This window comes from Lepidochelys olivacea (genome assembly GCF_965140295.1).
Source record: "Lepidochelys olivacea isolate rLepOli2 genome assembly, chromosome: 6".
NCBI classification, from domain to species: Eukaryota; Metazoa; Chordata; order Testudines; family Cheloniidae; genus Lepidochelys; species Lepidochelys olivacea.
The window spans coordinates 107,311,641-107,455,819 of NC_140416.1; the positions used below are offsets into that span (position 1 = coordinate 107,311,641).

Here is a 144,179-nt window from a genome sequence, read left to right on the forward strand (position 1 = left end):
GATTTTGATATATGGGGCATGTAATACCTCATTTGGAGAGGGCTGATAGAGCAGTTTAGTCTTCTTGATATTAAGAGTGAAACCAAGACTTGCATAAGCATCGGCAGATAAATTCAAAAAAGTTTGAAGGTCTTTCTCAGAGTGAGCAAAGATTGCGTTGTCATCGGCATACTGAAGTTCCACAAGAGATGTTGTTGAGATCTTATTCTTGGCTTTCAGCCTGCTAACCCTGAACAGCTTTCCATCCGTTCTGTAAATGATTTCAATGGCAGCTGTAAACTTCCCAGCAATTAGGTAAAGAATGACGGCAATAAAAACTGCAGACATGGTTGGAGCGATGATACAGCCCTGTTTGACTCCTGTTTGTACTTTGAAAGGTTCATTCTGGGAGCCATCGCGGATCTGCCTGCCGAAGGCAAAGCGGGATTTGACGCCTTTGTCGGTCACCTTTCTCGTCAGGTTTGTGACCTCAGTGAATGACAGCTCCCAGGATGTTCTGGGTCGCAGAGTCACCCCCCCATTCAAATTTGCATGCTGGGATTTGTAGTCATTCTCTCTGGCTCTATCTTGAGCATCCAGGCTGTGCTGACTACACTTCCCAGGCCTCCCCATGGCAGGGGGTGGGGCGGGAGATGATTACAGGGCGGGGTGGTGGGTGCGTCTGGCTCAGTAGTACTAGGCGGCGGCTCACCAGCCGAAGCAGGCTCTGAGTTGTGTCTGGCTGTCTCAGTATGTCGGACGGGGCCAGCGGGGGCCCCGGCGGGGGCAGCAAGGAGGGCGGCCTGGACATGCCGGGCTCGGCGGTGCAGAATGTGGCCGACGTCTCGGTGCTGCAGAAGCACCTGCGCAAGCTGGTGCCGCTGCTGCTGGAGGACGGCGGCGAGGCCCCGGCCGCGCTAGAGGCGGCGATGGAGGAGAAGGGCGCCCTGGAGCAGATGCGCAAGTTCCTCTCCGACCCGCAGGTGCACACCGTGCTGGTGGAGCGCTCCACGCTCAAGGGTGAGAGCCGGGCCGGGCGCCGAGCCGCTGCAATGGGGAGAGCCGGGCGGGGCAACTGCCGGGCAGAGGGGAGGTGGCAGGGCTGGATTAACCTTTTGTGGGCCTGGTGCCAAACATATCTGTGGGCCCCCATAGGGGCAAAGGAGCATGGCTTGGGGAAGTTGGTCCCCAGAGCAAGGGACAATGGGGCAAAGCATGGTGGGGCCAGCCCCGCTCCAGCCAGCCCAGTGCAAGAGCACTGGATACAAACCAGCAGTTGCCAGATGCACACTGGCCCGCCCAGCCCTGTGTTGCCAGCATGCCCCTTCCCCTCAGGGGTGGGCCTATGCCATGCCACACAGCCTCCGATTCCCTATGTCTAGTATCCCCCGGAACTGCTATGCCCAGCAGCCCCCGCCCGCCCACAGACCCTCCACCACAAAAGCACAGCGGCCTGCACACCACCACCCCTGCCCTGCACCACCCCACACAGCTGCACCACTACTGCCCAATGCACTTCCCCACAGCGCACCACCACAACTACACAGCACCCCACTCAGACCCCCCCTACTGCCCAGCGTCCCAATGCACAGACCTCCCCCACTGCCCCCCAAGAGATTCCCCCCACTGACCAGCAGCCCCCCACACACACACCTCCAGAGACCCACTCCCTCACACCCTGCCCCCTAGCCACTCACGGACCTGCTGGAAGGTGACTGCGTCTGCAGGCTGAGCTGGCAGCGCAGCCGGGGCCGGTCCAGTGCCAGGGTGGGGAATCACTCCGGCCTCTTGGGAGTGGCGTGATTAGCCAGGCCAGGGTCTGCCCCCGCCCTTGCCGGACTCCCTCAGGACCCACTTGCCTGGAGATAGGGTCACCATACATCCCCGTTTGGCCAGGACAGTTTCCTTTTTAAGCTCTGTCCTGGCCATCCCAACTTTTTTTTGACCAAAAACAGACATTTATCCCATTTGCTCTTGCCAACTGATCAGCTGGCAAGAGCAAATGAACAAATGCCCCATTTGCCAAAAAAGTCTGGTGCGCCCCCCTAGCTGGGCGTGGAGGAATGTGTGTTTGGGGGGTGGCGACGCAAGGTGTCAGGCATCAGGGTTTTGGGGGTCAGCCCCAGCCCCAGCCAGAATGGAGCTTGGCGGGGTTAGGGGGCCAGCCCTAGCCCCTGGTGGTGGTGTGGGGAGGGTGTCAGCTCCTGGCAGTGGTGCGGGGAGCTGGGGCGAAGGAGGGGTCAGCCCCTATCCTGGCAGCGGCATGCAGAACTCGAGGAGGGGGGGTCAGCCCCTGGCTGCGGCATGGGGAGCTGTGGGGGAGGGGTCAGCCCCAGAGGCGGATTTAGTGTTAGTGGGGCCCTGTGCTCAGCTTCATTTTTGGGGCCCCTCCTTGGGACCCAGCCAAGAAAAAGAACATTCTCTCTGATCTCCCCCGCCCCCATTTTTCATTCTTTTTTTCTTCATCCTTCTCTTGTAAGTAAATGAAAATAAAGTGAGGTACCTTGATTGTTCTTGTAGTCTAACTTATTTTTCCACAGACCACTTGAAAATCACTGGGGGTCTCGGTGGACCACTTAATGATCTTTCCAAATATTGTTTGTACCGTTAGCTAACGATTGTAAAGCGCTTGGGATAAGAGCGCTTTATAAAAAAAATGTAAAAAAACATTGGGGTGCGGACTCTGGCCAGGACTTAGGGTGCGGGAGGGGGCTCAGGGCTGGGGGTGCAGGGTCTGGAAGGGAGTTAGGGTGCAGGAGCAGGCTGGGGGTTGGGGTGCAGGGTCTGGCCAGGAGTTAGGGTGAGGAAGGGAGCTCAGGATTGGAGTGTGGAGCGCTTACCTGGGGCAGCTCTCATTTGGTGCGAGGGCTGCAGGTGGGAATGTGAGGGGGAAGGTGCAGGAGTCAGGGAGGGCAGGGAGCTGGGTGTGTGAGAGGGGGTGCAGGAGTCAGGGCTGGGTGTGTGTGAGGGGTTGCAGGAGTCAGGGAGGGCACGGGGCTGGAGGTGTGTGAGGGGGTGCAGGAGTGAGGGCTGGAGGTGTAGGGTCTGGGAGGAAGTTAGGGTGCAGGAGTGGGCTGGGGGTTGGGGTGCAGGGTCTGGCCAGGAGTTAGGATGCAGGAGGGGCTCAGGGTTGGGGCAGGGGATTGGGGTGTGGAGCACTTACCTGGGGCAGCTCCTGTTTGGTGCAAGGGGTGCAGGTGGGAATGTGGGGGGGGGGGTGCAGGAGCTCCCATTTGGTGCTTGGGGTGGGGATGTGGGGGGTGCAGGAGTCAGGGCATGGGGTGTGGGGGGGCTGGGTATGTGTGGGGGGTGCAGGAGTCAGGGCTGGGGCCATGGGGGTGTGTAAGGGGGGAGAAGGGGTCAAGGCAGAGAGCTGGGGGTTTAAGCTGGGGTCATGGGGGTGCTTCCAGCCCCCTGCCTGAGTAGCTCATGGCAGGGGGCTGGAGGGGGTATTTGTAGGGGGAGTGCAGGGGCTCTACCCTGCCCCGATTTCCCCCCCTTCTCCAAGGCCCCGTCCCTGCCTCTTCTCTGGCTCCTCCCCCTCCCTCTGGGTGTGCTGGCAAACAGCTGTTTGGTGGCGCCATGGTAAACCCGGTACTGGGAGGAGGGGGTTGGGTTGGGCGGAGCCTCCCTTTGCTGCAGATGGTAGCTGCCAAGCTGGCGGCAGTTGCTGCTTTGTGCGCCATGGTGACCTTTGTTCCCCTGCTCCCTGTGACAGGGCTTGTTGGGCCTGTGACCTCCCCCCATATACACACACACAAAGTGAGGGGTGGGCCTGTCACTCCCTCCATATACACATACACGCAGTGGGGGTGGGTCTGTGATCCCCCTGTATCCTCACCCTGCCCCCAGGAGAGATGCTGACCCCACATGCACGGTGTAGTGTACCCTGTAATGCCCTATTGCAACAGGAAGAGGGGAGACAGCCCCATCAACAATTCCCTAACTTGACCAAAGAAAAATCCTAACATCATGCCCTTATCTTTTCAAGTCAGGTACCAACAGGGAAGTCTATGTGAAGGCACAACGGCTGTTGTATTTACCTACATAAGACCTTTGAGCCAGCATCTACATCTTAGTTTATAAAGAGCTTTGGAGTGATACGTGGCACAACACAGCAATAAAGTCAGATGCTGTTGTGAAGGAGGTCCAAGTTCAAGGCTTCCAAGCACTCCAGTGCTGCAAAGCCAAGAAAGAAACTTGACAAAACAATAAATGCAGAGCTCAAGGGAATGTTTTATCGCCTCAACTTTGATTTCAGCCAAAGTTCATATAAGGCAGTGTCCACACGTCTTTTTTCAAAGATCAATGTTATTTTCTTGATCTCGGTAATTTAAAACTGAAGTACCAGTTTCTGGCTATTTTTTCTTCCCACCGCAAAGACACATTAGTAGCGCCTCTGTATAGGTTTTGAGTTAGCTTTCAGGACCAAGGCTATGGTACATTCCCTTCCTGTGGGAATGGACAGGGGTGTTATTTGTGGGTCACAGCATCTCTTCTTCGCTCTATTCCAGTACAGGAGGTTACAGGGGGAGCCAGTTCCACCCCACGGGGGGAATCGGTTAGAGAATTGTTGAAATGTTCCCAAGGATCATTAGTTTCTACGTGGCTAGTTCACAGATGCAGGCAGAAGGAATCTCCCAATGATTTCATCTGAAGGACTGCACCTGCCACAGTGTTACAAAGTACTGCAGTGCAGTATAAACAGTGGGTATGAGCCAGTGCTGTTGAAGGACTTGGATGTGTGATGTTATGTTCTAGCAACTGAGCTACATTAACACCAGTGACATTCAGTTAAAATGGAATAAATGTTTCAAAACCTGGCTTGTGTACTTTTCTCTGTAATGTTTCAGAGTAGCAGCCATGTTAGTCTGTATTCGCAAAAAGAAAAGGAGGACTTGTGGCACCTTAGAGACTAACCAATTTATTTGAGCATGAGCTTTCGTGAGCTACAGCATCCGATGAAGTGAGCTGTAGCTCATGAAAACTTATGCTCAAATAAATTGGTTAGTCTCTAAGGTGCCACTAGTACTCCTTTTCTTTTTTCTATGTAAGGTATTTACATTGTTTCCCCCTTCCCCCCTTGTATAGTATCTAGTAACTTTTTTATGGGTGAGTTGCTCATAGGGAGGAATAAAAACTACATTCGTTTCAGATATGGTGTCATAAATATAAAAGGAAGGGTAAACACCTTTAAATCCCTACTGGCCAGAGGAAAAACCCTTTCACCTGTAAAGGGTTAAGAAGCTAAGATAACCTCGCTGGCACCTGACCAAAATGACCAATGAGGAGACAAGATACTTTCAAAGCTGGGGGGGACAAAGGGTTCTCTCGATCTGTGTGGGTTTTTTTGCTGGGACCAGAGCAGGAATGCAGGTCAGAACTCCTGTAAAAAGTCAGTAAGCAATCTAGCTAGATATGCGTTAGATTCTGTTTTGTTTAAATGGCTGATAAAATAAGCTGTGCTGAATGGAATGTATATTCCTGTTTCTGTGTCTTTTTGTAACTTAAGGTTTAGCCTAGAGGGATTCTCTATGTTTTGAATCTGATTACCCTGTAAGGTATTTACCATCCTGATTTTACAGAGGTGATTCTTTTACTTTTTCTTTAATTAAAATTCTTCTTTTAAGAACCTGATTGCTTTTTCATTGTTCTTAAGATCCAAGGGTTTGGGTCTGTGTTCACCTACGCAAATTGGTGAGGATTTTTATCAAGCCTTCCCCAGGAAAGGGGGTGTAGGGCTTGGGGGGATTTTGGGAGAAAAGACGTTTCCAAGTGGGCTCTTTCCCTGTTTGTTCGACGCTTGGTGGTGACAGCAATAAAGTCCAAGGACAAAAGGTAAAATAGTTTGTACCTTGGGGAAGTTTTAACCTAAGCTGGTAAAAATAAGCTTAGGGGTTTTTTCATGCAGGTACCCACATCTGTACCCTAGAGTTCAGAGTGGGGAAGGAACCTTGACATATGGGGATGTAATAACAGATATCAAATCCTTGACAGTTAGTTAGGTGGTCTGGTATGTCTAACCCCGATCAAAGCTTTTTTGCAATAGGTTGGGTGGAGAAGTGGGGTGAGAGTGGGAAGTCAAAGTCCTTAAACTCACACACAAAAAATAAGCCAATTGTGCTCTAACTCGAGTTGCCCCATTTATGAGACACCTAGTATGTCTACACTGTAATGCAATCTGTGGTACAGTCTCAGAGCCCAAGTCATTTGGCTTGGGCTGCTGGACTAAAAATAGCAGTTTAAATGTTCATCTCAGGCAGGAGACAGGACTCTGGGACCCACGCCCTGCACAAGGCCTGTGCTCTAATGTCTACACTGCAATTTTTAGCCGCCTCAGCCCAAGCCCCACAAGTCTAAATCAGCTGATGGGCACCAGCCACAGCTGCTCAGTGAGTTATTTTATTGCAGTGTAGATGTACCCCTGGTGCACTTGGTCCCCAGTCTACCCCAGCATGTTCAAATATTGCAGGCACAGACTATTTTTACTGTACACATCATGTTACGTCTAAGAGAAAGTGCTCTGAGAGCAATTTGTGAACATTTTGGTATTACTCATTCCTTTCTGTGATGGATACATTTCCTCACTCCTGACAGGATAAATCTTTTTGAGGACATTACTCTACCTAAACTTCACCCAACAAATGTGCCTTGGGCCAAATGCCAAGAGGCTGATTCTGCAAACACTGGTAAAACAAATTGCCATTTCATGATACTTCTAGCAGTAGTAAGTTAATTGGATGTTAAATTGAGCACCACGAAATCTTGAATGGGCAAAATAGCTCATTTTAACATCCTGGGTTTTATTTAACACAGTAAAAAGAGCAAATGATTCCAGCAGTTGTATAACTGTAAACTGTTCCAAAAGAATACTTATGACATTCTTGCTTTATGTAATTATTGGATCCCAGCTTTGCCTGCATTAGGGAAATGCTCTCTTCATTTCCCACTGTTGCTAATGTTCAGCTGAAGCAATTCTAGAAGCTCTACTTCATGCTAAGTGTAGACAGTATTAACTGGCCAGACCTTTTTAAGCACCATGGTGAAGACCTCCAAATCCAAACAACATAGTGCTTAAAACAGTATGGTGGGCTGCCCAAGTAAGGGAGTGAACACCAGTATACCTGAATTGGTGTTAATGTCAATGTGGGAATCTTTTTGGAAAACTTCCATGGCCTCCATGACTAGCCTGGGGTGATTCTTAACAGTTGCTTTGACAAAGCCACAGCGCGAAGTGTTGCATGTTGCACGCAACATGGTCAGATGTTATACTGGCATGCCCAAGTGCTAGGTTAGTTTACTTCAGACTAATGACTTTAACATGTAAATATTAATTTTAGTAGTAGTCTCCTTTTAATAGCTTGTGACAATTGGCAAGTGTCTATGACTTGAGTAATGGTACCTCTTTCACGAGAGACTATGAGCACACATGTTGTACAGTAAGGGAAACTTATGCAACTGTTTCAGAATAACTGACTCAAATGCGCTATTGCGTGCTGGTCTTAAATGTGTTCATGTTTCCTATCTTGGTATGTCATTACATAAACCAGCAGCTGTCTTTTGATTTTGAGCCCTCAATCTACTCTCTACTCACACCTATCCCTTTGCTACCCTTTCCAGCACCACACTATCCAGTCCAGCCTCTTCCTGGATGCCCTAGGAAAATATTTGCATTACTTGCAATAAAATTTATGATCTGGTTTGTAATAACTAGCGTGTGAAGCTTTGACTGCCATGTTCCCAAACTGAAAGAGAAACAAGAGAAACAGAGAAACAGCAGGCTGAGGGACCTCTTCTTTGCCATCATTTCATAGGAACTTTAGACCCCTGCTCCAAGCCATTGGATAACTACTAGAAGGCTACTGGCAAACTTGTTTGGCCCTGCTCCCCCCACCTCCATCCCCTAAAAAAACAAATCTCAAACAAGGCTTCAGCAGGATTAGTTTTTCTTCACTAGCAGAAGAATCTCTTTAAGGAAGGGCAGAGGAGTCAAATGGCAAGCTATTCCTCTGGAGCTTTTTTTTTATTTTATTTTTTATTGGAGCTTGATCCATCTGATCGTCCACTTCAGGCTTGCAACAAGTCATGTTGTGCATGTGGCTGTTTTTAGTGGGGATAGTATGTCTCTGAAATATTTGGAGTGTCTGGATCAGGAATCAGAGTAGCAGCCGTGTTAGTCTGTATCCGTAAAAAGAAAAGGAGTACTTGTGGCACCTTAGAGACTAACAAATTTATTAGAGCATAAGCTTTCATGAGCTACAGCTCACTTGCATCCGATGAAGTGAGCTGTAGCTCACGAAAGCTTATGCTCAAATAAATTGGTTAGTCTCTAAGGTGCCACAAGTACTCCTGTTTTTTTTATGTCTCAGGAATAGGTTTGATCTTTTGGGGTCCGCAAAGGACTGTTGTTCCTTCAGGGTATGTCTATACTACTGTAAGTAGACACCTGCGCCTGGCCTGTGCCAGCTGATGGTGGCTAAGGGGCTATTTAGACATTCCAGCTCCAGCCTGCGAGGTGGGAGGTCCCAGAGCTCAGTCTGCCCAAACCTGTCTGCACTGCAATTAAACAGCCCCTTCACTTAGGCACAGTGGGTTTGGGTGATTTTTAATTGTAGTGTAGACATACCCTCAGATGCTTTCTTTGTATAGAGCAGGGGTGGCCAACCTGAGCCTAAGAAGGAGCCAGAATTTATCAATGTAAATTGCCAAAGAGCCATAGTAATACATCAGCAGCCCCCGCAACACCCCCCCCCGCCATCAGCTTCCCCCGCTTCCAGCGCCTCCCACCCACCGGCAGCCCCACTGATCAGCGCCTCCCCCTCCCTCCGTGCACTTCCAGATCAGCTGTTTTGTGGCATGCAGGAGGCTCGGAGGGAGGAGTGGGAGGAGCAAGGGCAGGGCAGCCTCAGGGGAGGGGGCAGGGAGGGGTGGAGTGGGGGCAGGGCCTGTGGCAGAGCCAGGGGTTGAGCAGTGAGCACCCCCCAGCACATTGGCAAGTTGGAGCCTGTAACTCCAGCCCCGGAGTCAGTGCCTATACAAGGAGCCGCATATTAACTTCTGAAGAGCCGCATGTGGCTCCGGAGCCACAGGTTGGCCACCCCTGGTATAGAGGAACCAGACAAAGGTGAACCCTCTATAGGCGGAGAGAAGTTTTGCTAAAATTCTAAATCTTGTTTTAAACACTTCATCAAAAAGGAATCTGTTCTACACTAATAGCCTAAACAACAATTTTTAAAATACCACATTCTAGAAAAGGTTTTGTTAATATTTTTAAAACTGATCCACCTGACTTTTATGGACACTCTTGGTCAGCTTCAGCCGCTAAAAATTAATAGCCTGACCACTCATATGTTGAATTTTTAAAAGATGATTAAAAACATTCTGAAAAAGTGTGCTGGAAATATAGTACTGATGAGCTCACTAGAGCTATGATTCCTGTCAGCATCACCTGGGGTAAGAGAATTTACTTCTGTTGGAAGTCGTATTCTAATGTAAATACGCGGCTGGATTGTCAGAGCTTTTACACAGCTAATACAGTAGGAAGGAGGTTGAATACCTTTAAGTGCAATGGGTAGAGTTCTAGCACTCCTGCTTTGTTACAAAGTTAAAATGTTAAGTGTTGACTTTTCTACTCTGACTTGAAAATGTAAAGCACCCAGTGCTGACTACTATCAACTCTCAGGAGAAGAGCCAGACTTCAGATCACAAAGATTCACCAGTTAATCTTATCAAACATAAATTGTGTGCTGTTAAGTGGTTGGTTTCATCTGGACATCAGGGGCATCTACCACAATGGGCTACTATTAGTCCATGGGCTTTAGGTGCTACAGTAATACGAAATAAAACTCTGGTAGTTTATCTTTTGGAGGCATTGGGAGAACAGGAGAGTAATGCTCTTGTTCTTTTTCTAGCTTGGGCGTGTCTTCCTCAGATGGAGACAGCTTTGTGCTGCATTGCAGTGGTTTCACTGCAGAAGTGCCAGCATGCCCAGTGCTTACATCACCTTGTGACTCACTAGCTAAGTTAGGGAAACAGTCATTTTCTCTTACACTTTGTACTTTTAATCCTCTCTTTTCGTTAATATAATTTGAAGTCTTTGAAAAATATCAAGGCAAGTTATGAAAAGGAATTAAACTGACAATCTTGTGACATGTTTTCTTTCAGGTCTTTAAGTATACTGAGATAACTAAACTTTGTGTAGTTTTAACAAGCCATAACTCAGGCTTTGTATTGTGGGGAAACTCTGCAATTCTATCTCTTGAAATCAGCATGTAAGGAGTTGGCTTGTAATTTGCTTTCACTACAGCAATTCATACAGGAGGCAGCCTAGAAAAAAGGGGAGCAGTAGTGGTCCTGAAGTAACTAATAGCTTGTAATAAATCCATAAAAACCTCTGTCTTGAGGAGTCATGTGTTTCTGGGTTCTAAGTCATGGTTTAGTATAAATGAAAATATATTTTGGTATGTTCTGTCCAACTCTGCTGACAACAAATGAAATCATTCTAGGTATGATTTTAATTTAGTTGCCTTGGAAATGCTGATTAAAAATCAGACTGATTGTACAATTCTCAAGCTAAGTAACAAGGCTCCACCAGTTTTTATCTTATCTGGTTATTATAGATAGTGTCTCAAACCCCTAAAAATATAACTTGAGCTGTATGGCACACCATATTTTGTGTAAAGTTTCAAACCTAGATGAGAGGTTGGTATGAATGCGCTCCTACACGAGTAGGTATGAGGTAGATGGGGTGGAGAGGGATGGGTTCAAAGGCTTTTAAGTGTATGTTAGAGGTTTTTAATATATCAAACTCTGTTTGCAGAGAATGTGGATGATGAAGGAGAAGAGGAAAAAGAGTTCATATCCTATAGCATTAACACTGACATTCATTATGGGCTAAAGTCAAACAGGTGAGTGCAGTCTCACTGAAATCTGATATGAATGTTTTAGGACTAGGAAAAGATAGTCCTATAATCCTTAGGCTAACACATATAGTAATATGTAGAGCTTATATAGTGCTTTTGATGTTCAAAGTGCTCTACAAACACCTAGCTTCACAACAGCACGCGCACTCTCTCCCTCTCTATCTCTCTCTCCCTCTATGCTTGCATATTTGTCTCTTGCCATTGTCTAACCCTAGCACACATTTGTCTCCATGAAGCTAAAATATTTAAGAAGCAATCTTACACCAGAAAATGGCGTGCTTTCAATTACCATGATTATAGACTTGATTGCTTTTAGTTTTCTGTCAGGCTAAAATGGATGCATATAAAACCCTAATACATTCAGCTACTAGAAATAGTTTTAAAGCAGAAGCACAAGTTTTGCTCTCACACTTTCAAAAGTGTATCCCGGTAAAACATGTTAGCATGTAACGTCTGATATACACCTCCTAATCTTGTGTTGTACTAGAGCTACTGTAATTTACTGTATTCTGGAATTAAATGTCTTATGGTTAACTAACTTTTTTCTTTGCTCCGCAGTTTGGCATTCATTAAGCGTACACCAGTGATCGATGCTGACAAACCAGTGTCCTCCCAACTGAGAGTGCTTACTCTTAGTGAAGATTCTCCTTATGAAACATTACATTCTTTCATTAGCAATGCTGTTGCTCCCTTTTTTAAGTCCTATATCAGAGAGTCTGGCAAAGCAGACAGGTAATTCTGTTAAATGCAAATAATAAATTGTCCGTACTAAAGAAAAATGGATCAAAAAGAATGTGGGGTGAGGTAAATAGGACTTGAAACAATTGTAATAGGAAAATGATCTTGAAGCTAGGCTATTGCTTATGAGATTGTCACAAATTGGTGCTGCTTGTTGAGGATGTAGTTCAAGTTACATAAAATTACATGCACTTGTGTTCATATATGCCTGTTGGTCTCGCTTTTCATTTGGTAACGTTTTTTCCCCCCAGGGATGGTGATAAAATGGCTCCATCAGTTGAGAAGAAAATTGCAGAACTTGAAATGGGACTTCTGCACTTGCAGCAGAATATTGAAATTCCAGAGATCAGTTTGCCAATTCATCCAATTATTACTAATGTTGCCAAGCAATGTTATGAGCATGGAGAAAAGCCAAATGTTACTGACTTCGGTGACAAGGTTGAGGACCCAACTTTTCTCAACCAGCTACAGTCTGGAGTTAATCGATGGAATAGAGAAATACAGAAGGTAAAATTGCAGAACCAAATGTCAGACTACTCGGTAGAAACTCCTGTGTCATTCTTTAAGGGTGTGAAAGCCTCCTCTTTTGCTGTTGGCCCCTTAACCGTGTAGTAAAATCTTACCCCATGCAGGAAACTCTAAACACAGGGCCAGATTTTCAGCCAGCGTAAACTGAGCTACACCACTGTACAGTTGAGAACCTGGCTCACGTTCTGTGCCTTCAAGTAAATTGTTATTAATAAAATGCTGGCTAATTTTCATTCTTTCCATTCAGGTAGTAAAAAATGACTGAAATTTAAAGGGACTGGTGCAGAAGGCTGGTACTGAGTAGAGCAGGTCTGGGAAAATGTTTGTTGTTACTAGTATGTATAAAAGTTCTGCCCCACATGCTTTGCTTTGGTGAGGGTGGCAGCTTACTTTGCCTTGCCATAGTGTTACTCCCCCAGTAACTCAACTCTGCTCCAAGTAAAGTTCTGAACCCACTGTGAAAGACTAACAGTGTCATGAATGATCTTCACTGAATTAAATTAAACCTTATTGAAGTAGTTTTAACATCTTTGGAGTTCATTGTATTAAAAATGCAAATATACTATTGTGAGATTACTTGGGACTTCTTTAGCAGGAAGCCAAGATTAATTCAATCTCTGGAAGAGATTGTAAGGCTCTCCAAAGATCCTTCTGAAACAATGAGAAGTTTTAAGATTAAGGGGGTTTCCTCTAGGAGGGGAGCGGTAATGTAGTGTAATTCATCTGGTTATCAACTCTTTGAAGCCACATCCCTGTCCCCAGATATAGTTCAAACCGGATTCTTGAGAGACTAGCAAAGAGAAGACCTTTGGATGAATAGCATGAGTTCAAACTGATTGAGGACGACTTCCTGATCCATCTAGCAGACAGGACCTTGGGTTCATGGAGGGCCCTGGTCCTCAGGGAAGGCTTGGAAGGACTTGCTTTCTGAGTCCCCAAGAGGCTGTGTGCTGGTTCTGAGCTGAAGCTGTGATGAGCTGATAATCAGAAGGACTCCTCTAGGTTGTGCGGGGGTTGATGGACTGCTTCTGACAGAGTCCATGTTAGGGTTTAGGTTCCTCATAAGTTTTTAGCACTTTATTTTGAAATGGTTTCTCTCTGGGGATTTTTTAAGAATGAGATTGGCTCGCTTAGATCTGTGTGGTACTATGTGTTGATGATCACTCTGTTATCAGTCTGTGAAGAGAAAGCAGCAGGTATCCTTGGCAACCTGTCTGTGCTGGGAAATAAACAGTGAAGGTAGGGAACTAGGCAGCCTGGGACCACCTGAGTTAAAAGGGAGAGAGATGTGGATCTCCAGACAAGAGAGGCAACAGCAGGGGACCTAAAACCTGGGAGTAAGAGCCCTTGCTGGCCCAGTGAGGGGGAAGTACAGATGCAGATGCCCTGAACTGACATCTCGAATAAATGTACTTAAGTAAGAATTAATCAGTTTTATGCCCAACCCAGCCGCTCTGTAGGCCTCCTCTGGGGTACTTAGTAAGGCCTTGGCTTCCCAGCAAGGCCCCTTCTGGCAGTCCCCTCCTTTCTGTGAAAAGCAGTAGGGCTTCCAGCATCTCTGCTCTTCCTTCCCACAGGAGAAGCAGCATCTGTGCCATGCTGTGTTTCACGTCTCTTCCACTTCTCTTTCAGGAGTAATTATGCATCACTCTTCCTCCAAAGGAGCCACTGACTCCCTTGCCTGAGTTGGCTCACTTCTCTGTTTCATAGATATTTAGGTCAGAAGGGACCATTATGATCATCTAGTCTGACCTCCTGCACAATGCAGGCCACAGAATTTCACCCACCACTCCTGCAAAAAACCTTATAACTATATCTGTGCTATTGAAGTCCTCAAATCGTAGTTTAAAGACTTCAAGGAGCAGAGAATCCTCCTGCAAGTGACCTGTGCCCCATGCTACAGAGGAAGGCGAAAAACCTCCATGACCTCTTCCAATCTGCCCTGGAGGAAAATTTCTTCCCGACCCCAAATATGGCGATCAGCTAAACCCTGAGCATATGGGCAAGATTCATCAGCCAGATACCACAGAAAATTCTTTCCTGGGTAACTCAGATCCCACCCCATCTAATATCCCATCACAGACCATTGGGCCTATTTACCATGAATATTTAATTACCAAAACCGTGTTATCCGATCATACCATCTCCTCTATAAACTTATCGAGTTTAATCTTAAAGCCAGATAGATCTTTTGCCCCCACTGCTTCCCTTGGAAGGCTATTCCAAAACTTCACTCCTCTGATGGTTAGAAACCTTCGTCTAATTTCTAGTCTAAATTTCCTGGTGGCCAGTTTATATCCATTTGTTCTTGTGTCCACATTGGTACTGAGCTTAAATAATTCCTCTCCGTCTCCGGTATTTATCCCTCTGATATATTTATAGAGAGCAATGATATCTCCCCTCAACCTTCTTTTAGTTAGGCTAAACAAGCCAAGCTCCTTGAGTCTCCTTTCATAAGACAAGTTTTTCATTCCTCGGATCATCCTAGTAGCCCTTCTCTGTACCTGTTCCAGTTTGAATTCATCCTTCTGAAACATGGGAGACCAGAACTGCACACAGTATTCCAGGTGAGGTCTCACCAGTGCCTTGTATAACGGTACTAAAACCTCCTTATCCCTACTGGAAATACCTCTCCTGATGCATCCCAAGACCGCATTAGCTTTTTTCACGGCCATATCACATTGGCGGCTCATAGTCATCCTATGAACAACCAATGCTCCAAGGTCCTTCTCCTCCTCCATTACTTCTAATTGATGCGTCCCCAGCTTATAACTAAAATTCTTGTTATTAATCCCTAAATGCATGACCTTACACTTACTACATTACTTACTACATTACGTTACTATTACTCCAGTTTACAAGGTCATCCAAATCCTCCTGTTGGATATCCCTGTCCTTCTCTAAATTGGCAATACCTCCCAGCTTTGTATCATCCGCAAACTTTATTAGCATACTCCCACTTTTTGTGCCGAGGTCAGTAATAAAAAGATTAAATAAGATTGGTCCCAAAACCGATCCTTGAGGAACTCCACTGGTAACCTCCCTCCAGCCTGACAGTTCATCTTTCAGTAGGACCCATTGTAGTCTCCCCTTTAACCAATTCCTTATCCACCTTTCAATTTTTCTATTAATCCCCATTTTATCCAATTTAGCTAATAATTCCCCATGTGGCACGGTATCAAACGCCTTACTGAAATCTAGGTAAATTAGATCCACTGCGTTTCCTTTGTCTAAAAAATCTGTTACTTTCTCAAAGAAGGAGATCAGGTTGGTTTGGCATGATCTACCTTTTGTAAAACCATGTTGTATTTTGTCCCATTTACCATTGACTTCAATGTCCTTAACTACCTTCTCCTTCAAATTTTTTTCCAAGACCTTGCATACTACAGATGTCAAACTAACAGGCCTATAATTATCCGGATCACGTTTTTTCCCTTTCTTAAAAATAGGAACTATGTTAGCAATTCTCCAATCATACAGTACAACCCCTGAGTTTACAGATTCATTAAAAATTCTTGCTAATGGGCTTTCAATTTCATGTGCCAATTCCTTTAATATTCTTGGATGAAGATTATCCGGGCCCCCCGCAATTTAGTCCCATTATGCTATTTGAGTTACGCTTCAACCTCAAATATGGTAATATCTACCTCCATATCCTCATTCCCATTTGTCATGCTACCATTATCCCTAAGATCCTCTTTAGTCTTATTAAAGACTGAGGCAAAGTATTTCTTTAGATATTGGGCCATGCCTAGATTATCCTTCACCTCCACTCCATCCTCAGTGTTTAGCGGTGCCACTTCTTCTTTCTTTGTTTTCTTCTTATTTATATGGGCATAATATCTGTCTGCCAAAGGGGAGTGGGGCTTTTTCAAGTTGTGGTGAAGATAAATTTTGAAGAGGCTACTATACAGTGACACTTAGTTAACTTGAAATATCTGTGTCAAGACTTGAATTTTTACTTCTGGAAATAATTTGTGGATGGATGCTATAATTGAGACAAACATAAGCAAAGCTGGCTGCTCTATCCTTAATGTATTGCAAACTTATACCTTAAGATTTCATAGGATGCATGCATATCACTTGCTCCTACACACACAGGCATAATCTAAATAACGATGAAATATTGGCTTTTTACTTTTTCATGACCAAATTCTCAGTGTTCCTGCATGGGTACACTGAGGCAAAGGATGAGGCCACAGCTTCCTTCTTTCATTTTATTGCCAGCTCCTGCAATCATTGGATTCTGGGACTGATTTAGTACACCCAGCAGGTTCCCAACGAGCATGGCTTATGTTGGGGCTGTATTCAGTGCCCTTCTGCATAACTCACGGTGACTGAAACCAAATGGAGATAGGGTACCAACTACACTTGTTTTTTAAAGCAACCACAACTCCTATGTCTAAATGAGTTCAGTCTATCCCGGGTAGATACGGGGTCACTTCCACTTGGCGTCAACAACAACAGCTTTGCACCTTCTCCAGTGTACCTCCCAGAAGCCTAAAGAAATACGTTTGCTCACCTGTGAAAACACTTTAATTTGGCTCTTCTTTTACCCTAGGAATATTTTTTAATTTACACCTTTTGTGTACAGCTACTGCAGGCAACGTTCACTATTACAGTTGTTGGTGAATTGCTTGCAGTAGGCTCGTGTAGACTAGAACTTTCCATTTTGGCATGTTGAACTATTAAAATTGTGTGGAGGCAGTTAATTGTTGTAGGTAGGTTTGCACTTCTATTAATAAACAGTTACACAACAAAAGCATGTCACTTTCTTCAACATTTCATTTATGTCTTTAAGGTGACCAAACTGGATCGAGATCCTGCGTCAGGCACGGCTTTACAGGAAATTAGTTTCTGGCTGAACTTGGAACGTGCCCTGTACCGCATTCAGGAGAAGCGTGAAAGCCCAGAAGTCCTCCTGACACTAGATATCTTGAAACATGGCAAACGTTTTCATGCTACTGTCAGCTTTGACACAGACACAGGTAAGAAATTACAATGTGCTGTAGCTTCATGAGCAGTTTCTGTGGAAGTTTAGCTCTTGTGATATAGTTACACAAGTTAAACATCAATATCACAATCAAAAAGCTTCACCTTGTATGAAGTGAAAACTATTGTCTTTAAACTGGCCAGATGGAATTGACACAATGAGGTCAATTAAATTTAACTCTCTTGTATTGTATTTAGGTCTAAAACAGGCACTGGAAACTGTAAATGACTACAATCCACTGATGAAAGACTTTCCTTTGAATGACTTGTTGTCTGCTACTGAACTGGACAAAATAAGACAGGCACTTGTGGCAATATTCACCCACCTGAGAAAAATCAGAAATACGAAGTACCCCATTCAAAGGGCACTGCGTCTAGTGGAAGCCATTTCAAGAGACCTGAGTTCTCAGCTACTGAAAGTATTGGGAACCAGAAAACTGATGCATGTTGCCTATGAAGAGTTTGAAAAGGTACGTCTAGGATGTCAAATATGGTAATAGCTAACGTAACACACTGAATGCAACTATGAGAGCATGTCGTTTGAGAGTCAAACAAGTTTACGTTCTTAAATTTTCAGGTTATGGTTGCATGTTTTGAAGTCTTCCAAACTTGGGATGATGAATATGAGAAATTACAAGTGTTGCTGAGAGATATTGTGAAGAGAAAGAGAGAAGAGAATCTGAAGATGGTGTGGCGTATCAATCCTGCCCACAGGAAACTGCAGGCTCGTCTTGATCAAATGAGGAAGTTCAGGCGCCAGCATGAGCAGCTGAGAGCAGTGATTGTGAGAGTCTTAAGACCTCAGGTAGTGTTCCACTCCTTTCTAATTGGGGTAACTGCCTATACATCTGGTAAAGATATAGTAGTTTCCCATCTCTTGATGAAAGCCTACAAGCCAGTCATGGTAAAATGTATTAACTCACAAAAGCAAAATTACTTGTGTTCCCCTGCAAACAGCCGACTAAAGGAACCACAGGTGCAAAACATAACCAACAGAGTTTGGGTAGAACCCTTAGAAGCTTTCTAAATCCACCATGGAAAGGAATATACAATCACTCTCATAGCTGTGAGCTCCTCTGATGGATCTGAAGCAAGTTAAACAGTTACTTCAAAGTTTTGATATCTGTGACATAGCGGTAAAGACCCATTTTCAGCTACATTAGAAATGTACCAGTACCAATTCAATCTGTAACTGATCACTTTTGTATTCATGCAAACAGCAATGTTTTTTCTCTGTATAATCTCTCTTCAAAAGGAAAAAGAATCTGGGGATTTATTTTCAGGCCTTGAGGGCATGTTTTTAAATTGTCTTTAGTTTTCCAAAAGGAGCAGTCCTATTCAATTATTCAGTGTTTATACCCTGACAATAGTGAAAGATATGTAATCATTTTTCAGTTTGCTTACAGACATTAATGAGAAGAATGGTATTACATTCTTCCACGTTTTCTTAATAATAAGGCTAAAGTGTCCATACTTAAATCCATGAATAAAAGCACTCTAATGCTGGCCTGTTTTTCCATGTGATTGGAAAAAATGGATCCTGCATGCAATAACTTGCTTTAAGTTTGGATCGCTTGATTTTGAATCTGGCAAATAACTACAGCACAAGTTTGAAGTGGAGAATCTCTCATTATTGCTAAACAGCGTGCAGCAGAAGATATACTCTCCTTGTCTCATTTGCAGATTAATACCCAACAGAAACCAAATTAGCACCCTTAGGTTCCAAAGGGTTTAGTCAACTGTAAGTACAGTGCAAAAAGTAATTGCATGTGTCTTTTTACAATGTGTACATAAAATGCTTCACTCTGAACATGTGTGTGACAAAGAAACGGTTAGATCAGTGAGTCTTTACTAAACTCTGTGACTTTATGCAGGTCACTGCTGTTGCCCAGCAGAATCAAGGAGATGTACCTGAACCCCAGGATATGAAGGTAGCAGAAGTCCTTTTTGATGCTGCGGACGCTAATGCTATTGAAGAAGTGAATCTTGCTTATGAGAATGTTAAAGAAGTAGATGGCTTAGATGTTTCCAAAGAAGGTACAGAAGCCTGGGAGGCAGCAATGAAACGGTATGATGAAAGAATTGATAGGGTTGAAACAAGAATAACTGCTCGTCTACGAGACCAGCTTGGCACAGCAAAGAATGCAAATGAAATGTTTCGGATCTTCTCCAGATTCAATGCTTTGTTTGTCAGACCTCACATTCGGGGTGCTATTCGTGAATATCAAACACAATTGATCCAGCGTGTAAAAGATGATATTGAGTCTCTTCATGACAAATTCAAGGTACAATACCCACAAAGTCAGGCTTGCAAAATGAGTCATGTTCGCGACTTGCCTCCTGTTTCTGGGTCTATAATCTGGGCCAAACAGATTGATCGACAGCTCACAGCCTACATGAAGCGTGTTGAAGATGTGCTTGGCAAAGGTTGGGAGAATCATGTGGAAGGCCAGAAGCTGAAGCAGGATGGAGACAGCTTCCGTATGAAGCTCAGCACTCAAGGAATATTTGACGATTGGGCAAGGAAGGTTCAGCAGCACAACCTTGGTGTGTGTGGCCATATCTTCACTATTGAAAGCACTCGTGTTAGAGGCCGAACTGGAAATGTCCTCAAACTAAAGGTCAACTTTCTCCCAGAAATAATTACACTCTCAAAAGAAGTCCGCAACCTTAAGTGGTTTGGATTTCGTGTTCCACTTGCAATTGTCAACAAAGCTCACCAAGCAAACCAGCTCTATCCTTTTGCTATTTCTCTGATTGAAAGTGTCCGTACATATGAACGGACCTGTGAGAAGGTGGAAGAGCGTAACACTATTTCTCTGCTGGTAGCTGGCCTAAAGAAGGAAGTGCAGGCTTTGATTGGAGAAGGTATTGCCCTGGTGTGGGAGTCATACAAACTTGACCCCTATGTACAACGCCTAGCAGAGACTGTCTTCAGCTTCCAAGAAAAGGTTTGTTCTACTGATTATGTTCTTTTTTCCAAGGGAGACTCTGCACATATCGGTGGCAGTTGAGTTTATCAGCAACAAAATATTTTAGTTTTGGATTGTATACTATTCAGGACAACAGGTGTCTTCCTCTTGGAAAATAATCTTACTGTATGCAACTATTGCTTAGATTCCACAATGTCTTATAGTATTGAAGAAGTCGCTGAATAGAAAAACAATTGACAAGATGTATGCTCTCAGATTATTACCTGGTAATGTGGCAAATGTTCTCTTTAGGGGGTGGTAGAGAAACCATATCTTATAAAAAATGCTAATTTCATGAAGTAGCTACTGAACCTTTTTAGTTAGTGATTATAACATGAACACGTGTTGTATTAATGCTTTATATTCTAGTATAGCATCAGCTACCTTTTTAAAAACCTGAATGCATGTTTCTCAGTATCTCCCTTTTAGATTAAGGGAATTAGCCAAATTTTTGTGCTAATTTAGTCAAATTCTGACTTCTCCATTATCAGGCAAGTTCCCAGAGTCTTCAGTAAGTTTCAGTGAATGAAAATGTAATGACTCTCCCCCCTCTCCCCCTTTGCAAGAATGGATGTAGCTCTTTTTGTGAGAGAGGGATGTTTTATCACTTCCCTCAACATGGCAGACTGCTATCAGCAAAGTACTAAAATTAAATGTTCCCTTAGGTGGATGATCTGCTCATTATTGAAGAAAAAATAGACCTGGAAGTTCGATCCTTGGAAACCTGCATGTATGATCATAAGACTTTTTCAGAAATCTTGAACAGAGTTCAAAAAGCTGTGGATGACTTGAATCTTCATTCATATTCCAATCTGCCTATCTGGGTCAATAAGTTGGATATTGAGGTAGGTCTTTCACTCAAAGTGAACGTAGCCTTCAAAGGTGTTAGGTGGCAGAGTAATTTGTCACTAACAACGTGGTCTACCACTTTCAAGTGACCTAGAGTGAGAATTTCCAATCTATTTGCCAGTTGCTTGAATATCTCTACCAAATGCCATTTAGGACATCTGGCAGGCTCTTAGGCAGACAGATAAAAGTGCTTTGCTCCCAATGACTGGAATTAATGGATTCCAGGGGAGACTTGCTAACCTTTTAGCTGACAGGATAATAGCTAAAGGCTTAATAGATGGTTGAATATGCGTTGACCTGAATTTAATGGGTTAGTTTAATGGCTCGCCACTGATCGCATCCGACCAGAATATTTATAGATTCTTCTCCAATTCAGACTACAGAGTTCAAGAACTCAATGAGCTCTATAACAGGAGAGGATTCTCGGGGTGCTTGACAAGAAATAGTACACTGAGGACAATACCAAATTGATAAAACCTTTCTTGAAATGCAATGAAACTTATAACTGCAAAACAGTAAAAGAATTCCAAAACTCCTGGTGGTAACATTTCTGTTATAAGTACCTTAACCTAACATACTCTCACTCCTCCTTGAGGACACAGTAATAGGAGGTGAAGGACCATCCTCACTCCCTGGCATGTCCGATTACGCGATGGTGCTGGCTTCCCCCATGGTTAGGAATGCTGAGTAGTTATACTATACTGCACAAGCTGACCTGATAACGTGATCGTCTATATAGTATAGGAGAACTGAATGAAATGAATGAATCAAAGGAAGAGTTTTAGAATAGAGTCGACCAGTGATGAGCTGCCAAAATCTTAACAACCGGTTCCCTATAAAAAGTTCTGATTTAAGGGATGTGCCCCAGTATGTATTTTTTGTACCAACAGGGTTATCATACGTCCGTATTTTCCCAGCTGGCGATTTAAGAACCAAAAAGCCTGACCTGCCTGGGAAAATACGGATGTATGTTAACCCTGCCTAAATTTCTTGTTTAAAAAGATGGCCTGAACTAGAAATGAGCTCCGTTTCACATGTGTGGGTCCCCATCACTCCCTGGGGGTGTGCTAGGGTGACCAGATGTCCCTATTTTATAGGGACAGTCCCGATTTTGGGGTCTTTTTCTTATATAGGCTCCTATTACCCCCCCCCACCCCCTATCCTGATTTTTCACACTTGCTGTCTGGTCACCCTAGGGTGTGCACATGTGTGGGTCCCAGCTGCTCCATGCCCCCCTCGCTGAAGCAGGTGTGCAGGGTTACTGCCCTGGGAACTGCAGGGCACCAGTGGACATGGGGCCAGCTGCAGACAGGGGCGTGGGGCATGGCTAGCTGGAGGCAGGGGGTACTGGGCTGGCTGCGCGCAGGGCAGGGGTTGACTGCAGGTAGGGGCTGGCTGCGGGCAGGGCAGGGGGTGCGGCAGGGGCTGGCTGCGGGCAGGAGGTGCGGGGGTGGCTGGAGACAGGGGCTGGCTGCGGGCAGGGTGGTGGGTACTCACGGGGAGAGCGGCTCGGAGCAGCCCGAGCAGCAGGACGCGGCCCGCCAGGCAGCTGCGGGAGCCCCAGGGCCAGGGGTTGGGGGAGCAGCAGCAGCAACAGGGCTCATGCCCAGGGCCAGGCGGCAGCCCACGTGGCTCCTGCAGCACAGCGCCCCCAGTGGCCGGAGAAGGAATTACATCACTTCCCGGCCGGAGCCCATCAAAGCCTCAGCACCGCTCGCAGGGAAGCAGGTTAACAACCAATTCTAAAACAGCTTGAAAATTTAACAATCGGTTCATGTGAACCGGCTCCAGCTCACCACTGGAGTCGAATCCCAAAGAGCTCTTTTACAAGGTATTTTACAGGATCCTAACCTATGTAATTTAGGCCCAACCTACTATACCCAAAACTTATTTCCGAACCCTAAGAATTTTATGGGTACCCTTCTCCTATAGGTTGGTGGATTATGACACTTATTTTCTAAATATATTAAGGATTATCTCATTCCCAGTACTGCCAGCCTAGGCTCTCTTGATGACCTCCAAGTTGTATACGCTTCAGTTACCAACCAGTTGTAGAAGCCGGATAAATCTGTGATGTGATGTGGATAGTTCCTCCCTTTGGTTCCCCAAAGTTCAGGGACCATTCTTATCTTTGCCAAAGGTTGCCAACTTCTATGCTGACATATTTATACCTGATTATACTTTTTGCTATGTAGCAGATCTTACCGGATCTTACAGACCGGTAGGCTTCTTGCATTTCAGCAAAACTTATTATTAGGAAACACATGCCTCAACATATCCTAAATTCCAAGGAATTAATACTGATAAAATAAAATGGATTAATTTCAGAAAAAGAAACCTATTAATTGATACTGCCGGCTGGATTAATAAAATATAATAGCTAGCAAAACAATCCTGTATGCTACATATGGCAGGATAAGGACAGGTTCTCCAATGTGCGTGAACATCAACACCTTAATACGGACAATAATAATCCTAATGCTAAAGTGAAGTCTCTTACTTAGGATAACATGGCAGTAAATCTGACATTTAGATCCCCTCCTAAAACATGGATTTTTTTAAATACTCTAAACAGTAATCTAGCATGTTGACTTAAACTTCCTTTGCTTTAAAAGTGTTCGTTTAATTTTAAAAAAAACCCACTCCTGTTCTAAAGTGTAAGGCTGAATTTCCATCCTTTAAGAGTCCTGCTGTATCTGAAAGTTTCAGGGATTTCTTGACAATGCGGGAATCTTTTGGAGAGAACACATGATATAAGCGTCTTTGTATTTGTTTTCAATATGGTTTCTTCCTCCCTTAGATTGAACGAATACTAGGAGTTCGTCTACAGGCTGGGCTGAGAACTTGGACCCAAGTTCTTCTTGGACAAGCTGATGATAAAGCAGAAGTTGACATGGATACAGATGCACCTCAAGTCAGTCACAAGCCTGGTGGGGAGCCAAAGATCAAAGTAAGTTACATTTGACTGTTACTCATTATGCTTTTTGCTAAAATAAGACCATCCAGAACCTTGAGTAAAAATAAAAATACTCTGATAGTACATATTGCTATATAATGTAAGTTCTTCAAGTCATGGTCCTGATTTGTATTCCTCTGGGGGTTTTATGCACGCGCCATGCGTGAGAAGCTGGAGATTTTGAAAGTAGTAGTGTCTCTTGGTCCACACATACGCCCTTGCTTCGCTGAAGTCAAGGGAACCTTTGGTAGCGAGGCAGTCCCCCTTTCTACATTAGACTTTCGTCCTTCAGGCCATGTTCCCGCCCATTTCCCTATGGCTCCTGTGGATCCCCCAGTTTTGAGGGCACCAGCATTCAAACTGGGCTTTGATTTTTTGGCATTGGAGGACTTGGATGGAGTACAGGATCTGTCCTCCCATAACCAATATGACTACCCTAAGATTCCGCAGACTCAATGGCAGTACTCTCCCTTTCCCCAGCAACGGAACCGTTGGTACCCTGCTCTTTGGGGCCCTCCACAGCAACGGATCTGCCTGGTCGGCCATCCTGGGCATTGTGGTGTCAGTATCTGCCTTTGTAACCTTCCCACTACGCTTGAGAGGAGTTCCACCACCTCGCATCTTTGACAGTTTCAACAATTTCCATCCCACCACCAACCTCAGCTTGGTCCAGTCCACACAAGAAATCCACTTCCTGGACACTACAGTGCTAATAAACAATGGTCACATAAACACCACCCTATACCGGAAACCTACTGACCGCTATTCCTACCTGCATGCCTCCAGCTTTCACCCTGACCACACCACACGATCCATCGTCTACAGCCAAGCTCTGCGATACAACCGCATTTGCTCCAACCCTCAGACAGAGACAAACACCTACAAGATCTCTGTCAAGCTTTCTTACAACTACAATACCCACCTGCAGAAGTAAAGAAACAGATTGATAGAGCCAGAAGAGTTCCCAGAAGTTACCTACTACAGGACAGGCCTAACAAAGAAAATAACAGAACGCCACTAGCCGTCACCTTCAGCCCCCAACTAAAACCCCTCCAACGCATTATTAAGGATCTACAACCTATCCTAAAGGATGACCCAACACTCTCACAAATCTTGGGAGACAGGCCAGTCCTTGCCTACAGACAGCCCCGCAACCTGAAGCAAATACTCACCAACAACCACATACCACACAACAGAACCACTAACCCAGGAACTTATCCTTGCAACAAAGCCCGTTGCCAATTGTGCCCACATATCTATTCAGGGGACACCATCACAGGGCCTAATAACATCAGCCACACTATCAGAGGCTCGTTCACCTGCACATCCACCAATGTGATATATGCCATCATGTGCCAGCAATGCCCCTCTGCCATATACATTGGTCAAACTGGACAGTCTCTACGTAAAAGAATAAATGGACACAAATCAGATGTCAAGAATTATAACATTCATAAACCAGTCGGAGAACACTTTAATCTCTCTGGTCACGCAATCACAGACATGAAGGTCGCTATCTTAAAACAAAACTCCAGACTCCAGCGAGAAACTGCTGAATTGGAACTCATTTGCAAATTGGATACTATTAATTTAGGCTTAAATAGAGACTGGGAGTGGCTAAGTCATTATGCAAGGTAGCCTGTTTCCTCTTGTTTTTTCCTACCCCCCCCCCCAGATGTTCTGGTTTAACTTGGATTTAAACTTGAAGAGTGGTCAGTTTGGATGAGCTATTACCAGCAGGAGAGTGAGTTTGTGTGTGTATGGGGGTGGGGGGGATGTGAGAAAACCTGGATTTGTGCAGGAAATAGCCCAACTTGATTGTCATGCACATTGTGTAAAGAGTTGTCACTTTGGATGGGCTATCACCAGCAGGAGAGTGAATTTGTGTGGGGGGGTGGAGGGTGAGAAAACCTGGATTTGTGCTGGAAATGGCCCACCTGATGATCACTTTCGATAAGCTATTACCAGCAGGACAGTGGGGTGGGAGGAGGTATTGTTTCATATTCTCTGTGTATATATAAAGCCTGCTGCAGTTTCCACGATATGCATCTGAGGAAGTGAGCTGTAGCTCACGAAAGCTTATGCTCTAATAAATTGGTTAGTCTCTAAGGTGCCACAAGTACTCCTTTTCTTTTTGCGAATACAGACTAACACGGCTGTTACTCTGAAACCGGTTATAGAGTAGGTATTCTGAACTAGTGTTGGAAGATGCTCCTCTTAGTCCAACTCTGACAGTACTGCTGGAACCAGAGCAGTTCCCTTTGTCATCTCCAGATGCTGTAGTGTCTTCATCTCCCTCTTTGTGCCCAGATGACTACCATCAGTTCCAAGAACTGTTCCATTGTGTGGCTAATACCCTCCACTTTCCACTGTACAGAACAAACAGCACCAGCTGTCTGATATCCTACACGCCTTGTTACTTGGTAGAGCCATTCTGGCTATCAGTGATGCTGTTCTTCTTCAACTGGCCTGGACTGTCTGGCCTCCAGCCACCTGCACACCTACCCCCAAGGGTATTGTCAGAGAAGAGGTACTGTGTACCTGCAAAGGGGTCTGATTTTTCTGTTCTCTCATTCCCACCCCCCCCCATCCAATTTCCTCATCTTACAGGCAGTGACAGAGCGGGCCCGGCAGCACTGCTGGCGCTCTCCCCCAGCAGATAATGAGGGCAAGCGACTGGACATTTTGTGTCAGAAGGTATTCTTTTCTGCCAGCCTCCAATTTCACATCTCCAATTACTTGGCTCTGTTCGCTAAATACGACTTTCTTATCTACGGCAAGTAGGTAGGACTTCTCAGACAAACTTCCCCAGCAGGATCAAGCCTGCTTCAAGGCTATCCTACAGGAGGGGAAACTAGTTGAAGGACAATGCTCCAGGCCGCTGCGGATGTGGCAGACAGTACTTCGCTCAGTATGGCTTCAGGGATCTTCAGGTGAAGGGAGTCATGGTTGCATTCATCAGGTTTCCCAAGGGAAGTAAAGAACACCATAGAGGACTTCCCTTTCAGTGGGTCTCATTTCTTGAGTCAGAAGACAGATGATTCCCTCCACTCCCTCAAAGAGCTGCTCTGCAATCACTGGGTATCTATGCACCAGCAACCAAGTGCAAGTCTTACTCTGCCTAGAAGTGGACTCTCTCTCCTGCAAAGGGGAGTGATAGAACCTGTTCCTATGACCTATCAGGGTGCAGGGTTCTAGTCCACCTATTTTCTAGTCCCCAAGAGGGGCATGTGGAGGCGAATCTTAGACCTCAATCATCTCAACCACTTCATATGCAAGCCAAAGTTTCATATGGCCACCCTAGCAACCATCGTTCCTTTGTTAGAAAGAGGCATGTGGTTTACAGCTCTCGATATGCAGGATGCTTGCTTCCACATGGATATCCATCCTACCCACAGACTTTTCCTGAGATTCAAGGTTCTACATTTTGGACTCGCCACTGCTTGACAAGTCTTCACCAAAGTTTTCTCGGGAGCGGTGGACCGCTGCCAAGGGGTCCTTATATTCCCTTGATTATTTGATTGTGCTGCTAGCAGCCAAAGGGGAGGGGCATTCCTTGACCTCCATGCTGTTTACACTCCACTCCTCCCTGGTGGTGAGTGTAAACATCAGAAAATCAGTTGGATCCCACACAGTTCCTAGAATTCATTGGGGCCTGTATCAATGCAATATTAGCACATGCCCACCTCCCAGAGCCCTACAAGAGCTGATTTCCACTGCAATTTCCAGTCCTTCTGTTCTGGCCAGGGTTATTTGTACATACATTACTGCCTTAGCTTGTCTCCACTTTCATTGTCTACAGCTGTGCCTCCAGAGGATCTATTTTCCCATGAACTACATCACGGACTTTCTACTGACAGTTCCCCAAGAGCTTCTCTCCTCCCTCTAGTGGTGGACTGATCCAGGTCAGGTCTGAACCGGAACATCATTCCTTCCGTCCTCCAAGCATGACAATGATCATAGATGTGTTACTTGTCGGATGGGGTGCCCACATGGGCGAGCACATGACACAGGAGTCTTGGACTGCTCAGGAATCCTGGATGCCCATCAATGTCCTAGAACTTTGGCGATGCAGAGAGCATGTCGCACATTTCTCACATTTAATTCATTCCTGTCATGTTCTCCTCATGTCAGACAACACTATCCCTGTTTACTAAATCAACAAACAAGGGGGCATGAGGTCACCTATGTTTTGTACGGAGGCAGTTCATCTTTGGGATTGGTGCGTTGCTCACAAGATCCTGTTGTCAGTAGCATACCTTCCTGGAACTCAAGTTAAGTGCCAACTCTCTCAGCAGGAAATTCACGATGGATCATGAATGGGAGCGCCACAACACCGTGGTCACCAACATTTTTAACCGCTGTGGGATTCTGACCAGGGACCTCTTCATCTCCCACACCAACAGCAAATGCACCTAATATTCCTATGGGAGACTGGGGGCGCTCAGTGACCTTTCCCAAGGTGATGCCCTGGTCCTGTGCAGGTCGGACCAGATCAATTATGCCTTTCCTCTCTAGAGCTTCTGCCACATGTCCTACACAAGATCTAATGGGAGAGAATGACGGTCACTCTGATTACCCTGTTGTGGCCTTGCCAGTTCTGGTTTCCTTTCTTCTCTACATGTCAGCATATCCCCCTGCTTCAGTGGCCAGCTTTTCCAGAACTCCTCAAACGACACTGCTGCAGGACCCAGCATCCCAATCCAGAGACTCTTCACATCCAAGCTTGTTTTTTGGATGGGTATCTTCACTAGAGCAGGAATGTTCATCAGCAGTACAAGATATCCTCTTGAATAGCAGAGAAGAGTCCACAATGCAGTCCTATAGGGACAAGTGGAAGTGTTTCACCTCATGGACCCAACAAGAGGGGTCTTGCTCCTGAAAATGTGGACATCTGTCTTCTTTTGGACTATCTTCTCTCCCTGAAGACATCAGGCCTCACGCTCAGTTCCATCAAGGTGCACGTAACCACTGTCCGTGCCTTTCACCCTCCTGTGGAGGGGCATTCTCTTTACTCACCCTTGACTACCAGATTTTGGAAGGACCTCCAATGGACTTATTCTCCCCTTCAGTCCATTGCTTCCCCAATGGGACCTCAACCTTGTCCTCACAATGTTAACGAAATTGCCCTTTGAACCTCTGGCCACCACCTCCCTCTCTCTCCTCTCCATGAAGGTCACTTTCCTGGTAGCTGTTACTTCTGGGTTGGAGAAGTGAGGGTCATGGTGACGGACGCCTCCCCCTTTACTATGTTCTATAAGGACAGTGTTTCCCTATGCTTGCACCCCAAGTTTCTGACAAAGATTGTATCCCATTTTCATCTCAACCAACCCATACACTTACCTGCTTTCTTTCTGAAACCTCATGCCTCCGTGGGGGAACTGTGCTGTCACTCCCTTAACATCTGCTGCGCCCTGGCTTTCTGCCTTCAGAGGATGAGATGATTCAGGAAGTCTCCCTAGACATTTTATCACGATAGCAGAAAGAATTAAAGGGCAAGTGATCTCCATTCAGCAGATTTCTAAGTCGGTTTTGGGGTGCTTTACACTATCAGTTATTGGGATTGTCCCCACCCCACTCCACTCCATGAGCGTGCAAGCATCGACTACAACTGCGCTTCACAATGTACCAGTTGCGGACATATGTAGGACGGTCAAGTGGACTTCGGTATGTACCTTCTTTTCCCATTATGCCTTGGCGCAAGACTCTGCTACGGATGCCTTGCTTGGCACGGCAGTGCTCTCCACTCCATGGTTCCATCATCTTCCTCGCACCCTGCTTGTTGTTAACCCTCAGTGGAATACAATAGGGACTATCACTCAAAGAAGAAGAGGTTGCAGCCTTTGTCTAAAATGTATTTTGTGTTTATCTTTAGCTGGCCCAGCAGGTTCTTGTTTAGCAAAATTGAAACTTCATGTGGTGTCTTTCTATGCCTGTAGAATGTTGTACATGAACTGAGGATAACCAACCAGGTGATCTATTTGAATCCACCAATTGAAGAATGCAGATATAAGCTCTATCAAGAAATGTTTTCCTGGAAAATGGTAATACTATCGCTACCCAGAATTCAAAGTCAAAGATACCAGGTAAGCATAATAAATGTATTTATAAATCTAATAAGATGGCTCTACCTAGATCTGTTGCATTGCAGTTGTATACACATAATGTAATCTTTAATGGTTATGAAGGAGCAAATTTTTGAAAATGAGAACTGGCCATGTATTGTGAATTTGGTATATTCAACTTGTATTTAATTGTGGGTCTTGTCAGGTGGGTGTACACTATGAGTTGTCTGAGGAAGAGAAGTTCTATCGGAACGCCTTAACACGGATGCCTGACGGTCCTGTAGCGCTGGAGGAGTCTTATTCGGCAATTATGGGCATTGTGACAGAGGTTGAACAGTATGTTAAGGTAGGATATGAATTCTGATTTTCAGTTTGCAATTGTAGAATAACGCATTTGTTGGATTTAGAAGAGCTCTTCCATATCTTTAATCAAAGGTAACTCCCATCAATGTTACCTGTTTACTATAATCCCCATTAATTCAGTTATGTAAATAAGGAAAGTATCTACATTCTGAGAATTCACTGTTACATGGAGTTTTTTTTTTAACGTACTTATTAATAGGTATGGCTGCAGTACCAGTGCTTATGGGATATGCAAGCTGAAAACATATACAACCGTCTTGGAGAAGATTTAAATAAGTGGCAAGCCCTCTTAGTTCAGATAAGGAAGGCTAGAGAAACCTTTGACAATGCAGAAACCAGGAAGGAATTTGGACCTGTTATCATAGACTATGGGAAGGTAAGAACTTGAAACTTTCACGCATCTTGTAAAAGTAACCTGCAGAAATAAACTTCAGAATGGGCTTATAGAGAATAAAACGAGACTTCATAACTAATAGTAATACTTGGTAAACTTTCTTGATTGCAGGTACAATCTAAGGTGAACTTGAAATATGACTCTTGGCATAAGGAAGTACTCAGTAAATTTGGCCAAATGCTAGGTCAGAACATGACAGAGTTCCATTCACAAATTTCTAAGGTAAGAATAGTCCAAACAATGATTCCTTATTACAAAATCAACTTACTACATCCACCTTTAAAATATTGGTTTTTTTCCCTCTAACAGTCCCGTCAAGAGTTGGAGCAGCATTCAGTGGACACTGCTAGCACATCAGATGCAGTGACCTTCATCACATATGTACAATCCCTGAAACGTAAAATCAAGCAGTTTGAGAAACAAGTTGAGGTAAGTTGTCACTTTCTTACTAACATCTTGTTTCTGGAAATCCGTAAAAGCTTTTCTACAGGGAGGGGACAATTGATCATGACCAGTCTAAGCCTGCTAAGAGAAACCCTGCCTCTAATTTCCTGTCCTAGTAACTCTTCTAGATAAACACTTTCAAACCACGATTCTATAGTGAGCCTTACTGAGTTACTTTATACTTCTGAGGGTTCTTTAGGCTGATTTATTGCTGATTTCTCTTTAGACTTCTGGCTATCTGAATTTCGAATTGAACTTTAGAAATTCAAGTAGGTTACCTTCTAACAATGTTTGTGTGGACTGTAGCTTTACCGCAATGGTCAGCGCTTGCTGGAGAAACAGAGGTTCCAGTTCCCTTCCTCCTGGTTATACAGTGACAACATTGAAGGAGAGTGGGGTGCTTTCAATGACATAATGCGTCGCAAAGATTCTGCCATTCAGCAACAAGTAGCAAACTTGCAAATGAAAATAGTTCAAGAGGATCGAGCAGTGGAGAGCCGTACAACTGACCTGCTGACTGACTGGGAGAAAACAAAGCCTGTGACAGTGAGTTTTTTCAGGTCTCTTTGCTGAACTCACGATAGAAAGTTTGCATTCTGTAACAAACAAACAGGTTGTTCAGTAAACCCTGAAATAGACAGGGGGGCATAGTTGTTACCTTTACAGATTTTGATGCAGAAATGTGAATCCTCTTTAGGGGGTTTCCTAGTGACTTGGCAGAAAGTGTAGCTTGCTTTTGCTCTTGGTTTAAAATTCCAGCACTTTCCCTGACTTGCATTTTAAAACGGAAACACCTCTATTGTAACTTGATTTTTACAAATTTAACAAGCAATAAGGAGTGTGCATTTTATAGAGCATTTGGTAAGAGGAAGAATCTTGTTGAGCCTGTGTCCTAAAGTAAAAGTTACTAGTGTCTGCTAAAACATCTCTCTTGCCAAGATGATTCTTTAGATGCTTACCCAGGCAAGGGATCAGTAACTCGTATACCCAGAGTTAAAGGTCTGCCAAGGAAACTGTAAATTCCTTAAAGCAGAAGAGATAGCTTAGTGTCTGATGCTAATCAGAAGTAGTTTCTGCACAGATTTGAAGTGCTAAACCCTAACTCTTAACATCTGTGCCATGTTGTCCTTCATGTGGTTCTTTCTAGGGAAACTTGCGTCCTGAGGAGGCTCTTCAAGCACTTACCATTTACGAAGGGAAATTTGGTAGGTTGAAAGATGATCGTGAGAAATGTGCAAAGGCCAAAGAAGCTCTTGAGCTAACAGATACAGGACTACTCAGTGGCAGTGAAGAACGTGTGCAGGTACAGACTGTTTTTTAAAAATCCATGAATTTGGTGCTTGTAAATGGTTCTGGACAGATGGCTTCCTGTAGGCAGAAGTCCTTCAATTCATTCATAGAGAAGGCATAGCAGTCAGTGGTTCTCCCTTCATGCTGCCCTATCACTGTGCCCTAACCTTAACTGGGTTGGTCCAGCCTTAGGAGTGAGTAACTCAGTCTCAATACCCATTCAGCCCTTGGCTTTTCCACTAAGACTGCAACCACAGATGTTTGAGGGCAGCTTTATAAGATGTAGAAATCTGGCCATTAAACTAAGGGCTTGTCTACGTGACAAGTAGCTTCTAAGTCAGCAGTTCTCAAACTTCAGCAACCCGAGAACCCCCATTTTGATTGAAAAAAATTTCAGGGACCCGCAACCCCCCGGCTCAGCCCCAGGCCCTGCCCCCACTCCAACCCTGCCCCCTCCATTCCCCCTTCCCTCTGTCACTCGTTCTCTCCCACCCTCACTCACTTTCACCAGGCTGGGGCAGAGGGTTGGGATGCAGGGGGGGTGCAGGCTCTGGGAGGGAGTTTGGGTGCGGGAGGGGGTACAGGATGTGGGCTCTGGGATGGGGTATGGGTGCAGGTTCTGGGCTGTGGCAGGAGGTTGGGGTGCAGGAGGGGCTGAGGGGTGCGGGTTCCAGCCGGGTGGAGCTTACCTTGGGCAGCTTCCAAAAGTGACCAGCATATCTCTCTGGCAGCGGCTCCTAGGAGGGAGGGCTAGGTGGGTCTTTGTGCGCTGCCTCTGCCTGCAGGCACTGCCCCCGCAGCTCCTATTGGCCATAGTTCCTGGCCAATGGGAGCTGCAGAGTCGGTGCTCAGGGCCGACGCAACATGCGGAGACCCCCTGTTCCTCTTCTACTCCCACCCCCACCCCCAGGCCACAGGGAGTGGCACGGAGCCAGGGGAGAAAGAAAGTCTGCCTTAGCCCCCCTGTGCCACTGGACTTTTAGTGCCTAAAATCTCCCAAGTTTAGCTTCAGTAGCTTCCAGGAGATAGCACTGGTCCCCAGCGTGCAGGTGCTGGGAGGAATGGGGAGAATTGAGTTGATCAGCGGGGCCCGTGGACCCTTGGGGATCCACAGGGGTCCATGGTCCCCAGTCTGAGAAATGCTGTTCTAAGTCATATTATGCTAAGCCACACTCTAGGACTTTCACGGAACTGTAGCAGCATCCACATGAGATGTTACTGCAAGGCAAGTTTGATATACTGTAGGCGTTCACTCTTGTGTGCTGTGCAGTAACTTGCTATGTAGACAAGTCCTAACTTAAGCTGCTGAGGAGCCAACATATAGTAACTCCTTTTGGGCCACCAGAGATGTGCTAGGCAAGCTAGGGTCAAGTCTCTGTCCAATTACCTGTACCCTGACCAAGTTTCTATCCCAATGATTTGTTTAAGAAGTTCTGTCTAACTTAGGACAGATATTTACCATCTTTTTCTATATAACTGACCAAAGTTTGATGTATCCCTTGTACTGTAGGTAGCTTTAGAAGAGTTACAAGACCTCAAAGGCGTTTGGTCTGAGCTTTCCAAGGTCTGGGACCAGATTGATCAGATGAAGGAACAGCCATGGGTTTCAGTACAGCCTCGCAAGGTACCTTTTTTATTCAGTATATAGAAAGCATAACTACAACTATACTATTCGCCTTTTGGCCTTCGAGATAAAAATACATTTAAATTCTCTAACAACTTGAAAATGAGCCAGAATATATGGCATGGGGCGTATGTACCTGGGTCTTTTTGGCATATGAAAAATAGAATTCATAACTGAGAATGCAGCCTCTATCTTAATCTAACTTGCAGCACTGAACGGCAGAAATAACTTTTCCTCTTAACTGAAGCTTCAACAGGGTAAGGCTTACAAAACAAAATTTGAAAAATTGTCAGGATTGCAGAAACTACACAACCTTAAATATATTTAATTATAGGCTACGTCTTCAGAGGACAAGAATTGATGCTCTATCTGTTTCCTGAAATTAAGTTGATCTAAATTAGCACTTTTCTCAAACACTTGTCCAGCTTCACTGATGAAAAGCTATTGCCCAGCTGATGCTTTTTGGATACATAAACCTGAAACGAGGCTTCTACCTCTTATCTGCAAGGAAGAATGTCACAATTTCATGACCACTGTGATCTAGTATAAAATTACTTCATGTTGTGCTACTCCAATGATCAAGGGATAGAGAAAACTAGTATTGCGCCAACAGTCGTGAATTAATCTTAAAGCAGTACTGTTGACTCCACATAATCTGCTGAGGTGGAATATATCAACAAATGCATGGAGAATCTGTTGGAATGATGAGGTTTTGAGGGACAATTGAATGTTTTCATACATCTAGTATATGGTTTGCCTGCCTTGTATGCAGCTATATTTAGTGTTAGCAAAATTAAATATATGCAGCATAGCAAAGTATGATCAATATTATGTAAGGGTGATTCTCCCATTCTTAAAGAACAGTTGAATAAAAGTGTTAAGATGATAAACTGTAAGTAAAACGGATAACTGTTGTAATATCCAGTTTACTAGAGTGATTGTGTTTATCATAATGTTGCTGGTAGATGAATTCTTTCAAGGCTTCTGTATTTTATTGACAGCTTCGACAAAATTTGGACGGCTTACTGAACCAGTTGAAAAACTTCCCTGCTCGTTTGCGGCAGTATGCCTCCTATGAATATGTTCAGAGACTTCTGAAGGGTTACATGAAGGTAAGCTGTACATAATTTTTTAATTAGTTATCAAGGGTAAGTGCATCCATTAACTTAATATGTGCTGTCTCGCATTCTAGATAAACATGCTGGTGATTGAACTGAAATCTGAGGCTCTTAAAGATCGTCACTGGAAGCAGCTGATGAAGAGGCTTCACGTTAACTGGGTTGTCTCTGAACTAACCCTGGGACAGATCTGGGATGTTGACTTGCAGAAGAATGAAGCAATTGTCAAAGATGTACTTCTTGTGGCTCAGGGAGAGATGGCTTTGGAAGAGTTCTTGAAACAGGCTAGTATCTATCATTACATATACTAGACCTGTTGTGCAGGAGAGGTTTTAGAGGTGTAAGTTAATTTGCTGACAGCTATGTAACATATTGGATTTTAGATACCCAGGATGGTGAGAGTGAAATGTTTAGATCTTCACCATCTATTGTTAGTTCTCAATAACTGAATACATTTTTAAACACACAAACTGACACAACATGAAACCCCATAGGTTTAGGGGTTTTATTAAAAGCTTCGGAAGTTTACTGAAGGTACTGTAACTTAAACTTAAAGATAAGTCAAGTAAAATATATAGCTAGTACTAACATTACTATTATAAAACTTCTAAGTAGAAGACTGGAAACTTCCTTCTGTAATTTCGTTTTGAGTTGCAATACCTTTAACTCTGACCCACAAGACATAATTATGAAATCTCCCACCATATGATTCACAGCAATCCAAGGCCTGCAGATTCATGTGCTCTGTAAAAAGATAAGAATCAAGCTCATGTAACTACATTTCTACACTACAGAATGAAATAAACGTAATAGAATTAAAATTACTATCGGGAGTTCATAATCTGACTACTTTTTTTCTTGAAGATAAGAGAAGTGTGGAACACTTATGAACTGGATTTGGTTAACTATCAGAACAAATGTCGTTTGATTCGTGGTTGGGATGATCTCTTCAACAAGGTCAAGGAGCACATTAACAGTGTGTCTGCCATGAAGTTATCACCGTACTACAAGGTATAATGTAAAATTACTTTATTTTTCTTTTCAATTATCTTTGGCTCCCTCCTTGTTTTCATATTCTTTTCCTAGTGTACATTTGTTCAGCTAGCACCTTGTGTGCCAAGTTTGGCAAATTGTTAGGTGTATAAGTGGATTATACCTTTTTATAGCTTTAACCAAGCTTACAAAATTATTTCCAATTCAGTTCTTAAACTAGCTTGATTAGTGTTACTTGTCCAACTTCTTAAAATCATACTGACTTGTAGGTGAAGTTTTTTTGTTTTGTTTTGTTTTGTTTTTTTTAACGGTAAACTGAATGTTAATGGTTTTTGTAACATTTAGGTGTTTGAAGAAGATGCCCTTAGCTGGGAAGACAAATTGAATCGTATCTTTGCACTCTTTGATGTCTGGATAGATGTCCAAAGGCAATGGGTCTACATGGAGGGTATCTTCACTGGTAGTGCTGATATTAAGCACTTATTGCCTGTTGAAACCCAGAGGTTCCAAAGGTATACTTACTTTGGATTTGTGTGAAATTCTCAGTTACAGTTCAGGGCACGCTGCACTATTGACTTTGTTCCTTTGCCTGCCCGTGCATGAGCATCCCTTTCAAGTGATAGGTCTGCACTTCTCTCAGTGAATCCTGTGATTTACTCCACTTTTCTGTTCTAGTGACCCAGAGCAAAATAGTCCTGTTCACCAACAGTGTTCTCAACAGGTCTATCTGGGTTTTGGCCCCTGCTGCAGACTTTGGAAGCCTATGACCAATATGAGAGTGCAGTGACAAAACAGCTTGTTCATATGGATAAAGTTTTGTTTTGCACAAAGGAAAAAAAAGGTTAAAACAATAAAAGACCTGTAGACCTATAAGTTACCTAGACCTTAGCCTTTCCTTGCAAGTTTAGGTAGCCCCTCTTGTCCCACGTATCATCTCACATTGGGCTAGGCAGGTAGATTTCACCCTTGCAGTCTCTGCCTGTGTCCAATCTTCGTTTGATGTCTCCTACCCTGAGCTCACAAGCAGTCTCTTATCCATTTCAAAGTCTTTGAATCGGTTGAGGTGTCCCAGGACAGACATATGCACCTCTCCAGAGAGTCAGAGGTACACGATAGCAGTGGATTTACTGTATGGTCCATTTGAGCACTGGCAATTGAGTTAGTCATTGTCTGGTTCTTGGGTACCATGTGGAGAGCTCCAACTAGAATTAGTCTTTGGTGTAGCATAAAGCTAGCCACACCATAATACTCACACACAATAGTAATAAAATTAATAGATATCACCCTTTTTCACACTCAGTAACTGAACTTGTATTATTGTATCTCTCATTTAAAATGAGCTTAATATTTTTCTCACTCTCACTTACAGCGTCAGTACTGAGTTTCTGGCACTTATGAAAAAGGTATCCAAATCTCCCCTTGTGATGGAAGTTCTTAACATCCAAGGTGTACAAAGATCACTGGAGAGATTAGCAGACTTGCTTGGAAAGATCCAGAAAGCATTGGGAGAATACCTGGAGAGGGAGAGATCCTCCTTTCCTCGGTAAGGAATTTCATCTCCTCAACCAATTGTGCTGGAATAAACTCTAATAGGAATTGTGTTTGTTTGCATGGTAGTGCCTAAGTACTTCCTTTTATTGTGTTCCACTAGCAATCTTTTAGTGCATACACAGATATCAAAACATGAATGCTTTGGAATCATAAAAAAATAAAGGTTAAACAATTTAGTCATTTTATGGTCCCATTTCCTGGGAAGTGATAACCTTCAATTTCTTTGTGTGGGTCACTTGTGATTAGTAACTTAAATGGCATAATTTGAATATAAATATTGCTTAATAGGCTGTTTCACCTGGTACTGAATAATGAAATTCTCAAATTAGTTTTGTTCCATTAAACTAAATGAACCCTTGGAATCTCTCTAACCAAATACCAAAGCTTAAGAACTTGTATCATTCTATATTTGAATCATGTTGCATTCTGTTTCACCTTCAATTCTCAGTAGTATGTGAGGTCTTTGGATTGTAGATCTAAACATAACCTCAAGCATAATGTCAAGCATGTGTTCAGAGTGGGAGCTTTGCTGTCTCATAATCTTTCAATACTTAGCATTTATCTATTAATGAGGTGTTAAAGTGGGAAGAAAACTCTAGATAGACTAAAAATGGTGCAGAGAATAAGCCCTCAGGTATTTTTACTATGATCTAACAGAATTATGGAGGAAAGGAATTACACAGCATTGCACAAACTAGCAGACATTTCTCCAGTTTTATAAGGGTTATAGAGGGTTCAAGTAAATACATTAATTCTGGGCCTTCAATTAAGTGTTAAAAAAAAAATCTTTCACCTCAGTGGTCAGTTGTTTTAAACAGATTTAACCTTATCTCTAATACCAGGTTCTACTTCGTTGGTGATGAGGACTTGCTCGAAATCATAGGAAACAGCAAGAATGTAGTTAAGTTGAAGAAACATTTCAAGAAAATGTTTGCTGGGGTTTCGAGCATCATCCTGAATGAAAACAACACTGTTGTTCTGGGGATCTCATCACGTGAAGGAGAGGAGGTAAAGCTGCGTCTTCGAGGTTTTTTTGCAAACTTACAAACCTGGTCGAAATTAAAACTAAAATGACACTTAAATGTAATTGTTTCAGGTGCTGTTCAAAACACCTGTCTCTATCACAGAACATCCTAAGATCAATGAGTGGCTCACACTTGTTGAAAAGGAAATGAGGGTCACACTTGCAAAGCTGCTTGCCGAGTCTGTTACTGAAGTAGAAATCTTTGGTAAAGCAACTTCAATTGATCCCGGTCTCTATATTTCTTGGACTGACAAATATCAGGTATCCATCTTATTCACGTTTGTCTAACCAAACTATATAATACACTTTTGGGGAGGAACAACTCTTAGCAAAAATCTAACTGTATTTTAAATGTTCAGGCCCAGCTTGTTGTCCTGTCAGCCCAAATTGCATGGTCAGAGAATGTGGAATCTGCTCTGAATGGAATGGGTGGTGGAGGAGACAGCAGTCCTCTGCACTCTGTGCTGACTAATGTTGAGGTCACGCTGAATGTGTTAGCAGACTCTGTGTTGATGGAACAGCCACCTCTCCGCAGAAGGAAATTGGAACACTTGGTAAGTAATACTCTCCTCCCCATCCTCAGTAGTCATTCGGTCTCTTACAAAATTTGAACACAATCTGTCCATCTTCAAATCATGAAAGTGACACCTAGGGAAAACTAAAATGTACCCATCAAGATTTCTTGAGGAACATCTGTTTCTGTAGATATTACATATGCCTGACTTGAAATAATGTCTATAAACTTAAATGTCCATGTAACACAAGATTCTGCAGAATTATTTAGTGAATAGAAAACTCTTGGAATATACCCCCCAATCTCCTATTCTGAGAGTAGATAAGATTTATAAATCTAGAGTTTATATTAACTTTTATCATCTATGTATGTACATGACTCCCGTAACCATAGTGTCTGAGCTCCTTCAGCTGTTTAAAAATAGAAACCATTTACATGAGAAATAGTTTAATTTAAAACTTCTGTGTTTGTGTGAGGGGCTGTCATAGTCATGTGAAGAACTTTCTGAAGAAAGAAGAGCTAAACTGAGGGTTTTTGCATTTAGCTACGAAAGTCTTAAGTCATCACTTCTTGCCCACTGAATTCATAGCATAACTCCAGCTCCTCCTAAGAAGCTCTACTTTCCACCAGATGAGTGCAACTGACAATCTATCCTGTTGTTGAAAGGCTCCCGTAAAATAAACCTTGAATGAAACTTCTAATTGGGGAACAAGTGTAGAGTGCATAGCCACAGAATGGTGTTTGTGGCAGTCTGTGCTGCCAAGAAACTAAAGTCCTGTGTTTTGTACAAGCTGGAGCCTTCACTTGGGGTGTGGCTTCACTGCTAGTCATGATTTGCAGTAATCAAATCTATGGACCTTCAGCCTTACCATGTCCGAGTCTGTGCTGATACAATGAGGTGCCCATTTCTGGCCTATTGCAGATGAAAGTTGACATTATTGTGCCTTGGGCATCCAAAAGGATTGAAGGCTCATGATAATTTGAGGGGAAGGTGCCCTCCATAGTGAAGTCTTAGAAGAAGCAAGTTCTTGGAAACATTTCTCTTTATCTACCAGCATCTCAGTCTTGGCTGGGTTAATTCAGCTGCTGATTCTAGCTACTGAAAGCTGGGAATGGAGATGTAGAGCTCAGTTTTGGTTTGTACCTGTTGGGATTTCAGCCCATAGTGTCTCATCAGTTCTCTTGGTGGCTGAAAATATATCTACTTTGAATAACTTGTGCAGAGGATTAAAGCTTGTGGGACCTCAGAGGAGAGGGCTCTTGGTGGGGAGGGATGTAGAAACACTGTCCCTCTACAGCACTTGTGGTTTCTTAGAGGAAAATCTGAGCTGGTTTAAGGGCACTTTAATTCATCACTGGAGGCAGAGAAGAATATCTGGTGACTAACAGTATGTGGTGCCAGATGATGGTACCAGGATGAGTATGAATGTGTTTCCTTTCTCTGCTTGTGGACAGAAAAAGGTTGTCTATAAGGACAGTTCTTGTGATTTCAGAACCATGCCTTGGCCTGAAGCTTGACTGAGAGGGATTCTGTAGCAACAGACTTTTTTTACTAGCTCCTCCTTTCTGCAAGCTATACCTTTGACTTCCAGGTATAGATCATGCCATCTAGCACTGAGCAATGGCTTTTCATAAACTGAGGTGCATTGAGATGCAGTAAAATTGTTAGTTTCATTAGAGTACATGGTCTTTTTTCATTGTGGTTGCTAATGAGATGCTTGTTCTTTAGATTACAGAGTTAGTGCACCAAAGAGATGTTACAAGATCACTGATCAAAAGCAAGATTGACAACTCCAAATCCTTTGAATGGCTCAGCCAGATGCGATTCTACTTTGACCCAAAACAGACAGATGTGTTGCAGCAGCTGTCCATTCAGATGGCAAATGCCAAATTCAACTACGGCTTTGAGTATCTTGGTGTTCAGGATAAACTAGTTCAGACTCCTCTTACTGACCGCTGTTACCTGACAATGACGCAAGCCTTGGAGGCAAGACTTGGAGGCTCTCCGTTTGGTAAGTTTGTACTTATTCCATATGTGTCTTCTGTTAAATGTAAAGATTGATGTTCATCAGCTATAAAATTAATAAAGTAACTTCCATAGTTGAGACTCCAATTTTGAAAAATGAGCAACACTTAGGCTATGTCTATATTTACCAGTAGATCTGCACTGCTGTAATTGATGCAGCAGGTGTTGATTTAGCAGGTCTGTTGAAGACACGCTAAATCGATGGGAGAGTGCTCTCCTACTTATTTGTGTACTCCACCTCCTTGAGAAAAGTAAGGAAAGTCAGCGGGAGAGCATCTCCCATCGACACAGTGAGGTGCACACACTGCGTTAAGTCGACCTAAGCTACATCAACTTCAGTTACGTCATTACTGTGGTACTGTAGCCCAGTCCGTAGACTTTAGATGTTAATATTGACAGTTTAGTGCCTAGGAAGAGACTAATGTTTTTATCCCATTCAAAAAATAGGTCCTGCTGGTACTGGTAAAACAGAATCTGTAAAGGCCCTTGGACACCAGCTTGGCCGCTTTGTTCTGGTTTTCAACTGCGGTGAAACATTTGACTTCCAGGTATAGTATCTTTAATTTAACATGAGAACATTCTTCATTTTATGTTAAGATCTCATTAATATGCCATTTAAGCTTGTAGATTTCAAAACATGTTTGAAAGCTTGTTCCTGTATCTGGCAAAATAGACTCTGGTTACTAAACTGTGCTTCATTGGACCTCACTACCACCTAAAGCAGAATTGGGTTAGAAGCTGCCTGCTCTGTTTTTAGGTAGTAATTTAGCAAGAGAAGATCTGAACTGCAACTTTAGGAAGGTAACTTCAAATTTTTTCAAACTACAGTCTTCCATTACCATCCCCCAGTCATATTGTGTGACCAACTGCAGTAGACCTACTTTAGTGGAAACCAAGTAGGTGTGACTGGCTGACTCCTAATGGATATGTTGCTGCACATACTCCTTATGTCAATGGACTTCCTGATCTATTGCAGCATCGGAACTACTTTTAAATTCTGCTGCAGGTTTAGGAGTGTGCTTGCAGAGATTTTAGAATTAAGTGATAGACTTCCCTAAAGAAGAGTGGAAGTTGCTTAGTAGTGCCTTATACATTCTAGAACATGGAAGTTGGCATTCAAAAACTGAAACCTCTGAGAAGCAAGAGTGGTGTGAGTAGGTAGAGAAGAGTGGAGTGGTGTGTAGAGAAGTAGTTGTTTCTGTTGAAAGCATAAAGATTCTCAGCCTAAAGATACACACACATTAAATAGGGGGTTAATATATGTAACCACAATCCTGTCCAGTCTACACCTGTTCCACTATGTACAGGGAAGAATAACCAAGGTAACTTTTTTTTTCAGTGTGTATGTATGTATATATAAAGCTTATCTTCTCTTTTTCTCCACCTACAGGCAATGGGACGCATCTTTGTGGGGCTCTGCCAAGTGGGCGCATGGGGCTGCTTTGATGAGTTCAACAGACTTGAGGAGCGTATGCTTTCTGCTGTTTCTCAGCAGGTTCAGTGCATCCAGGAAGCCTTGCGAGAACATTGCAATCCAAACTATGACAAGAGTATGCAATTTTTTCCATTGCTAATGGTTTTCTATAGCTGTTCTGTCAAAAGAATGCCCTCACTTGCATGTCTGAAATATGTCCTTTTTGAGAAATCTCTTTGATCAGTTACTCCCACATTGGCCAGAGGTTTTTTGGTTTTTTTTTTACATTTTGAAAATGTAACTTAAACATTAAACAATTAAAGGAAATAGCTTTCAACAGATATGCAGTCACTTTCAACACTGTGTAACTTTAGTGTAGTGGTAGAAAAAATGTTTGACTAGTTGTACAGTTACTCATCGCTTAACGTTGTAACGTGTTCCTGGAAAATGCAACTTTAAGCAAAACAATGTTAAGAAAATCCAATTTCCCCATAAGAATTAATGTAAATGGAAGGGTTAGGTTCCAGGAAAAATGTTTTCTCCAGACAAAAGACTATATTATGTATACCCACAGTATAAGTTTTAAACAAACAATTTAATACTGTGCACAGCAGTGATGATTGTGAAGCTTAGTTGAGGTGTTGAAGTCAGAGGGTGGGATATTTCTTAGGGAATTCCTTACTGCTCAGTGATGAACTAGAACTCAGCTGAGCCCTCAAGGGTTAACACATTGTTAATGTAGCCTCACACTCTACAAGGCACCATGAATGGAGGGAGGGGAGACAGCATGGCAGATAGAGACAGAGACACACACTCTGTGTATGTGAGAGAGAGAGATGTGCATTGCCACTTTAAGTATGCTGAATCACTCTAACTAGATTGCCTTTTTAAGTTGACCAGGAAGTTGAGACAGCAGCTGCTACCAGCATGCTCCCTCTCTCCTGAGCCCCGTAGTGTCCCCTCCCCCAGCTCTATGGAAATGGAATAAGCAGAGGGGAGGGGGACACCCTGATGTTAGCCCCCCTCTTGCCCCCACCCCCGCACAGCAAGCAGGAGGCTCCTGGAAGCAGCTCCAAGGTAGAGGGCAGGAGCAGCACATGGCAGTGAGGGGGAGGGACAGCTGAACTGCCAACAATTGATAGCCTGCTGGGCGGCTGCCGCACAGGGAACTTAGGGGAACGGGGAGCTGATGGGGGGCTGCTGGTCCACCCTGGTTCCAAGCCCCCACCAGCTAGCTCCATTGGGCTGGTCTTTCTGCAAGCAGTGGACAAAGCAGGCAGCTGCCAAACAACATTATAAGGGAGCATTGCACAACTTTAAAATAGCATGTTCCCTAATTGATCAGCAATGTAACAACAAAACAACCTTAACCAGGATGACCGAGATGACTTTAAGTGAGGAGTTACTGTACCATAAACAAAACTATACAGGATACTAAAAGTGAAGTTTCAACTACTGTAGTTGATAGCTGATTTGACTGAGACAAAATCAATTGTAACTAAAAATACTTTGTGTGAACTACTTTTAGCTTCCGCACCTATTACTTGTGAGCTGCTGAATAAACAAGTTAAAGTGAGCCCAGACATGGCTATCTTTGTCACCATGAATCCTGGTTATGCGGGTAGATCAAATCTTCCAGACAACTTGAAGAAGCTGTTCCGTAGCTTGGCGATGACAAAGCCAGACCGCCAGCTGATTGCCCAGGTCATGTTGTACTCCCAGGGTTTCCGTACTGCTGAAGTGCTTGCCAATAAGATTGTCCCATTCTTCAAGTAAGTAATAGTCCCTTAAACAAGTCTGGCCCAAACCACAAGTGACCTTTTAATGTACTTAAATCTGGAACTTAAAATGGCTCTGTAGGTAGTTTTGAAACTACCATAGCAAGAACATAGAACGGTAAGCATGCCTGACACTTTACTATTGAACATTAGTTTTGTGATCTTAGTATGTCTAAAACTGACTCTGATCTCTTTTATCTTTAGACTCTGTGATGAGCAGCTCTCCTCTCAAAGTCATTATGACTTTGGCTTAAGAGCTTTGAAGGGTGTACTGATTAGTGCAGGAAATGTGAAGAGGGAGAGGATTCAGAAGATAAAGTGGGAGAAGGAAAAGCGTGGTGAAGTTGTTGATGAAGGGGAAATTGCTGAGAACCTACCTGAACAAGAGGTAAAACATATACAGATTTTTTTATATTGATTCACAGCAAAGGGGTGATTACTGTAGATACGCATGTATATGAGCACTTACAGTAAAGCTCCTGCTGTATCTAGCATAAACGTAATCTATTTAAGTTCACACGTTGTCGTATTTACTTGAAATCTTGGTACTTTAGGCTACAGAAGTGGTGGTTTCAGCAGATTGAATGGAGTTTTAATCAGTGCTTGAGTTGTTGGAAGTATCTTTCTTACAATAAAACAGAAGCACCTGATGGTTTGTGATCATTACAAACTTTCACCATTCCAATAAAACGAGTGGTGTCCTGACTGTATTCCAAGTGGAGTAGACATTCTGAATGAACTCCTCTGTAGTTCACATCACTTTCAGATAAATGTTATGTGGGCAAGTACAGCTGTCACTCCTCAATTAAGGCAATTGTATTAGGTGATAGCTTAAGTATTCCCTGTATAGCATCACTTCAAGTCCATAATGCACTGTTATAAATGGTCTTGCACAAATACAAAACTCAACATCAAATAAGTTTTGCAGGGAATAAGAATGCCAAATGCAAACCTAGCAAATGTCAATATACTCTGCAGTCTTAGTATTCAGCGTGACCTGTTTGAAATATTTCCACCAATGTGACTAATGCAGATATTCATTGCTTGCCTTGTATTGTCTAATCAAAGCATGAAAATTTTCCGTGTAGATTTTGATCCAGAGTGTGTGTGAAACAATGGTACCCAAACTTGTTGCAGAAGACATCCCATTGCTGTTCAGTCTCTTGTCTGATGTATTCCCTGGAGTACAGTATCATCGTGGTGAAATGACAGCCCTGCGAGAGGAGCTTAAGAAAGTGTGTCAGGAAATGTACCTTACCTATGGTGATGGAGAAGAAGTTGGTGGCATGTGGGTGGAAAAGGTACATTGTGATAGTTGTAAATCTTACAATGTGGAGTTGACAAAAGTACATGTAGCATTTTCCATATTCCGTGATACAGAAATCAAATATAACTGCTCCCCAGATAGACAGAGTACCTAAAATAAATTTCAACTTTAAGTGATTCCGGATTATTATGTTTGAATCTTAATAACTGGAAGTCTTAAATCTGTTCTGTCACAGGTTCTTCAGCTCTATCAAATTACCCAGATCAATCATGGGTTGATGATGGTGGGTCCTTCTGGAAGTGGAAAGAGCATGGCTTGGAGAGTGCTGCTAAAAGCTCTGGAGCGGCTAGAGGGTGTAGAAGGTGTTGCTCACATCATTGATCCAAAAGCAATCAGCAAAGATCACCTCTATGGTACTTTGGATCCAAATACCAGAGAATGGACAGATGGATTGTTTACACATGTCCTGAGAAAGTGAGTCTTAAACATTAATAGCATATAAGTTAAGAAGTGGCTATTAGAGAGATCCTTGGATGTTGTCATTGCCATGGAGGATTGAGGAAAGGGAATATTACTGTTTTTTAACCTACACTAAATGCTTTCCTGAATTTAGGATCATAGACAATGTGAGAGGTGAATTGCAAAAACGACAGTGGATCATCTTTGATGGGGATGTAGATCCTGAATGGGTGGAGAACTTAAACTCCGTGCTGGATGACAACAAACTACTGACTCTGCCCAATGGAGAACGTCTCAGCCTTCCACCAAATGTAAAGTTCTTTTTGTTTTTACAAACATTTTAGCATTTCTAAATAGTTTAATCTACTGAAAATTTGATAGCTCTGCTGCTTTTGGTAGCTGACATGAACAGGCTCTTACCACACAAACTGTGGGCACAGAGTAAAGTTAATATTGCATCAGAGCAAAAGTGATCTTATGCAATGGTCTGGTTCAATTCTTTAAAACCCTTCTGTGGTTATGGAGTTTGTCATGTCAGGTTTACCTTGACCTTACCAGACTAGGAAATACTATATCATGCATAAATGTCTAATTAGGTGTTAAATATATAAAATACCTGATGAAGTTAAGATAAAACTTAAATTTTATAACACCTATTGGCTTTTGGGGAGTTTAGAGAAGCATGTTAATTGAGCTTTTATAGTGACTCCTCATTTAACGTTGTAGTTATGTTCCTGAAAAATGCTACTTTAAGCGAAATGATGTTAAGAGAGTCCAATTTCCCCATAAGAATTAATGTAAATAGTGGGGGGGGGCTAGGTTCCAGGGAAATTTTTTTTCTACAGACAAAAGTTTAAGTTTTAAACAAACAATTGAATACTGTACATTGTGAAGCTTGGTTGAGGTGGTGAAGACAGGATGGGATATTTCCCAGGGAATGCCTTCCTGCTAAATGATGAACTAGCACTCGGCTGAGCCCTCAAGGGTTAACACATTGTTGTTAATGTAGCCTCACACTCTACAAGGCAGCACATATGAAGGGAGGAGACACAGCATGGCAGTGGCTGCAAACGTTCCCTGTGGAAACTGAACATGATGAACTCATGCTATCCCACTGGAGTGCACCACTACCTCCACTTTCCAAAGTACCGGGTGGGAGAGATGCATGTGTGTGTGAGACAGACACACACACCATGTGTGTGAGACAGACACACCACATGGGTGGCTGTGACACATGACAGACACACCACATGGGTGGCTGTGACACACAGACAAACACACCATGTGTGTGAAGCGCATTGCCCCTTTAAGTATGCTGACCCCACTCTCAGTACACTGCCTTTAAGTAGATCAGCAAGTTGAGGCAGCAGCTGCTGCCAGCAAGTCCCCTCCGTCCTGAGTCGTGTCCTGTCCCCTCATTTCCCCTGCTCTGTGGAGATGGGGTACAGGAGCCGGGGGTAGGGGACATAAGAACATAAGAATAGCCATAGTGGGTCAGACCAAAGGTCCATCCAGCCCAGTATCCTGTCTGCCAACAGTGGCCAATGCCAGGTGCCCCAGAGGGAGTGAACCTAACAGGTAACGATCAAGTGATCTCTCTCCTGCCATCCAGCTCCACCCTCTGACAAACAGAGGCTAGGGACACCATTCCTTACCCATCCTGGCTAATAGCCATTAATGGACTTACCCTCCATGAATTTATCTAGTTCTCTTTTAAATCCTGTTATAGTCCTAGCCTTCACAACCTCCTCAGGCAAGGAGTTCCACAGGTTGACTGTGCGCTGTGTGAAGAAGAACTTCCTTTTATTTGTTTTAAACCTGCTGCCCATTAATTTCATTTGGTGGCCCCTAGTTCTTATATTATGGGAACAAGTAAATAACTTTTCCTTATTCACTTTCTCCACACCACTCATGACTTTATATACCTCTATCAAATCCCCACTTAGTCTCCTCTTTTCCAAGCTGAAAAGTCCTAGCCTCTTTAATCTCTCCGCACATGGGACCCGTTCCAAACCACTAATCATTTCAGATGCCCTTTTCTGAACCTTTTCTAATGCCAGCATATCTTTTTTGAGATGAGGAGACCATCTCTGTATGCAGTATTCAAGATGTGGGAGTATCATGGATTTATATAAGGGCAATAAAATATTCTCCATCTTATTCTCTATCCCTTTTTTAATGGTTCCTACCATCCCGTTTGTTTTTTTTTTGATTGCCGCTGCACACTGCACACTGTGTGGACTTCTTCAGAGAACTATCCACGATGACTCTAAGATCTCTTTCGTGATTAGTTGTAGCTAAGGGTATGTCTACACTACGAAATTAGGTCGAATTTATAGAAGTCGGTTTTGTAGAAAGCGTTTTTATACAGTTGATTGTGTGTGTCCCCACACAAATGCTCTAAGTGCATGTAGTCGGCGGAGTGTGTCCACAGTACCGAGGCAACCGTCGACTTCTGGAGCGTTGCACTGTGGGTGGCTATCCCACAGTTCCCGCAGTCTCCGCCGCCCATTTGAATTCTGGGTAGAAATCCCAGTGGTTGATGGGGCTAAAACATTGTCACGGGTGGTTCTGGGTACATATCATCAGGCCCCAGTTCCCTTCTTCCCTCCGTGAAAGCAAGGGCAGACAATCATTTTGCGCCTCTTTTCTTGAGTTACCTGTGCAGACACCATACCACGGCAAGCATGGAGCCTGCTCAGCTAACCATCACCATATGTCTCCTGGGTGCTGGCAGACATGGTACTGCATTGCTACACAGCAGCAGTTTATTGCCTTTTGGCAGCAGACAGTGCAGTATGACTGGTAGCCGTCATCAACGTAGTCCTGGGTGCTCTTTTAACCGGGCGCCTGGGCAAACATGGGAGTGACTCAGCCAGGTCATTTCCCTTGTTTTGTCTCGTGGCGATTGAGTCCTACCGGCAATCCACTGTCTTTTAACTTCCAGCTAGCAGAAGATGATGGCTAGTCGTCATACTGCACTGTCTTCTGCTGACCACCCAGGAGATGATGATGGCTAGCAGTCGTACTACACAGTCTGCTGCCAGCAAGATGTATAAAGAAAGATGAAGTGGCTCAAAACAAGAAATAGACCAGATTTGTTTTGTATTCATTTTCTCCTCTCTCCCTTCCTCCCTCCGTGAAATCAACGGCCTGCTAAACCCAGTTTTGAGTTCTATCCTTGAGGTTTTGAGTTCTATCCTTGAGGGGGCCATTCAGTTTCTCACAAAGCCACCCCCTTTGTTGATTTTAATTCCCTGTAAGCCAACCCTGTAAGCCATGTTGTCAGTCGCCCCTCCCTCCGTCAAGGCAATGGCAGACAATCGTTCCGCACCTTTTTTCTGTGCAGACGCCATACCACGGCAAGCAAGGAGCCCACTAAGATCACTTTGGCAATTAGGAGCACATTAAACACCACGCGCATTATCCAGCAGTATATGCAGCACCAGAACCTGGCAAAGCGATACCGGGTGAGTAGGCAATGTCAGCACGGTGACGTGAGTGATGAGGACATGGACACAGACTTCTCTCAAAGCACGGGCCCTGGCAATGTGGGCATCATGGTGCTAATGGAGCAGGTTCATGTGGTGGAATCCCGATTCTGGGCTCAGGAAACAAGCACAGACTGGTGGGACTGCATAGTGTTGCAGGTCTGGGATGATTCCCAGTGGTTGCAAAACTTTCGCATGCGTAAGGGCACTTTCATGGAACTTTGTGACTTGCTTTCCCCTGCCCTGAGGCGCAAGACTACCAAGATGAGAGCAGCCCTCACCGTTGAGAAGCAAGTGGAAATAGCTTGCAAAGCCAGACAGCTACCGGTCAGTCAGGAATCAATTTGGAGTGGGCAAATCTACTGTGGGGGCTGCTGTGATGCAAGTAGCCCACGCAATCAAAGATCTGCTGATATCAAGGGTAGTGACCCTGGGAAATGTGCAGGTCATAGTGGATGGCTTTGCTGCAATGGGATTCCCTAACTGTGGTGGGGCCATAGACGGAACCCATATCCCTATCTTGGCACCGGAGCACCAAGCTGGCGAGTACATAAACCGCAAGGAGTACTTTTCAATAGTGCTGCAAGCACTGGTGGATCACAAGGGACGTTTCACCAACATCAACGTGGGATGGCCGGGAAAGGTACATGACGCTTGCATCTTCAGGAACTCTGGTCTGTTTCAAAAGTTGCAAGAAGGAACTTTATTCCCAGACCAGAAAATAACCATTGGGGATGTTGAAATGCCTATCGTTATCCTTGGGGACCCAGCCTACCCCTTAATGCCATGGCTCATGAAGCCGTACACAGGCAGCCTGGACAGTAGTCAGGAGCTGTTCAACTACAGGCTGAGCAAGTGCAGAATGGTGGTAGAATGTGCATTTGGACATTTAAAAGCGCGCTGGCGCAGTTTACTAACTCGGTTAGACCTCAGCGAAACCCAATATTCCCACTGTTATTACTGCTTTCTGTGCGCTCCACAATATCTGTGAGAGTAAGGGGGAGATGTTTATGGCAGGGTGGAAGGTTGAGGCAAATCGCCTGGCTGCTGGTTTTGCACAGCCAGACACCAGGGCAGTTAGAAGAGCACAGGAGGATGCGGTGCGCATCAGAGAAGCTTTGAAAACCAGTTTCATGACTGGACAGGCTACGGTGTGAAAGTTCTGTTTGTTTCTCCTTGATGAAACCCCCTGCCCCTTAATTCACTCTACTTCCCTGTAAGCTAACCACCCTCCCCTCCTCCCTTCGATCACCGCTTGCAGAGGCAATAAAGTCATTGTTGCTTCATATTCATACATTCTTTATTCATTCATCACACAAATAGGGGGATAACTACCAAGGTAGCCCAGGAGGGGTGGTGGAGGAGAGAAGCACTGGGAGAGGTGGTGGAGGAGGGAAGGACAAGGCCACACAGCACTTTAAAAGTTTAAAACTTTAAAACTTATTGAATGCCAGCCTTCTGTTGCTTGGGCAATCCTCTGGGGTGGAGTGGCCGGAGGCCCCCCCACCGTGTTCTTGGGCATCTGGGTGAGGAGTCTATGGAACTTGGAGGAGGGAGGTTGGTTACACAGGGGCTGTAGCGGCGGTCTGTGCTCCTGCTGCCTTTCCTGCAGCTCAACCATACGCTGGAGCATATTGGTTTGATCCTCCAGCAGCCTCAGCATTGAATCCTGCCTCCTTTCATCACGCTGCCGCCACCTTTCAGCTTCAGCCCTCTCTTCAGCCCGCCACTTACTCTCTTCAGCCTGCCACCTCTCCTCCCCATTTTGTGCTTTCCTGCACTCTGACATTGTCTGCCTCCACGCATTCATCTGTGCTCTGTCAGTGTGGGAGGACAGCATGAGCTCAGAGAACATTTCATCACGAGTGCGTTTTTTTCACCTTCTAATCTTCACTAGCCTCTGGGAAGGAGAAGATCCTGTGATCCTTGAAACACATGTAGCTGGTGGAGAAAAAAAAAAGAGACAGTGGTATTTAAAAAGACACATTTTCTAGAACAATGGCTACACTCTTTCACGGTAAACCTTGCTGTTAACATTACATACACAGCACATGTGCTTTCATTCCAAGGTCGCATTTTGCCTCCCTCCACCCCGTGGCTAGCCCCTCCCCTCTCCCCATGGCTAACAGCAGGGAACGTTTCTGTTCAGCCACAGGCAAACAGCCCAGCAGGGACGGGCACCTGAATGTCCCCTTAAGAAAAGCACCCTATTTCAACCAGGTGACCATGAATGATATCACTCTCCTGAGGATAACACAGAGAGATAAAGAACGGATGTTGTTTGAATGCCAGCAAACATACACTGCAATGCTTTGTTCTACAATGATTCCCTAGTACATGCTACTGGCGTGGTGTGGTGAAGTGTCCTACCACGGTGGACGGAATAAGGCTGCCATCCCCAGAAACCTTTTGCAAAGGCTTTGGGAGTACATCCAGGAGAGCCGCAAATGCCAGGGCAAATTAATCATTAAACATGCTTGCTTTTAAACCATGTATAGTATTTTAAAAGGTACACTCACCAGAGGTCCCTTCTCTACCTGGCGGGTCCGGGAGGCAGCCTTTGGTGGGTTCGGGGGTACTGGCTCCAGGTCCAGGGTGAGAAACAGTTCCAGGCTGTCGGGAAAACCGGTTTCTCCGCTTGCTTGCTGTGAGCTATCTACAACTTCATCATCATCATCTTTCTCGTCCCCAAAACCTGCTTCTGTGTTGCCTCAATCTCCATTGAAGGAGTCAAGCAACACGGCTGGGGTAGTGGTGGCTGAACCCCCTAAAATGGCATGCAGCTCATTATAGAAGTGGCATGTTTGGGGCTTTGACCTGGAGCGGCCGTTTGCCTCTCTGGTTTTCTGGTAGGCTTGCCTCAGCTCCTTAAGTTTCATGCGGCATTGCTTCGGGTCCCTGTTATGGGCTCTGTCCTTCATGCCCTGGGAGATTTTGGCAAATGTTTTGGCATTTCGAAAACTGGAATGGAGTTCTGATAGCACGGATTCCTCTCCCCATACAGCGATCAGATCCCCTACCTCCCGTTCGGTCCATGCTGGAGCTCTTTTGCGATTCTGAGACTCCATCATGGTCACCTCTGCTGATGAGCTCTGGCCAGCATGGCAAGCTGCAGGTGACCATGCAAACAGAAAATTAAAATTCAAAAGTTTGCAGGCCTTTTCCTGTCTACCTGGCCAGTGCATCTGAGTTGAGAGTGTTGTCCAGAGCGGTCATAATAGAGTACTCTGGGATAGCTCCCGGAGGCCAATACCGTCTAATTGTGTCCACAGTACCCCAAATTCGACCCAGCAAGGCCGATTTAAGGCTAGTTGAGGGTGGAGTAAGGAAATCGATTTTAAGAGCCCTTTCTGTTGAAAAAAAGGGCTTCATTGTGTGGACGCATGCAGGTTTACATTGATTTAATGCTGCTAAATTCGACCTAAACTCCTAGTGTAGACCAGGGCTAAATTAGCCCCCATCTTATTGGTATAGTTGGGGTTAGTTTTTCCAATGTACATTACTTTACATTTATCCACATTAAATTTCTTTGCCATTTTGTTGCCCAATCACTTAGTTTTGTGAGTTCTTTTTGAAGTGCTTCACAGTCTGCTTTGGTCTTAACTATCTTGAGCAGTTCAGTATCTTCTGCAAACTTTGCCACCTCACTGTTTACCCCTTTCTCCAGATCATTTATGAATAGGTTGAATAGGATTGGTCCTAGGACTGACCCTTGGGGAACACCACTAGTTACCCCTCTCCATTCTGAAAATTTATCATTTATTCCTACCCTCTGTTCCCTGTCTTTTAACCCAGTGGTTCTCAAAGCCAGTCCGCTGCTTGTTCAGGGAAAGCCCCTGGCTGGCTGGTCCAGTTTGTTTACCTGCCGCATCCGCAGGTTCAGCCTATCGCAGCTCCCACTGGCCGCGGTTCACCTCTCCAGGCCAATGGGGGCTGCATGAAGGGCAGCCAGCACGTCCCTTGGCCTGTGCCACTTCCCGCAGCCCCCATTGGCCTGGAGGGGCAAACCGTGGCCAGTGGGAGCCATGATCGGCCGAACCTGCAGACGCGGCAGGTAAACAAACCGGTCTGGCCCGCCAGGGGCTTTCCCTGAACAAGCAGCGGACCAGCTTTGAGAACCACTGTTTTAACCAGTTCTCAATCCATGAAAAGATCTTCCCTCTTATCCCATGACAACTTAATTTACATAAGAGCCTTTGGTGAGGGACCTTGTCAAAGGCTTTCTGGAAATCTAAGTACACTGTGTCCTCTGAACTTTGTCCACGTTTGTTGACTCCTTCAAAGAACTCTAATAGATTAGTAAGACATGATTTCCCTTTACAGAAACCATGTTGACTTTTGCACAACAATTTATGTTCTACTATGTGTCTGACAATTTTATTCTTTACTATTGTTTCAACTAATTTGCCTGGTACTGACGTTAGACTTACCGGTCTGTAATTGCCGGGATCACCTCTAGAGCTATTTTAAAATATTGGCATTACATTAGCTATCTTCCAGTCATTGGGTACAGAAGCTGATTCAAAGGACAGGTTACAAACTACAGTTAATAGTTCCGCAATTTCACATATGAGTTCTTTCAGGACTCTTGGGTGAATGTCATCTGGTCCTGGTGACTTGTTACTGTTAAGTTTCTCAATTAATTCCAAAACTTCCTCTAATGACACTTCAGTCTGTGACAGTTCCTCAGATTTGTCACCTACAAAGGATGACTCAGGTTTGGGACTCTCCCCAACATCCTCAGTCATGAAGACTGAAGCAAAGAATTCATTTAGTTTCTCCACAATGATGTTATCGTCTTTGTGCTCCTTTTGTATCTCGATCGTCCAGGGGCCCCACTGGTTGTTTAGCAGGCTTCCTGCTTCTGATGTACTTAAAAACATTTTATTATTATTTTGAGTTTTTGGCTAGCTGTCCTTCAAACTCCTTTTTGGCTTTTCTTATTACATTTTATACTTAATTTGGCAGTGTTTATGCTCATTTCTATTTACCTCACTAGGATCTGACTTCCACTTTTTAAAAGCCTTTTTATCTGTCACTGCTTCTTTTACATGGTGTTAAGCCACAGTAGCTCTTTTTTAATTTGGGATATACACTTAAGTTGGGCCTCTATTATGGTGTCTTTGAAAAGTGCCCATGCAGCTTGCAGGGATTTCACTCTAGTCACGGTACCTTTTAATTTCTGTTTAATTAACCTCCTCATTTTTGCATAGTTCCCCTTTCCGAAATGAAATGCCACAGTGTTGGGCTGCTGAGGTGTTCTTCCCACCACAGGAATGTTAAATGTTGTTATATTATGGTCACTATTTCCAAGCAGTCCTGTTATAGTTGGACCAGATCCTTCACTCCACTCAGGACTAGATCGAGAGTTGCCCCTCCCCTCGTGGGTTCCTGTACCAACTGCTCCAAGAAGCAGTCATTTAAAGTATCGAGAAATTTTGTCTCTGCATTTCGTCCTGAGGTGACATGTACCCAGTCAATATGGGGATAATTGAAATCCTCCATTATTATTGAGTTCTTTATTTTGATAGCTTCTCTAATGTCCCTTAGCATTTCATCATCACTATCACTGTCCTGGTCAGGTGGTCAATAATAGATCCCTACTGTTATATTCTTATTAGAGCCTGGAATTACTATCCATACAGATTCTATGGAACATGTGGATTCATTTAAGATTTTTATTTCATTTGATTCTACATTTTCTTTCACATATACCAACACGTATAGGGACACCCTGACATCAGCACCCCTCCTTACCCCACCACCCCCTGCACAGCAAGCAGGAGGTTCCCGGGAGCAGCTCCAAGGCAGAGAACAGGAGCAGCACATGGCAGTGGCGGGAGGGATACCTGAACTGCCCAGCAATTGATAGCCTGCTGGATGGCTGTCGCACAGACAACTTAGGGGAGCTGATAGTGGGGCTGCCGGTCCACCCTGGTTCCAAGCCCCCAACAGCTAGCTCTGGCAGCCACCTGCTTTGTCCACTGGTTGCAGAAAAACAACGTTATAAGGGAGCATTGCACAACTTTAAACGAGCATGTTCTCTAACAGATCGGCGACGTAACAATGAAACAACATTAATTGGGACGATGTTAAGTGAGGAGTTACTGTAATAGATTCAGTAGAACATAAAATCTAACTTCTCTTAAATGTCTGCACTTTCTCTCTAGGTGCGTATCATGTTTGAGGTACAGGATCTGAAATATGCTACTATGGCCACAGTGTCAAGGTGCGGAATGGTCTGGTTCAGTGAAGATGTTCTAAGCACTGACATGATATTCAATAACTTCTTGGCCAGACTACGAAGCATCCCTCTGGATGAAGAGGAAGAGGAAGCTCAGCGCAGGCGAAAGGGCAAAGAAGATGAAGGTGAAGAAGCAGCTTCTCCAATGTTGCAGGTATAACTTGGAATGGATTGTAATACTGTGGACTGACACCAGACCCACTAAAAGTAGGAAGTGCCTTGAAAGCTTATCTTACCGGCTGTACTGAATATAAATAGACATTGAGTTAACAAAATATAACTTGCGTGTTGTATTCCCCAATTAAAGTATGACACTTTGAACCCATGCTATTGACAAACTTATTTTAAAATCTAGTGTTATGACTTAAGACTACAAACCAAGTTCCTTGAACAATGCTAATGTCTTTACCAACAGATTCAAAGAGATGCAGCAACAATTATGCAGCCCTATTTCACATCTAATGGACTAGTGACTAAAGCTCTTGAACATGCTTTCAAGTTAGAGCATATCATGGACCTCATTCGTTTGCGCTGTCTTGGTTCATTGTTCTCTATGTTGCATCAGGCTTGCCGCAATGTAGCCCAGTACAATGCAAACCATCCCGATTTCCCTATGCAGAAAGAGCAACTGGAGCGTTATATCCAGGTAAAGTAAATACTGCAGCAAAGTGATCTGATAGCCTAAAGATGAACACAGTTACCAGACTTTTTGAATAGTCTCCTTGTATTTTCTTCAGCTGTCCTTCAAACACAAGTAATACTTTTTTGCATTTGTGTGGACTAAACTTTCTCTTGTCTTCCATCAGAGATACCTGGTCTATGCAATACTGTGGTCATTCTCTGGAGACAGTGGACTGAAAATGAGAGCAGAGCTGGGAGAATACATTAGGAGAATCACCACTGTACCATTGCCCACAGTACCCAACATACCCATAATTGATTATGAGGTAATAGCCTCTTGTACCTTGTATAGTTACAAACCTAATTCCTAAAGAAACAAAACCAGAATGACCCACAGAAGCTTATGCTCCAATACATCTGTTAGTCTGTAAGATGGCACAGGACTCTTTGCCACTATTTCTAAATTAACCTCTCTCAATGGGAGTAAATTAGTATCTCACAAGTTAGCTCAAGGCAAGCCACTCTAAATTTGATTGATTATTTTATTTTTTATTTGTTTTGCTCAGTTGGTACATAATTTACTGTGTAGTCCAAGCTTCTTCTAAACTAGTCCCACAGAATTAAATCTGCAGGTGTTAAAAGCCTAACTGAGTTCACAGATTAAAGCATGAAGTTGTGTAAAATACGATGGGGTTATGATGAGAACCCCATTGAAACACATCTCTCTACTAAATTTGTACATTAACTATTTCTGTTCACCTAGGTGTCAATTACAGGTGAATGGGTCCCATGGCAGTCCAAGGTTCCTCAGATTGAAGTTGAGACACACAAGGTTGCTGCTCTTGATGTTGTAGTACCAACCCTAGATACTGTCCGGCATGAAGCTTTACTGTATACTTGGCTAGCGGAACACAAACCCCTAGTGCTCTGTGGCCCACCAGGTTCTGGAAAGACTATGACCCTTTTCAGTGCTCTCAGAGCCCTCCCTGATATGGAGGTAACTATTCTGTTTATGTGTGGGTTATTGAATAATAGCAAATTTATAACAAGTAAAAGCTGCCTACAAGGTTTACTCTCGTGATTACAGCAACACCTCTCTACTTACATGGCAAAAGCTTCTTTGTATCAGAGCTCTTTGCCCAAGTAAATGAATGTATCTTTATAACACTCTGTGAAGTAGAAACATGAACTATAAAAGGGAGTGGAAACTGAAGCAGAAATCAGTGACTTGCCCATAGTCACCAGGAAGATCTAGACTCTTCCTAACTCCAGGAGTCCCTTAACTTCAAGGCCATCTGTTCTTCCTTTCTAACTAGCACCAGTAGTACTGGCTTTTTTCCACTTGTTCAGTATTAAATCAAAAGTATTTTGAGTTCAGGTAGCTGTTCCGTCTTGGTATATGAGTGTTTAAACCTGTTAACAGTGATGAGAGACAGTATGTGTAACAGGTGGGTGCTACTGGCACATAACAGACTTTGATGGCAAAGTCTATAAGGAATTTTACATATCTGTAGTGACCCAAATACTTGTGTAAACAGAATTCAGTGATCAGTATCTAGTCAACATACAGCATATATTTTCAGTCTGAAGGCCAAGTTGTAACATATATTTGTTACTGAGGAATGATAATCTATTGAAACTTTGGTTCTAAGACTTCAAGCTATTAAAACATATCAAATGTCTTCATGAATTTACCTCTTTCACCCCCCCTTTTTTTTTTTAAAGGTGATTGGACTTAACTTCTCTAGTGCTACTACCCCTGAGCTACTTTTGAAAACTTTTGATCATTACTGTGAGTACAGGCGTACACCTAATGGAGTGGTGCTGGCCCCCGTGCAGCTAGGAAAGTGGCTGGTGCTGTTCTGTGACGAAATCAACTTGCCAGATATGGATAAGTATGGCACGCAGAGAGTCATATCCTTCATTAGACAGGTTTGTTTTGTTGTGAAACTAAGGATTCTACTGTTATGCTTTTATGGAAACTTTCTTATATTAAAACAATTCCCTCATTCAGATGGTGGAACATGGAGGCTTCTACCATACGTCGAATCAGACCTGGGTGAAATTAGAGAGGATTCAGATTGTTGGAGCTTGTAACTCCCCTACCGATCCTGGAAGGAAACCACTTTCACATAGGTAAATACTATTCTGAAGCTACTAAAACTATAGTACTGATCTGCAAAATGGAGTATCTGATTCCTTTACATTCTACTATTGGAATCCAGTTTTTGTAGCGTCAAATATTGGTTTAAAAATACCTTGCATCCAAATGAGCTGCTCATTAACAGTCCATCAGGCTCCTGTTGATCTTCAATAAGTCTTGGAGCACTGGAAGTTCCGAAGACTGGAAGAAAGCTGCTAAAATGCCAGTTTTTAAAAAGGGTAAATGGGATGACCTAGATCCCAGCCAGAATAATGGAGTGGCTGTTACAGGACTTGATTGTTAAAGAGTTAATAGAGGGCAATGTAACTAATACAAATCAACATGGGTTTATGGAGAATAGATCATGTCAAACTAACTTTGTTGTTTTTGATGAGATTGCAAATTTAGTTGATAAAGGTAATAGCGTTGACATAATATACTCACTTAGGTAAGGCATTTGACTTGGTATTGCACGACAATTTGATTTAAAAAACACACAAAAAACTAGAATGATATAAAAGTTACATGGCACACATTAAATGGATTAAAAACTGGCTAACTGATACGTCTCAAAATGTAACTGTTAACTGGGAGCCATTATTGAGTGGGCTTGTTTCCAGTAGGGTTGCGCAGGGCCTGGTTCTTGACCATATGATATTTAACGTATTTATCAATCACTGATTGTTTGCAGAGGACCCAAAAATGGAAGGATGGTAAATAATGATGAGGACAGGTCACTGATTCACAGCAATCTGTGTCACTTGGTAAACTTGGCGCAAGCAGTTAATATGCATTTTAATAAAGCTAAATGTAAATACATACATCTAGGAACAAAGAAAGTTGGCCATACTTACAGGCTGGGGGACTCTATCCTGAGAGAGGTTTGGGGATCATGGTGGATAATCAGTTGAACTTGAGCTCCCCGCTGAACATGTAACGCTGTGGCCAAAAGAGCTAATGCAATCCTGGGATGCTTAAATGAAGATCACAAATAGGAATAAAGAGGTTTATTTGATCTCTGTATTTGGCACTCTTGTGACCACTGCTGTGTGGCCACTGTGGCATTGATGTGACCACTGTGAATCTGTGTCCAGTTCTGATGCCCACAATTCAAGAAAGATGTGGACAAATTGAAGAGAGTTCAGAGAAGGGCCACAAGAATGATAAAGGATTAGAAAACCTTCTTTTATAATGATGGACTCAAAACGCTCAAGATATTTAGTTTAACAAAGAATATGTTCAGGAGGGACTTGATTAGTCTGTAAGTACTGTGACAAAGTTCCACCTCTGCCTTGGGGGGTCCTGCGCTTATTGGCGGATTTGCTCGCCTCAGCAATTCACAGCAGCCCTCAGTTTGGCCACTTTTGCTAGTGGCTCAAACCTGCCGTTCACTCAGCTAACCTCATCACTGGCCAGCATGGGGAAAGGGAGGAGAACAATCCCTGCAGTCTCTGCTGACCCAACTAGTGGGTCGGGGGCTAGGCCAGGACCTTCCCCTCTGGTGGAACCCACAGTCAAGGTCACCTCCTCTTGTATCAAATAGGGAGTTGAAGGGATTGGGGGGAACCTGGGCCTGCCCTCTACTCTGGGTTCCAGCCCAGGGCCCTGTGGATTGCAACTGTCTAAGGTGTCTCCTGTAACAACTGCGTGACCGCTACAACTCTCTGGGCTACTTCCCCATGGCCTCCTCCCAACTCCTTCTTTATCCTCATCACAGGACCTTCCTCCTGATGTATGATAATGCTTGTACTCCTCATTCCTCCAGCAGTACACCTTCTCACTCTCAGCTTCTTGTGTGCCTCTTGCTCCCAGCTCCTCGCACACACCTCACTAACTGAAGTGAGGTCCTTTTTAAAACCAGGTGCCCTGATTAGCCTGCCTGTCCTAATTGATTCTGGTCGCTTCTTAATTGGTTCCAGAAACTTCCTGATTGTTCTGGAACAGCCCATTATCTTACTCAGGGGAAAGGGACCTGCTTAATCTGGAGCTAATATATCTACCTTCTATCACTCTCCTGTAGGCATCTGGCCTGACCCTGTCACAGTACCTACAGAGGGAACAAATATTTAATAATGGGCTCTTCAGCTTCCAGCCACTGGATCATGTTGTACCTTTCTTTGCTAGACTGAAGCTAGACAAATTCAGACTGGAAACAAGGCATACATTTTTAACAGTGAGAGTAGTTACCCATTGGAATAACTTACCGAGGGTGGATTCTGCATCATTCACAATTTTTAAATCGAGACATAGGCGCCTACTCCATGGGTGCTCCAGGGCTGGAGCACCCACAGGGAAAAATTGCCACAGCAGCCAAGCTCCCCGCCCCAGCTCACCTCACCTCCACCTCCTCCCCTGAGTGCACCATGCCCCGCTTCTCCCCTCAGCGCTTGCTGTAGCAAAACAGCTGCTTCTCAGCGTAACAAGCTGTGTGAGGGAGGGGGGAGGAGCAGGAATGCAGCGCACTCAGGGGAGGATGCGGGGAAGAGGCGGGGCCAGGGCGGGAATTTGGGGAAGGAGTCCAATGGGGGAGGAGTCGGGGCGGGGACTTTGGGGAAGGGGTTGATATGGGGGTGGGGCAGGGGCAGGAGGAGGTGGGGCAGGCATGGGTCAGGGATGGGGGGTCATGCACTCACCGGCGCCAGGAGAAGTTGGTGCCTATGAATCAAGATAACAGCATTTTTTTCTAAAAGATGCCCTGGGAATTATTTTGGGGAAGTTCTACCGCCTGTGTTCTATGGGAGGTTAGACTAGATTTCTTCTGGCCTTAGAATCTATGAACAACACAGACTGTACTCCATTCATAGCCCTGTACTTCAAAGAGGACTTTATATTAGCCAACAGGATGGTGGCTAACGTGAGTGCTGAACATCACTCATTTCAGAGGCTGAGAATGCTGTTGTGAAATTAATAGTTATTTTTACCTTATGAAACAAGCAGCTTGGATCAGAAACGAACCAATATGATGTGATATTGCAGAGTACAAGTCAGTAATTGACTCTCCTACTTTGACTTTTAGTGGCTTAATTTGAGATGAAATCTCCACCAAGGATGGCAGTTGTTTTGAATATTGAAAATAGATCGGTCAGGTCTAGTCTAGCTGACTTGGGTGAAGTCTTTCCTGGTATGAACACTAAGCGATTGGACCTCTTTCAGATTTTTACGCCACGTCCTTGTGGTGTATGTGGACTATCCTGGACCAGCTTCTCTTACTCAGATATATGGAACATTCAATCGTGCAATGCTGAGGCTTATCCCATCGCTCCGCACATATGTAGAACCTCTTACTGCTGCCATGGTAGAGTTCTATACAATGTCACAGGTAACTTGATCTACACACTATCCCAACTTCTACTGACTAGTCCTCTTTCCTATTACTATTAATAATGCTTAATAATTATGTTGCTATTCCACTTTAGATAAATCCCAGTGCTTTTTGTCTTGGCCTGCTTACCCTGTTTTTATTAGCAGTTGTGAGATGGGGACATGAGAAGCATTGTTTGCATGTTAATTATTGTTGCACAACTTTATCCTATTATATACTATACCCAGTGTTTTGAATTTTAGGAAAGGTTCACCCAGGAGACACAACCACACTACATCTATTCACCTCGTGAAATGACTCGATGGGTGATAGGTATCTTTGAAGCCTTAAGACCATTAGAAACCTTACCTGTTGAAGGTCTTATTAGGATTTGGGCACACGAAGCCTTGCGTCTCTTCCAAGACAGGTAAAGAAACTATGGAAATAGTATTAAAAGTACAAATTGTAGAAATGAACAAAAGTTTAAGTTCATAAAATAAGTGCCACCTTCAAAGGCTTATACACATAACCAAAATATGAAGAATAATATTTTTGTGGATTTGAAATCTAGTCCTCTAAGCTCAGGGCAAGAGAAGTGTCTGTTGGATTGCTAAGTAGTTGCAAGTAGGTAGAACTGACTCATATTTACAATAGTATTATCCTTTGCCTTAATTTGCTATTTATAGCACTTAGCGTGTCCTTCACACGTATCTGTTTTTAATAGGTGTTGCATGCTTGCTTGTAACTGTCTTTCTCTCTAACTAGACTTGTGGAAGATGAGGAGAGACGTTGGACTGATGAAAACATTGATATGGTAGCTCTGAAACATTTCCCCAACATAGACAAAGAGAAAGCTATGAGCAGACCCATCTTGTACAGCAATTGGCTGTCAAAGGTAAAGAGGAATATCTCAATCGAAGCCTTGCCATTGACTGTTGCAGACACTAAGTATCCTATTAAGAGAGTGAATCTTTGCCCATCACTTCTCTTAGGCAGCACTCGTTCTAGCATACTAAGTGCAATCCATGCTATGATAGGATTTACCATTGACAATAAGGATTGCTAACCATTTGGACTTAGTAAGCAAACACATTTGATGCAGCATGCCATGATGGGTATCCAGCACACAGCAGAATCTGTCTGGGTATCAAGGGAGTAGAACTGTGAATTTGAAGGCAGAGCATATACCCAAACAGGGACACCTCTAGAATACCAAGGGTAACCATTGCAGAAAGTATCCTGGGGTCTTGGACTAGTGCAGTTAGAAGATGTAGGTTGTCTTTTTGGTTTATTTAACAAATAAGCCAGTGGTGTCCGTAACCACACTGGCTAACTAATGACTCAAAGAAGAAGTGCCACCCACTGAGTCACAAGCTTCACTTCCTAGCATCCTGGGTTTCCCTGGGTTTCCCAAGTGGTGTTAGATCATTGTGTAGCTTGATCTGAGGTATGACCCAAGGTGGTATGATTGTGGAGTACAAGCATACTCAGTCTTGTATCTAGCTGTATGCTTTCAGAACAATAATTGCCTATAGTCATCTCATAACAAACATTAGTGTCTGATCAATAAACTGTTCATGGCCTTAGACACCCCCCCCCCACCAATCCTTTATATGACCTCAACTGTTGCAGCTGACTTCAAGAAACAATTGTGTAATGCTAATATGTGGTTGTAAAGCTTGTTGCTCTGAATGTTTTAGGGTTTGCTTTTCAGTGTCCAAGCAGGTATTCATAAATCTACTTCTCTGCCTGTTGGCTAAATGCTCTCCTGTCTGTTTAGACTTATGAAAATGCACTTAACATACATGCACCCTGTGTTAGATAACGTAACTCAAACTAGTTGAACCATATGTGTGTTCAAATCAGGAGTTTGCAGTGATGGTAAAAGTGCCAAGGAGGAGCACAAATACCTATCTACCTGGGAATTTTCTGGCACCTATGAATATACTGACTTATATTGCCTCTTAAAGTAGTCAGTAGATCCTTTTAGATGCCTTACATTACAGTGGCTCTGCGGACATGATGTACAAATAGAAAATGCATCAGATTTTAGTGCAGCATCTGAGCTGGTGTGGAAACTAGTTTTTCAACTTAAAGTGAAAGTCTGAACTGTGCTGCTAAGAGGCACAGCACAGAACTCATAGCCAAAGGGGAGTGGGGTGGGGACTAAGGTAGCTTTGAGTCTTAGTGGGCTGTCTAAATCGTGCAAGCCACTTCCCAGATGCCAGCAGAAATTCTGGGCAGCACTGCTGCCGTGGCATGTAACATTACATGCCCTGCCCGTGGCACATACTACATCAGAGTCTGAGGGGGTCCCTGTGGCGATCCTCCTCAATTCTCAAGTTGGGAATTTGTGTCACTCCAGCCTCTTTATCCAGCACAGAGGGGTCAGCAGGTTGAGAATCTCTCCCTTAGTCTTAAATTCTAGACTGTTAGATCTCTTGCTTACATATTGGCCTCCTTATTCTAGGATTATATCCCAGTGGATCAGGAAGAGCTGAGAGACTATGTAAAAGCCAGGCTGAAAGTGTTTTATGAGGAAGAACTTGATGTGCCACTAGTGCTGTTCAATGAAGTTTTGGATCATGTGCTAAGAATTGACCGGTAAGCTGAATTTCCAACTCCTGGGTTTGTCTAGTTTGAATTATAAAACAAATCTGTATTCAGACTAGTCCGGAATGGAGCACCAGTTTGTTCTGGTGTTCTACTTGGGAGAGACATTCTGTAAAGGAGGCACTGCAAGGTTGGAATTATAGCAGTAGACTGAGAAATACTGACAATAGTCACTTCAGTGTACCCCCGAACCAGTCACAGTACTAAAAAAAAAATACAGGTTAAGTTTGCAAGAAAAGGAGGTTTGGAAATGTGGTGGCTAATTCACAATTTATCAAGCAATAAATTTACGTGAAGTACCAATCTCTTTCAGAATCTTCCGCCAGCCCCAGGGTCATTTGCTTCTCATTGGAGTTAGTGGAGCAGGGAAAACTACTCTCTCACGATTTGTAGCTTGGATGAATGGTTTAAGTGTTTACCAAATAAAGGTTGGTTTAGTTCAATCACTCAACAAAAAAACTGACTGTTAAAGCTTGCAGTTGTCTTACAGATATTCTATCTTTGGTAAGATAAATGTATAAATGTAAGTCATTGTGAGGGAGGATAAGGGCTAAAAAAGATCAGTAACTATTGCTAAATCTTTATAGGTTCATAGAAAATACACAGGTGAAGACTTTGATGAAGATCTGAGAATGGTCTTAAGACGCTCTGGCTGCAAGAATGAGAAAATAGCATTTATAATGGATGAGTCAAATGTACTGGGTTCTGGATTCCTGGAGAGAATGAATACTCTTCTGGCCAATGGAGAGGTAACGAGTAAATGTGTATAAAGCAGCATTTATGCAGGAAAAAAAATCAAGCCTTTAAGAAAAATATACTTATTTCCTGGATTAGGTTCCTGGTCTCTTTGAAGGAGATGAATATGCCACCCTTATGACTCAATGTAAAGAGGGAGCACAGAAAGAAGGTTTAATGCTAGATTCCCATGAAGAATTGTACAAATGGTTCACCAGTCAAATTATTCGCAATCTCCATGTTGTGTTCACCATGAACCCATCTTCTGAGGGCCTGAAGGACAGAGCAGCTACTTCTCCAGCTCTCTTCAACAGGTAACTAACTTACTGTGTTTGGGAACTAACTACAACAAAGTATCTTAACACTTTGCGTCTGTCTTTTTTAATTAAGAATATTGTTAATACCCTCTTAAAAAAAGAAATTTTGCAGGCTTTAATGTCTGTCTTGTCCTGTCTGCAGGTGTGTCTTGAACTGGTTTGGAGACTGGTCAGCTGAAGCACTGTACCAAGTTGGCAAAGAGTTTACAAGCAAAATGGATCTGGAGAAGCCAAACTACACTGTGCCAGACTATTTGCCAGTTGTGTATGACAAGTTACCACAACCGCCATCACATCGGGAAGCTATTGTAAATAGCTGTGTATTTGTTCATCAGACCCTTCATCAGGTGTGTTCTGCCATGCTACTCGGATCTCTAGTGCCGTGTTCTAGTGGACTGACATAAGTTCAGTAAAACAATGTTGCCCCATGACAATATTGAGTTTAAAAAAAATCTAGATATTATATAATCCTAATGTTTTACGTATACAAACTTTTGACAAAATCCTTTTCCTTTGGAAAGGCTAATGCTCGTCTAGCAAAACGGGGAGGCAGAACTATGGCCATCACACCACGTCACTACTTGGACTTCCTCAACCATTATGTCAACTTGTTCAATGAGAAAAGGAGTGAGCTGGAGGAACAGCAGATGCATTTGAATGTTGGTCTTCGAAAGATCAAGGAAACTGTTGACCAGGTACATACCTTTAAACTTTGCTTTTTAAAATAAAATTAGAGCTATTAAAACATTTTAAAACTGAGTTTAGTCTGTATAGACTCTAATATTTTAATTCATGACAGGTGGAAGAACTGCGTAGGGACCTGAGAATAAAGAGCCAGGAGTTGGAAGTAAAGAATGCAGCAGCTAATGACAAGCTGAAAAAAATGGTGGAGCATCAGCAACAAGCTGAGAAGAAAAAGGTGAAATCAAAGCTTTCTTTACCTTTTGTACATGTGCAGTATATTCAGAAATAACATCTTACAGGTTGCACAATCTTTCTCTTAGGTTATGAGCCAAGACATTCAAGAGCAGCTACATGAACAGCAAAAAGTAATTACAGATAAGCAAATGAGGGTGAAGGAGGATCTAGACAAAGTCGAGCCTGCTGTCATTGAAGCTCAGAATGGTAAGTCAGCACTGACAAATAACTACAGCATGCCTGCCTTTAGGGGTTTGGGGCTGATCCAAAGGCTCTTGAAGTCAGTGGGCATGCTTCCATTTGCTTCAGTGAACTTTGGGTCCTTCCCTTTATCAGCAGTATCTTAATCTTTAGTGTGGAAGCAGGGTGGAGGGTGAGAAAACCTGGATTTGTGCTGGAAATGGCCCACCTGTTGATCACTTTAGATAAGCTATTACCAGCAGGACAGTGGGGTGGGAGGAGGTATTGTTTCATGATTTCTGTGTGTATATAAAGTCTGCTGCAGTTTCCACGGTAAACATCTGATGAAGTGAGCTGTAGCTCACGAAAGCTCATGCTCAAATAAATTGGTTAGTCTCTAAGGTGCCACAAGTACTCCTTTTCTTTTTTAGAAATAAAATAGTTCACTAGCACTACTGAGCTTCCAAACTTCTCATTATTGCTACTGTAGACTTGCATTCTAAGCCGTATTTTTATTAAACTTTGAGCAATAAAGTGTCTTAATGGTTCACTGTTTTTTGTCAAGCTTTGCTAGATTTACTTACTATCTTTCAGTATACCAGGCCACATTAGAATAGGAACTCCTGAAACAGCAGTAGGTCAGCAAACACTAGGAAATTTCTGGTGTGCACTAGTATGGTCCACATAGTTAGTTAGTCTACAGCACACTACCTTGCTGTGCACTTACACCCCAGCTTATTGCTCACTGTTTACTAGACAAGCCCCTAATGTGTTCTGTCTCTGCTGGTGCTGCCTCTTAAGAGATAGCAGTGTCTGGTTCATGGAATTAGTGATTTAATAAACGCTATACAAGTATCATGAATGTAAATACTACCTACAACTTATTTACTCAAGAGTTAGTTACAATGGCTTATCAGTGGATTGTGTAAGAGGAGGAAGGACTTCTAACTCACTATTTGCTTAGGTATACAGTCACTCACTGTAGAGGCATAGCCTTGTGTCAAGGTTCCTCCCCCACTCTGAACTCTAGGGTACAGATGTGGGGACCTGCATGAAAACCTCCTAAGCTTACTTTTACCAGCTTAGGTTAAAACTTCCCCAAGGTACAAATTAATTTTATCCTTTGTCCTTAGAATATCCAGTGCCACCACCAAACTCTAACTGGGTTTACTGGGAAATGTAGTTTGGACACATCTTTCCCCCCAAAATCCTCCCAACCCTTGCACCTCACTTCCTGGGAAAGGTTTGGTAAAAATCCTCACTAATTTGCATAGGTGACCACAGACCCAAACCCTTGGATCTGAGAACAATGAAAAAGCATTCAGTTTTCTTACAAGAAGACTTTTAATAGAAATAGAAGGAAATAGAAGTAAAGGAATCACCCCTGTAAAATCAGGATGGTAGATACTTACAGGGTAATTAGATTCAAAACATAGAGAACCCCTCTAGGCAAAACCTTACGTTACAAAAAAGACACACACACAGAAATAGTCATTCTATTCAGCACAATTCTTTTCTCAGCCATTTAAAGTAATCATAATCTAACGCATACCTAGCTAGATTACTTACTAAAAGTTCTAAGACTCCATTCCTGGTCTATCCCCGGCAAAAGCAGCGTACAGACAGACACAGACCCTTTGTTTTTCTCCCTCCTCCCAGCTTTTGAAAGTATCTTGTCTCCTCATTGGTCATTTTGGTCAGGTGCCAGTGAGGTTACCTTTAGCTTCTTAACCCTTTACAGGTGAGAGGATTTTTCCTCTGGCCAGGAGGGATTTTAAAGGGGTTTACCCTTCGCTTTATATTTATGACACCTTGTTTTTAGGCTCCTTAACTTGTGAACTCAACATAGCTGCCAGGTGCAAACTCTTGCTCTTGTAGTAGTGCTTGGAGGCTTCTGATAGTTCAGCTTGCTCTCACACAAGTGAGAATACTGGTGGAGGGTTTTCAAAATGTGGAAAGCATTTGGTTTTTACAAGAGAGGTTTAATTCATTTTAGATATGACCTGAAGCTTAAAAATCTCTCAACAATCACAATGAATATTTGCTAATTCCTGTCTTACTATTTTGCTGTCTTTTCTTCCATTTTCTTCCCAATCAATACCCTTCCTTTCTCCTGCTTAATCTGGCTTGACCACTGTGATTAGCTGTAAAATCAATAAAGAAGCAGCATCTGGTAGAGGTCCGTTCTATGGCCAACCCACCTGCAGCAGTGAAGCTAGCACTAGAATCCATCTGTCTACTATTGGGTGAAAGTACAACTGACTGGAAACAGATACGTTCCATCATTATGAGGGAAAACTTCATTCCAACTATTGTAAACTTTTCTGCTGAGGAGATCAGGTGAATAATTGCAGGTACCAAGCTACTGCTGGGAATAGAAAGAAATTGTTCACAAGATTTTCACAATAGAAATCTTACTAGTAGTCACAATTGGTGATGTTAGGGCTTGTTTTCTACCTCACAAAAAGCAGAATTAATCTCATATGCATATGCAGAATCTCCATATTTTATGCGGTGAACAAAATATCAAACTCTGTCATATATTCATGAAGATGATCTATCAGGGAGAAGATATGCATCTCAGGGCTAAATTTTACTCTTAAAATAAATTTTAAAGTATAGTCTGAGTAGCACATACTGCCATCAGAGCACTGGGATATAGACTATTCCCAGTAATTGAACTTAAATTTCTTTCTTTATTTCCCAGCAGTAGCCTTAAATCCCTGAAAATACCTTTTTTGTCCCCTTAATAGCTGTAAGCTCTATAAGGAAGCAGCATCTTGTTGAAGTAAGAGCAATGGCCAACCCTCCTGCTGCAGTAAAACTGACTTTAGAATCAATCTGTCTTTTGTTGGGTGAGGAGACAAATGACTGGAAAAAGATCAGACCAGTTATTCTCAGAGATAATTTCATCAGCAGCATTGTCAACTTTAATACTGAAGATCTCAGGTATTGGTTTTAGTTTATCTACTGTAGGAAAGGGGCAATTTCCTCTCAGTAACTCTGCGCTGACAGATTGAACACTTGCACACATGCTGTGTTAAGCACACAGGGTACCTCTTCTTTTGCAGTGACTCCATCTGGGAAAAGATGAAGAAGAATTACATGTCAAATCCAAGTTACAATTACGAAATCGTAAACCGAGCATCCTTAGCGTGTGGCCCCATGGTAAAATGGGCAATTGCACAGGTAACTCTTCTGCAGTAGATACGCCAATGTAGAATGCTTCAGTGTTATGTGGGAAATCAAACACCTAGTGATCAGTACTAGTTCTACCGTGCTGGAAATATGCAAGGACTCAGAATCCACAGACATCCATCACTCAAAGATCTGTGGCATCTTGTCTAGCTTGCTATTGTTGGTAAAAACAGAAATTGGTCTCAGGTGAACGTGCAGAGTAAGGTGTTGAGTGTTCTTGAATACTCGGTTAACTGTTCCATGATTAACAGGATCCTGCAGTACATTTCATAACAACTTGTATGTAATGATTGCAACCCTACAACTTACTTTTTCAAAAGACCATTGAAAATATCTGTTTTAATAATCGTGACTAATGGCTGGACTTTTTGCTCTGTAGCCAGTTTTGTGTACACAGACCAAATTTTGTTGCCTGGTTTGATCTCATTTCTCCCACCTGACAAGGGTGGGGAATGTTGTAGAGCAGTGTGATCATGTCTTACTGAGGGGAGGGCATCTAGCTCTGAAGTAATGTCAATGGCAAGCACAGACACCATCTCATCCAGCCCTATCCAAAACCCAGGTTGGTTATTTGTGGGTGTCGACTTTGGCCAAGGGTTTACAGGTGGGATTTTAGAAGCTTTAGTAGAGTGCTGTTATGGGAAAACAGGAGGGCTCCTTCAGTGGGGGCAGGGGCAGGCTAATCCCAGTGTGCAGGGAAAAGGAAACGCTAATTTGGTATTTACCCCAAAAGGGTAAGTTTCCCTCTTCTAGCCTTCCAGACTCATTGCAGTGTCTCCCCTGCCTTCATCCTACACGCCCTGAGAGAGAGCTCTGGCATCACGGGCAATTGTCTCTGCACTGCATGATTTAATTTGAAATTTGATCAAAATCTGGAGGCTTCCCAAAGAACTTCAGTCTCACTTCAGTGAGATGAATAGTGCAGTCCACACCTCTTGGCTGTTTCAGGCGACCTGCAGACTCAGAATAGTGAATCAGTTTAAGCAGAAGACTAGAAAATTAAACTTTTTAAAATGAAATCCTGAATACCTAAAATCCTGAGGGGTGCCCTCAATCCATAAAAAACTATGCTTGCTGATTTACATGGTCCCAAGTCACGTGGTAAATTCCATTCTAGAAAGTATCTAGAACTGACTGTTCACATGTTTAACAGCTGAATTATGCGGATATGTTGAAACGAGTAGAACCTCTCCGCAATGAACTACAGAAACTGGAGGATGATGCCAAAGACAATCAACAGAAAGCTAATGAGGTAGAACAGATGATTCGTCATCTCGAGGCCAGTATTGCTCTCTACAAGGAAGAGTACGCAGTGCTGATTTCAGAGGCTCAAGCAATTAAGGCAGACCTGACTGCAGTTGAAGCAAAAGTGAGAATACTTAATGTACCATTTTGTCCATTTTATTGGCTTCTCTTTGATATTTCAGGGGGTGGGAGTAGTGGCTTTCAAACATTCTATATACCTTTCTAAAACAAAAGGCTTTAATGGCCTCTCTACACAACAGTTTATCTTTCAGTATGTTTCATCCTTTGGACTTTTTACAAAGAGCTTTGCAGATCATTGATAAACAGACCAGAGTGAGGATTACTCTTCCAATCACTGCCTCATGCTGGCCACCCAATTAAGTTGGCAATCTGTCTGATCAGGACGAGGCTAGCAGGTGGGATGTTACTCAAAACCAAGGAAAGCTAGCATAGGTAAAACCAGTCCTTTTTCACAAGCACAAAATTCACCCATTAGACTGATCAATTCTGTAAGTCTCAAATGTGTTTCAGAGGAATTTTGATTACTTAATGCTTTTAACAAAAAGTTGAGTGTCTGCCTTTTCTCATATTTTAAAACTATCTTGCAGGGTAACTGTTATATTAATGTTCTCTTCAGACAAGTCTAGTGAAGTCAGGTCAAACAGTCCATACAAATGTCCTCTTATTTTTTGGTTCCTTGAGCTGCACTGATGGAATCATAGAAATGTAGGGCTGAAAGGGAACTCGAGTCCAGCCCCCTGTGCTGCAGCAAGGTAAAATAAACCTAGTTCATCCTTGACAGGTGTCTGTCCAATCTGTTTTTTAAAACGTCCAATGATGGGAATTTCACAATCTCCCTTGGAAGCCTATTCCAGTGCTTAACTACTCCTTGTAGTTGGAAAGCTTTTCCTCATATCTAATCTCTATTTCCCTTGCTGCAGATTAAACCCCTTACTTCTTATCCTACCTTAAGTGGACATGGAGAACAATTAATCAGTCCTCTTTAGAACAGCACTTAACATATTGGAAGACTCTCCCCGTGGTTGCCTTTTCTCGAGACTAAACATGCCCAATTTTTTAATCTTTTCCCGTAGGTCAGGTTTTCTAAACATATAATCATTTTTGTTGTCCTTCTCTGGAAACTCTCCAACCTGTCCACATCTTTCCTGAAGTGTGGTATCCAGAACTGGACACAGTAATCCAGCTGAGCCCTGATTGCTGTATAGATTGGGACCAATACCTCTTGAGTCTTACTTAAAACACTCCTGTTAATACGTTCCAGAATAGTAGCCGTTTTTGCAGCTCCATCACATTGTTCACTCAGACTCAGTTTGTGATCCACTATAACCCCCAGATCCTCTTCAGCCTAGCCAGCTAGATCGGGATGGGCAAACTTTTTGGCCCAAGGGCCACATCGGGGTTGCAAAACTGTATGGAGGGCTGGGTAGGGAAGGCTGTGCCTCCCCAAACAGCCTGGCCCCTGCCCCCATCCAACCCCCTTCCACTTCCTGCTCCCTGACTGCCCCCCTCAGAATCCCCTACACATCCAACCCCCCTGCTCCTTGTCCCCTGACCGCCCCCTCCCGGGACCCCCCCGCCCCTAACTGCCCCCCCTGAGACCCTACCTCCTATCCAACCCCCCTGTCTCCTGACTGCCCCGCCCCCTATCCACACCCCTGCCCCCTAACCGTCCCCACAGGACCTCACCCCCATCCAACCCCCCCCCCCCACTCCCTGTCCCCTGACTGCCCCAACCCCTATCCATACCTCCACCCCCTGATAGGCCCCCCGGGACTCCCACACTTATCCAACCACCCCCTACTCCCTGTCCCCTGACTGCCCCCCGGGAACCCCTGCCCCTTATCCCCTGGCCCCGAGCCCTGGCACCCTTACCATGCTGCTCAGAGCAATATGTCTGGCAGCTGCGCCACCCAGCTGGAGCCAGTTATGCTGCCCTGGAGGAGCGCGCAACCCCGCCGCCCAGAGCACTGGCGGCATGGCTGTGGGGGAGTGGGAACAGCAGGGGAGGGGCCGAGGTAGCCTCTCCGTCCACGAGCTCGGGGGCCGGGCAGGACAGTCCCGTGGGCCAGATGTGGCCCGCAGGCCATAGTTTGCCCACCTCTGAGCTAGATCCTAGCCCAGGGGTGGCCAACTTGTAGCTGCGGAGCCCCATGTGGCTCTTCAGAAGTTTAATATGCGGCTCCTTGTATCGGCACCGACTCCAGGGCTGGAGCTACAGGCACCAAATTTCCAGTGTGTCAGGGGGTGCCCACTGCTTAACCCCTGGCTCCGCCACAGGCCCTGCCCCCACTCCACCCATTCCCACCCCCTCCTCTGAGCCTGCCGTGCCCTCACTCCTTCCCCCTCTCCCCCAGAGCCTCCTGCATGCCACGAAACAGCTGACTGGGGAGGCGCTGATCCACAGGACTGCCAGTGGGCAGGAGGCACTGAGAGCGGGGGGTGAGGGGAGAGCTCATGGGGGCCGGGGGCCTGCTGATGTATTACTGTGGCTCTTTGGCAATGTACATTGGTAAATTCTGGCTCCTTCTCAGGCTCAGGTTGGCCACCCCTGTCCTAACCAGTTGTTCCCTGTTCTGCAGTTGTTTTGCATTTGATTTTTTTCTCCTTCCCCCTTCCTGAATTTCACTTGTTGAATTCAGATCAATTCTCCAATTTGTCAAGATCATTTTGAATTCTAATCCTGTTCTCCAAAATGTTTGCAACCCTTCTGTCCCTTTCCACTACCAGAACTGTAAAATTCACAGCCCAAGAATACTAACAACCAAACTTCCAGAGTTGTATATGCACTCATAGTTGTTTTCTGGACATACGTAATTCTGAAAATTTGGGTCCAAAGTCTGGTGTGTTGGGCAAACTTGTTTCTCCATATAGGTTGCAAATGCGATAATTATGGGAGCCTTCATTTTGAATAAAGATATATATTATATTGACCATTCCTTAATTTCTAGGTAAACCGTAGCACAGCTCTCTTGAAAAGTCTGTCTGCCGAACGTGAAAGATGGGAGAAGACAAGTGAAACCTTCAAGAACCAGATGTCTGCTATTGCAGGAGACTGTTTGCTTTCAGGGGCTTTTATTGCTTATGCTGGTTACTTTGACCAGCAGATGCGACAGAACCTGTTCACTACATGGTCCCATCACTTGCAGCAAGCAAATATCCAGGTAAAGATTGATCCACAATTACTAATGTCATGACTACCACTCGTGTTAACATATATTGTAATGAGTTACTGCTTCATAAATGAGAAATCACAAGGTTTTCACAAAAGATAATGATCAAATTTGATCAAACTTTGGGCTCTCTTTGGGCAAATAATAATAATGTTTTACTCTACAGTTCCGTACAGACATTGCAAGGACAGAATACCTTTCCAATGCAGATGAGCGTCTTCGCTGGCAAGCAAGTTCTCTACCTGCAGATGACCTGTGCACAGAAAACGCTATCATGCTTAAGCAGTTTAATAGGTACTTCATTTGTACAATAAGTACAGAATGTATGGGGATAAACTTAACAATGGATCGGTGCACAGAACTCCCACTGAAGTCAATGGAATTTGCACACACCTATCAAAAGGAAAACTTGATTGAAACTTTATCATCAAACTGAATATAAATGCTTTGAGAGATTTTGAGCGCTGTCTGGCATCTACATAGTACCCATGATTAGCAAATTAAATTCAAGTCTTAATAATCTCTTTCCATTGTGTTTATAAGCAAAACAACTTGCATTTTTAGTGTACTTCACTATTATACCAACTTAGCTCAAACTGAAGCTGTTAGTCAGTCTGTATTGACTGAAACCTTAAAGTATCCTTTTGATAGTTGTATCTAATTAGATCATTAACTGTTATCTTCTCCAAACAATGACAGTGATCCTCCATATTCCATTTCATGAGCCCACATTCTCCAAAAAAGATTTAGAATATTAACTCAACCTGAGTGGACTAAATGCCTTGTATCAGAAGCCTTAAATCAGTCATACAATGGAAATATTTTTTCACTAACGTAGGTATCCACTGATCATTGATCCTTCTGGACAAGCCACAGAGTTCATTATGAATGAATACAAGGACCATAAGATCACTTGTACTAGCTTTTTGGATGATGCTTTCAGAAAGAACTTGGAAAGTGCATTGAGATTTGGTAACCCTCTACTCGTCCAGGTTAGTCTCTTGTTTACATAAATTAGAAAAAAAATTGTGGTTACATTTCCCAGGAAGTACACTTGAAATCTTCACTTGCTGGGGCTTAGTTTTATTGCTACTCTGGTAATTCTGTGCTTTTCAGGAATTAAATAAATGAAGGTCCTTGTGTAGACAATGGATCAAAATGCAGCAAAGATCATCTCCCTTACCTGTTGTTCTAACTACATTGCTCCCCCTCTCCTACCATATCAAGGTCAAATTTAAAGGCCTTTCTCAGCTGTGCCCCTTGCTACTTAATAATTTGTCACCTATTGTGCCCCTTCCGCTTCACCAGTGATTTGACTATCCAGTCTGCTTGTCCACTCCCCTTCAGTGACTCTTCACACACCATCCCTCCTGCGTAGAACAGTCCCTACACTGATCTATAATGCTCCTGTTTTTTAAAAAAAATCTTAAAACTCACTTCTATGGATGTCTACAGTAAATAGTCAGTGTTGAAATAGCTAGATTGGAGCAGATGGGAGAAGCCAAATTGGCTTGATGAAAATACAAAAAATAAGGCAAATGTATAAAAGTACATCTGTCTAGAGATGGTACCCATTCCTGTAGTATCCGAGCACCTCACAACACCTTAAGAAATAAGGATATATTATCCCTATAGCACAGATGGGTAAAAGTGAGGCACAGGTTAATTTACTTTCCAAAGGTGTTGGTCTCCATCACCCTCTTATTGCCTGTGCTCTTAAATTGTGAGCTGTTTGAGGCAGGATTTAGGTCTAATATTTGGAGCAATGGGAGCATCACTTCTGATTGCGGCCTCTTGGTGCTACTTATAATCTGATATCTACACAAGAAAACAGCAAAATTAAGAAAGCCAAACTGAAACATTACTTGAGTATGCATCCGATGAAGTGAGCTGTAGCTCATGAAAGCTTATGCTCAAATAAATTGCTTAGTCTCTAAGGTGCCACAAGTACTCCTTTTCTTATTACTTAGGTATGTAATCCATCATCCAAAATGTCTGAATAGCATTTGATAGTAAAAATTAAACTGTGTATAGCTTATTGTATGGGGAATAACATTGGACTATCAGCAGTTACGCACATGACCAAAACTTCATGTGGATTACTACTAGAGCTTTTCCCAAGCCGGGGAAAATATGTGATCCAGATCAAACTTTATTCAAGCTTGTTCCAGCACAGGTCCATTTAGCTACTGTTCTCTTCATTACTCTCAATTGTATTGCTGTTTAGGATGTGGAGAGCTATGACCCAGTTCTGAATCCTGTGCTGAATCGTGAAGTCCGGAGAACTGGAGGTCGAGTGCTTATTACCCTGGGAGACCAAGATATTGACTTGTCACCATCCTTTGTCATCTTCCTCTCCACCAGAGATCCAACCGTAAGGAACTCATACAAATTTGTTTAGCTTTCAGCAGGGCAGAACATGTATTAAGCCAACAAAATGATCCTGATATTTATTTTGATAGGTTGAGTTTCCCCCGGATCTCTGCTCTCGGGTTACATTTGTCAATTTCACAGTAACTCGCAGTAGTTTACAGAGCCAGTGTCTGAATGAGGTCCTGAAAGCTGAAAGACCGGATGTTGATGAAAAACGTTCTGACCTCCTTAAACTTCAAGGTATGTTTCTGAAAAATCAAACTGTAAAAATGAGTCATAATTAGTCAGAGAATTAGAGGAGAATAAACTTGACTGTCACTCTCTTACTAATATACAGCTATTCTTTTCATAGTTGAGGAATGTGATATTTTGGAACGTTCTGTTCTTCTTCGAGTAGTGTCCCTTTGGGTGCATCACTTTAGGTGTCTGTGTGCCCAGCACCTCTAATCAGAGATTTTTGGTAGAGCCCGGGCATGTGCTCTCCCTCCCTGCTATTTAGCACTGCAAGGGGGGGAACCCCCCTCACTTCCTTCTCTACTGCCTTTGGCCTCTGAGGGAATGAGCAGTTGTCCCTTCCTCTTCTGTGTCATTAGCATAAGTAGTGTTTGTTTTGTTATCTTTCTTCTCCTTAAAAGTAGTTAGGCTAGTGTTTCTTTATTTTATTTTATTCCTTTGGGTTTAAAAAAAAAGAGAGAGAGAGAGAAAGGAAAAGAACTTCACTTTCCTGCCCTGTCTGGGGGCATTCCTCCCCCCCACCCCCAGGCATCTAGTAGATTCAATTTTTTTTCCAGTTTAAAAAAAAAAAGAAAAAAGTAAAGACGTTCTTCTGCATTCTTCTCTGCTAGAGGATGACAACCCCCTGCCCAGGGGCTTGCCTGGCTCTCTCTGCTCCAAGCCATGCCTCTCCTGCCAGGAGTCAGTTCCTGTAATGGCCAGACACTCACTGTGCCTGGGAGACCTTCACAGAAGTGCTTTACCTGCCACATCTAAAATGGCAGCCTCATAGGAGCTGCGAGCTGAAGTTAAAATTCCTCCCTGTGGAGAAAACACTTCAGTCTGCAGGGGACTCCGGTGGGTGCTGACCCCGGATCATCCCCAGAGCCTTCACTTCAAAAGGGGTTGAGTCGTGAAGAGGAGAGGAGAAGAAGAGAGAGAAGAAAGAAAGACAAAGCCACCAGCAGACTCCCCCTGGAAAGGCTGGTAAAAAGGACTCCTCTGAGCAACTGGCCAGCCAGAGGGGTTCCCCAGTGCAGCCATCTTGGCACTGATCCCAACACATGGTTCCGAGTAGCTGGCCAGCCAGTGGGGCTCCCCAGAGCTGCCATCTCAGTAGGAGATACCAGCAGAGGGACCTCCTGCTGTGAGCTCTGCTGCAGGAGGGCACCCTCGGCATCACAGCTCTGAAGCAGGAACCTGAGAAGGGGTCTCCTGCTGTAAGCTCTGCCCTGCTCTGAGCTCTGCTCTGGCACTGTCCCCACTCCAGGGGCTTCCACAGTCAGGCTCTCAGGCAAGGGTACCACCCCCTAAGGAGAGGGGGCAATTACCGTATGCATCCGATGAAGTGGGCTGTAGCTCACGAAAGCTTATGCTCAAATAAATATGTTAGTCTCTAAGGTGCCATAAGTACTCCTTTTCTTTTTATCTCTACAAGAGCGGAACAGAGAAACCCTTTGGTACCAGGTACAACAAAACTCCCATCTAGGAAGTGTTCTGCACCTTCCCAACCATCCATAGTGACAGCACACTACAGACACTCCTCTGTGGTACCACGTGAGCCCATGGTAACACATGTGCTCTGATACTCTGGAGACCTGTGGCCTCGGTACCCAGGGAGAGACAATTACCGTACCATCTCTAAAATAGTGGCACAACAAAACTCTCATTTAGGGAATGCTCTGCCCAACTATCGGTACTGACAACATACCACGGACACTCCTCTGTGGTACCAAATGAACCCATGGTACTGCCTAAGCTCTGGTACCCTGGAGACCTGATGATTGGGAAAGAACCACAATCACCATCAGTTGGTGCCAGGACCCCGGTATCGAGCACATCCCAGCACTCAGAATCACTCTTGGCACCGGGCTGTATACTGCCAATACCCTAGTCAGCTGCACCCTTACCCACTGGCGAATCTGACACTGGCCAGGAGGAGATCATTCCCTGGTCCCTCGTCGTGGCCCACCATCACACTACAAGGGTCCTCCCCAATCCCATCACACCAACCTACAATCGAGGTACGAGCCCCCTGAGGTAAGCCCACCACCCATGCCCACCTTCCTCCCTCTCCCCCGCCAAGGCCATATTATAACTCTTTGGCTATGTACACACACATGTCGCAACCGTCTCTGTTGTCTCTCAGGGAGAGTCCACCAGATGGTTTGCTACAACCTGGCTGTCCATAGCACCTGAGCCAGGGCAGGAGAAAGCTTTTTCAGAACAGGAAAAAAGAACCCGAATAGGCAGCTACCCCTCCAGCACACTTCTCATCTCTCCGAGATGAAGCTGTGCTGCCCAACCCTCATCACTAGGTGAAGATTTTAAGAACGTTCTGGATCTTACCAAGAGGGTGGCAGACGAACTGCAGATTCCCCTACAGGAGGTGGCAGATACACATCACAAGTTGGTGGAAATTCTGCACGCCACCTTCTCATCTAGAATTGTCCTCCCAATTAATGAGGCCATTCTAGATCCTACCAAAGTCATCTGGCAGACACCAGCCTCCATCGCACCGACCTGCAACCGAGTGTAAACAAAAACAACCCTACATCTCTACCCAAAGAGGCAGACTTTGTTTTCAACATCTGCAACCCAACTCCATCATAGTGGATGTTGTTAATGCACGAAGCAAGCAACATAATGCCAAGTCAATTCCATCCGATCAGGCTTGGCAAGATGGCCTATTCATCAACAACATTACTGTTTAGAGTCATAAATTACCAAACTGTCATGGGCAAATACAATTTTATTACTTATGGGAAACCCAGTCTGTTTCTGGAACATTACTGGAAACACAAAAAGAACAGATTCAGACCATTCTTAGAGACAGTCAGTTAATAGGCAGACTGGTCCTAGAGATACCACTGGATGTAGCTGTTACAGCTGCCTGCCCAGTCTCCATGACAGTGGTGCTGAGGCAGGTTGTGGTTTGTTTGGTTTTTTTGTTGGCTACACCTCTCAAGATTGCCCAAAGAGCTACAGACTTCCAGTTTGAAGGGCCCAACTCTTTGCGGAGAAGACAGATTTTGTCTCCACATCCTGAAGGATTCTCGGACCATGTTACTCTCCTTAGGAATCTACACTGTGGGACAGAAGAGAAGATATACCACACCACAGGTCACAATCTTCTCAATACCCACCATCTCAGTGCTGTAATGAGCCACAGTATAAGAGGCCCAGGGCCCAAAAGTGGGAGCAGTCTGCACCCCAGTCCGTGACCTCTCAAACTGCCTCTTATAAGCACTTTTGATGAGCCGGTCAAGGGCCTGAACAATGATACCTTACAGCATCAGCTGCCATCTATACACCTGTCACGCCTCTTACCTACTTCACAGCAGTTAGGATCAGCTCTAGAGCAAAGAGATTGATTTCTAGCCCTGAACCTACAGGGTGCCTACTTCCATATCTCAATACAACCGTCGTACAGGAGATTTCCTACTGCTTACCTTTGGGGCAGGATCATTATCAGTACAGACTACTCCACACAGGGTATTCTCCATTGTAGTGGCATACTAGCCCTGGTACAGTGACTGGACTTTATCAGCACCAACCTGCTGCAGTACAAGCAAGCGTACTCCTCTCACTACCCACAGTCACCAACCTGGGACACTTCTCCCTAATACACTGCGGAGCTCACCTGTACAACAATGAGGTGCAGAACAAATGGCCTTCCACAGAAATGACCTTCCATATCACTCTTTTGGGGCTAAGGGCTGTCAGGAGTGCCTGTGCACACTCTCTGCCTTTCATCAAAAACAACACACAAAGTTCATGATGGACTTAATGTGACCTGTATGTTTTGTATAAACCATCAAGGAGCTGCCAGATCTCCCTCGCCTCTACAAGACAGCACTCAAACTTTGGAACTGATGCACCCATCACAATGTGCTCATCTCAGCTGTCTATCTACCAGGGATACAGAACGTGACAACCAACAGTCTCAGTTGGAATTTTCTCACGACAATGAGTGTGTACTGAATTCAGAGGTGCTTCAAGATATAGCCACCCTTTGGGGAACCCTGCCTATGGATCTCTTCGCTACTTAACAGAACAAGAAAGGTACTTGTTACTGCTCCAGGGCCGGCCTGGGGAAACATTCACTGGCAGTTGCCCTCATCTTCCCATGGGACAGGGCCCACTTTATGTATTTTCCCAGTTTCCTACTCTATCCAAGATTCTGTTGAAAATTCAACAAAACAAAGTAAGAGTTCTTCTGATTGCCCCTCTTGACCATGACAAGTCTGGCTCCCTTACCTGACACAGATGGCAATATGCCCTCCTGTTTCTCTTCAGCCCATTCCTCACCCACTCTCTCAAAACAATGGGCTTCACCCCAACCTGCAGGTCTTCTGCCTCCAAGCTTGGCTCCTTCTTAGTACCAAGGCTGAGAGGCGGAATGCTCTGACAAACTGAAACACATGTTGCAACACAACCACAAGTTGACCACTCGACATACTTATCTACAAAATGGAAATGACTCCAAGTTTGTGTCATTCCAAATACACAGACCCAACTTCATCTTTCCTCCCTCTGATTTTGCACTACATTTTAAACTCTCACTTAGCTCCCTTAAGGTACATCTTGTGGCAAAAACAGCTTCCCACTTGGTGTTTGCTCACCCACTAATGCATAGATTCTTTAAGGGCATTTGGAATCTCTTCCCCCATATGACACCACCCGCTCTAGCCTGGAACTTTAACCTTGTTCTCAGGGCTTTGACTAGACCTCCCTCTGAGTCCAGAGCAACTTGTTCTCTCTTATACCTGTCCATGAAGACAGCATTTCTAATTGCCATCACCTCAGCTAGGCATATAGGAGAAATAGCGGCCCTGATGGCATATCCATCATTCACAGCCCTTTTTTTTTTTTAAAGACAAAGTAACTCTAAGGCCATATCCCAAGTTTCTCCCTACTTTTTCTGCACTTTCCATATGAATCAACAGATCTATCTCCCTGTTTTTTCCCAAAATCACATTGTGACAACTGAGAGACAATTGTGCATATGCTAGATATTAGAAGGACATTAGCATTCTACTTGGACAGGACTAGGGACTTCAGGAAATCCCCTAAACTCTTCCTTTCATCCACAGAAAGATCCAAAAGCTCTGTGATATCGCCTCAAAAACTATCCAAATGGGTCTCTAGTTGAATTAATCACTTATCAAGGCTGCAACTTGCTCCCACTCAGAGTACATACGCACTCCACGAGATCAGTTTCTACCTTAGTCACATTCCGTAGGAATACCCCTGTCTCAGCAATCCATAGAGCAACGACTTGGGCCTCTGCCCATACTGAGAACATTATGAACATTTTATGATCACTGAAGATTTGGCTGCTGACACCATCTTTGTCTCCACAATACTCTCTGTAGTAAAAGACTCCACTCCGAAGTCCCAGCCTCCAGTGTTGGGTACTGCTCGGGAGTCACCTACAGTGAAGCAGTCATAGGGACGCTACTCAAAGAAGAAGAGGAAGTTACTCACCTTGTGCAGTAACAATGGGTTCTTTGAGATGTGTGTCCCTATGGGTGCTCCACAACTCGCCCTCCTCCCCTCTACTTCGGAGTTCTTTATAGGGCTCTGTGGTAGAGAAGGAAATGAGGGGGGTTTGCCTGTGCAGTGTTAAAGAGCATTGAGGCAGACCACGAAGGAGGGAGAGCACATAAGCGGGCTCAACAGGACACTGCTACCAAAAATCTCCGATTAGAGGTGTAGGGGCACACAGACTCCTAAAGTGATGCACCCATAGGGGGACACATCTTGAAGAACCATCATTACTGCACAAGGTGAGTAACTCCTCTTTCATAGCATATAGGAGATATGACAAACTGTATAGAATAAAATGTTTCTATAGGTTATATGCAATGCATGTGATCGCAGATCTCAATTTGTTTTACTTAAGGTGAATTCCAGCTGCGTTTGCGGCATTTAGAAAAATCTCTGTTACAAGCTCTCAATGAAGTGAAGGGACGTATTTTAGATGATGACACAATCATAACTACTTTGGAGAACCTAAAGAAGGAAGCAGCAGAGGTCACCAGAAAAGTAGAAGAGACTGATATTGTCATGCAAGAGGTGGAGACTGTATCTCAGCAGTATCTGCCACTTTCTACAGCATGCAGTAGTATCTACTTCACAATGGAGTCACTGAAACAGGTTAGATAAAGAATCAAATTTAATCCCTTTTTCTCACCAGAAATATTCAGTACTCTAACATTTTTCCAAAGTTATGCTGTACTGTTTAAATTCCCGTTATGACTACAGAAGTACGTCACAAATTGCAATAACCTCAGTGTTTGACAAACAGTAGGGCCGTAAGTTCTAAATTCTTTTTTTTTTTTTACTCTTTAGATACACTTCTTATACCAGTATTCTCTCCAATTTTTCTTGGATATCTATCATAATGTCTTGTACGAGAACCCAAATTTGAAGGGAATTACAGACCATACCCAGCGTCTCTCAATCATCACAAAAGACCTCTTCCAGGTTCAGTATAGAATTTTCATTGACATTGTACTTAGCAAAGGGTCTTGTCCTGTGGAAATCTGATTAAGACTCTTTATAATACAACTAACCTGTTACATTTTGTTTCGCTAGGTGGCTTTCAACAGAGTAGCTCGTGGCATGCTACATCAGGATCACATAACCTTTGCTATGCTGTTGGCCAGAATTAAACTTAAAGGCACAATTGGGTAAATATTTGAATCTTTGCTTTTTGAGATGCATCTCAGTTTTTCCATTTACATACATGAAAGCTTTGTGTTTGGTGCCTTAAAGTTAACCACTACTTCAGCTGAAGACAGATACTTGGCTAAAATCTACTCTACTTTTAATTTAAGGGAGCCTACATATGATGCAGAATTCCAACATTTCTTAAGAGGAAAAGAAATTGTACTCAGCACAGCATCTCTCCCGAAGATCAGTGGACTTACAACTGAACAAATGGAAGCTATGATGAGATTGAGCTGCCTTCCTGAGTTTAAGGACCTGGTTTCTAAGGTTCAAGCTGATGAGGCAAGTATCTCGGTTAAGCACTGTCACTGCACTAAATTTAGGTTAGACCTATGTTGGGTACTTGCATGGCCCCCATTGCTATAGTATGAGTACTTCACAATGTAGCTAACCTCAAACACTCCTATGAGGTATGGAAGTACTGTTCCCATTTTACAATTGGGAACTGAGCCACAGACTAAGTGGCTTGCCAAGTTTACACAGGAAGACTTTGAGCAGGGATTCTAAGCTGGGTTTTCCCAAGCTAGTGCCATAACCCCGTGGATCAGTCTCCTCCTCTCTGTAGAAACTAGTATATAGTTTCAAGCATTGGGTTTTATTTTACTTAAGCCGACTATCCAGTATCTTCAGTAAAATGCAGTATATGTTTTTAGTTTTGGTTGGGGTTTTTGCTGCAGTAAACACCCCCGTCAGTATCAAGACCTTATAATGGTAGGCTCTGTATCAATAAGTGTATAGAAAGTCCCCGTATCGAAGATCTTACAGCTGGAATGGAATCCTAAGTGTCATGTACAATGCTTCATAATTAATATTTCTTTCAATACAGCAATTCTGTATCTGGTTGGAGAGCAGTTCACCAGAGCAGACTGTGCCATACATTTGGTCTGAAGAAAAACCTGCAAGTAAGATCAGTTGCACTCTTACCCTGGCAATTGCCTTGTTACCAGTTTAAGTCTTGAATAGAATAGACCTTCATTAAAGTCTTAGAACTTAGCACTTATGAAAACTGCACGTATGATAGGTCTGAAAATGGAAGTTTTCAATCCACAAAACAATTGCAGCATGAGTAATGACTGTGCAGCCTGTCCCTGACTCTACCCTACCATGGGGTCTTTGCGCCAAGTGGGGGCATTGTCTTGATATTCCCCTCAGACTGACCACAAAAAGGTGTCAGTTACTTGGTATCAGAATGTTTACATGAGTGCAGTTTCCTTGCAAATGTAAGTAAAAGAGGCACGTTCAAATAGTGTCTTCAAAACACTGTTAAAATTGGTTCCAGTATAGTCAGTGTGGTGTCCCACAACAGAAACAAACTATCCTACAGTCCACTGTACACAGACTGTTGAATGGGCATCTGTGCCTTTTTGTCATTGCCAGCCTGGTCTAACTCAGTGCTCTGTAACAGTACTCTGTAAAAGGCTCTCTTGTTACAAGTTTCCTGACCTTGCCTGGTCTCTTACTAGAACTATTGCTACCTCTCCCCCCACCCTGCCACCCCCCCCGCCCCCACCTCAACTTCTGTATTAACTGAAACTAAGACAGTTCATGCGAAGTGTAGATATTTATAGGTGGCTAGAAAGAAACTAAAGCTCTGGATTGGTGAAAACTTAAAAGAAAACTGCCACTCTTTTGCTTAATCTTTCCCATCTGTAAGATCACATGGGACAGCACTTGCATGCAAAATTTGTTTGAAATAGGCTATTTATCATGAGCATTTCTTTGACACAGCTGTCTAATTGCTATAAATTGTTACTAACCAACATTTTTTTTCTAAAGGGAGGATTTTAAGCTCTCTTTTAGTAGCTGCTGTAAAACTCTTTGGCTATGGGATCAGAATTTGCATAAGATAAACACTAGTTTCCCATGGTGCTTTTATCATTGGAGCATATAGGTTTCAATGATAGGTAAACAGTCCGTAGATCTGGACAAAATCTTAACAAGGGATACTGTCAAGCTAAAAGTTTTCTGTTACAAACAACAGCTTAGTTATTTGCCTTAATAGTCTAGCATTCTTCATGTGTTATGCATTTCACAATATTGCAACACTTTAGTTGCAGATGCTGCAGGAAAGCGTGTTTTTTGGGGTTGTTGTTGTTGTTGTTTTTTCTGAAATCCCTAGAGACTTCATGACAACACTTGTATAGGCTTTAGATTCTGTATATGAACTCATTGCGGAAGCATCCAAAGGCCCTAATCAAATTAGGGTACTGTTGTACTAGAACCCTAATCAAATTAGGGTACTGTTGTACTAGAACTAGAGCTCACAACCTGAAAAGAGAACTGTGTGTAAGCCTAATGGTCACATTGATAAATATGCCTAGGTCAGTTTAAGATTAGCTCTGTCCTAAGAAGGTTGTTTTGGTTGTCAGATTGATTAACAGCAATTACCATTATGTGAATTTCAATCTAGAGCACTGCATTTAGCAGTTTGTATCTCAGTCTTTAAAAGCTGTAGTTGTTTTGCTAAGTCTTTTCTTTCTTCTCCGTTATTTGATTAACACCGTTCAAGAATTGGGAAGGAAAGATCAAAATGTTGAGTTATGACCTGTTAAGCATCAGGAACAATAACACACACTGTCTTCTTTTCTCATTTTAGCACCTATTGGGCAGGCCATTCATCGTTTACTCTTGATCCAGGCATTCCGTCCAGATCGTCTGCTGGCCATGGCACTTGCCTTTGTTTCAGCAAATCTTGGTGAATCCTTTATGTCTATTATGGAGAAGCCATTAGATCTGACACACATTGTAGATACTGAGGTAAATTATAGGAATGAAAATACTTTTCTTTAAAATATGTCATCGCATTGAGGGCATACGTTTCTGTTGGTGGTGGCCCATCAGACTGCTCTGCCTCAATTTGTGGTGATGGGTGTCCGTTATAGGCTTCAGCACTGAGAGAACAGTATTCCTAGGATCCTTTTTAGCTAAAACTACAGTGGAGTTGCATCTTATGCAGGGGTTAGGTTCTAAAGTCAGCTCGTAAGGCAAAAATCACGTATATTCAAAATTACCCTTGAAAATCCCTTAAATCGCCCATAAAGTACAGTATACTGTACATGGTTTTGTGTATACAACCCTGTACAGTAATATGTGTAAATGTATAATGTATACAGTAATGGACAGTATAGAATAAAGAGTACATATGCAAAATATAATTTTACAGTACTGTATTTTTAATTACAGGGGGTAATTGCAGGGGGGGTTAATACAGGGGGTTGTCAGGGCTTGATGTCGATCCAGGAGACGGAGGTGACAGAGAGCTTGAGTGATGGAGAGCGAGTCGAAGACGAAGTGGTTGGCTCTGGTTCAGCTGAAGAAGTTGATTGTGTAGGCTCATCTACTGCTGGTTGTTTTTCCTTGAAAAACATGGTGATTGGCAACTGTCGCTGTTGTCTCTTGAGCCGCTCAAACATTTCTTAATATGGTCTCAAATCGTCCGTAATACTACGTGTGATTTTGAGGCTTCGTTCCATAGAGGGATAGTATTCAGAAATTAAATCATTCAAGTGTTTCGCTGCTTGGAACACTTCAGCAAATTATGAGGATTCCAACTTGCTGGCTCTTCCTGTTCATCGTCATCATCTTCGTCTTCTGTAGATGATTTTATCAGTTCTTCTAACTCTTCATTAGTCAATGTTTCTCTATGGCTCTCAATTAATTCTTCAATTTCTTCCTCAAGGATGTTGACAAAGCCATCACCACCCACTTGCCTGGCCACATGAACAATGAGTTCCACTTCTTTGTCAATGGTCAGGAAACCCCTAAAATCATTCACACAGTCTTTCCATAGGTTTCGCCAATATGCATTGACTGTTTCAGGCTTGATTGCATCCACTGCCTGTTTAATATAAGTTATGCAATCAGCAATGTTGAAGGACTTCCAACACTCCTTCACATTAAAATTGGGATCAGCATCCATAGTGCTACATATCCGTGAGAACGTAAGCCTCATATACGTGGCCTTGAAACAGTGAATCACGCCTTGGTTGAGAGGTTGAAGAATGGAGGTGGTATTGGGGGGGGAGAAAGACGACTTCAACATCATTATGCGCAAACCAGAGTGCCGCAGGGTGGCCAGGAGCATTGTCTACGATCAGCAACACTTTAAAGTCAAGTCCTTTCTCTTCGAGGTACCACTTGACCTCTGGAATAAAACACTTGTGGAACCAATCCAGAAATAATGCTGCCGTCACCCAAGCCTTTGTTTTTTATTTGATTTTTATTTTTATTTGATTTTCCAGAACACGGGCAGGAGATTTTTGTTCTTGCCTTTTAGGGCATGGGGATTTGCAGCTCTGTAGAGCAAGCCCAGCTTTATTAAATGCCCAGCTGCATTGCCACAAAACAACACAGTCACACTATCTTTAGCTGCTTTGAAGCCAGGGGCTTGTCTTTCTGATTTCAAAGTGTAAGTGCAGTTGGGCATTTTTTTCCAGACGAGCCCAGTCTTGTCAGCATTAAAAACTTGTTCCGGAAGGTAGCCGTTTTCTTCTATGATTTTCTTTAATTGTTCGGGGTAGGCTTTTGCTGCCTCTTCATTGGCAAATGCAGCTTCACCAGTAGTCTGCACATTTTTGAGGTTGAAGCGGTTCCTAAAACTGTTAAGCCAACCTTGGCTGGCTTTGAATTCCTTCTCATCAAAAGGCTGTCCCTCTTCAGAGGGAGGTTTGAACAGTGCGTAGAGGCTAAGAGCCTTTTCTCGCAACGTGTTGCCATCGATAGGCACACATTTACAGTTCATGTCTTTCAGCCATAAGTTTAATGCTTTTTCAGTCTTCACTAAAGTCTTATCACGCACCTGGCTCGTCACGTTAGCAGTTATCGGAGCATTTGATGCCACGGCTTGACAAATTTCTCTCTCTCGAATCTTGATGGCACAGATGCTAGATTTGTTGCGGCCATATTTACGCGCCACGTTGGAGACCAACATATCATCTCTCAATAAGTGCAACACAGCCAGTTTTTCCTCCAACATTGGAACAGATCGCTGTTTCTTCAGTTGAGCACCAGATGAAGTAGTTGGTTTGCGTTAAGGGGTCACGTTGTATGAAAAATAGGTACAGTATCTTTAAACACTAAAATCACTCTCAGCGCGGCGAGATGCTCACCTTATGAGAGGCACGCTGGAACTGAGACCAACTGAGGGACCAGCAGATTCACGTCTCCCATCTCATGCTCACTCCGGGGCATACGCTCATTGAGTGGAATGGTGGGTGGAATCGCCCACACTATTTACAGGTATCTTGTTATTTTTCTTTTTTTTTTGCTGAGTGTGTATAGTTGAATTTGCATAAGTTAAACGCATGTATGATGCAACTCACTGGTATTGCAATATAACGCAACTTACAAGCTATGCTGAACAGTTTATTACAGTAGCATAAAGGATGAAGGGAATTTATTTTCCCCATGCAGATCTGGGGGAGATGCATAATTATCAATATGGCTTACTCTTATGATAATTGTGAATGTTTTGTTTAAACGTCTTGGATTGTAGGTGAAACCTAATACTCCTGTACTGATGTGTTCTGTACCTGGCTATGATGCCAGTGGCCATGTTGAAGATCTTGCAGCTGAACAAAACACACAGATTATCTCTATTGCTATAGGTAAGAATACATTATTGTTAGGTTTGGCAGAACTTGATTTTCATTTTTTATAATTTTTGACAGATACTGATTGTTTTTTAAGAACACTTAACGGTTTAAAACTTTCAGTGGAGGGAAATCATGGGGGAGACACTTTATTTAATGACAGACATTGGGATTCAAAATTTAAAGCTTTATCATCATAAACACAAATTGTCAACATCACTTGTCAAAATATACAAAGTAAATATCCTTAAATCTGTCTTCAAGCAGCATTTTTATTGTTTGCCTGTCTGTAAATGTTTATTATTGATTCAAATATTTTTTCATCTTTGTGTGTGTACATGGTGAAATTAACATTTACTAATTTAAAAAAAGCAAATTGTTCCAGGCAGTTATCATGTTTGTCTTATTTCTTACCACCTCATATAAACATAATTTAAGCCAATTAAGTTTCTAGAGCTAACCATAAACTTTTGCTTGTAGGCTCTGCTGAAGGATTTAATCAAGCAGATAAGGCAATAAACACAGCAGTGAAATCTGGCAGGTATGTTCTCTCCTTCTTTTTATGTAGTAGAACTGTGAATAACAGGTTAGTTACTGTTCTGTTAATATATTCTTGTAGGTGGGTGATGCTAAAGAATGTCCATCTGGCTCCTGGTTGGTTGATGCAGCTAGAGAAGAAGCTGCATTCTTTACAACCTCATGCTTGCTTCCGACTTTTCCTTACAATGGAGATAAATCCCAAGGTAACTGAAACCAGGTTCGGCTTCGACTGGCACAGCAAGTGGTGTGTAGTGCTGTTCCAGTGTCCACTGTTACAAGAATCCTACCAACCAGGGCAGCATTCCCCATGATGGCCTTAGTTTGACAGGGGAAAGGGTGCATTTTGGAATGCATCTGCAGAAGCAGGAACAAATGTCCCCAAAATCCTGCCTGGTGCTGTCTAGGGTATTGCTCACACTATTCCCAGTAATGTCAAATGTTTTGTAAATATCCTGTCTCCCTGCTTACGCAGGAAGAAAAGTCTGCCTACATCTTCCCATCCTTTCCTATTTCTTATTAGAAAGTAATTGGCCCTTAGTACATAATTCATGTTAAAGTATATGATTCTCTTGTTGTAAGTCCATAGTCCTGGTAGTTTCAGCATTTTATTGCAAGACTGAGGATACTCTGTTACAATAAAAAACTTAGTGTAGGTTAACAAACTTGTTCCAAATATCACATTCTTCATAGAAGAGAGCATTCCTCAGGGTGTAACTTGTGTTGATGCTCTTCTGTCCTAGGTGCCGGTGAATTTGCTACGTGCTGGTCGGATCTTTGTGTTTGAACCTCCTCCTGGTGTAAAGGTGAACATGCTGAGGACATTCAGTAGTATTCCTGTTTCTAGAATATGCAAGGTGAGGCGATGGTTTCTGTATAGTTATGGGAACTCAGAAACTGAAAACTGTTTATTAAAGTTTCTTTTTAACTTCATAGCTTTCAGTTGGTCTATCATACATTAAACTAATGTTATGCCTTCTGATATTACTGTAAAGCAACCAGCTTTTCAGAGGCTTTCACTTTACCCTGACTAAAACATGCATGTCATGTAAGGAAGCAATATTTTAAGCTTTTTGTGATCTGATACATTAAAACTTGGAGATGCTGTGTTTACTAAACATTTGACATTCACCAGCACTATAGCAAACCAGGTTTCTTTTTTAATAAATTCTGATCACTTTGGTTTTATTGTGGAGAAATAATGCATTTTCTTTTCCCCATGCTAGTCTCCAAACGAACGTGCTCGTTTATATTTCCTCCTTGCCTGGTTCCATGCCATCATTCAAGAACGTTTGCGATATGCTCCCCTGGGCTGGTCCAAGAAATATGAATTTGGTGAATCTGATCTGAGATCTGCCTGTGACACAATAGATACATGGCTGGATGATACAGCAAAGGTAATTGAATTTTTTGCTCTTTCATAATCTTTTTTTAAATACAGAGTAACATTTGGATTACTTGTGGTTACTGTTCAATGAAGGGCAAATTAATCTGAAACACTGATGAGATTAGCTGAAAGCAAGCAATATCCAAAACAAAATTTCAAACTATTTAATGAAAGCCAAAATCAAACAAACTGTCCAAACTCGATTTCCCTATTTTTTGGGGAATCTTCACATTCTAATTAAATTCTCTTTACTGTCAGGGCCGCCAAAACATTTCACCTGACAAGATCCCATGGTCTGCTCTGAAGACATTGATGGCACAGTCCATTTATGGAGGTCGCATTGATAATGAATTTGATCAGCGTTTGCTAAACACTTTCCTGGAGCGTTTGTTTACCACTTTGAGCTTTGATAGTGAATTCAAACTGGCTTGCAAGGTTGATGGACGTAAGGATATTCAAATGCCAGATGGAATCAGGTATTTTTTCAACCTCAAATTTCAGTTGGTCTCACCCTAGTAGCCTGCTTTCCTTCTGAGAAGCTGGACTCTAAGTTGTATTTTTTGCATTGGTATTTAGCCAGGCAATGTATTCCTGGTCACCTATTAAAATGCGTGAGATTATGGATAATTAACTTAGTTCAATTTACTGCCACAACTTTCACTTGCAGATGTGAAGAATTTGTCCAATGGGTTGAGTTGCTGCCAGACACACAAACCCCATCCTGGCTTGGTTTACCAAACAATGCAGAAAAAGTTCTTCTCACCACACAAGGTAAAACTTGTATTTGACTTTGTGTGCTTACAGGTTATGTAAACTTCACTCTTTTTTTTTTTAATGCTCAAAATAGATGAGACACAAGTACCTTTTTGAGATACTTGTAACTTTACTATTTAGTGTATCTCAATGTGTATTAACAATATCAGCCTCCACAAAATAATGAATAAATGTCTATGAATTCTTAAGGTTTAAAGTAACTTGCTTAGAATTTCATCAGTAGACAGGAAGATACTACACAAGTGAGACTCTGACTTTTAGTTCTAGTCCTAAGGAAGGTTACTCTTGTTTAATAATATACTTAAGAATTATTTTTAAATAAGTGGCAATCACAGAAGTGTTAAATGTAATCCACTAATGCCTCTTTCAAACTTTCCTTGTACTGATATCCCAACACTTTTCTTTACTTTTTTTTTTTTTTGGCTTTGCTTCCTTTATTCTTTGGTTCAGGTATTGATATGATCAGTAAAATGCTGAAAATGCAGATGCTAGAGGATGAGGATGATCTAGCTTATACAGAAACTGAGAAGAAGGCAAGAACAGATTCAACTTCAGATGGTCGTCCATCCTGGATGAAAACACTGCACACCACAGCCTCCAACTGGTTCCATCTTATCCCACAAACTCTAAATCCTCTTAAACGAACAGTGGAAAATATTAAGGTGATTGCCATATACATATTTTGGTCTGTAAAAGAGTAGGGGTTATGCAAATGTGGCTGAGGTATCCTACTCAGATTGCAGCCTGAAAAAGGTCTTTCTAGATCCAAGTAGTATAGCAGACTTTGAAACAAGGTATTGTTTCCTTTTCTTTGCTGTAATTCAGTTAAAGAAATTATGACAGAGTAACACTTCCATTTGGTTGGGAAGGTATCATTTAGAAGAGTTTACTTCTAGTCTCTTGCTTCCTGAGCCAGGGGTGCTGTAAGTGCAGCATCAGACACATCACATGTCTGATCACTCAAGTGAACTGAGAAGTGTATGTTGGCTCAAAGGTAGTATCACTGGTCGGTCCTCACTGGAAAGATGGGTGGTAGCTAATAATGAGGCTTCTGCTAATTGGGAGTGGAGACTAATAATGAAAGGGAGCCATAAAGCTGTGAGGGCTAGTATGAGACAGGTTGTTTTACAAGCAAGAGAGTTTAGGGAGAGTCTCAGTTTCTAGGTTGTTGAATGATTTAGACGTGGATTATATATTAAACTTCTCTATTTAGACCATATTATGGACTTGAGCTCTGGATGTAGATAAAGAAAGGAACAGGAATTTGTAGTAATCAGACCAAACTGCAGCAGGCAGCTTGCACACTGTTGTTCCCACCTGCAGTTGGTGTCAGTAGGGAATGAAGTATTTGCTTCGCTTCCCTTAAACTACTATCTGTGGGGCAGCTGCATCTTTGGGGTGGGTGGAGGAAGTGACTGCATTGTAAAAAACACATTACGGTGAGACCTTAACAGCTGATGTTAATGTATGTGGGATTTGGGCAGCCAACTAGTGCCCTTCAGTGTTGCAGGGCTAAGTTAGTTTTCCCACCAGAAGATGCTCATCATGTTTTTTTCTTGCTTAAATAAGGATCCGTTGTTCCGATTCTTTGAGAGAGAGGTGAAAATGGGAGACAAATTACTTCAGAATGTCCATCAGGATCTTGCCGATGTGCTTCAGGTTTGTGAAGGCAAGAAGAAACAGACCAACTACTTGCGTACACTTATAAACGAATTGGTGAAAGGTATATTACTTCAAACAAGCTTCTCTTTTTAGAATGCTTTCCCAGTAATCCTGTTACATCAGCTGATGTCTTCTCATTTCCAGCACTGACCAGGGGAAAGAAAAAACACTATTCTTGCCTAATACAAAATTCTGAAGTCAAAATGGTGAGGTTGGTCCTGTGACATATATGAACTGCAGTATTGCCAACCTAACCATTCAAATAGCATAAGATTGGCTTAAAAATTTGATTTATTTTTTTTCAAGTCAATCTAGGTTTTTTGCCTTTGGGGTTCACTTGGATTGTGGTTTTTAACCTTGTTCTGCAACTGTGGGAGCTAGAAACTATTTAAATGAAAGATGAAACTTTCATGTTACTGTCCAGGAGCTGGAGATTTAAGTAGGACATCTATATTGTGTGACTTGGAAAAGAATTGAGAGTTGGCAGCACTAAAACTGAGACTGGTATCAAAAAATAAGATTTTGCTGAGTTTGAAACAAACAGTTGGAGCCTGGTGTTAATTGACCGTAAATCAGTTTCCATCTAAACCTTAAGTTTTAAGCACTCACTTGTAACAAAATTATCAGAGGAACTCCAAAAGTTACCCTGGCTTGATTTTCTCTGCTCATACATTTGGCAGTATGATGAAAAGGGGACATTTTGTACCAATACAGTGGAATATGCTGGTGGTTGAGATACCGATTTAAGCAGAACTATTGTACACTGAATTAATAAAATATTCTTTGCCGTGTGACCCAAGGATAAAGGTGGTGGTACCCTTTGCAGTAACTCCTTAAAATTGGTGTCTTCCATGTTGCAAAAGGCTTAATTGTAAAATTAGCTGTGATGTATTTTGAGACCTGATGTGTATATGCAGTTGAACTTACTAATGAATGTCTTCCAGGATTTGTTAGTAAATTGTACTTCAGACAGTAATTTCTGTTTAAATATTCATCTGAAGAACACATTTTAGAAAACTAGGTAGCTTTCTATAATGTCATGAAATTCTGTTTGTCTTTCAGTTTGTGTTACACTTGTACTCTCTGGTCCCAGTTAGGTTAGAACCCCATTGTGGTTGGTGGTATAAAAAAATCTGTTGTAAAACACAGTAATAGCGAAGTGGCTGCCACTGAAAGGGTAAAATTGCATTTGGAAATAGTGTGTAATCCAACTCATACCCATACAGAGCTCTTACCTTGGATATGTCTTCTCTAGGTATTGTGCCTCATAGCTGGTCTCATTACACTGTACCTGCTGGCATGACTGTTATTCAGTGGGTGTCTGACTTCAGTGAACGCATTAAACAACTACAGAATATTTCCCAGGCAGCTGCTTCTGGTGGAGCAAAAGAACTAAAGGTATCTATCTTGCGTTGTATTGCCTTTTCTCATTAAAGGCTTTTCTGAATTCTGAGAAATCAGGGTTACATGAGTCTGTAACTGCTTATATCTGTTAGTGTAAAAAGCATTGAAACGCTTTAGCTAAGGAGCTTATCAGAAATCTTACCTGGACACCGCTTCAAACGTGCTTGTATATTATGGTGTACCTGAATGACTTCCTGTGTTTAAAAATTGCCATTTTCCAAACCTAGCTACAGATCATGCACACAGAATAGTTGCTGCAATGGGAAAAAACAGCTAGGCTATGTCTACACTACTGCCGGGATCAATCCACCAGCGGTCAATTTAGCGGGTCTAGTGAAGACCTGCCAAATCAACAATAGAGTGCTCTCTAGTCAACCCCCTGTACTCTACAAGAAGAGTAAGGTAAGTTGACAGGAGACTTTCTGACATCAACCCCCGCTGCCCTGGTGTAGACCCTGTGGTAACTCGACCTAAAGTATGTCCACTCAGCTACATTATTCACATAGCTGGAGTTGTGTAGTGTAGGTCGCCTTACCGTGGTAGTGTAGACGTAGTCTTACTTACTGTTCTGTAACTGTTGTTCTTCAAAATGTGATGCAGCCATGTATTCCATGTAGGTGCGTGTGGGTCCCGAGCACCAAAGCAAATAATTTTGACTAGCTGTACATGTAGGGGCAGCACTCATGCCCTGTGACCCTAGCTTCTACTGTGGCTGTATAAGGTTGGTGCACCCCCAACCTCCCTCATTTCCTTTGCTCCAAATATCAAGAGTACAGACTCCGATGCAGAGGGTGAGTTGTGGAATACACATCTGCATCACATCTAGAAAAACGGAAACAGTTACTTAACTGAACTGTAATTCCTTCTTCAAGTAGTCACAGCCATGAATTTCATGTAGGTGACTCTCAAGCAGTATTTGCAGGAGGTGGGGCTTGGAATATGTTTAAACAAGGAGTGCAGGATTACCTTCTCAAAGGTTTCGTCTGATCTGGATTTAGCATTAGTGGCATATTGGTTTTAAACATATGTACACAGGCTCCAGTGGCAGCTCTGCAAATTCCTAATATAGGAGCATCACTTGGAAATGCCATCATCATTGCCTGGGCCCTTTGTGGAGGCCCAATCTGAGCTGCTTCATATGCTGTCATGATATAGAAAGTTATCCACCTTGAGATCATCTGTGAAGAGACCGCTTGCCCCTTCATTTGGTTCACATATGAAACAGATGAGATGAAGAAAGGAAGCATTTAGTTCTATCTGTAAAAGGCTAAACATCACCTGACATCCAACGTGTGAAGATGCTGTTCATCTGAGGTTGAATTCGGCTCAGGGAAGAACACGGGTAGATATGTATCGGAGGGGTAGCCGTGTTAGTCTGGGTCTGTGAAAGCGGCAAAGAGTCCTGTGGCACCTTATAGACTAACAGACGTATAGGAGCATAAGCTTTCGTGGGTGAATACCCACTTCTTCAGGTGCATGTCATGTATGTCTGTTAGTCTATAAGGTGCCACAGGACTCTTTGCCACTTTCACTGGTAGATATATAATTTGTTTCAAGTAAAACTGAGAAACCACTTTAGATAAAAATTTATGGTGTGACTGAAGGGTTACTTTGTTTTTGGAAAATTGTGTGTCAGGATGCTCCGCCATCAGAGCTTGCAATTCACACGTGCTCCTAGCAGATGATGTTGCCACAAGGAAAGGAGCTTTCTGACAAAAAGGAAGAAAGAAAGAGGTCAGGGTGAAGAGAAAGAGATATGGAAGGCCAAACCAATAACCTGAGGACAATAACCTGAGGTCAGAGAATTGATATTGTTTCTGCCACATTGGAGCAATGAGAATGAGCTTGGCACGATCCAGTTTCAGCTTGAGAATGACCTCCAGGATGATTGGAATTGGAGGAAAGGGCATACAGGAGTGCTGATTCCCAGAATCAGGTGAAAAGCATCAACTGGAGGCCTCGACTGAGACCCACACCCTCAAGAGCAAAATAGATAGCATTTCTTGTCTGTCTTGAACAGATCAGAATTCTCAAACTGCAAAGAGGTGCCGCAGGACACAGGGCTTTTTAGACCACTTGTAATTCAAGGAGAAATTTTCTACTGAGGGGATCTGCCAGATGATTCTGGATCCTAGGTAAATGACAGGCCACAGTGATTGTTTTTGTTGATGCAAAACTGGCAGAGTCTGATCACCTTCTGACACAGCACATTGGAGTATGCACCCCCGTCTGTTCACATAATACATCATGTTGATATTCTTAAGGATGTGCATCAGTGACAGTAGTCCTGCTTGATGGGGACTGGGTGAAGGGAACACCCTGGCACACGTTCCCTGAACAGTTGTCCACCATAAGGAGTCCGGACAGGCAGAGGAAGTCAGACCAGTTTGTCCAACAGATGATGGATCAGATGATAGATCAATGTCAAACACATTTGAAGAGGACAAAGGTGTAACCTGACGTATTGGACTTTCTGTGTGTATGTAGCCACATGGCTTAGCAATCTCAGGCATACTTGGGCTGTGGTTGAGGGTTGAGACTGCAGTTCCAGACACAGGTGGTGAATAATGCAAAATCAGTCAGTCGGCAGAAATGCTCTCAAACTCAGTCTAGCAGGGCCACAGTGAACTCAGTACTGGAATTAATGTTGACTTCCCATTGGTTAAGATGAGACCTAGACTATCGAGTAAGCGTAGTGTGAACTGAACATGAGGACTTCTTCTCTGGACTTGCCTCTCTGTACCAATCATCTAGATGCAGGAAGATATGAAATCCCCTCTTCCTGAGATATGCTGTCACCACAATCATGCAATTGCTAAAAACCCAGGGAGTGGAAGATAGAGCAAAGGGAACATGGTGTACTGATAGCGTCCCAACACGGGGGCGGCATCAGTACTAAAGAGGAATGGGGAATTGGGCATTGGTGGTATTGAGCGAGACACAATCCTACCCGGTACTACAAGAGGTGCCAGCACTGAGGTCAAGGACGGTACTGAAGTCAACAACAGAATCTATTGTTAGGGCAATGACTGTACTAAACAGCGCACAAGCATTGACGGGGAGCTTTTGGGGCCAGGCCTGGCATCTGCCTCAATTCCACAGTCTGGGACATGGGCAGTGCAAGCTGCACTGCCAATAAACCCAACAGTTCTGCAACCCAGCTAGAAGGTGCCATGGGCACCACTGAGAACAAAGCATTAAAAGCTACGGCCCCAGAAAAATTCCTGAACTAGTGGAGAGTCAGGGACTGAGAGGCAAAGCAGGTCTGATGCTGCCTGACATGCTACCAGCACGGAGACAATCTGCTCCAGTCCTGACATCATTGGTACTGGACTCAATGAACACCCCATGGCCAGAATCAGAGTCAATGATACAGGCTCTTGCTGGTCTCAGTATGGTACCAGGGAGCAGTTCAACCAGTGGTTCTCAAATTTTGTACTGGTGACCCCTTTCACACAGCAAGCCTATGAGTGTGACCCCCCCCCCCACCTTATAAGTTAAAAACACATTTTTTTATATTTAACACTATTATAAATGCTGGAGGCGAAGCGGGGCTTGCAGTGACACTGACAGCTTACGACACACACACCCCCAACCCAGTAATAACCTTGTGTCCCCTTGAGGGGTCATGACCCCCAGTTTGGGAACCCCTGAGTTAGATGGACCTGCTCCATTCTGCATGCCAGGAGTACGATGCCAGTTAGCACTCCTCTTAAAAGATGAGGAAGAGTCTCCCTGAGCCCTGAAGTGGTCCCAATTAGTGTTATGGAGAGTAACTCCTCTTCCTCTTGAGTGAAACACCAGAGTCCGAACATGGAGCACAGTTACTTGCTAGTTACAAAGGTGACCACCAATCAGACAAGGGCCTCAGTGCTGAAGTGGGCCTCAAGGCCTGCTCCAGAAAGTGCTGCTTCCGCCATAAGTCTCTCGCCTCCTGAATCCTTTTTTTAACAAAACAACCCCAAAACCTTACAAATGGAGCACTAGTCCATAAAGTGTCCCTCACTGAGACACCACAAATACTTTGTGTGAGGATGCTCCTCACGTGACAGATGGTGCTTGAACCCTGGTGAGGGCATCACACGAGGCAGCCTGCTATTCAAACACTATATTGACACTAAACAAAATCTAAGCTACTGTTATCTAGAACAGGGGTTCTCAAATTTCATTGCACCGTGACCCCCCTCTGACAACAAAAATTACTTCTCAACTCCAAAAGGGGGGACCGAAGCCTAAGCCCCATTGCCCTGGGCAAGGGGGCCAAAGCTGAAGCCTAGGGGCTTCAGCCCCAGGCAGGGGGCCTGTAACCTGAGCCCTGCTGCCCAGGGCTGAAGCCCTTGGGCTTTGGCTTCAGCCCTGGGCAGTAGGGCTTGTTCTAAGTTTAAGCAAGTCTAAGCCAGCACTGGCGACCCCATTCAAAGGGGATCACTACCCACTTTGGGGTTCCGACCCATAGTTTGAGAACCGCTGATCTAGAAGAAATAATGCTCAGAAAACTGATACTAAAACATGAGGTGAGAACAACACTCAGAGCTCCGATTCAAGCCATGGGCAGTGAGAGGGAACTGAGAAGGGTCAGGGAGGTGCTGCCTTTAAATACCCAGAGGAGGTGTCCCAAGGCATGAGCACAGCCTCTATAGGTACTGCTAGGCAAAGTTCTCTGGCTTTGGTGCGCTGGGCACATGCATGGAATACGCTGCACGTACTCAAAGAAGACAATACCTTATAGCACAGCCTTGTGGGAAATGTTGACACATTAGGAAATTTGTATTTCTAATTCTACTTATATATATGCAATAGAATTACGTACAAATATTGAACTCTTCTGAAACTGCTAATTTTTTCCTATAAAACAGACTTTAGGATTCATAAAATTGTTTCTACATGTGTATGTTAGTAGGAAACTATCCCTTTGAGGGTAAATCTTCATCTGAGGAAACATGCCATACATAGTTTGCAAGATGGTCCATATTTTAGTGCAACTTTTTGTTTAAATAGATATTGAATGCAGCTAAGTGCCATTGCAGTAGCTACTATAGAAATTTCTAAAACATACAATTCTTTTAATAGAACATCCATGTGTGCCTGGGTGGCTTGTTCGTACCTGAGGCTTATATTACTGCTACAAGACAATATGTGGCTCAAGCAAACAGCTGGTCCCTGGAAGAACTTTGTCTAGAAGTCAATGTTACAGCTACTCAGAATGCAGTCCTGGATGCTTGCAGTTTTGGAGTCACAGGTTAGCTGATGTGCTTTTTACAAGGTGGAAGGGAAGGAAATAGGTGCTATTAGCCCTTAACACTGAGTATTTATCTTCTGTAAAAATGCTGGTACAGACCATATCAGATACATAACACCGAGGGGAGTTAACAAGCACAGTGAAAGTTTGATTGCAGTTGCACGAGAAGTAGCATTGGAAGTCAATTTCTATGGGGGATTCTGCATTATTTAAAAACACGTTAATGGAAAACTTTGCTATGCTAGTGCATAGGGGTTGAGAATCCTTATGAATGAACATTGTCAGGAGTAGTGCAATATGGATAAATGCAAATAACTAACAGTCAATATGTTAGAGGTAGCACTCTGGTGGCTTTTTTATTCCTCTAGTAGCCTTCACTGTTACCTTTTCTGGGGTATTTTTTCATTTATAAATGAGGTCTCCCATTTTAACAGTAGGTCTAAATATCAATTACCACATTTTAGATGGGTGAATCTACCTCTGGACTTGAAAATGGAGTGGAAAAGGAAACTTCCTTTAAATGTGCATACACTTCACTTTCAGGAAAGACCTCACATTTTCATACTTCTTAACTCATAGGTTTGAAGCTTCAGGGAGCTACATGCAGTAACAATAAACTGTCCCTTTCAAATGCTATATCAACTATATTGCCCATAACACAGCTTCGCTGGATCAAGCAGACAAATGCAGATAAAAAGGCTAATGTGGTAAGTAATGTGGAGACATAAGTTTTGTTATTCTGTGATTTCTTTCAGTAGTGGCTCATCAGCTTTAAATTCTACTTTCTCTGGTGCCATGGAATAAAAATGGGGAAATACCTGCTTCCATTTCATTAGTCTTACATTTTGCGGTACCACAGATGTTCCTTTCCAATATGAGTTTTCAACCTGGGGGTTACAATTCCTAGGAGTCTGACAAACAGATCCAGTATTGCTACCACCCTTTCTTTGTGGCTAGCTGGGGGGTACCAAGAAATGTAAACTCATGAAGCATTGGGTCCTGAGAAGTCTGAACAACACCTTAGAAATGTATTATAAAAAGTACACTTTAGCCTGGCAGGCTGGGAGTTCTTTCTTAGGAGTACAGTTGATCTTGGTTGGGGAAGGATGGGCAAAGTTCAATATGGAATGCCTCTTCATAATTTCCAGTGGTGGGGACCTTTGCTGTCTTCCCTTTGACTTTTATCTTGCATTCATCTGTCTTATCCACATTTTAATAAATGCCTAACTTCTTTTCCAGGTTACATTACCAGTTTATCTGAACTTCACCCGTGCTGATCTGATCTTCACTGTTGACTTTGAAATAGCCACCAAGGAAGATCCTCGCAGTTTCTATGAACGTGGTGTTGCAGTCCTCTGCACAGAGTAACAAAATAACATTTTCTAACTGATAAATAGTAGTAAAATTCAGTGTCTTTAATCTAGTCCACAGTGTTAGTTTTAACCTCCAGGGCATGGTTAAGTTGTCAGATGGATTGGTGTAAAGTTGACTTGCTAGAGGCTGGGCTTCTTGCCAGGGTTTCTGGTGATACTGATGGTTTTGAGGGAGAATTGGATGTGGTTTTTAGATGGCTCTAGTTACATATGGTAATGTTTGATGGCTCCTACTACATTCAATAAATTCTGTAGCATGATTTGTGGTTCTTTATTTCATTTCTAAAAGCATTGTTCTTGCCATGACTTGCTCTAGAGAATTACTTCCATTAATACTTTTAAATGTTCAAGGAATGGAGAATGATGGTGAAGCATTACCCAGGTCTTCAATAATGAATGATGCTAACTTACTAAGAAACCAGTTTTACCATTTGTGGTACTTAACTTGCAGATCTCCTGTATAAATCACCTGTAACCAGAAACAAGAAAAGCCAAAATTAATTCAGTGGAACAAGTTGAAATTGAGCAAACACTGGTTTTAAAAAGGAACGCAAGGGAGAGGTTATGCCAATATTACTATTACACAGGAGTGATGAACTGCACACATTGCTTAATCTACATGGTATAGATATGAACCACCTGCATACTTAAGTGAGAACTACCCTGTACACAGAATGCTAACTTTCAGAACAGTTTCATCACTTCCAGTGATACAATAACCAGCACAGTGGACATGTGTGAGGAAGTAACTTTGCATTAATATCAACATGCCTGCAGACACTTGAATTTAGATCCACTTGGGATTTTTTTTGAATGGGTATTATTTCCACCTCTGAGAGCGGCATCATTGACATAAACTAATAGCCCTACCAAACTTCTTATGGCAAATACCTTGAGGTGTCTCTCTTCTGATAGCATATGCTAAAGATAGTGGTTTTATTCTGTTCATTCCTTAAAGGGACACTTTAAAGCTGGCAGACCCAAAAATCTGACCCACCCAACCAAATAGCTTTTGGTTACACAGTAGTTGCTAACATTTAAAACTCTGCTGCTCTCAAAATACATCTTTACTAGATTTTTACTTGTTTGGCTCCTTTATCTTCAGAAATTTCTAGGGCAGCAAAACAACCTGCAATTTCTGAATACTGTCTCACTTGATCGCTGTTCCTCATGCACAGAATCTGCCATTCTCTGCCTCTGAGGAGCTTTTTGTGGGATGTGAGTTCTGAACATGGATGTTGCCTCTAACATTCCTTCCAGGGAAGTACATGACTTCCTTGTGCCCTAAAGCTTACGAGAAGGCCCCTAAGCCTTCTAAAAGCCTCATCAAATGAGACTGGTATTTGGACTGCAGAATGTTGCCACATGGAGTATCCGTCTAAACTTCCTGTAGTCTTCAGGTAATTTGAATATCATATGCATAACAAAATTTGCATTAGTAATTAAAGAGCTTTACTGTTCTGTATTCCCATTTGGCATTTGAGATCTCTGAACTCCTGTACACAGGGAAACACAGGTCTTGGATGGGCTAATCATGTCGCTGTAAGAACTCAATGAGCCATGCTTACACAGAGGTACATATGCAGGAGTATACTTGGATAAAAGCACAACCTGCACTGTATTGGGAAATGGTACCTCTTAGACTGATGGCACCACATGGCTTGTGACCTGTGTGCCAACTTTGGCAACAGTACAAGTAGCCTGTCATTGACCAGCAGCCTAATTGTTGGAGTGCAGGGTGTCTTTCATTGGGAGGGTGGGTAGTATCCGCTTTTGGTGGAGCCTCACTAAGATTCTTATGTGAGGACCCTGAGCCCTGCTGCCTTGAGGGAGGAATGAAGAAAGTGCAACTTTCTCCAGAGTGCCAGACTTAGAAAAAATTACAGGGGAATTGTGCTGAAACCCCTTTTACAATTCAGTTGATGAGCACTGCTTTAGAGATTCTAGAGCTCCCATGAAAAAAGGCTTTTAGAGCTAGGTTCTGTCAGTAGTCTCTCAGCTTCCACTAAAATAGCTGAGTTGTGCATTCACACCTGCCATGATATAGACCCCTAAACTACATGTTAAAGATGCTGTAGTATACTTAAACTGATCCTTGCTGTCAGTTAAATGTAGGCCTTGTATAGATAACTTATGAGTTTCAGACCACTTGACAATATATTAAAGGCTATCCACGAATATTTATTTAGGGTGGTGCTACAGGCAGTGAAATGGAAAATAATTTAAACTGTGAGGAAAAGCTTCACCCTGAAATATATCGTCTCATGCAGTTGTTGAAGTAAATCAAAGGTAAGCCCTTTGACACAATTATGGAAGGAGATGGAAGGAGACTGGGTTACTTCCCTTCCCTGATTGACACATCTGGACTTGCATGTGTCAAATGACCCTAAAAGTGAGGACTATAACTCTTTTCATTCACTGTTATCTATGTTACATGCACTTAATAATCAGCAGTAAAAAGCTGAAAGATGTTTAATGCCAGCCTTAAGGGGTCATGAACAGAGCTACTGGTCTCCTGAGCCCATTTCTATTCTACATGGCTAGATGGGGGCACTGAATTTTTTCTGTTTAACATGGGGCTAGGATTTGGTAGAGGTAGATACTGATCTATGCTATGAGGAATCCTCCAGCATTTTAAGCTTAAATAGTGTTCACCACACACTTTGGGGGTTTTCAGACATTGTGCCCCAGCTTTGGCCTTTGGTAGGTTGAAGAGGTGGACCTTGAGGTCCAGATTTCAAGAGTGTTTGTTCACTGTCTCCAGTAGCAACTTTCAGCTTACTAGCAGTTGTAGAAATAAATCCCAACGAGCTAGACATAGAAGGTCTTTTTCCACCTCTAATTTGTCTGAGATGAAATCTAGAGAGCAAAAAACAAAACAAAAAAAGTGTCCAAAAAGTTTTTACAGAAGAACTGAAAAATATTGAGAAATTTAGAAAAAAAATTATGTAGCACTGACTAAAGAACAAGGCTTATGCTGCTATGGAGATACTCCATAGATGTAGTGGGAGGCACTAATCCTAGTGCCAGTTTCACGATCTGGAGGATAGCGTAGGTTGCACCCTCAGCAAGTTTGCAGATGACACTGGGAGGAGTGGTAGATAGGCTGGAGGGTAGGAATAGGATACAGAGGGACCTAGACACAAAGGTTCTAACTGATGATGTTTAATAGAACACTTGATGTAGGTTTATTTTACATGTTTCACTTGCCACACTTCCCCCCCCCCCCCCCCCATCTCCACCTTGAGAACATACAGTTAATAAGGAAGAGCAATAAAGTTCAGGCTTGGTTTAAAGTAGTTTATTTCAATTGTACTAAAAAACAGGTTATATACTGGGATAGTAGATTTGAAAAGAAGTTTAAACAAACATCCCTGTAGCTCTGGGTGGTGCTGCAACAAAATACCCTTCTCTCACTCTTCCTGCTACTAGGTAAATCCCACACATCTACATTTGTTCAGTAGCAGACAGTTTTACTAGTGCTGAGCAACGGGGCTCCATGGAGCCCTTTCTCCTTCTCTAGATTACTCCCCCCAGAATCTACCCCATACCATATGGAAGGGAAGACAAAAAGAGGTAACCATGCGAATTAAAATGGTTATTTATTCTCCTGGCCCTGATCACTATTTAACAGCAGGTTTGAGAAAGAAAAATCATTCTCCTAAAAGGAAAAATAAAAACCCTTCATTGTAGAAGAACTTCAACTGTTGGGTATTTACATTATAAACCCACGTTGGCATGCACAGTACTGGAGAGAAGGTTAAAGAAACAGGCTCTGTTAGAGTTCATTATCAACACCAAATAAAAGGGAAAGTCAGTTTGACCCTGCAAAATGAAAGTTGATGAGGATTATCTGCTCCCCCAAACTTCTGGTTTGTGTGATTTGATTTATTTTGGCAGTTATCCAAGGCTGAACCTGCAAGTGACCATTCACGATGGGAACAAAGCAGCTGCAGAAAGCAGGAACAGGCCTCACTGAAGATGGCGCACTCACTGTGAAGGTGAAACAATATGATGAGTGCTACTTATTCTGCATTTACAGAATTAACAACCCTACAGTTTAGTTATTTGTGATGCTATGCATTTCTCCAACCACCATGTCATGAGAAGGCCTGACCCCTGCAGCAGTAGGATAGGCATTGTATACAATGCTAAGGCATAGAATCCATTGTCGCTTATTGCTTAAAGAAATGGATAATTACTTTGCCTTCAGTCCTGTTCTTCCCCAGCAACCCAACTCCTGTACCTGTGGCCGAGTACTGTATGCTGAAAGGGATCACGTTTGATCACAATGACTGGTACAGCTCTATATTAGCTCCAATTCCCCTACATAAGCATTAATGTTCTGTAGGGTACTGCTAGTCCTAGTTGACATTTTGAAGTCTTCTCTCTCTCATTTACTATAATATACATTTAAACAGACGGAATTCCAGATCATAAATTAGCCTATATGTACCTTAGATTAGGTTGAACGCAATTTCTTTCTTCTTAGCTTTTCACCAACACCCTCTAGAAATGGAAGCCCTAGTTTTCTCTTGATTATTGATTGGTCACACATTGTATTTTCACCATCAGACTTTGCTAACATGGGTTGTTGCAGAGTAGTGGTGACTGGGCTTTCTAGGACTCCGGCATATTTTGAAGGCTCAACACTCATAAGTAAGGAACAGTCAGATGTCAGCCACATTGCAGAGGCAAGTACTCCAGAGGTTCTGGGCCGTTCACATGGCCTGGCAAGTCTTATTGGAACATCACTTTTCTCTTTAGTGATAACTTCCATCTGTATTTTAAGGTCATTTACTGGCTGCTTATAGACATCACAGATTTCTGTTTTTGGGGAGACCCAGTTTGAAGACATATGTAGGGACTCTGTGTTTTCAGAAGAGTAAAGGTCTTCCACCATCTCTGGCAAATTGTGCACCAAAGGTGTAACTCGGTTATAGTTTACATCATTAAGAGAATTCAAACTACAGTCTGAGTGGGTTGATGCATCTTCTGAATCACCATCATATGGATCTAAAAACTAAAACAAATAAGTCTAAATAAAGCAGATCACTAGGTTATCCACTGTACCGTTCTTGACATTTCTCTGGAAAAAAAAAAGTTTGGTAACCATCCAGTTTCCCCACAACCTTTCATTGCTGCAATACTAAGAGATCACACTGGAAAAACATAAGCAACAGCATCATTTAGAATCAACACATCCACCCACTCCACAACCTGAACAACTGTTTATTTTTAAGGAAATTTAAACAAGGCTGCTACATAATGAAATGGCAGAAGTGTATAAACCTACCTGAAGTAGCGTGTCCCTTGCTTTCTTGAAGACTCCTTCAGTAAGTGTGCTAGGCAGGCCCTGTTTAAAGAAGTATTCCCATCAGACATATGTATTTACAAATGGTCTCATACATGGTTGCCACAAGTTCTTTCTGGACGTTTTTATGTAGAGAGCAGAGATGTTTTTCTTGTTTTAACTAGCATTGGACATCTCTTGGAATTCAGTTTAAGTGCTCTAAAAATTTCTGCGAGAGTCTAATCAGACACAAGAAAGTAAAGTACCATTTAAAAAAACAAAACAACCTTTTATCTAAGCCACTTTAACTGTGGGTGTTTGTACTGTATTTTTTTATTGTACAGAATATATTTGAGGGAATGAAGTGGAGAAATGTATTTTATAGCCCTGAAACTTACTTAAGAGAAGCTAGAAACTATACATTCTCTTTCCTTTTATCTCCCTTGTGAGCTGCTCCATAACATTAAATACTGCTGCCACCTAGGAGTTGATATTTTTGTTGAAGTCAGATCAGTTAAATCAAGTCCTAACAATCATTTCAGTGATAAGCAAGTTGCATCTCTATCTCCTGTGTGCATAATATGAACTTGTGCAGATCCAAGGAAACCATTAGGTATGTTCCTGAGGAAAGTCTGTTTGTAAAACTGATTTTTCTACAGTGGTGTTTATAGTGCTCTGTCATTTTAAAAACTAATACTGTCAACAGCAATTGTATTTCACAGGCAAGCCCATACACCCTAGACAATCTTCAGTCTCTCCTTGGTCTAATTCTGTCAGTCACTACTGCAGACTAGACTCCACTGAGGAGCTGTCACTATTACTCTTCTTTCTCAGCAGCTCAAACAGACACGCCTTCGTCTGCAAAGCATTAGTATCTGTTAGTCTCTATGGAAGAAACCCACCACAGAAAGTCATGAGAAGAACATAAGAATGGCCATACGGGTTAGACCAAAGGTCCATCTAGCCCAGTATCCTGTCTTCCGACAGTGGCCAATGCCAGGTGCCGCAGAAGGAATGAACAGAACAGGTAATCATCAAGTGATCCATCCCCTGTCGCCCATTCCCAGCTTCTGGCAAACAGACTAGAGACACCATCCCTTCCCATCCTGGCTAATAGCCATTGATGGACCTATCCTCCATGAATTTATCTAGTTCTTTTTTGAACCCTGTTATAGTCTTTGCCTTCACAACATCCTCTGGCAAGGCGTTCCATAGGTTGACTGTGCGTTGTGTGAAAATATGCTTCCTTTTGTTTGTTTTAAGCCTGCTGTCCTATTAATTTCATTTGGTAGCCCCTAGTTCTTGTGTTATAAGAAGGAGTAAACAACACTTCCTTATTTACTTTCTCCACCCCAGTCATGATTTTATAGACCTCTAACATATTCCCCCATTAGTCATCTCTTTTCCAAGCTGAAAACTCCCAGTCATTAATCTCCTCACACAGCAGCCCTTCCATACCCCTAATCATTTTTGTTGCCCTTCTCTGAACTTTTTCCAAAGTCCAATATATATATTTTGTTTTTGAGATGGAGCGACCACAGTTGCATGCAGTATTGAAGATGTGGGCGTACCATGGATTTATATAGAGGCAATATCATATTTTCTGTCTTATCTATCTCTTTCTTAATGATTCCCAATAGTCTGTTTGCCTTTTTGACTGCCGCTGCACATTGAGCGGATGTTTTCAGAGAAGTCTCTTCTAAAGTCCAACCTATTTAGGCCTGGAGAGGAGTTCAGACCTTTCAAACCCTATTCTGAAAAATTTTACCTCAGAAAATTCCTATCAAAGTCTGTTTGTGACTTTTAGCTGGATTTTGGCACCAACAAGTCTTGTTTTGATTTGGGGCCTCTGAGGAGGTACTGGAAAAAAAAAAAAAAGGTGGGGAAACATAGGAATATCAAAGAGGAAATACACTTTCTGTTCCAATAAAGGTGTGCAAATCCTCTTAAGTGGGCAACCATGTCTGCCTCAGCCATCCCTATCATCATCCATGGCCCAAACCGTGGGCTTCTGTGGTTCTCAATGGAAGCGGTCACAGATGGCTGCATAGAAGAGGAGCTTTTGTATCTTCTGCTCTCAAAGAGAGAAGTCATCTACCTCTGGTCAGATTCCTGGTAGAACTCACTTCTGCTTCCTCCCAGTCTCTCCTCTCAGCAACCCTCCACAGAGCATGGGGAAGAGGTGACAGACTGCAGCAAGACACCTACTACATCCCTAGACAACAGAGTGGGCAATATTTACCTGGTAGACCTTTACAGTTAGATTCTGGAGTTGTATACCCACAGATAAATATTCACACCATCACAACACAGGGTTTACTGTTTTCTTTGTTGTACCCAACATGGTAGTAGATGGAAACGTTCTTTGCTGAATGACAGACATTTGGGGCAACTCTTGCAGCAAGTAGGAAAGTCAAATCCACTCTCTCCTGCACTCTATTGATGACAGAATATGCATTGAAAGCATATAATGCAAGAATTATCTGCAGGAAATCTACAACATGCTGGAGCCCAGTTGCACAAGAGTTGAGCTATTAAGGGAAAAAACAAACAGTCACCTCCTCAGAGACAACCCAGTTCAGCTGTAAGTACCTTTTAACAGAGAAACTCTAGTACTACATTCAGCTCCCCAAACATTTGTTGTTGTCAATACCAAACCTCCCTCCCCAAGTCAGCCATTCCAGAAAAAAACAAAACAAACAAAAAAAAAAACACCACACCCACCCACCATAGGATGCTCTGAAGGGAAGACAATGGTGGCTGTGAAGAAAGCCTTCTCTCCCCTACAGAGTCTGCAGGAGGGTGGGTAGGGAAGGAGCACAGCCAACATGCTGAGAGAGAGAGAGAGTCCCCTGACATTGTTTCGTATAGTCAGAGAGGAGAAGCCCAGCCCCCAGGGATCAAAGAGCAAAAGAAATTACCTCATTATTGGATTCAGATTCTGACTCTGTACTGGACTCCACCGTGCATTTTCGCTGTAGAGAAGGGGGGAGGGGAGACAACCAGATGTTTGTAAATATAAAACAGCACAGGGCTTATTTTGAAGTCATAGTAAATAGGACACATTCTCTAATATACTTAGGAAGTTTGCTGATGCTGTATTTTTCTAAACTTCCATTACACAAAGCTAACTTGTCTGAAAAACCTCAAATTTTGAGGGGGAGGGGGGGAAATCTGTGCTGACCTAAGAAATTTCAGGTCAAGGGGATTTTTTTTTTTAAGTTGTAGCAGAAAGAGTGGTTCAGAGTTATGCCTGCAACAGAAACAGCACTTTCAGCTTTGTTAACTTGATTTTTCTTTGGCCATTATTTTAAATTGCATCCAAGTTATAGATGTAGTTTAGCTATTTATAACACCCCCAGCCACAGCTTTTCCAAAGGATACAGTGGGTCTGCTGTATTTACTCAAAACTACCAAAAAAAAAAAAAGTTTTTAATGCTGCAGATGGTAACAGGAGTTAAATCAGAAGCAGTTTCCTCCCATCCTCATTTCTTTGCAGGTGAATCAGTTTGTGTCAATTTACCAACACAGACAATTAGCCACACATGCTCATTAGGCAGCATTTTTCCAATTTAGCTGTTTAGTCTGAAATCTTAGGCTAGAGAATCACACATGTATCGGAAAGGCCAATAACTTAAAGAGAAATTTTACCATGTATTTGTGTGCTAGTCTCTCTACGTAGTCTGAACTTTTATCAGAATCCATCAGATCACAGGAGTCTACCACAAAGGAGGGAAAGACCAGCTGTGTTAGAAGAGCATTTCTAATAGAGGATACCCAGACATGGCAACTCCCCTAATCCTAGAAACACATCTACCAACCATGTTAACAATTGCATTTTAAGTTAAATATTTAATAAAGTTTGGCTTCTACAGCTTAAAAGCAGTGACCATCCACAAATCTCATACTCTCATATCTTACCAAGAGGATAGCTCAAGGAAAAAAATTAGGACATTCAATAGTTAATCATCCTGTTATGAGAAAGAAAAGACACAGAGACTGTCATTTTGGGCACAACATGGTTTTTAAGCCTTGTATGTCACTGGAAGGTGGAGAAAAACTTGCATTAACCCAGGGAGCCAGATAAGACAGAAGGCATTTCTCTTCCCCAAGTGAACTCTTCAGTCAGGCTCAAGTAAAGCCATGTTTTGAATTAGTTGTAACTCTCATATTTTCAGCCCACTCTAGCTTGTGAATGTGAGGTATTGCACTTTTATAGGACATTTCTAGCACACTAGCAGGAAATGCAAGCAAGGAATCATTTTTGTATAAAACTGCAATAAACTAATTAATATTTACTAGTACCACTGCCCTCTCTAGTAGGCAGAATAAACTGCTTGGATGTGTGTCCTGTTAACAGCAATACAAACATGCCTTTAAGGAAAGGGGGGTGTTAGAGAAGCTGCATTGTTCTGTCTCTATCCCCACTATCACTATAACTCCATTTTCCAGGATCATCCTAACACCATCCATACCTGCTCTGGGTTGTCCACCCCAGCACTTCTTCCTTCTCCTTTGCCTTTTCTCCACTGAAGCCATTCTACTCCAAGCAGCCTCAACCTACTCCTGCTTTATAGGCATGACTTCCCCTCCCACTTCTGCCATGCCCCTCCCCTCCCTAATGCTTGCAGCTACTTTCCCCCACCACCCTTAAATTCCATAAACAAATTTTCATGAGAATTTTTCAGGAAACAAGCAGTGATTTGATCCTGAAAGAGAGAGCCATCTCCTTTACCATTCCTCCTGTGTATCACAGCTTTCCTCAACCTCTCCACCAGTTTCCATACACAAAGAGCAAAATTGTACCTCAACTTAAATTGCTTTTAAGACAGAAAAGGAGTACTTGTGGCACCTTAGAGACTAACAAATTTATTTGAGCATAAGCTTTTGTGGGCTACAGCCCACTTCATCGGATGCATGCAGTGGAAAATACAGTAGGGAGATTTTATATACACAGAGAACATGAAACAATGGGTGTTACCATACACAGGGTAATGAGAGTGATCAGGGAAGGTGAGCTATTACCAGCAGAAGAGAAAAAAAACCTTTTGTAGTGATAATCAAGGTGGGCCATTTCCAGCAGTTGACAAGAACGTGTGAGGAACCGTAAGGGGGGTGGGGGAAATAAACATGGGGAAATTGTTTTACTTTGTGTAATGACCCATCCACTCCCAGTCTTTATTCAAGCCTAATTTAATGGTGTCCAGTTTGCAAATTAATTCCAATTCAGCAGTCTCTCGTTGGAGTCTGTTTTCAAAGTTTTTTTGTCGAAGAATAGCCACTTTTAGATCAGAAATCGAGTGACCAGAGAGATTGAAGTGTTCTCCGACTGGTTTATGAATGTTATAATTCTTGACCTCTGATTTATGTCCATTTATTCTTTTACGTAGAGACTATCCGGTTTGGCCAATGTACATGGCAGAGGGGCATTGCTGGCACATGATGGCATATATCACATTGGTAGATGTGCAGGTGAACGAGCCTCTGATAGTGTGGCTGATGTGATTAGGCCCTATGATGGTGTCCCCTGAATAGATATGTGGACACAGTTGGCAACGGGGCTTTGTTGCAAGGATAGGCTCCTAGGTTAGTGTTTTTGTTGTGTGGTGCGGGGTTGCTGGTGAGTATTTGCTTCAGGTTGGGGGGCTGTCTGTAAGCAAGGACTGGCCTGTCTCCCAAGATCTGTGAGAGTGATGGGTCATCCTTCAGGATAGGTTGTAGATCCTTGATGATCACTGGACAGGTTTTAGTTGGGGGCTGAAGGTGACGGCTAGTGGCGTTCTGTTATTTTCTTTGTTGGGCCTGCCCTGTAGTAGGTAACTTCTGGGTACTCTTCTGGCTCTGTCAATCTGTTTCTTCACTTCAGCAGGTGGGTATTGTCGTTGTAAGAATGCTTGATAGAGCTCTTGTAGGTGTTTGTCTCTGTCTGAGGGGTTGGAGTAAGCTGAAGCAATGAAAAGGGGAAAAAATCAAGTCTTTCTATGAAACCGCAAAGTGGGTGTGTCACTGGTAAAGGCTGGAGACCATGCTTTTGAAAATGGCTGTTGAAGACAGAAAACCCCTGTAATACACAGATGAAGTACACAGAAAATAAAAGGCATTGCAGTTTCATATTTACATGCATCACACTTCTTCCCCGTATGTTTTTAATATAAGCTCAGTTTTGCAGAAAATCTGCAAAGACAGAAAGTTTGGGTTTGGCACATAATGCTTTCTAAGCACTTTTATTAAGTCCTTGAAATCTATCCCAGCTGATTGCCTAAGTACTGCACACCTCTCTCATTAGTGTTAGGAAAATAGACTGTTTTTCTTGCTACTGTTTTCTACAACATTTGCATGACCCATATTTTGCAAAAAGTTCAGCAAAGGAGACCTGTGTACGCCTGTGGAACCTCACTGCAGGATCAGGGCACAAGTCTCTTCAAATATATTTCAGATTCTTGTTCGTTCTCACTAGATAGGAAACTTGCCTTAGAGTAGTTTCTTCACTTTGTGTCTCGCTCTGGATGGGACCACAAAGGGACTTAGGCATTGCAGTGCTGAACATCATAACACCTAACTTTCAGGAGTCTGGAAAATCACAGGAACAACACTGTGATCCACAAAGCCAAGTTAGGGGCCTCGGCTTCCTACACAATGAATGGGGAGAGACAGTCACCCTAGGAATGCAAACCAAAAAGCCAGCAAGCTTGTTGGGAATCTGCCTAAACCAACCAATGGGAAATGCCAACAAAAGGGGTTTTCCCAACTCTTTCTGAGAGAGAGTTGCATAAGTCCAGGCTCTAGGATGGCACCTAGCTCTGCTAGTGATCCACAAATGGGCACCTGCTGCCTGGAGCCATTGTGGATAAGTAATGAAGAGTGGCAGAGCACGGGGACTGGGCCCAGGACCTCCCACCACCCAGATGGGTGCCCTAACCATTGGGATACTGAGTCCTTCCTGCTCCTTGGCCCAATGACCGTTTAAGGATTTATCAACAGAGGATTCAACAGGAGAGGCTGAGGGAGCCCCACACGGGCCTATCCCGTAGCTTGGTGCTTAAAGCCCTCTCCTGTGAGGGGGGAGCCCTTTATTCAAATCCTTTCTGCCCTTTTGGCAGGGTGGGAGAAATTGGACCTGGGTCTCCCATATCCCAGAGGAGGGCTCTAACCACTGGGCTACACCTTATAAAGTGAAGGGTAGCACCTCCACGCTAGATTTTGGATGGGCTCTGAGCACACCTATCAGATCAGGCTCCACACATGAATGCCCATCTTCCACAAGCAGGGACTTTCCTATGTGCCAGGGGGGTGCTTGACTCCTTCCCCCAAGGCCCCCACCCCACCCTGCCTCTTCATACCCCCGCCATACCTCTTTTCGCCTCACCTCTTCCCAGCCCCTCAATGAGCGTGCTATGCCCTCACTATTCCCCCTCCCCACCAACATCCCCTGCATGCTGCGAAATAGCTGATCATGGTGGGTGGGAGGCACTGGGAAGGAGGGGGAGGTGCTGATTGGCAGGACCCACCAGCAGGGGGGAGGCGGGAGCTGATAGGGGGCTAGGGTGACCAGATGTTCCGATTTTATAGGGACAGTCCTGATATTTGGGGCTTTTTCTTATATAGGCTCCTATTACCCCCCACCCCCATCCTGATTTTTCATACTTGCCCTCTGGTCACCCTAAGGGGGACTGCCAGTGGGTGCTCAGCACCCACCCTTCCCCCCCATGACTGCTGCAGCCCTGGAGCACCCACGGAGTGGGCACCTATGCCATCTTCCCCTGGTTCATGGATCACTCAGGGACTTAGGTGGGAGACAGGCATCTAGTCACCTAGCAGGAGGCACCAGATGCAGAAACACAGGCATCTGGGGAACTTTTACTCTAGAAAATGTAGGCACCTACAGGGTTGGGCAGGAGTTCTGTAGATCACAGTGAACCCCAAATGGGACAGGGGTGCTTCAGTACTTTCCTGGATCCCACCCTCTGTACTCATCAGCTGACTTTGCTTTTGAAAATGGCTGCTGCTGACAGCAATTCACTAGGAATTTAAAGGGGAAGCTCACAGAAAAAGAATACCACAGTCACATAGCTATGTACACCATGCCACTTTTCTAATTCCTTGTACTCATTTCTTCTTTTCTTCCTTCTACCCAGTTCCCCCTGCACTTTCCTGTTCCCTTTTCCAACTGACCTCCAGCTACCTTCTGCTCTTCTCACTGTCTCTATCTCTCTTCTTCCCCCTATACCTTTCTTTTCTGTCTCCATTTTCTCTTTCCCCTTCTGCAATAGTTAGGGATTGGATTGATGGTGCTTTTGCACCTCTGAATTTTCTGACTACTTTCACAAGAACATAGAGATCAGTGAGATGGTAGAAGCAATAACAAGGATGGAGCAGCTAGCGAGCAGCCTTCACAGGACTTACTTACACACCCAAATTTGGCTCAAGGCTGGGATATGGGAGCTAAACCATGCCCTGGTAAGTGCTTTGACCTACAGCTGATTTCAGTAAGTTTGTAATTACAACTATTCTTCTTTCAGTCATGCAGCTCTATGTGAAAATGTTTATCTGAATCTCACAAGATCTGTCTACAGTAGGTAGCTAATCTATTGTGAAAATAGTTGTCAGCAACTGGTCCGTGTAAACTGGTTCTTAAAAAAGTCCTAATTGCAAGTGTAGAGGGGTCAAAACTGAAATAAAGTGGGGTTGCGTCATGGCAGAAGTAGAGCAGAACAGGATTTTGTTTTGCCTACTAAGCAGAAAGAAGGGCTAGCAGGGATATACAGGCACAGAAACACTTTGTATAGCTGCACTGAAAATTATGGTAGTAATAAGATTGAAACAATCACTTACTGTCACTCCTGGTGGTTCCTTATCTTCCTTGGGACTGGGAAGGACTGTCCTCTCCATACAGAGCTCTGTCAACCATGATTGGCCCTGGTACTCTCTGCTTTTCCAACAGCCTAGCCAGTAACGTCCGCCAGTCACATTGAACAAACCAGTTACCTCCCCATATTTCCGCGAGTGGTCTGACAGATGGGAACTGCAAGGAACAGCTCTCCCAGTGGTCCAGTTTGGAACTACAACTTCCATTGCACCTTTCTGTTTGAACACCACACACATGGATCATCACACTCTGCTTACTGGAAATATGGCACAGCTGTGCCTCAGCTGTAGAGTATCCCTTGGTTTGATGGAATAGTATCTGGCACATTAAACATACAGGCTATTTGTATGATGTTAGTCTGCCTACGATGAAAGGCAAGCAGTGGGGAAGACAATGTATGCAGCTGTAGGAAATTAACTTTATCTGTGCTGTTGCACCAAGTTGCAGCTCTAGAACTGGCTGGAGAGCAGAGTTCAAGACTTGAGAGGTAGGAGTTAACAGAATTGCAGCTGAGACTGACTCTAGACTGTACGTTTTTCAGGAAGGACCATGTCTCCCTCCATGTCTATACCAAGGCAGTGGGACCCTGGTCCCAATTGAAGCCTTTCAGAGTGGATTTGAACAGCAACTTGTAATGTTACATTGTGCTTACTTGAGACCTTGGTTTGTTGTTGTTGCCTTGTTTGTTTTGCTGAGCCAATTAAAATCATTTAGTTTTACTGAAGGAGCATGTTTTGGCTTAATTAGTACCTGGAGACATAACAATGAACAAGACTTCCAACTCACTATCTGTTTGGGAGGCAAGGGGCTCAAAGACAGCTTGCTTCCACTCCACCCACACAAAAAAAAAAAAAAAAGAAGAAGAATTCTTAAGGTGCAACATGATGTTAAAAATTTAGTACTCCTTACACAACTCATCAACCATTGGCTGGAGGTAACCAGGTTTGGGGTCTATAGCAGGCCACGAAGAAGTGGTCAAGGAAGGATTCATCTAGCTGGAGAGAATTCAAAGAGCTGGGAGATGTACTTTATTGTAAAGAAAACAGAACATGTTTCTATCTTCAAGTTAGGCCTAAGCATTACTAGACTTTCTTTAGCCACAGTCCTGCACATAAAATCCAGACTACTTCAATGACACCAGCAGCAACTTCTAAAGCTCCTTTCTCGCTTTCCTCTCAGGTCAGGTTGTGTATGCTGGAAAATTAACTTTTCACAGCTGCTATCCTGCTGTGGTCCTTCTGCTAAGAAGGTTAACTGTTTCCCCATCAGCCTACAGACAGCATGTGTGTATGCTCCATCATAGGACCCCTCACAGATGGACTGGAGCTAAAAGAGACTTGTCTACTGGTTCACATAGCAGGGCTGGCACTGACTTGCTCCTCTCAGTCCCCCGGTGTAGTGCTGAATACCATTATTTCTTGTGCTCATCAGGTATTAGGAATCTTTATACATCTGCCATTCATCATCATGGCACTTTTTAAAAAATTGTAAAATGGGTCTATACTGCAGTAAAAGTATAGTAAGTGCACAATGAGGCACAATAAGACAACGTAATGCATCACAATTATCTGAATTCATTGGAAACAGATGTAATATACACAAGCCCAGACCAGCTCAAGCATGGAGGAGTCAGACAGGTTAGTAATTTGGACCTGACCACTAAACTGTGTGTGTGTCATACAAAGACAAAGTCCTAATATAAACAAAGCTGACTTTTAAAATATAAACTATGACACAACTGCAGCCACCTTTCCAGATGCCATTGGGTGACCTTAGGCACATCACTGCTGTGTGCTGGTAAATCAGCTTCTGCAGAAAGTACAGACTTTTTGCTTAAAAAACCATTAGTGGAATTGCCTGTGGTAGTAGTTACAAGCATAATGGCTTTGAAGAGGAAGTTTTAGATAACTGATGTTTCTTCAAAAGTTACTTGGTTAAAAGTCCAATATAAATACAACTAGCCTTCACTAGTTCAGGTGGCCTTCACTTCTCCACAGTGGAGGCCTCTTACCCAACATAAAGCCTCATATCAGAAATTAATATAATTTGTGTAAATTGTTGGTCTGGACTCTTTTGGTGACCTACTAGAGAAAAATTGCATTTCAAATCTGGGAGGTTTTGCTCCTGCAGTCAGTGACGCATAATAAATGTCTTACCAAGTGTCAAGATTCAAGGTGTATGGGAAAGGTGCAAGTTGTGCCAGTCCCCTCATTACAAGAAGCTGTACATTAGACTGTGTACAATGTTACTGTAACTATATAAACAAATGGGAATTTTGGCAACCCTTTGGGGCATGCTAATAAAGATACCTTTTGCTCGACATGCACTCAGATAAAATGGTGGTGTGTGGAAGCTAGAAGCCGGAATAGACAAAGACCAAAGGGCTCCCTACTCATACTATGTAACGGAAATGTCTCCATCTACATGCATGGTGTATAGGGTGACCAGATGGCAAGTGTAAAAAATCAGGATGGGAGTGGGGGGTAACAGGAGCCTATATAAGAAAAATCGGGACTGTCCCTATAAAATCAGGACATCTGGTCACCCTAATGGTGTAGGAAATTCTTCAGAATATGCGACTTCTTACTAAATCCACCCAGATTGTGAACAAAGAGATGCAGTGAATAAGCGACCATGATAGAGTTTGCAGTTGTTTTAGTTAAGAGTAATATGTTTTCTTATTGACTTATTGCTAAACATATGAAGAAAATATATCTACTGTAAGGGGGGCAGTGTGGCCTTGTGAAGAGCATGCTGGACAGGGGTTCAGGAGACCTGGGTTCCACCTCAGCCACTGGGTGGTGCTGGGCACATCACTGCTCTATGCCTCAGTTTCCCCATCTGTAAAATGGGGGTGACAATACCTCTTTTGTAAAGCACTTCCAGATCAACTGATGGAAAGCACTATATAAGAACTAGATATCATTATGGTGGCTAATATGACAGTTGATTTTTCAAAAAACAACACAAGGTTAGGCCTAAGATGAGAAATGCAAATTTTAAACCCCCTCACTACTACGCATGACCAAGAGCCAGATTTTTAAAAGTAGTTAGATCCCTAACTCCTGAGTTAGGGACCTAAATATCTTTTAAAATCTGGCCCCACGTGATATGGAGAGCCTTTTCTTTGCCACTGTAAAAGAAAACTCACTCAGCTTCTTCTCTATTCTATGGACATGGAAGAAGTAGTCTTTTGTGGTAGAAATCAGTTCTAAGGAGTCTAGGTTGCACATGCCACAAATCCTCCCTATATTACAGGAAAAGTGGAGAAAAGGAAAATGAGCAAAGATAATCAGTTAAGACTCAAAAAGAAAAGGAGTACTTGTGGCACCTTAGAGACTAACCAATTTATTTGAGCATAAGCTTTCGTGAGCTACAGATCACTTCATCGGATGCATAAAGTGGAAAATACAGTGAGGAGATTTATATACCACACTATCAGAGGCTCGTTCACCTGCACATCTACCAATGTGATATATGCCATCATGTGCCAGTAATACCCCTCTGCCATGTACATTGGTCAAACTGGACAGTCTCTACGTAAAAGAATAAATGGACACAAATCAGATGTGAAGAATTATAACATTCATAAACCAGTTGGAGAACACTTCAATCTCTCTGGTCACTCGATTTCTGATCTAAAAGTGACTATTCTTCGACAAAAAAACTTCGAAAACAGACTCCAAAGAGAGATTGCTGAATTGGAATTAATTTGCAAATTGGATACAATTAACTTAGGCTTGAATAGAGACTGGGAGTGGTTGAGTCATTATACAAAGTAAAACTATTTCCCCTTGTTTATTCCCCCCCCGCCTCCCACTGTTCCTCAGACATTCTTGTTTACTCCTGGAAATGTGCTGGAAATGGCCCACCTTGATTACCACTTGAAAAGGTTTTCTCTCCCCCCACCCCCCTGCTGGTAATAGCTCAATTTAAGTGATCACTCTCCTTACAATGTATATGATAAACACCCATTTTTTCATGGTCTGTGTGTATATAAATCTCCTCACTGTATTTTCCACTTTATGCATCCGATGAAGTGAGCTGTAGCTCACAAAAGCTTATGCTCAAATAAATTTGTTAGTCTCTAAGGTGCCACAAGTACCCCTTTTCTTTTTGCGAATACAGACTAACTCGGCTGCTACTCTGAAACCAGTTAAGACTCAGTTTTCTTCTGTTTAGTGGGAGGCAGTATGAGCCAGTGGACAGGGCACTAGACTAGGTCTATTGCTAGATCTTCTGCTGGCCTGCTGTGTGACCACAGACAAGTCACTTTATACATCTCTATGCCTCATTTCCCCACCTGTAAACTGTAGATAATGATACTACCTTTCTTTGTAAAGCAACTTGACCTAGATAGATGAAAAGTGCTTGCAAGAGCTAATTACTAGTAACTGGCCAGGGAAGGGGGAAGTTACTCAATTTTCACAAAGCAAAAATAAAAGTAAACATCTCATAACAAAATGGCTGTTTGATACTTCCATTGTAAATCCAATACTGCATGCAAATTTATATGGATTTTATATTTAAAAATATATTCAAAATACATCTGGTGCTGCATCAAGGCAAGTCAATGATACATTAGCATTCTATTACATATTAGTCACAATAATCAGTTTATCCCTATAAAATAAGACTAGATCAGGGCTATTTGTTTCTTTGTGCTTTATTTCATTTGAGCTATTTTAAAAGTCATCCATAGTTGAAGCTGTGAAAGATCATTCATGCCCAGAGTGAAGTGGCCACAGATAGTAGTCTCAGGACTCGATTATCTGAATGATGGGTCACTGTAAAATGAAATGTGATATGATGCCTACTGTTCATTATGCATTTAACAGTTACACCGTTAAGCTACAGTTTGACTACAAAATGCAGCATCACTTATGCAGAATTTTGCTGCTAACATTTCTGCTTAGTTATGGTGCCATGTTTGCTGTTTCCTGGAAACTGTTCAATCAGATGCCAAGACTCCAGCAATATGCTGATACCCATCGGCACTTTAAGGGGAATGCTACAACCTGGCATGAGTTCCTGAGTCACAGATGCAGATGGTGGGTGTCTTGTAGGGAATGAACCTGGGAAGAGAGAGCATTCTATCACCTGAGAAATGAATCAATGACCCAGTACACAAGTTGACTAGGAAAGTAAACTTCATTTATAAAGACAGTTTAAAATATTGCTATTATATTTTCAAAAACATGCTTTTTCTTTGTATCGCTAGAGAACGAAAATGATTGCCCCCTGGAGAATATATGGGAGATTTTGTCTGACTTTAAATGAGGGTTATTCACCAGTAACTGGAGTTTTTTGAGATGGACTCTGCATACTCACACTCATGGGATACACTGGTGGGGCAGCTCTGCAAGCAGTGCCCATTGTAGCACTCTTGTGCTCACTCCCGCCCCTCCCCTTATTGTTCCTAAACATTCTGAGGGGGAGGCTATAAAAGAGGGTTTAGTACTCTGGCCACCCGAGTTCCTTCCTCTGCCTCCTCAGGTCCAAGATTGTAATTAGGACTCCCGGGAAGAGGGGAAGCTAGGCAGGGAGTATGAATGTGCAGAGTCTCTCTCAAAGAACTCTGGTTATAGACGAGCAACCTTAATTTCTTCTTTGAATGGCCTCTGCACATTCAGAGTCATGGGTTACTTTGATAAATAGTACTGTCATCTGAGGAAGGTGGGACATGGAGTCCTTATTAAACGGTGACTGAAGTACCACTCTCTAAAATCCAACTGATTAGGTCTATTACATAATGTTTTGTGAACATATGAATAGAGGTCCATGTTGCAGCTCTGCAATTTCTACAGTGGAAATATGCCTAAGGCGTGCCAAGGAGGCTGCCTTTACACTGTTGGAAAGGTATTCCAAGTTAGACTCGTTAGATGTCTTCAAGTCACCAGGGCCTGATGAAATACATCCTAGAATATTCCAGGAGCTGGCTGAGGAGATACCTGAGCCATTAGCGATTACAAAAGTCATGTAAAATGCAAGAGATTGCAGAGGACTGGAAAAAGGCAAATATAATGCCAATCTATAAAAAGGGAAATAAGGACAACCCAGGGAATTACAGACCAGTCAGTTTAACTTCAGTAGCCAGAAAGATAATGGAGCAAATGATGAAGCAATCAATTTGCAGACACCTAGAAGATAATAAGATGATAAGAAACAGTCAGCATGGATTTTTCAAAAATAAATCATGTCAAACCAACATAATAGCTTTCTTAGATGGAGTATGGGGAGAAGGGGTAGATGTGGTATATCTTAACTTTATTAAGGCTTTTGATACTGTCTCACATGACCGTCTCATAAACAAACTAGGGAAATATAGCCTAGATGGAGCTTCTATAAGTTGGGTGCATCACTGGTTGGAAAACCGTTCCCAGATAGTCGTTATCAGTGGTTCACAGTCAAGATGGAAGGGCATATCAACTGGGGTCCTACTGGGATCAGTTCTGGGTCTGGTTCTATTCAATATCTGTTCAATAAATAAAAGGGAAATCAGTGACTCTGCATCCTTAAAACTGAAAACGGGGAGACAGATCTCCCTGGTTCTAGGGGTAGGGAGCCAAACATCTGGGGATATCTGAATCTGCTCCTTGATCTTTTGTCTTTTCCCATCAGGGAAGTGGGAGTAGGAAGTGGACCTGTGGTGTTTCTTTTATTCCCCTTATCACTCCACCAAGAGGACATAGGAATCTTCATAACCTTCAGATCAGATTTGAATTGTTGATCCAAGTGATGTACCTGAACAGCTGTCATTATGGTAGACGGTGCCAGCATCAGAGTCAGAAACGACTCCTCAGTCTTGTTGTATTAGGGGTATGACCTTTCTTTAGGTATTTTCCCTCTTCTGTGGCCTTAACCTTTAGCCTAAGTTCTGAGGGTGTTTTCGGAACTGACCCTGAGGGATCCAAGAGGGACCCAGAGTAGTGCTTGGCTCTGCTAGGACTGATCATATCTCGGACCAAACTCCAAACTGGAACCAGAGGTGTTGGATCCAAGAGATGCCCCACTAGGATTGGTTCTGGTAACATAAGTGGACATCTGTGGGGTTCTGCTGTATCTAGAATTAGGATCCCAATGGCTTAGGATCTTTCAATATCAAAGGTTTTGTTTTCATTCTAGGAGAGGAGCAGCGTACCTTTATCGAGATCTTGGGCTTTTTATCCCCTGAGGGGCTAAGGGCCAACACAGGCCACCTGGCACTCATGGAACAAGTGGTTATGGAACCAGAAGGTTTGGCCACGAGTGCCTCTTGCAGTCGTATGGCTTGGAGCCAGCTCTGATGCTCCTTGTGAGCTCTTGGACTGAAAGTGCTGCAGATCATGCACCAGGAAGAAGAGTGTCCTTCATCGAAGCAAACCAAGTATCTTGTATGGTGTGACGGGGCAAGGCCAGATGGCTATAGGAAAGTAGTGAGACACAGGCATGTTAGCCCCAGGCTAAACAAATCCCTGTTACCATGGTAACCAAATGGCAGTTGCTCCAGGTTAATCAAGACACCTGGGGCCAATTAAGTTCCTTCCAGAAAGCAGTGGAGACAGCTAGGTTGATTGGGACACATGAAGCCAATCAGGGGCTGGCTGAAACTAGTTAAAAGCCTCTCACTTAGTCAGGTGGGGGGCATGTGTGTCAGGAGCTGTAGAAGGGAGCCACGCCGCTGGAGAAATGGAGCAGTACAAACCTTATCAGGCACAAGAAAGGAGGCCCTGAGGTAAGGGTGACGAAGATATTGAGGAAGTGGGGGCTGCTGTGGGGAAGTGGCGCAGGGAATTGTACTTGTCCTGTTTCCAAAAAGTCAGCTACCAAAAGCTGCTACTATCCAGGTCCTGGGCTGGAGCCCGGAGTAGAGGGCGGGCCCAGGCTCCCCTCTCTCCCTGACTTATTACTGAGACTGGGAGACAACAGAGACTGTGAAAGGGAGGAGAGCTTCTCCTCACCTCCCTTGCTGGCTTATGATGAAAATGGCTCAGTAGGCTGTGACCCTTGCCTCTAGAGAGAGAAGGGCTATGTGGAGGGTCACAGTGAGCCTCTGAGGCTAGCGTAATCCGCCAAGAAGCACGGGACCCACTGAGTCAAGGTCAGAGCTTTGTCACAATGGGCATCCAAAGTGGAAATACAGCAGGATAAGAGGCACACCTCTTAACTCCTGGCCACTTCCTCTTCGGATCTGCCACAGGATCTTTAAGCCCACCCAGAGATGTGGGAACTAATAAAAATGAATAAAAGAAAATCTTTCTTAAAGAAAATATGCAAGCTAAAGTTTCAAACCCTATTCCTACCTAACTATGAAATCTAACTAAGGTACTGGGTCTTTGAAAAGATTGGATCAGCCTGGAGGGGTTCCTGGTCCATTTGGAAGGATCTAAGGCAGCCAGAGCACCACACCCCCTTTTACAGCCTTGCCCTCAGAATGTTAAGAAACAGTGAGGGAAGGGACCAAAGGGGGCAAGAGAGTGCCACAATGGGCACTGCTTTGAAACATTCCATCGCTGGAGCTGCACAGCCCATGCATCCCATGACTGGGAATATGCAGAGGCCACCCAAAGAAGAATGTTAATTTCTATCTCTGTTTTCTAGTCACAGGAATGGGCCAAAAAAAACCAAATTTCCTAAATCCAGCAGAGCTGCGCTCCCAATCCCTCAGAAAAATCTCTATAGGATTTGGGGCACTTTCCAGCGGCTCCCACCCCCAACCCTGACACCCAACATCTCTTTGAAAACCTGAGAAAGGAGAGAGGGAGCACCTGACCTCTCAGACACTGGAACAGGTTCTGTCCCTCATGAAGCCATCTGAGGTTAAGAGGGTCCTAGTTTTGTGGTGGGGGTGTCACTGTGTGTACAGATTCAACCTAGGACTACAGTCTGCAATTCATAAATTGAGTAGAACCTCGTCTTACCCACAAGGGTTGCAAGGCCCTAACTAAAAGCCTTAATACTACTACCCAAGTACAAATGCCCCACAGGTTAACACAACATCTAGAATAAGTTGTTTAGAAATATCTTTTTGCATTATTGGTAGTATATATTTAATAGTGGGAACATTTTGACAAGTCCAGATCATAATTAGCCTAGTCATACCTCAGTTTAAGTCAACATGCAGTTTTTCTCTTAGTTTTTCACCAACACACTCTAGAATTGGAAATACTTGTTTGCTCTTGATTATTGGTTGCTCACACATGGGAACGTCACCCTCATACTCTGTTAGCATGGGTTGTTGCAGAGCAGCTGTGACTGAGCTTTCTAGGAAGCCCCTGGATTTTGAAGGATCAATATCCATAAGTAAGGAATGATCAGGTGTCAGCCACATTGCATCAGCAATTACTTCAGAGTTCCTAGGTAGTTCAAATGGCATTACAAATCTTGTTGGAAAATCCTTCTTCTCTTTACTGATTGTATCCCCTGGCATTTTAAAATCGATTACTGTTTCCATAGAAACATCACCATGGGTTTCTGTTGCTGGGGAGACCCAGTTTGAAGATGTATGGAGGAACTCTTGGTCTTCCGAAGGGAAGATGTCTTCCAAAGCTACCATCTCTGGTATTTCGTGTGTCAGCCAACGGTTAACTCTTCTACAATTTATGTTGTTAATGAAATTCAAACTACAATCTGACTGAGTTGACATGTCTTCTGAATAACCACGATACGGATCTAAAAACTGTAACAACAAAATAGCTCTAAGTAAATGAGACAAATACCGTATTATCACTTCCACTACAAATATGAAGAACTGATAAGCTCTTTTGTAAATAAACATCAGTTATTTCAGTCAGTAGTGGAACAATAGCTAGCGTTACAATATTAATGCAGGCTTCCCTTAAAATCTCTGGTGTTGTTCGCCATCAGTACCAGCAGAAGCAGACCCAAGGATGCAGTAAGTTATTTTGGCAAGGGTGATTATATGCCCAGTGACATTTTGGTGTGAAAGTACTGCCACCATAGCGGTTTCAGTACCACAAATGCTGGACTTCTGATCACATGATTTTAACTATAACTAGCACTTACTTGACAGCGAGCAAGCCTGTGAACAGTCCTCTACAACCCTCTACAGAAAATGGCAGTGAAGAAAAGACTACAATAGGTGTGCATGCTCGCCATGTGCACCGGTGCCGGAAGTTTTTCCCCTAGCAGTACCCATGGGGGGGGAGCGCCGCCTGCGGCCCCTCAAGTGGTGCCTGCCTGGCATGGTATAAGGGGAGCTGCATGCTCCCCCCACCCTCAGTTCCTTCTTGCCAGACAACTCCGACAGAGGGGAAGGAGGGTGGGATGTGGAATAGGCATGACCAACACATCTCGAAGAACACCAGATATGGAAAAGGTAACTGTCATCTTCTTCGAGTGATTGCTTATGTGTATTCCACAATAGGTGAGTCCAAGCTATATCTGTTGGAGGTGGGTAGGAATTCACAAGTTCCCAGGACGGAGGACCGCCCTGACAAACCCGGCGTCATCCCTGGTTTGGGGAACGATTGCCTAGTGCGAGGTGAACATGTGAACCGAAGACCACGTGGTGGCCCTATAAAATGTCCTGGATGGGAACGTAGGCCACAAGGGCAGCTGACGAGGCCTGTGCCCGAGTCGAGTGTGCCCTCACAATGGGTGGCAGGGGAACACCTGCCAGCTCATAACAGGAGCAGATGCACGAAGTGATCCAATTGGAAAGCTGCCAAGTGGATATCGGCTGGCCCCTCGCGCGCTCAGCCAAGGTGATGAACAGTTGCAAGGACTTTCTGAATGGCTTGGTCTGCTTGAGGTAGAAAGCCAGAGCTCGCTCCACATCGAGCATGTGGAGACGGCACTCCTCACTGGACGCATAAGGCTTGGGGCAGAGGACTGGTAGAAAAATGTCCTGACCCATGTGGTAGGCAGAGACCACCTTCAGGAGGAATGCAGGGTGTGGGCAGAGCTGGACCTTGTCCTTATGAAAGACCGTGTGTGGCAGCTTGGAGGTCAGGGCCCTGAGCTCTGAGACTTGCCTGGCCCACGTGATTGCAACCAGGAAGGCCACCTTCCATGAGAGGTGAGACCAGGAGCACGTGGCCACTGGTTCAAACGGGGGCCCCGTGAGACAAGCCAACACCAGGTTTAGGTCCCACTGCGGGACCGGTGGTCTAGAATATGGAAAAAGATGATCGAAACCCTTAAGGAACCAGCCAGTCATAGCATGGGAAAATACCGTGTGCCCTTGCACCGGCGGATGGAAGGCCGATATGGCTGCCACGTGCACCTTGACTGATGAGGGCGCCAGGCCCTGGGCCTTCAGGTGGAGGAGGTAATCAAGGATAAGTGGATCAGGGTGGCAACCGGGGAGACACCCTGGTCTGCCTCCCACCAAGAGAACCGGGACCACTTTGCCAAATAAGCGCGGTGAGTGGAGGGCCGTCTACTTTCGAGGAGGACGTGCTGAACCTGTTCTGAGCACATTCATTCCTCTCCGCCTAACCGCTGAGCAGCCACGCCGTGAGGTGGAGTGCTCCTGAGAAAGCTGGTCCGGGTGGAGCGGCAACGGCAATGGCAGAGCTACTGCCAGGCCCGTGAGGATCCCATACCAGTGATGCCTGGGCCACGCCACGGCAATCAGGAGGACCCAGGCCTTGTCGATCTTCATCTTCTCCAGGACCCTGCTGATTAGAGGGAACGGGGAAAAGGCATAGAGAAGCCAGCCTGACCAGGACAGGAGAAAGACATCAGAGATAGTGCCCCTCCCCAGGCCCCCCTAGAGCAGAACTGGGGGCATCGCCGGTTCTGCTGTGTACCAATAGGTCCACCTGGGGAGTTCCCCACCTTCGGAAGAGCCAGTGGGCCACTTCCAGGTGGAGGGACCACTCGTGTTGCAAGGAAAAGTCCCTGCTCAAGTGATCCGCCCTCTCATTCCGGGCGCCCAGTAGGTGGAAGGCCTTCAGGTGGATGTTGTGGGCTATACAGAAGTCCCACAGCCTGAGGGCTTTGTGGCAGAGGATCAGGACCCACCTTGCTTGTCGATATAGAACATCGAGGCTGTGTTGTCCGTAAGGACCCTGACTACCTTGCCCTCCAGGTGCGAGTGGAAGGCCATGCATGCCAGCCGCACCATCCTGAGCTCCATGACATTTATATGTAGGGTCAGGTGGTAAGCCAACCACAGGCCTTGGGTCTGAAAGTTCCCCACATGGGACCCCCCAACCCAGGTCCAATGCATCGGACACCAGCTCCAACGACAGGGCCCTGTCCCTGAACGGGACCCCTTGGAGCATGTTGTTTGGGGCGGACCACCACGACAGGGAGGTGATCACAGAGTCCGGCAAGTTGAGGACCTTGTTCATCCTGTCCATGGCCTGGGAGAACTTAGAGGCCAACCAGAGCTGGAGGGGCCTCCTCCTGAGTCTGGCATGACGGTCCACATATGTGCATGCCAACATGTGACCCAAGAGTTGCAGGCAAACCCTGGCTGTTGTCACCAGGAATCTTGTGACCGAGTTGATGAGACCTTTCAGGGTCTCAAATCTGTCTGGCGGGAGAGAGCCCTGGCAGACACTGCATCCAGGAGCACCCCGATAAACTCTATGCATTGGACGGGACTAACATGGACTTGGTGTTGTTTACCAAAAGGCCCAGGGCAGTGCACATGGACAGGAGGAGTGCCACGTGATCCCTCCCCTGCAACCAGGAGGTGCCCTTGACAATCCAATCATCCAGATAGGGAAATATCTGGAACCCCCCACCGTCTGAGGTAGGCTGCTACCACCAACATGCATTTTGTAAACACCCAGGGGGTAGTGGACAGACCAAACGGGAGGACAGTGAATTGGTAATGATTCTGTCCCACCGCGAAACAGAGGAAGCACCTATGCCCCTCGAATATGTGAATGTGGAAGTACGCGTCCTGTAGATCAAGGGCAGCATGCCAGTCCCCGGGATCCAAGGAGGGGATGATGGAGGCCAGGGAGACCATGCGGAACTTCAGTTTCACCATGTACTGGTTCAGACCTCGCAGGTCCAGGATGGGCCTGAGCCCCCCTTTGACCTTCGGGATAAGGAAATAACGGGAGTAATACCCCTTGCCCATGAACTCCTCAAGCACCACCTCTATCGCTCCTAGTCCTAGCAGCCGCCCAACCTCCTGCTTGAGCAGAGCTTTGTGCGAGGGGTCCCCCAAGAGGGACAGGGTTCGGGGGTGGTTGGGCGGGGAGGAAGTAAACTGGAGGGTGTAACCCCAGGAGATGGTGTTGAGGACCCATGGGTCCAAGGTTAGCCGCCACCATTCCAGGAGGAAAGCACACAACCGGTTGGAAAAGGGTAGTTTTATTGGATCCCAGGTGAGGACTGGTAGGGTGCCCCCGAGTGTCCCGTCAAAAACACCTTTTCCCCACCTGCTTGCCCTTGGAGGATCCAGGCTGGGGGTCAGGGTGTCTCTTATATTCCTGCTGCTTCTTATAGGCGGCTTCATACTTCGGGAGGGCGGCCTGGGCAGGGAGTCTGCTGCGGCTTGAACTTAGGTTTTGCCGGAGCCGGGACATAGAGGCCCAGAGTCTGGAGGGTCTTGTGGGAGTCTTTCATGCCATGCATTCTTGTATCTGTTTCCTCCACAAACAGAGCTTTCCCGTCAAACAGAAGATCCTGCATGGAACACTGTGCCTCGCTGGACAGCCCAGAGAGCAGGAGCGATGGCGCCGTCTCATGGACACTGCGGAGGCCATGGATCATGCAGCCATATCCGCAGCATCTGAAGCTGCCTGCAGGGATGCCCTAGTGGCCGCTGCCCCTTCCTCCACTAACACCTTGAATTCCTTCCTATCGTGCTCCTGGAGGGAGTCCTCAAACTTGGGCAGGGAGCCCCGCAGATTGAATTCATACCGGCCTAGGAGAGCCTGATGGTTTGCCACTCGTAACTGGAAGCTCGAAGACGAATATATTTTCCTTCCAAAGGAGTCCAGTCTCCGAGAGTCTTTGTTCTTTGTGGTCAGGGGCTGGCTGACCCTGCCGTTCCCTGTGGTTGACCGACTCGATCACCAGGGAGTTGAGCACCGGGTGGGTATACAAGTACTCATGTCCTTTAGTGGGTACAAAGTACTTGTGTTCCGCCTTTTTAGAGATGGGGACCAACAAGGTCGGTGTTTGCCACAGGGCATTTGAAATCTTAGCCACCCCTTCATGGAGAGGCAAGGCCACCCTACCCGGTGTTGATGGGGACAACACATTAAACAGGGAGTCTGAAGGCTCCTCCATCTCCTCTGCTTGGAGGTGGAGGCTTGCTGCCACCCTCTTTAAAAGTTCTTGGTGGGCCCTGAAGTCCTTCTGCGGGGCAGAGGGGGGTGGGGTGAGGAGGCCGATGCGGTGCTCTGGGTGTCATCCGGCACTGGAGGGTCCACCACCTGGTCAGACTCTGGGCAAAGTGCTGAGGACGCACGTCCCACCGACTCCTTTCAGGGGTCTGGAGAGGGAGGCCAATGGTGATTCCGAAACTCTGGCCATTGAGCAAGCTCCCCTCAGGGGCTGTGCCGGAGGCCACGGTGCCCACTGGTACCATTGGGCCAGCCACAATCCTCGGTGTCACTGCACCTGCTGTGGCACTGGCGGGGCCGGCTGTTTGGGTTGGCTGGCCTGGCCCATCGGAGGATGGCTACGAATGGAGACTGGGCTGGCATAAGATGTGCTGCTGTCTCTGGACCGGAAGGAGTAGTGGTGCCGGGATCTACGATGGCCACAGGACCACGATCTCGACGTGGAGGATCAGTACCGATGGTAACAACCGCTCCGCGAACCGCCTCAACGGGCGGACCCGCGATGGCGAGACAACAGCAATTGACGCCCGGGGCTGCGATGTCTTGGCGGAGACTTGGAGCGGGAGTCGAAGCGGGAATAGCAGCGACGACCATGCCGTGACCGACTCCAAGATGAGGATCGTTGGCCACACCCGCTGTGGCCCCGTCAATATTCGCTCCTTGAGGACAAGCGGTGCTGAGAGTCCCGTCTGGATGGAACCCAGCCAGATAGGTTGGTCGGCGTCAAGGGTGATCTACATGGAACTCTGCCCAAGTAGTCGCTGGGCGGTGAATGGCGTCAGGAACATTCCCTCGACCAAGACCAGTACCGGGCCGGAGGCGACTGCGGAGATCCCAGCGGCGGCTTGCCTCTGGAGCGTGGGGCTGACATTGGTGGCGCTCCAGGCACTGGCATGGACATAATGTCCCAGGCCGTCTGGAGGGCTTCAGGTGCGGATGGCATCCGGACATCTGGAGAGGCCTGTTCTGAAGGGGCCGGGCTACTCCACTCAACGTGAGTCAGAGGCCTGGGGCCCGGTGGGGATCAAGGACTGCCCGACATGGGCCTAGCCTCTGTCCCAGACTTCCCTCGGTGCCACTGTGAAGAGGGAGTCTTCCTGGCCCTCTTTGGCGTGCCCCCTGGATGGGAAGCGATGCTGACTGGTCGATGGCACTGGAGGGTCGCCGCATACCGATGCCGCGGTGCTGGGTACCGGTTTGGAGTGGCGTGCTGGAGTCGGGGTCAGTGCCGACTCCATCAGGACGGCTCGGAGCCTAATGTCCCTTTCTTTTTTGGTCCGAGGCTTAAATGACTTACAAATCTTGCACCTTTCACTGATATGGGTTTCTCCCAAACAGCGCAAACAGTTTGCGGGCGGGTCACTTCTTGGCATAGAAAGCCTACAAGAACCACATGATAGAAACCCCAGGGCACGGGGCATGCCCCAGCCCAGGCTCACTGACTAAACTAACTGAACGGCTAACTAACTACAGGTACTAACACTGAACGAACAAACAGTTCTGGGGACGAGCTACAGCAAAGCTCGAGCAGAGCAGTTCCGACGCACCTTCACTGGCGGCAAGAAGGAACTGAGGGTCGGGGGAGCGTGGAGCTCCCCTTATACTGCGCCAGGCAGGCGCCACTGCAGGGGTCGCAGGGGGTGCTCCCCCCCCCCTCCCCCCACGGGTACTGCTAGGGGAAAAACTTCCGGCACCAGTGCACATGACGAGCACACACACCTATTGTGGAATACACATGAGCAATCACTAGAAGAAGAACAGATAGTTAAAATACTTGGAAAGAAAACCTTTCCTGTAACAGAGGAAGGGTTTCTTTTGTTTCGTTTTTGTTTGTTTGAAACAGCTGTTATACAGCATATTTAGAGTATGTTCCTAATATGGAAGAGTAGCTTGGTAAGGAACTTGAAATCTGTTTAAGGCTTTTTATAAACTACAAGTAAAAAGGGTGGGGTGGGGGGGAAATCATGTCATGAAATATACATGTACACTGCTCTTTTATACTCTAAAGTGCTTTAGAATAGTTCGCCCTCTGAATATCTTGTCAGGTAGAACAACAGCAGCTAGTTTTGGAAGAGAATCTTGTGCAAGGAATGACTAGTACTGTTCAGAGAAGAGTTACTACAAAACATTCTCATCTCCCTCCAGTCCGCCCACACCCATCTTTCTCTCTTCCCCGTCACCAAAACAATAAAGCACAATTGGGGCACCTTATGACGAAGTAGTGTGCCTCTCTGTCTCATCTTCATGCCACCGTTGGTGCTAAGGACACTGAATGCTTCCTTGATGCAGTTATGTCTGTTCCACATTTGATCAGCCATGGTTCAGAGGGGAGGATTTTTCACTGGGATTTCTTAATACTTAATTTAAAAAATGTAAATATTTAAAAAAATATATAAACCACAAGGCAGTTTTATAATATATCATAAGTTCAACAAACAGCCAACAGCCTCTCCTTGCATGAGAGTTTGTGTTTGGTTTGGCTGCCACCAAACTAACTTAGCATTGTCTGTCCCAAACTGTCCATGCCACAATAATGAGAAAGGTCATTGAGAGAATGCAATACACACTGACATTCACTATCAATATATAACCCCATAAGAGTGTTGGAGACAATAGACTCCTGTCATATGGTAAGAGTATCACCTTTTGTAACCCTGAACCAAATCATGTGACAATGGCCAAGATATAGAAGATCAGTTTCTCCTTAGTACCCCTATATATCACAACTTTATCGTATGAGTTGAGAAGGGGGATATATGTGATAGCCATTCCCCTATGACTCTTCTAGATAAAAGTTTAAATAATTGGGGGTTTTTTTAACGTCAGAATATTTAAGCAAGGCTGCTAAATAATCAAATCGCAGAAATGTACAAACTACTTGAAGTTTCATGTCACTTGGTTTCTCTACAGGTCCTTCAGTATTAGGCCATCCCTGGTTTAAGAAAGTATGTCCATCAGAAATATGCACAAGAACATCTGTAATTATGTATTTGCCACAAGATCTCTGTAAACATTTCTATGTGACAATTAAAGACCTCCAAATGCAGTTAGAAGCCAATATAAAGGAACATGTCTCAATTCAGTTTAAGTGCGCTGAAAAGCTCTGTGACAGTGTTGCCAAACGAAAAAGCAACAATCATGGTTTACTTTTATGTAGTATTGATATAGTACCCATCACCATGATATCTGAATGCTTATTGTACTGAACATTTTTTAACACATCTTGCATCTTTCCCTGGCCAGATTTTTGGGTGTCCTGCATGAAGAAAGGAAGGTTTCAATAGCATCTCACATCCACTTAGGCAACAACACCTAGCTACAAAATACACAGTGACAAAGGGAAGCTAATTTCTAGCTTTTCATCTTATCTCTATGGTAAACAGCTCAAGTATAAGAATAAATACTGCTGTCACTTTTAAGAGAGTAAGACTTTACTTTAGCCAGTCATTTATACCCATTCTCCCAAATGCTAGCAATCAATTGAATGTTGAAAAGCTGTTTACAGCTGTATGCTGTAAATTACATAATTCCAGTATGCATTTTAGTTATGACCTGTCCAGCCCCAATAGTAAATGTATATAAAATATTTTCCAAAAGAGAGGCTCTCCGTCTATAAATAGTGCAACTGCTCACCAGTGCTTTTTATAGTTTTCTAGGTCCATTATACATGTTAATGCTATGAATATCACTCTCCCTTAGTTACCTTAGAGAACATGGTATAGATATAGGTACTTTTATGGTCCACATTACCATAGAGTTTGTGTATTTCCCAAAATAGCATATAGAAAAAACAGCTAGATTCATTTATAGGTCTGGGAGTTGTTTTTTGTTTGTTCCGTTTTTTTTTGTTTATGTTTTGTGTGCAGGAACAGGTGTATTGTGTGTCTTTGTCAAAAGTAAAAATAATGCAGACAGAAGTCCAGGAGCAAAGTGGGAGCTATCCAGTTATTGCACTGAATACAGCACATATGACTACCTGCCTCGTGGGCAGGTGGTGTATGCGTGCATTTGATGCAAGCAACTCATGGCCCTTAGAGAGACAGTATAGACTCTTGAGGCCAGAGTTGCTGAACTGGAGGAGCTAAAGGAAACAGAGAGGTATATAAAGGAGACTTTCAGGGACACAATAGAGCAGTCCCACCCCCCAGCCTGCCAGCCTCTGTGTTGTTAAGGAGTATGAAAGTCTCAGGGTAGAAGAACATCAAGCTGGAGCAGAGGGACACAACCCCATAGTTGGGACCCTCCTTCCAGATGATGTCATGTTCTGGTCACCTCAAAAAAGATATATGAGAATTGGAAAAGATGCAGAGGAGGGCAACAAAAATTATTAGGGGTACGGAAGAGCTGCCATATGAGGAGAGATTAAAAAGACTGGGGCTGTTCCTCTTAGAAAGAGACAACTAAGGGAGGCTATGACAGAGGTCTATAAAATCATGAATGATATGGAGAGTGTTATTTACCCCTTCGTGTAACACAAGAAGGAGGGGTCATCCGATTAAATTAACAGGCCTCCGGTTTAAAACAAACAAAAGGAAGTACTTCTTCACCTAATGCACAGTCAACCTGTAGAACTTGTTGCCAGGAGATGTTGTGAAGGCCAAAATTCTATCTGGATTCAAAAAAGAATTAGATAAATTAATGGAGGGTAGGAACATCAATGGCTATTAGTCAAGCTAGTTAGGGATGCAACCTCATGTTCCGGGTGTCCCTAAACCTCCAACTGCCAGAAGCTGGGATTGGGTGACAGTTGGATCACTCGAATTTGCCCTGTTCTGTTCATGCCCTCTGAAGCATCTGGCACTGGACACTGTCAGAGACAGAATATTGGGCTAGGTGGATCATTGTTATGACCCAGTATGGCCTTTCTTATGTAACTGGGAAGAACTTAAGAAGGGAAAGTGAAGTTCAATAAATTAGTTTGGCATCTAGTTCTGAAAGTGGTGCTCTGTAGTAATTCTTATCTTTTGCAGGAGTACATTCCATAGTCTACGTTCAGCTACTGTGAAGGTTTTAATCTGCACTCATGGGCTACCACCTACTGCTCAACATTTTTACTATTCCAAGGGAACATAGCTGGTTTCTTCCCCTCTTCTCATGCTTCACATCTGAACCAGCTTTCATGGAGGTAAAGGCATAAGTCATCAGTTCACCAGTAAAGAAAACTAGAAATAGATGTCTTCAGCATTTTCCAATTCACTGTTGTGAGTTTTAAATCTCAACACACTAGAGGATACATTTTAGGAGTATTTTTTTTGAGAGAAAGAGAGAGAGTCAATGATTTTAAAAGATTTTACCACGTATTCATGTGTTAGTCTCGCTACAAAGTCTGGATTTTTAGTGGACTCCATTAGATCACAAGAGTATAATACACAGGAGGGGGAAAAGGAGTTTTGTTAGAGAAGCCCTCCTAACAAATTAAATATCCAAACACTGTAATTCCTTTAATGCCAGCCTAACATGTTCATCTTCCACTTACTTTAAGCCTTTTATTAATGAAGTATTTAAAAGGTTTGATTTCCAGAGCTAAAAAGCAGAGAACATCCTCAAATCCCACACACTTTTATTCTCCAGAAATGAGATGATAATATCACCTCCCCGTCCTTTTACCTGTGCCACTTCTCTCTTCCTGAGCCTAAAACACCCCATGCAACTGATGCCTGGGAGAGCTCACTACTCACTACATCCCCAGAGGTGGGGCTGTTACATCCCTATTGCAGACATTGCATCCCAGCACCATCCATAGCTGCCCACCCCAAAACTGTGGTACCAGTGCCACTATCACCCAGCCCCACCTGATCCCTGAAACTTGTATCCTATCTACCATGGCCTCAAAGAGTTCCTGCTTTATTGGTACAGTTTCTCTACCTGCCAGCCTGCTCCACTCCACGGTTTCTTATCTCTTCCCTCAGCCCCTTCCCCTCACCCCTCTTCCCTCGTTTCAGAAGGCAATTAGCAAAACAGGCATAATGTTTGATTTCAAGAGATATGTCATGACAATTCACAGATGCTCTGAGTCTCTTGTTCTGATGGCATTTTTTTATCTGGCTTCTTAGCTTACTGTTTTTTATAAGTTAAAAAATAGTTTCAGCTTCTGTGTTATAATAAGCCTTGTGAATACGCTTCATCCAATTTTCGTAAATGACCACTTCAGTCAATGAGAGAATTTGGAGAAATTATCTAAGAAACGGTCTGAAATAAATCAAGTATTCAAATACCTTCATTTTAAACATTTGAGCATCACCAAGACGGAAACGTTTGCATGCATAATCCTACCTTTCAATCATTATTTCCATCCAAGTTCCCAAAACTGCTAGTTAATGCATATGCACACAGGATCTTTTTGCTGTATAAACTATCTTCTTACTCATCAAAAGCCAAAGTCATCTGTTTTGATGTCAGATTTATTACTGTGGCAATAGACTGTGATGTCACAGATGATACTGTGACATCACTGTTTGTACAAATAGGATATCTTGACTGTGAAGGGAAGAAGATTTTGATATATTCAGCTACAGAACACCTTAAGCAGTGTCAGTGATCTAATTAAACCTACATACAGGATATTCAAATATAAGATTAAAATTCTGTGTTTAATTGTTAGGCAAAAATTAGTGAGATTAAATCTCTTGGATTAACATAACAGTTCATACAGTCTTCAAACAGCAAAAAAAAAATAGTTATCTTTTCCGTAACTGGTGTTCTTCGAGATGTGTTGCTCATGTCTATTCCACAATAGGTGTGTATGCTCACCACGTGCACCGGTGTCAGAAGTTTTTCCCCTAGCAGTACCCGCAGAGGAATGCCCCTAGCGACCCCTGGAGTGGTGCCTCCATGGTGCGGTATAAGGGGTGCTGCGCGCTCCCCACTCCCTCCGTTCCTTCTTGCCAGACAACTCCAACAGAGGGGAAGGAGGGCGCCCTCCAGATCCCTGGAGACATCCTGCTCGGTACCATGCTCCTTGACGACGACCGCAGGTGGTGGGGCACGGGATCTGGATGCAACTGTGTGGCCCACACCCATGTCGTCTCAGCACCTTGAGGGGTGGGACAACATGTGGCTGCCGGGGGCACGCATGGTTGTGATACCACCGAGTGGGAGTCCCTAGAGTGAGTGCCCTGGACTTGGTGGTAGGCCCCCGGTGTCCAGAAGGGCCATTGCGCGGGCCCCTGCCACTGCGCCTGCTGTGCCGTGAATAGTGGGACTCTGCCTCTGAGTCCAATGATGTGGGCCTGGAGCGGTGGGTCTGGAGCAGTGGGTATCAAAGGCAGGGGAAGGCTCAGCCTACCCAAAGTGCCTGTGTGTCCCCTCCCACACTCCACCCCCAGACCCCCTCCTGCTTCCTGCCGCGGCTCTTCTATTGTTCGGGACATGGCTGCCTGGACACAGTGGTCACCCTTCCTGTGTCCTTGAGTGCTTCTACTGGTGGCTCAACCTGCAGGTGTGCGAGGGAGTCCCCTTCGACAAACCCCAGCCCTCTCTGTTTCTGGTAACGGATGCGTCAGTGATGGGATGGGGTGGTCACCTGGAAGAACTACAGCCGCAAGGCCTCTGGTCGCAGGTCAAGCTCTCACTCCACATCAACATCAAGGAGTTGAGGGCAGTCCGATGAGCATGCCAAACCTTCCAAGCCCAATTGCAAGGGAAGTGTGTGGGGGTCATGACAGACAACGCAGCTGTGCTGTTTTACATAAACAAGCAGGGTGGAGCTCATTCCTCTCCCCTATGTTGGAAAGCCCTCAAGCTGTGGGACCCCAAAGCCCACTCTATTCACTTGGAAACATCTTACCTCTCAGGTTGCCAGAACAAGTTGACGGACTACCTCAGCAGTTCCTTCCACAACCATGAGTGGTCCATCCACCCGGACATGATACACAGGGTTTTCCAGAGGTGGGGAGTTCCCCAGATCGACCTGTTTGCCACACGCAACAGAAAATGCCCATGATTCTGCTCCTTCCGGAATCACAGTCCGGGCTCGCTTGCAGATGTGTTTCTTCGTTCCTGGACGGACCATCTGTTGTATGCATTCCCACCGTTCCCACTTGTCCACAAGGTTCTGCTCAAGAGCTGCAGACACAAGGCAGCGGTCATACTGGTGGCACTGGTGTGGCCTCATCAGCCCTGGTACACGCGCTCCTGGAGCTGTTGGTGGACACCCCAATTGAATTGCCCCTGGTCCCGGACCTGATCACCCAAGACCACAGTCACCTTCACCACCCTGACCTCCAGTCCTTTCACCTCACGGCTTGGAAGTTTCATGGCTAAACCCCATAGAACTCATGTGCTCTGAGCCTGTACGGGTGGTCATTCCAAACCCACCTGTCTTCCCCTCTGTCAGAGGAGCTGGCAAGAAGCAACTGAAGAGCTGCAGGGTCAGCAGGATCCTATATTCACTGCCATGGAGGTGCCACTCCATGAGGCTCCACAGCCAACCAGATAGGTGCTGCTAGGGGAAAAACCTTCCGACAACCGTGCACACAGTGCATGCACACCTAATTGGAATGGACAAGAGCAACACATCTTGAAGAACAACAGTTACGAGAAGGGGAGTAACCATTTTTTCCAATGACAGTCACAGGCGGAAAGAAGGAACTGAGGCGGGTAGCGGGGCAGCAGGCCCCCTATATAGTGCCATTAGGGCGTGACTCCTGGGGGCACCAGTGCTGACCCAACAGCTATCACTGTGGGAAAAACTTTCGGGCAGCAGTGCAGGCACACCTACATTGGAATGGACATGAGCAAGCACTTGAAGAACAGACAGAACCTTGCAGCCAGACTTCCCCAAAGAGCTGAGAATGGCCATGGCTGCATAAGGTTCTGGAAAGGGGCACATCATGGGAGACAGTTCTCTGTAGGAAAGGTCTCTGAAACCCCTCTCCAAGAAACTAAGCTCGTAGGAATTTGGAGATATATACCTAACTTGGTCACATATCTCCATGATTGTCCTTTGATTTTTCCACCTATTCTGCCAAATTCTACTGACATTTGCTTGTCCATCCCCTAACTCAACCTTTTCAAAGAGCATATATGGTACTTCAGGGCTGAATTCAATCGACTCAAGCAGGCAGAAAAAATAGCTATGGGCTTTCTACTCTGTGAAGTAGACAGACTGGCTCAGTTCCACCCTGTATTGCTCTCCCTTGGGAGAAGGGGGCAGAGTTGAAGATAGACAAACCTAATCTTAGCTGCACCCACTTCCCTTTTTCCAGTGGATGGGGGCAAACTGTTGGTGTAGAATGCTCTTGGATTTCACATTCCTTCACTAATTTTGACTTTACATAGATCATGTTGTGCTCTACCTTCAAAAGTTACAATTCTAAAGAATACATTAAATTGATATTGCAAGTACTTGGACTAATTTATGCAGGTTTTCACAGATTATTTCTCCCAGTGCCTGTGCTAATGACCTGGATTAGGTCATCTGTAGGAACTGAACCCAGAGTTTTATGAAATTTTTATACATGGTCTAGACTCCAGCAAGTGACAACTAGCCCTACTGTTTACATGGGTTACAAATGAAACAATCAAAACTCCAACTTCCAAATTGTTGGATGCTAGCAAATCAAGTCTCTCATTTCAGGAATATTGATTGAAGCACTAGGCTGTTCAGTGCCCATAGCCCTGGAGACAGTGGAACATCATGCACATGCCACAGAGGAACCAATTTAGCATGTAGCTCTCCCCTGGGTGTTGTAGACTACAGGTAAAGTAGTTCCTATCAAAGATGGTGACTGGCATACATTGGGGTTACATCAGTGACCATTCTGAAGTTTTTCCCCCCCAGCAAGTTCCAAGTTTTGGGAGATTATTAATAAAGAATAGAAGTAAAGGAAAGAGATTCCAAAGGTCTATGGCTTTCCTAGGAGCAGAGGAAGAAGCTTCTATGAGCACAGTTGCAAGATTGGAGCCAGGGATACAGGGTATTTAGCCACAACGGAGGTTCTGAAACTTCAACCTTATCCTCTGAGGCCTAGGTGTGTGATCTAATCTTTTCCAGACTAATACTGTGACTGCATTATGAAGGGTCCAGTAAGATCTCTGGCCTGAACTCCTCCCCATAGCACAGCAAGAGACTGTGGGAGTGTACAGAACCCCTCCTGTAGTTTCAGGCAGGGGACATACCTTTTGGTCTTCTACTTGTGCTTTTTGGTGGTCATGCTAGGAGAAAGGAGAAAAATTGTTGCTTAGGCTGTGTGTAGTTGCAAGGTATCAGCACTGAACCTTTTCAGATAAAAGCTCATTTCTCTAGGTTAACTACAGCTGATAAGAAATTTAACACAACTGTTATGTCCACACAACAGGTTAAGTGGTCCATTTACGTTCCTTCATTAGTATATTCACACTTAGGGAGTCAGTTTGTCAGAGACTTTAGCCACTTTTATCTGACACCTTTAGACTACATCTAGATGCCTCTGAAGGCTCCCCCACCCTCTCAAAAATCCACTTGTCTTTTGCTCTTATATTGTACCCTCTTCAGGGCCAGGAATTTATTTCTGGTTTTAAAACATTGTTAGGTTGCCAGCCCTTGAGGGATTTCTGTGAGACCACTTAAGGAACTTTAGCTACTTATTCATAGGACGCTCACGTTGTCCGATATTACCTTTCTGATCTGTCAGCTAAAAGCAGCCCCTATTCAGGAGGCAACTGCAGTTGGCATCTGCCACTGCTATTGTTCACCTCTCAGCTACTTAAGTTTGTTAATTTTAAAAAATAATCTACCCTTGACAAAGAAAAAGCCACTTAAGGGAAGAATTTGTTTCCCCAGACAACAGTGTAGTTAAGCACAGATGACTTCCTTGAAGCAGCAGCTCCAATAAAGATTTCAGCTTTTTCAATATTATACTAGACACTTAAATGTTGATGTTTAGCATGAAGCTGAGCAGCTGCTTTAGGTAAGGGAATCCTTCCTACTGCATGATTGACATCAGACACTTTAAGAAAGCCAACAAGGCCTGTTCCCATGGATGGGATATTGACTCCCACAATTTAACTGTTTCAAGTCCAAGCTTAAATAAAGTTGTGTGGCAGCTGAAGTTTTCAGAGTAACTGTGGTCCATACCCACTCAGAGATGCACTAGTGGTATATCTTGAGTCTGTGAAGCCATGTTGGTTGGAATGTTGTCATGACTTTTCCCTTGCAGCTTCTAGGCTGTGGAGGGAGGGGGAGGAGGAGGAGGAAAGGAATCTGGGTACCAATTACCTCAACTGGAGAGTTGAAGTTAGGACTTAGAAGAGGGGAAGGTGGGGAGTGGACCATGCATAGGACACCACTAAATCATGCAGAGGTGAGGTAAATCACTTGTTTCCAGACCATCAATCAGTATGACTGCCACACCTGTTAGTGAAATAACTTGCATTCTCTCACAAATAAGATTCATTCATAAACACTTTTATTCTTAGTCAGCTTTAAGGTTGAACTGTACATGCAGAGTTGCATAAATCACAAGATTTACAGTGGATTCTATTCTATGGTAGAGTGCAATCCAAAATCCTTTTACAGTATAAAAAGACAGATTTTAACATCAAGACTTTGAAACATAGGAGTATGGGGGTTAAAGCTTCCCCAAATATTTCAGCTCTTCTAGATACCTAGTTACTAGGTACTGTATGCCAGACATGTTTAGTGAGTGAGGAGCTGTATAACAGATTACAACTTTTAAACATCCAGATAGCATAACATTAAATTACTTTTCCCATATTTCTGGCAATAAAGAGAAAGCCAAAACCCCTGCCATCTGCAACCAGCTCTTACAGACAAAATAATTACTCCCTTGCCTGTCTAGGGTGTTACAGTGTTAATGCACCAAGAAAAAAAAACAAACATTCCCTTCATGGCATTTCTATCTCACATTAGCTAAAAAAAGCAATGTAACAAAAATAAGGTATAACAATCTTTGAAAATAAATATAAAGAGGGAATGCAGATAGTGTCAATTGTTTTGGCAGGTAACATTCATAATATACAAAATATAACTTATTCAAATTAGCCAAGGACATCCTCAATTTTCTGTAAGCTTGCTGGCTATTTTAGTCCACTTCCTCCATACGTGAAGTGTCATCATCTCCTTCAAGTGGTGGCATCTCCTCAGCAACCGCTGGGCTAGTTTCTTCCGTAGCAGCATCATCTTCATCAATGCCTGTACAAAAAGCACAAGTGTACAATTAAGACCATCCAGAAAGAGATTAATCTCTAATACTACAGTTCACGACAAACAATTCTATGTCCTTCATAATCATAGGCAAGACTGATTACTCAACTGCACCCTCAATTATTTGGACAAGAAAAAATGTTGATCTGCAGCCATTAAATTTCTCCCAAGAATAGTATGTACACATGAACTAGGATTATAAATTCAATAGTTTTACTTACCAAGACCAAGTTTGATCATTCTATAAATACGGTTAGCATGTGTCTGGGGATCCTCCAAACTGAAACCAGAGGACAGGAGTGCGGTTTCATACAACAAAATAACCAGATCCTTCACTGACTTGTCATTCTTGTCAGCCTCTGCTTTCTGCCTTAGTGTTTCAATGATGGAATGATCAGGATTTATCTCAAGGTGTTTCTTTGCTGCCATGTAACCCATTGTGGAGTTGTCTCTCAGTGCTTGGGCCTTCATTATCCTCTCCATATTGGCAGTCCAGCCATACGTACTTGTTACAATGCAACATGGGGAGGTCACCAAACGATTGGAGACCACAACCTGTTGAGTGGAAACATTAATTACCACAAAGTTGGTGGTTTCTGTAGGGTTTAAGATACTACAGGTATGCTGAACTGCAGCAATTGTTTAGAGTACCTGCATAAGCTAAGTGATAAAATACAGCAGGACCCATGATGCAGTCAACATCTGTAGATCCACATCATAAAGTGAAATTTGAAGATACTTTAATTTAAAGTCCAATGGACCATCTACTAACTGACTAATCTTGTTTCACTCTGATTAGAAACCAAAGCATCTCCCACCACTTCATAGACTCAAATTGATTATAAAGACTAGATGTTCCAACCCTATTTTTTTTGGTGGGTGAGAAAGTAGTAACAACTGTACCGATAGACTATATGCTAGTTACTACTGTTGGATAAAAAAAAAATTTAGTAGTTGAGTCATGCCTTAATCTTTTTTGCATCTAAAGGGATAAGGGGCACACAGATTGCCTGATTATTATATAGTTTATTTAAAAAACCTAGCTAGTAATTTTAGGATGAGACATGGAGTATTAAATACTTTTTGCCAAGCAACACTAAGTAGAACAGTTTTACACATTCCTCATTCTTCGCTTTGCCTTAAAACCACACACACTTAACCCTGAGAAGTGTTCCATATAAGACAGGAATGATAAACTAGCAATACTTGTGGTGCTAGAGCTCAAGTGCTGACTAAAGGCTGTCTCGTTAACACTTAGGACCATTCCTCACAATAGCCTGTAAGAGCTTACTAATCAGAAGAGTGACGCCTACAAAGAGCGAGAGGTTCATCATACCTTTTCCACTTTCTTTTCAAGTATGTCCTTCATGATTTTGCAGAGGTTTTCAAACTTTGCCTTCTTCTCCTCCTGTTTCTTTTTCTCCTCTTCATCCTCTGGAAGCTCCAAACCCTCCTTTGTTACAGAAACTAAGGTCTTGCCTTCAAATTCCTTTAACTGCTGCACACAGTACTCATCAATAGGTTCAATCATGTAAATTACCTCCAGACCATGTTTGCGAAGGCGTTCCACAAAAGCAGAATTTGCTACCTGATCTTTGGTTTCACCTGAAAGAAGAATTCCACTTTTTAATTTAAGCCACAACTACTGACTACAGTAGATGAGTATAGAAACTGTCCCTTCTCTAGGTATTTGAGATTCTCATATAAGTAAGCTTGAGTTGTCCCAGAAGAGCAATGGAGCAGCAGACGGCCAGGTTGTTCTGTACAGATGACTGGAAATTGAAGACTGGCTAAAATGCTAACCTTCTTTTGGTGCTTGTGGAAAGGGGCCTTGCAATTTCAGCCTAAGGTGCCCAAAGTAATTTG

The 144,179-nt window shown here is 43.7% G+C and overlaps 2 protein-coding genes across 2 annotated transcripts in view; one reads left to right on the plus strand and one right to left on the minus strand.

Moving 5' to 3' along the window:
- Nucleotides 1–731: 731 nt before the first annotated feature.
- LOC311522429 (cytoplasmic dynein 1 heavy chain 1-like) lies at nt 732–101,998 on the plus strand (the record flags this gene model as incomplete). The annotated part of the gene is made up of 78 exons (XM_084631753.1): nt 732–999; nt 10,799–10,886; nt 11,460–11,633; nt 11,891–12,146; nt 16,969–17,155; nt 17,358–17,629; nt 17,737–17,964; nt 19,034–20,110; nt 20,797–20,976; nt 23,781–23,930; nt 29,876–30,022; nt 30,207–30,347; nt 30,564–30,740; nt 30,870–30,980; nt 31,068–31,187; nt 31,509–31,748; nt 32,350–32,505; nt 34,003–34,116; nt 35,118–35,228; nt 35,309–35,518; nt 36,099–36,245; nt 36,573–36,739; nt 37,597–37,770; nt 38,621–38,786; nt 38,875–39,063; nt 39,162–39,356; nt 41,046–41,328; nt 41,790–41,890; nt 42,733–42,892; nt 44,285–44,528; nt 44,739–44,922; nt 45,623–45,835; nt 46,037–46,275; nt 46,415–46,571; nt 55,922–56,149; nt 56,411–56,641; nt 56,802–56,942; nt 57,380–57,613; nt 58,342–58,548; nt 58,631–58,752; nt 61,913–62,078; nt 62,324–62,487; nt 62,826–62,955; nt 64,531–64,664; nt 64,987–65,101; nt 65,261–65,422; nt 65,508–65,722; nt 65,868–66,072; nt 66,247–66,420; nt 66,525–66,644; nt 66,730–66,850; nt 68,968–69,163; nt 69,895–70,012; nt 71,175–71,390; nt 74,236–74,448; nt 74,624–74,751; nt 75,296–75,449; nt 76,685–76,831; nt 76,920–77,070; nt 82,952–83,205; nt 83,401–83,535; nt 83,647–83,741; nt 83,889–84,063; nt 84,608–84,683; nt 86,378–86,538; nt 89,276–89,387; nt 89,853–89,913; nt 89,992–90,115; nt 90,653–90,766; nt 91,136–91,306; nt 91,555–91,772; nt 91,964–92,067; nt 92,521–92,732; nt 93,640–93,793; nt 94,988–95,130; nt 100,207–100,375; nt 100,955–101,082; nt 101,615–101,998. 78 exons carry the CDS (start codon nt 732–734, stop codon nt 101,741–101,743), a joined length of 13,953 nt encoding a protein of 4,650 aa, XP_084487879.1. The 3' UTR covers nt 101,744–101,998.
- A 39,540-nt stretch (nt 101,999–141,538) lies between these two features.
- The window catches only part of HSP90AA1 (heat shock protein 90 alpha family class A member 1), an 11,670-nt gene continuing 9,029 nt past the window's right edge, over nt 141,539–144,179 (minus strand). The window contains exons 9-11 of the mRNA XM_084630311.1: nt 143,650–143,918; nt 142,535–142,868; nt 141,539–142,301 (exon numbers count right to left, since the gene is read on the minus strand). Coding sequence (XP_084486437.1) covers nt 142,192–142,301; nt 142,535–142,868; nt 143,650–143,918 — 713 coding nt within the window. The 3' untranslated portion in view covers nt 141,539–142,191. The remainder of the gene's footprint in view (nt 142,302–142,534; nt 142,869–143,649; nt 143,919–144,179) is intronic.